At 45.1% G+C, this 121,896-nt stretch overlaps 2 protein-coding genes across 8 annotated transcripts; one reads left to right on the top strand and one right to left on the bottom strand.

Annotated features, from left to right (window-relative positions):
- Positions 1–8,611: 8,611 nt before the first annotated feature.
- GSDME (gasdermin E) lies at positions 8,612–50,581 on the top strand. The gene is made up of 10 exons (XM_081146894.1): positions 8,612–8,683; positions 12,785–13,014; positions 17,065–17,257; positions 32,942–33,113; positions 34,695–34,815; positions 38,852–39,013; positions 40,883–41,010; positions 42,752–42,941; positions 45,747–45,820; positions 48,982–50,581. The coding sequence occupies exons 2-10, from the start codon at positions 12,804–12,806 to the stop codon at positions 49,213–49,215; spliced, it is 1,485 nt and encodes a 494-aa protein (XP_081003020.1). The 5' UTR covers positions 8,612–8,683; positions 12,785–12,803; the 3' UTR covers positions 49,216–50,581.
- A 1,537-nt stretch (positions 50,582–52,118) lies between these two features.
- Positions 52,119–114,428, bottom strand: PALS2 (protein associated with LIN7 2, MAGUK p55 family member). 7 transcript variants are annotated; one of them, XM_081146891.1, is made up of 14 exons: positions 114,125–114,306; positions 87,464–87,582; positions 83,774–83,926; positions 80,668–80,817; positions 79,385–79,612; positions 76,209–76,250; positions 74,444–74,575; positions 72,457–72,556; positions 72,067–72,135; positions 70,407–70,568; positions 65,761–65,963; positions 64,401–64,529; positions 58,737–58,925; positions 52,119–52,155 (listed from the first exon to the last, which is right to left on the bottom strand). In XM_081146891.1, exons 2-13 carry the CDS (start codon positions 87,578–87,580, stop codon positions 58,749–58,751), a joined length of 1,662 nt encoding a protein of 553 aa, XP_081003017.1. In that variant the 5' UTR covers positions 87,581–87,582; positions 114,125–114,306; the 3' UTR covers positions 52,119–52,155; positions 58,737–58,748. The 7 variants fall into 7 exon arrangements, with proteins under 7 accessions (XP_081003017.1, XP_081003016.1, XP_081003014.1 ...); XM_081146890.1 differs by lacking the exon at positions 52,119–52,155 and adding an exon at positions 57,975–58,267 and having other exon boundaries at positions 114,125–114,390; XM_081146888.1 differs by lacking the exon at positions 52,119–52,155 and having other exon boundaries at positions 57,975–58,925; positions 87,464–87,585; positions 114,125–114,210.
- Positions 114,429–121,896: the final 7,468 nt, after the last annotated feature.

Raw genomic sequence — 121,896 nt, 5'->3', positions numbered from 1 at the left:
GCGCACCATGTGAACCTGCCCCTTTTTTATCCACAGAGTTCAGCCTTCAATTTTCAGATGAAACACATGAGGACCAGAGAGGTAGCGACCATGCTGGCCACAAGGCCAGCTGGGGGAAACCTGGGAACATGGGTGGCTTGGTCTCCTGCTCTTTCCTCTACCCAGTTTAATCGCTTTTGCTAATGATGACACTTGATTATTTATTGATGGGTGAGAACCGACACATTGAAGAGTCTATAATGATCTGTAGCAACAGCCAGATGGCCCTTTATAAAACATTAATAAAGCAAAAGCAGATGCCATTAATAAAATATTACACAAACATGCCCATGAGCCATCAACAGCATTTTTTTCTGGACCTGCTAATAATGGAATATTTATCAGACAAGATGTCTGTTAAAGAAGAAATCAGCCTCTAAACTGTGGCCTGAGAAAATGGTTTTGGTTCTTCTAGATATTTTGGATAATAAAAGATTTGATCCCAATGACAAAGCTTTAGTAGACAAGAAAGAAGGTCTGACAACTTCCTCCTTGCTTGAGAATCCAGCCCCAAACCAGGCTACCCCGTTTCCCTACTTTCCTAGAAAAAGAATTTCTGGATGGCTTAAAAAATAATATATTTTAATATCAGTGCAACAGAAATCATTAGACTGGACTTCAGGAGTAGTTGTAGGTGTCAATATTCCAGAGAACTTTTAAGAACAGAATAACAACCTGTTTTGAATGAGTAAATATTCATTTACCTGAAAGCAAAAAGTTGAAATTTCCGAATTGCATTTAAATGTTTGACTTCCTCCCAAATTGTACCTGTCAGGGAGGAGCCAAAAGTTAAGACTTGGGGCTCAGGTCTGAGTTTAAGTCCTGGTATCAGCCAGATTTGTAGGGTGCCTCTAAGATTTAGTGTTTTTCTTCTGTAAAATAGAGATAATCAGACTCTTTGGATTTGTACAAAGATTCAACAAAATAATATATATAAAGGACCATACTAGACACAAATTAAGGCCTCAAAAAATGTAGCTATACTATGAACCTGCTGCCCACTGCTCTAACTAAGCTGAAAGTAGCAGAGTTGTGAAATAATTAGTGGTTTCCTCTCCTTGTAATCTTTCCATAGATCTTTCAATTTCCTGATCAGCCGCGCTGCCAGAAAGGATCCGTGTCAACATTTATGCCTTCGTGTTTGTTGCAGTGTGACTTCCCTTGGGAATACTTGGTTTTCGAGCCTATTTCTAATTCTGGAATATGAGGCTAATCGTTGCTGGAGGGAATGCCTGGCATTACCCTGTGGGGGCAGGGGTTTTGGTGGGGAGGGAGAAATGAGAAATGGAACCTTGGGGAGCTTTCAGACATCTTTGTCTGACTTACCTGGATCCTTCTTTACGAGGCCCTAATCAGACTAGTTTTTCCAGGATGCATTTTCTGGCAACTTTCCTTCCCAAGTAAGAATTACTGGGTTCTGTGAGGGAGGAACAAATTTTAATTTACCCTCAAGATTCTTCTGGCTGGTGTAATAATCAAATAGACATGAGAGAGATGAACAAGAGAAACTAACCAAATTTAATACATACATATGTAAATACATAGTGGGCACTCGATGATGTTTGGGAATTGAAAAGGAATTCCCAAAATGAAAAGGAATTCTGAGGAACTGGAAACCAATAATGGCAGCTACCATTTCCTGGAATCTACTGGGTGCTGGATTAATAACAAAAATATAACCTGTTAATTTAATTATAAGCAAATCTTGGTTAAAAGCATTTTAAAATTAACAGGGTTTTAATTTTCAGATATGATATATGGACCAGAAATTTTGCCTGTTAACTCTGAAGTCCGGTAAATTGAGGACCACAAAATTGAGGGTTTGCTATATATAGATATCTACATATATCTATATATGAGGAGATTAATTATAGGAATCAGCTCTCGTGATTATGGAGGTCGAGTCCCACAACCTACCATCTCCAAGCTTGAAAACCAGGAAAGCCAGGGGCATAATTCAGCTGGACTCTGAAGGTCAGAGAACCAGGAGCCCCAGAATCCGAGGACAGGAGAAGCCGGCTGCCCCCCCAGGCTGGACGAGCGCCCTCTCCCTCCCCACCCTTCCCGTTCTGTTCAGGCCCCGGAGGGACTGGCTGCCGCTCAGGCCTCCGTGAGGGTGTCTCCCTTGCTCGGCCTACAGATTCAAATGCTAATCTAGTTCCAGAAACGCCCTAGCAGATGCACCCAGATATAATGTCTCACCAGCTCTCTGGTCATCCATTAGTCTAGCGAAGTTGATCCATAAAACTAACCATCACAGCGTTGATGATCTGAATGTGAGAACATTAGCCCAGGAAGACGGCTTTCCTTTGAGAGAGCAAGTCTACGGAATTGTGACATCCCTGAGCATCCGTGGCCTGCTGGCTGTCTAGAGTCCTCAGAGAAGCCCAGCCTTCCCACTGACAGGTACAGTTCTTCTCGTGGGAAAAATGAAACTTGAAGGTTCCAAAGAAAATTATTAGGAAAAAAATGCCCCTGCCAGGTGGCTCAGTTGGTTGCAGCGTCTTCCTAAACACCAAAAGGTTCCCGGTCCCGACTGATGTTTCTCACACAGCTTCTCTCTCCCCGCCCCTCCTCTCTTTCTAAAAATCAGTTAAAAACAGATCTTCGGGTGGGGATTAAAAATAAAATTCCACCTCTACTAATATTTTGAATCAAAGTTAACTCTCTCAGGTGTCAAAGGTGCCCAGAGGTGGCAGGGGCTCCACTTCCTGAGCTGTTGGCTCTGCCAAGGTGCTTTTAACAAAGTTGCTGCCCCTGGTGCTTTTAGCAGTCAATCAAGATCAAGTGGGATGCCAAGATCATGTTTCCTTGCCAAATTGCTTTTTTCCACTGCAATTAGCCTCTTTAGGAACCTTACCAAACAACAAATGTATATACAATTCCCACTCCCCCCAGACAATTAAAACTCAGCTAAGAAGTTTTATCTGTAATAATTGCTGTTCTTGAAAAGACCACCCTCACTCTATCTCCTGTTTCTCCATGTTTTCTTAGATAGCCTCTAAAGCAGGTGTAGGACTAAGAAAGGTTTAATTTTTTTATACTATGTGTTCTCTAATCCAGAAATAAATTATTTAAACTGAAAACAGGGTAGCTGTCTGAGTTTCCCTAACTGGGAGTCTTAGCAAAGCCTGAGCTTGGCCAACACCTTCGTGCCCTCTAAAAGCACTGTGAAGTTGAGCCAGCTACCACTGTGGGAAATCCATTTCCTCTTTTTTTCCCCCTGGGCTCAGTTTCTACATTTGCTAGCTGTCCTTGTGGTTACGGGGACCATGTGACTGGTTTCGGGCCCAGGAAGGTACACTGAAGCGTCTGGCCTGTGAAAGCCTCCCATGAGGGAGTCTCCAGCTTCTCTTGTTCTCTGACTCTGGAGACACCATGCCCAGGCCACCTTGACAGCCTTGCGTGGAAGTGGCAGAGCCTCCACCGCCGGGTTCCTCCACCCCCACCTCCCACACTCTGGATCCACCTTCGACTGTTCCCTGGCTTCCCTTGGCCCAGACACTTTTCCCCTCCCACCGTGCTAGATGCTCCAGCCAAGCCTTCCCGTGGCACAGACCGTTCAGCTTCTCGCCCTTTGCCCTTACCACTTACCTGTCCCCCTCCTCAGACAGACTCCCGAGCTCTGTGAGGCCTGGGCCACATTTCCCTTGCTCACCTTTACATCCTCAGTATCTCGTATGCTTGTCACATAGTAGGTCTCATAAATGCTCGTTAGGTGAACGAAATGTTGGATGCATGAACTTTGCCCTTCCCTGTGCTGGGCGTAGCAAAATTAGGTGAACAATCTTTACGAATAATGACAACGACATGAGAAAAGCGCCCGCAGCTCGGAACTGTGTCACTCTTGAATGTTTCCACCCGCTGGCACCTGGTGGGTAACTGCTGGTCTTCACGGCAAATATCCTTCGTACTGAAGGTATGCTTCTACACAAACAAGGGACAAACAATACTGGCATTTTTACTAACTTTGTTTATTAAAAGAATTTCATAGAAACAAGTGTGGTAGATGGAGGAGTTCTGGAAATTCTTTGCTGTTCTTCCACCGAGAGGCATAATCCCCCTCTCTCCGAATAGGGCCCTGCTTCAATAGAATGCTCTAGAAGGTACAACAGGGGCTAAGTCATAGGACACAGCTCTGCCTTCTTTCTTGGAACACTCCCTTCTGGAGCCCCGAGTCTCTACATATGAAGCCTGACCTCCCTGAGATTACCGTGATTAGGGAGACTCCTGCAGGGGGCCTGCTTGGTAGCCCCGGCTGAGTGTCGCCTTCCAGCCATTCCTGCCAGGGCGTTAGACGCGTGGGTGAAGCCGTCTTGGGGTTACCAGACCAGGCTGGTCACTGGCTAAATGCCACTGAGTGATCCCAGCCAGCACCACATGGAAGGAACAGAAGAATCATTCAGCTGAGCCCCGCCAGAAGGCCTGGCCTGCAAAATCAAGAGATGTAGTAAATAAAACGGTTATTGTTTCAAGCCACTAAGTGTTAGGGTATGCAGTGAATGATAATTGGAACAAGAAATTCCTTCGTTTCTTATTTGTCCGGTAATATTTGCATCGAGACTTTTAATTTTGACAATTTTGGTTGGTCATTTGTTGGCCAACAAGTAAATTTCAGTTCTCCTTCTGACTGAAAGAAACACGTTGATTCTGGGCTATAGCTAATTCACCATAAAGCCTTTTATTTTAAAGCAGTAATTGGTAAGATGCATTGGCAATACAGTATCCAGTTAAAAACAAAACCAAATACTTTTGGGATATTGGGAAATTAAATTGGTTTAAAATATATATTAATGTATGCCAGATTTTATTTTAATTTGTTAGTAGTTATGGTCCTCTGAGAAGAGTCAATATGGTAAAAAATAAAATTATACACAGGTGAAACATTTTAGGCTCAACTTAAACGTGACATTATGTGGAAAGTGATTATTAAAGGAAAGGAGACTAACTTTTAGGAAGGGCCTACTATGTGTTGAGTGCTTTTCATACATCTTCTCTTTTAATCTTGTGACAGCACTCTAAGTAATTTTTCAAGGGAAAGTTAAAAATTTGCCTCAGGTCCTCAGCTGGTAAGTGGTAGTCTGGATTTGACCCAAACCTGATCGGGCAAAGCCTGTACGTGTTCTTTCTCCTCTGCAGAGGTGGTTCACCTGAAGGAGCGCAGGTGGTGTCTCAGTGCGGTTTAAATTTGCATCTCTCAGATGATTAGTGACACTGAGCATCTTTCCATGTGTCTTTTGGCCATCTTATGTCCTCTTTGAAGACATGTCTATTAAGGTCTTCTGTCCATTTTTAATTGGATTGTTTCTTTCAAATGAGTTCTAGACTTTCACTTCGTAAATTATATAAATGTCTAACCGCTACACTGCACACCTGAAACTAATATAATATTGAGTGTCAACTGTAATTGAAAAAAATTTTTAAAAAAAGAGTGTAGGTCTCTCCAAAAGTGGCTCCCAAAGAATTAGGACGTGGTTGTGGCAGCCATACAGAGCTGGTGCACTAAAATGCTCATTTATGAAATATACTCTATTAATGAAGTTGATCGATTTTTGCTGGCCTTTACTAGTTGCTTACTCAGTAAGGATCTGCGGGAGAGTAAGGAAAACAGATGTGTTCTAGAAGTTCTGTAACTTGAAACATAGTTTATGTAATGAATCTTTTTAAAAACAAAGATTTGTCATCCCTAGGGCCACCCCAGCTCATCTCCTGTGAAATTGTTTCCACACAGCCCCATTTTCTTAAAGGGATATATCTACAATGGAGCGAGATTATTGGGGTTCGATGTTTTGTTTTTATTCACTTTTTTCCCTCTCTCATTGGGCTAGAAGTTCCCATCTTGTGTTTGTCCCTCTAAGTCTTCAAATGCTTTTATTTCATAAAAATAAGCACAATTGTTGAAAAATAAAACAGGAAAGTTGGAGACTCTCAGTTCAGAATCCTCCTGAACCCCTCACCACCAGACAGGGAGAGCAGCTCTGGAGAGGGGGATGGGGGATGGGAGAGGGGAGAGGGGAGAGGGGAGGGGAGGGGAGGGGACCTGCTTACACACAATTTATCCCTTCCTTCCCCCCCCACAGGTGTGTTCAAGCCCTGCTTGGTGATGTGACTCTCAGGGTGCTTCCTATTTTCTGTTCTGAAGAGTCTGTACCATTGGTGATTTAAAAGCTCAGATGGTGTCAAATGATCCCTGTTTAAATCTTGGCTTTGGCTCTTCCTGGCTGGGTGGGCTTCCCAGATTGTGCCTCAGTTTACTCATTTGTAACTTGGATCTCCAATCGGTTGCTGTGAGGATGAAATGAGCCAACCAATGCATGGAATGTACTCAGACCCATGCTTGGCAACAGTAAATTGAAAGTGCTATATAATTATCAGCTGCTGATCTTACCACCGTCTTCCTCAGGCATTTAATTGAAAGGCAATGGACGGGACGAAAAGAGTGAAAGGATTTGAAGCCCCTGAGTAACTGTTACACCAAAAAGCTCTTGCACTCTCAGTTACAAGCTATAACCTATCGGCTTGTAGGGTGGAGACCTCATGAACATGCTGTTCTTAAGGTTAATGGCCTATGTCAGGAGGCAATCATCTCTGATAACAAGCCAGAGTCATCACTAAATGATTTTATGAAGATAGAGAACCAATAGCCTAGATAAAATGCCTCTAAACAGGGCCAGAAAAGTGATTCTTTTTTTTTTTTTCCAGTACCTAATCACTTTCGCAAGGCAAGAGACCTCAAGAGGACCACCACTCTCAATCATTTCTATTCACTCATTCACCCACAACCCTTCATTGTGCACCTAGCCTGTGCCAGGCGCTGCACAGAAGAGTGAGACCCTACAAAGTAACTGGAGAAACAAAGAGGAAGATGCTTTAATTAATTCAACAATTATTTACTGACGGCCAGGCATCAAGTACTATGTTAGGTGCTGGGTGTAGTGAACAAAGCAGACAAAAGCCCCTGCTCTCATGGAACTGACATGCTAAGGAAGGGAAAGATAAAATACTATGTGGAATAAGTAGGATATGCTCATATAGTCTATCAGATGGTGATCAGTGCAAAGAAGAAAAATAAAGGAGAGAGCTGGGAGTATTCCTGCGGGTTGGTGGACTGTCTGCACTTTTGACTACAGATGGTCTCCGGCTTATGATGGTTCGACTCACCATTTTCCACTCCACGATGGTGTGAAGGCAATATGCAATCGGTAGGTTGATTTATACCTGGGAACATGCTAGGATGGTCTCCCGTGATGCTGGGCAGTGGCACCCAGCCACAGCTGCCAGCGAGCCGCGCCATCCCCAGCGTGAACAATCAGTACTACGCAGTGTGTTAGATGATTTGCCCAACTGCAGGCTAATGTCAGTGTTCTGGGTGTGTTTAAGGCAGGCTGGGCTAAGCTATGACGCTCGGTAGGTTAGGTGTATTAGATGCATTTTCAACTTAGTATATTTTCAACTTATGATGGGTTTAGCTAGATGTAACCCCATCTTAAATTGAGGAGCATGTGTAGCCAGGGACGGGTTTACTGCGATGAATACGAGGAGGTGGGGTAACTATAATCTAGGGATGTGCCCAGAGCTTAGGGGGCCCAAGGGAAAGCCCTGCCCCTTCCCTGGCCCGGGTGAAGGCAGCAAGGAAACTTCACACTCCCGAGTGGCAGTTCTCAGAGGGCAGAACTTTTATTTTCTCTCGTTCATTGCCCTCCGCCTGGCAGAGGGCCTGCGGAGAAGGCAGCCAGAAATACTGCCTGGAAGCATGTAATGCTCAGCTCAGTCCCTCGGCGAGCAATTCTGGGGCACCCACTATGCTCAAACTCACTCATGCGGCACCCACTGAGCACCTAGTATGTGCGCGATGCCGGATTCGAGGACTGAGAACAGTCACACGAAGTACCAATGAGCGTCAGGACTCAGCGGACAGTCACCCCACAAATCCGGACGCTCCCAGGCACGGCGTCGGGGGCCGTCCCGCAGGCTAGGGCGGCCGGGGCGTCCCAGGGGGGCCGTGAAGCCACAGCCCGTCCACGCCCCCCTGCTGGGGCGGGTTCCGGCGCTGGGGCGGCAGGCGAGGGCCCGGGACCAGCGCCGGGGCGCCAGCGACAGGCCCCGAGGGCGTCCCACGGGGACGGGGAGCCAGCCCCACGGAGACGGGGAGCCAGCCCCACGGAGACGGGGAGCCCGCCCCACGGAGACGGGGAGCCCGCCCCACGGGGACGGGGAGCCAGCCCCACGGAGACGGGGAGCCCGCCCCACGGAGACGGGGAGCCCGCCCCACGGGGAAGGGGAGCCCGCCCCACGGGGACGGGGAGCCAGCCCCACGGGGACGGGGAGCCAGCCCCACGGGGACGGGGAGCCAGCCCGCTCCGGGCCTCTGGGCGGGGAGCCCGCCGTCCCCGCCCCGCCTCGGCTGCACCCGCGCTCCCGGCCTCCCCGCGCCCCGCAGCCTCCCCCGGGCGCGCCCGCCGCCCCGAGCCCGCCAGCCTGGGCTCCGAGGGGCGGGGAAGGGCGAAGGTCCCGCCGGCCCGCCCTCCGCCCCGAGCCCCCGCCCCCGGCCGGTCCCGCCCCCCTGGGGCATCTTCCACCCCCGCCCGCGAGGGCGTGGAGCGCGGGGCGCGCGGCTGCGGGGACTGAGCTGCGGGCCCGGGAGGTAAGAGCGGGCGGCCTCGGCTGCGTCCCCCGCGGTGCCCCGTGCGGCGTCCCGCTGCGGGAGCGAGTCCGCGCGGCCCCTTCCCTTCTGGGGCACCCCGCCTGTCCGTCCTGGGGGAGGCGGGCCGTCGGCTGCCCGCGTCTGGACCGCAGGTCGTGTCGCCCCGTCCCCCTCTCCTCAGCCCCCCCATTCGTTTCCCTTCCCCTCCCCGCTTCCCGCTTCCCTCCCTGGGTGCTGCAGCGGCTGCGGGTACCTGGGTCTCCCCGCGTCACCACCCCCTCCCATCCCTCCGTCTTTGTTCGGATTTCTGCTCCGCGAGTGCGGGAAAAGCCACCGCGGTCGCGGGCGTCAGTGTCTCTGCGGCGGGACGAGCCCCACCCCCGGGCCCGGATGGGGAGGGGGCCAGGTCTCCCCGGGGTTCTCGGCGGGGGGGGGGCGGGGTGTGACATCACAGCTGCCCCCTGGCTTCCGGGGCCCTCACGTGCGGACCCCAGGTCCTCCTGGGAGCCCGCTTCCCAGCCGCACGTGAGGGGCGAGGGCTCTGGGGCGCCCCGGGAGGCGTCTGCGGGGGAGCGTGTGTCCGCACATCACGCACCCGCGGGCGGACTGGCTGATGAGCCGCAGGTGTCCCGACCCCGCCGCCCTCGGGAGGCAGGTGCGTTAAGTAACAGGGGTGTAGCCACCTGGCGGGCGTTGTGCGGCTGCAGGGAAGGTGCAACACGGAGAGCTCTCCGGGATACATTGTTACAGACAAACGGCAAGTGCAGAACAGTGTAGACGCCTTTTTACTCATATTTGTATCAAGAAACATAAGGTGCTCTAGCCGGTTGCTCAGTGGTTAGAGCGTCCTGGGTTCGATTCCGGCCAAGGGCGCGTTCTCTCCGTTACAGGCTCCATCCCTGCCCGCGTCCGGGCATGTGCGGGAGGCAACCAATTGATGTGTGTCTCTCTCTCTCTCATATCGATCCATGTTTCTCTCTCTCCCTTCCACTCTGAACAGCAGTATCCCCAGGTGAAGATTAAAAACAACGAAAACCAGGTCCTGTCCTGTTGTCCGCCACCCATCTGCTTCCTCCTGAATTCCCTCTCTTGGTAACTGGCATGTCCATCTCACCAGCCACCCCACCCCTGAGCTACCTGGAGGCCACCTTAGGGAGTGTCCTCTCTTTCTTCGCCACCCTCACATCCAACCGGATTCTGGGGAAACCGCCAAACCAGCCTCCTGTCTGTCCCTCTGCCACTGACATAGTTCAGCATGTGTTTTCCATCTCTAATCCTGTTCCCTTCCAGCGGTTTCCTATTTTGCTTCCAAAAGGTGTTAAGTGACCACTCCGATCACATTGCTCCCTATGCCCGCCCCCCCATGGCTCCTGCTGGGGGGTCAGTGGGGGAAGCATGGGTCTTCAGAATCTTGTTTGTCCACACAGATCCAGGGAAAAGCCCCGAGACTGAAAAATCTACCTCTGTCAGCAGCAGAGGGCAGGGAAAGACCCAAGAAAGGCTGGCCATTGAGGGAGTTAATTCAGGGACACTTACGAGGTGCGAGATGGAGTGGGTATCTTCCGTGCCACGTGACAGATGCCAAAGGACTATATAGGACAGGGCAGTAGGGGTGGTATGGGGTCGGTCCCAGGTGTGGGAAAATGCCTTACATGCTTGCCCGAGTCAGGACGAGGCCTGTTCCAGGAACCCGCACCCATGGGATACGGGAGAGGTGCTGGTCGTGTCAGCGGGAAAGCAGGCCTTAGGACCGGCAGCCCCTGGGGGTTACGGGAAGCATCCTCTGCTCTGGCCCGGGGCTAGCCCATGGGCACCGCAGTGGTCATGGCATGGAACAGCCTCTCCTCCCCAGAATTAGACCCAGGGCCCCTCACCCCGTCCCCTGCCCTTCCCCACTCTAGAACCCCGCGCTCTGGCGCAGGAGCCAATCCCAGAGCCTGAAAAGCAGCTCCAGGTCTCAAGGGAGCGGTGATGGGCATCTCAGCACACGAGGCCTCCTGCGCCTCGGGAGCCTGCAGGTCACAGGTCTGTCCTTGCATTAGTTTCCCGCCCCCCGCCTCCTGCGAGCACCGGGCTGTTAGAACTGACGCTCCTTAGCGACAGCGTCCTCGCGGAGCTCCGCGCTCTTTGCCTGTTTGCTGCTACTTAGCCGGCAAAATGCAGCTTGGATGCCGCCTGCTTGAGGACAACTTCGGTGACCCTGTGCTTCTCTCTGGTTGGATTTAGATGCCTTTTTCTTGGTCCATTCCTTGTCGCAATCTGTGCTGATATCTAGGTAAAACTTAGCTGCTTATTTCTCCATCTGGCCACCAAACTAGGAGCTCATTAAGCAGAGAAACTGCTTTTTGTCTCTGTATCCTAAGTGCTTAAATATGGTGCCTGGGCAGAGGAGGTACTTAAGAGTAATTAATGAATGATTCATTCATTAATGAGGGAACAAGTGAGTGACCCATTGCACGTAAGACCCTTACGCTTCGTACAGTGAGAGGGGAATTAGGTAGAGACAGGACCCTGAGCGTACTGTGTTTTTCTTCTTTGCAGCTCACAGTTTACCAGGAACTTTTTGCATGTTTTAGAATCCCTTCCTCAAATGTCCATTCTTATTGTTAATATACAAGAACAGGGTTAGGTGGCTGCACCTAAGAAGAATTTTTTTTTAAGAGAAGTAGTGATAGGTAAGAGAAATGTTTTCCAATTCCCTGGAGGAGATTCATGCGAAAGAAAGTGGGTTAAATTGGTTAACATCGAAGATTACTCCCAGCTCTCACATCCTGTGATTTAATTATCTGTGTGAGTGCCAGACACCAGGGTAAAAATACAAATAAAACACAGTTCTTGTCCATTAGACACTTTAACCTTTGACCATGGATGGTTTCTTAAAAATCTTCGGTTTGTGCTTTTTTGAGTAAGAATGCTTATGTGTGTGTGTAGACATACGTATGTATTCATATATATATATATACACACACACAAATATATATGGCTATGTGCAGTTTATGTATTATGAGTTAATAACCTTTGTTCATGTTTATACTGTAGTATTCTTAAAATTTTTTAAACTTTATCCATACAGTTTTTATAAAATATTCTAGTTCTTTGTTATAAACACTACAATACATTTTTCAGTTTTCCATTTGTCTTCCTAAAGGCCTTTCTCATTTTACAGTTGTACAAATATTTGTCTTTATTTTTTTCTAGTATTTTTATGGTTTCATTTTTTCTCAAAACAACAACCCGTCTAATCCATTGAGAATTTGCTTTTGTGTATGGCATGAGATCGGAATCTGACTTTATTTTTTCCAGATGATTAGCCAGTGGTTCTAGCACCATTTATTGAATGGTCTATAGTTCATTCATTGAATACAGTCCTTTATATCTTCCAATGTGTCTCTTCTTTCTTCCTCCATCTGAAGAGTGACTGGGCCTTCATTTATGGGTTAAAAAGTGACAGTTAGCTATTTTCCATTTATGAATAGGGGAAACCACAGAGTGTAGAGAAAAAGCGTACTTGACTGTTTGGAGAAGTGGTCATAAGTAAGATACAAAGTGCTGTTCCTTAGGTATTTCCAGGTCTCTCCCTTCCAAATACTTGGTGTAGGAGTGTATTTCCTGATCGTCATGATTGGCTGAAGCCATGTGACTCGTGCTAATAAGTTGTGAGTTGACCTGATGTGTGTCAGTTTGGGGGCCAGAGCACTTAATAGTTTGTGTGAGACTTTCCAGATGACGACTGACAGTGCCCGAGATGGTGGCTGCCCCTTCGGTCTGCATCCCTGAATGACTGATGGCAAAGCTCTCCTGTCCTCCTACATTGGACACGTGGTGTGAGAAATAAACCTTTATTGTTATAAGCCGCCAAGATTTAGAGGCTGTTTGTTTCTGAAGCATAGCCTCGCCTGTCCTGACTTAGACACATATTCCCTCTCAGTATTTCAGTTTGGTTTCTTTGTCATCTACTGAACTCAAGCTAGAGGATTTTCTAGAGAGAAGGTATTTTTGCATGTATGCTGATTGATAATAGGGAGAAATCAGGTAATTTTAGGAAATAAAAAGTCACAAAATAACAACTTATTTAATTTGGGTGTCACATTATTTTCCCAGGTAATCTGGAGTTCTCAAAATGTTTGCCAAGGCAACAAGGAATTTTCTTCGAGAAGTCGATGATGGAGGCAACCTGATTGCAGTATCGAACCTGAATGACTCAGATAAGTTGCAACTTCTCAGTCTGGTGACCAAAAAAACCAGATTCTGGTGCTGGCAGAGACCCAAATACCAGTCTTTATCCGTCACCCTTGGAGATGTGCTTACGGAAGACCAATTTCTGAGTCCAGGTAGGTTTCTTTTTCTATTTCACAACTAATCCCAGAACAAAAGAGGATGATTCTTCTAGACACATGTTGTCTTGAGGGGATTATAAGGCGATACCTCATGATTTCTTCTGTTTCTTTGCCCACGGCCTTAAAAACGTCTTTTTTTCTTCAAATGGCAAAATTCTGCAGACCTGACATGAAAGGTTATAGCTTAATTTTTAAAAAACAAATTGCAGTGTTGGGTTTGAAAGTGAGACATGCCCATTGTTGATGCTGTGATCACTCAACATAAGTGGGGTGAATATACCCCCCCCCCCAAAATCTGGTTTGGTGTTGAGGTTGATGATGCCACCATCGGGAGGGTGTGAACTTTTATTGCTCATATAATGAAGCTTTCTGGGGAGAGCATGGCAGGCTCCCAAGCTGGTCCAAAAATAGCCAGAGAGCAGGGGAAAGGAAGGAGTCAGCTTCCATTGTGATGAGGTGGGGGGAGGGTCCTTCTGCATGTGGCCTCCTTCTGCATGTGGCCTGGGGCTTGCAAGGTTTGAACTTCCTGCCAGTGACAATAGAGGGAGAACCTGGATTTTCTTACCAGCTTGCCCAGGTGTGTAACAGAGAGGGAAGAGAGTGGTGGGCTTGAACACTGTCAACAGTAAACATCAGAAATGGAGTCAGACTCCTTATGACGGTCGAATATTTATAAAATATTAAAACACATGAAAATAAACCAACAAAAATTCTACCAATTCTGCCATCAAGTGTTAATTCCCATCAGTTCTGGGATTATAGTCTTTTTCCCCCTCTGCATCTAATTTTTTAAAAACCAAATTGGAAATTATATTACATATAATTTTTATATACTCTTTGTTTTTTAACCTGATATCAGTTTTCCTTCACAGGCTTAAATACTTTCAAATCCTGTTTTCAACAAACACATAATATTCCCTTTTGTGTTCCTACCTTACTTTGCTTAACTGTTTTAACTGAGTGCCTAATAAATCAGGCAGCAATGAACACTTTGATCTGAATTTTTGTTGTGTTTATTTCCTTTAAGCAATTGCTTTAGCATAGATTCTTAAAGACAGAATTAATGGACCGGAGGTTGGGGATTTTTGAAGGCTTGGTACTGGCCACTGCGCTACTTTTTGGAACGTGGTGATACGTGAAAGTAGCAGCAGCAGCCTTGTTGTTGTGAATCATCACCTGAGGAGGCTATTTTTTCCATTGAATTTAAGAGAGAGAGTGGAAGGGAGGGAGGGAAGGGGGGGGAGAGAGAGAGACAGACATAGATGTGAGGGAGACATTGATCGGTTGCCTCCCGCAAGCGCCCCGACTGGACCGGGAACCAAACCCAAGGTGCACGGGCCAGCACTCTAACCACTGAGCCACACCAGCCTGGGCTTGTCATCAGCTCCCTAACTTCGTGAGCGCATCTCTATTGAAGGGGAGAAGAATGAGAGGAGACCATTTGCGTTGACAGGTGATCTCCAGGCTTCCCTCCAGGCCAGCTTCCCGCCAGTGCTTTCCCCACCCAGGCTCGTGATCAGAGCCGTCACGCAGCGGGCAAATGCGTGGATACTCATTTAATGTCATCTCCCCCCGCCCGGGGTTTCTGGTAGCACTTCTGTTGAGGGTCAAGAGAGAACAAAAATTCACAGAATAGTCCATGAGCCCGAGTCCTCGGAATCTCACTGCTCTGTGCTCTTGAGGTGCCTCTTTGGTGGGGTCCTGAAAATTCATGGAGACGTGTTAAACGGTTGACATCGCTGCAGGTGAAGAAGCCCCAGACACGCTCATCACCTGCACCCAGGGCTCACCCCTGGTTCTGGGGCCTGTTGGTATCAGGGCTGTGATGAGAGGTCCTCTGCCTTGTCGACAAGCTGATCCAGGATGCTCCCCCCACTTTGTAATTTCTTGGCACTCGCAGCGACACTGGAGCGCTTGCATTGCCCAAGGATGCAAAGGATGGAGGGGGGGACTTGTTTGTGGTCTCAGTGGTGGCCTGTTGGCTTCCTCACGCCTTCCCGTCCACCAGCGGCAGTTGATGACTCGAGGCAGAAGTGTGCCCAAATGCTGCCTTTTTTGGAAGTGTGTCTAGAGTGGCTGTTTGGAATATATAGACAGCCTTGGTTGTCCTCACCTGCTGTGGGGTCCACTCTTGGGGACAGTTTCCAGGAGTGATAATAACCTGACTGAGACCAGAACCATGACCTGAAGATAGAATTTCTGTCTGTGTAGCACTCTGTACATTCGAGGACTGTCCTGTTTATTAGAAATGACATTGTTTTGGCCTAAACCCAGTGGACAGACTGAGCACCTGCTATGTGCCAGGCTCTGTTTTACATGCTTTACATACATAGACTTGAAACAGAATCCATGTGGCAAGCCTGAGGTGCAAGGAGATGGATATGACCCAAGGGCTCTTGCTAGGAATATTAGTGATAAAATCTTGAGCTCTTAACACTGCTCTGTGCTGCTTCCTAAAGCACTCCCCAAAGTGTATTCCACAAGGTTGAACAGAAAAAGGTTTTGAATTAGGGGTATTTTCACGGGCTTCCTATTTTTGGTGGTTGTGGCGGAGATGATTCTCTACTTTGTAAATGTCAGAGACGATGAATGGTGATGATTATCACTACCCCTGGCTGAGGAATGGATTTTCTCGACTGGAGTGAGAGAAACACGGGTGCTGGAGCAGTGAGTGGATGGAAGGAAGGAAGCCTTTCAGACTCCATGTGGATCTGAATTTTTTACGAAGTCCCACCAGGAGCCTTGGGTCAAGGAAATGGAAAACACCAAGTGTTCAGTTCCTAAGAGACTCTCAGCGTATGTCATGGAGTGATGATGACTGAGACTGTTTTTATGGTGGTATTTGGTGGGATGAAAAATCTAAGCAGTAGAAATCTGGAGACTGGCAGTTCAGGAATGAGATCATCAGATATTTATCTATAGTGTTCAGATAAGAAGGGCAGATCTCGAAGGCAATCAGGAGCAGTCACCTACATATGACCAGGTGAGGAACATGGCAGTTCCCAAGAGGCTTGATTGAAGCTAGGACACCAGATGGGTGGTCTCACCTTCCTTAGTGTCTGGGGAGCCGGGAGGAAGAATGGAGAGCCTGGGGCTTGTGTGTTCCAAGACGGTGATTGAGGGAGGGAGAAAGGGCATGCCCACTGGTTATCAGAAAGAGATAAGGACTTGCAGGCCTAGGCATTGAGTAACTGGGTAGAGGTCAGATACAAACAGATAAGCCTGGGAAGGGAATTATTTGCAGGGAGATGGCAATGAAGGTCAGGAGAATGTTCTCCAAGATTGGTGGGTGGGAAGGGAAATCCCCAAAGATAAGGACAGGTGGCCAACCTGCCAGGTCCTGAGTAAGCAGGGCACTCAAGTGTGTGTCCTGGGCTGGGCCGGCTCTTTTTTTCTGTTTTTGTGTCATCTAGTCCCTTCACCCTGGAAAAGCACACATTTAAAATGTTCTATTTCTTCACCAGGATAGTGGTTAAATGAATGCTTACTTTTAACCCTTTGCGGTCGTTTGTCTACTCTTAGCCACCAAAGCTTTTTTACCGTTCCGGTCGTATGTCTGCTCTCAGCCACCACAGCAAGGAACCGTACGAATCTTAACTCTATTCATTCATGTATCAGTTCATAATTTCTCTTGTTTATCCTTCATAATCTTGCATGTTATGTATCACTGCTCTTTCAATGGAAATTAATTCCGACCAGTACGACACCCATGTCCAAATTTAATACGGCCGCAAAGGGTTAAAATATTCATTAAATTCTACAGATACTATGTGTGTACTTGCTTATACATGTGTGAATTGTGTGAACTGAAAGATGAAAAAACAAGCCCCCAGCAGAGCCCCTGGTCATGCATTCACGCCAGCTCTCAGCACCCAGGTGTGCCGGTGCCCTTTTCTTGTCCCCTTTTCTTGAGGCCACCTTTCCCTTTTGGATGCAAGCCTTATGTTTCCCACGGATCTCCATAGGATTGGAAAGCTAGGTGACCTCAGGCACAGAGGTGGCCGTATCATCATCAGATCCCCTTGCATGTCTCGTTCACTCCAGTGGTCGTGGAGTCGGACTTTGTGAAATATGAGGGCAAGTTTCAAAACCATGTGAGTGGGACCGTCGAGACGGCACTGGGGAAAGTCAAGCTGAACGTTGGAGGCAAAGGCCTGGTGGAGAGTCAGTCTTCATTTGGAAACCTGAGGAAGCAGGAGGTGGACTTGCAGCAGCTCCTTGGACATGCCGTTGACAGGTAAGAATTGTGTTTGGCACTTTGCATTTTGACATCTCTCACACTTAAAGTTGGATCTTTGTTAAAACTATACGTGGTATTTGTCTTTTTCTGTCTGACTTATTTCACTTAGTGTGAAATACCCTTCTAGATCCACCCATCTTATTGCAAATGGCAAGATTTCGTTCTTTTTAACGGCTCAGTAGTATTCCATTGTATATACGTACCACACCCGCAAGTGGACACTTAGGTTTCTTTCAGTGAACACAGGGTGCGTATGTCTTTTCTAATTAGCGTTTTGCATTTCTTCAGATAAATACTCAGAAGGGGAATTGCTGGGTCATGTGGTAGCTCCATTTTTAATTTTTTGAGGAACCTCCATACTGTGTTCCGTAGTGGCTACATGAATTTACAATCCCACAAACAGTGTATGAGGCTCCCTTTTCTCCATATCTTCACCTCAATTGTTTGTTGATTCATTGATGATAGCCTTTCTGACAGGTGTGAAGTGATATCTCATTATGAATAATTTGCATTTCCCTGATGATTAGTGATGTTGAGCATCTTTTCATATGTTCATTGGCCATCTGTATGTCCTCTGGAGAAATGTCTATTCAGGTCCTCTGCCCACTTTTAAATTGGATTGTTTGCTTTGGGGTGTTAAGTTGTATGAGCTACTTATATATTTTGGATATTAACTTCTTATCAGACGTATCGTTGGTGAAATTCTTCCATTCAGTAGGTTGTCTTCTTTTTTTTTTTTAATATATCTTTATTGATTTCAGAGAGAGGAAAGGAGAGGGAGAGAGAGAGAAAGAAACAACAATAATGAGTCATTGATCAAGCCCGCAACTGGGCATGTGCCCTGACTGGGAATCAAACCCCGATCGCCTGGATCCTAGGTCGATCGATACTCAGCGGCTGAGCCACGCCCGGCCAGGCTTGTCTTTTTGTTTTTTGATGGTTTCCTTTGCTGTGCAAAACCTTTTTAGTTTGATGTAATCACATTTGTTTGTTTGTTTATTTTTCCTTCTGTTTCCCTTGCCCGATGAGACATATCCAAAAAAATATCACTAAGAGAAATGTCAGGGAGTTTACTGCCTATGTTTTCTTCTAGGATTTTTATGGTTTTGGGTCTTACATTTAAGTGTTTAATCCATTTTGAGTTTATTCTTGTACATGGTGTAAGAAAGTGATCCAGTTTCATTCTTTTGTGTGTATCTGTCCAGTTTTCTCAACACCATTTATTGAATACTGTCTTTAACCCCATTGTATATTCTTGCCTCCTCTGTCAGAGATCAATTAACCATATAGGTGTGGGTTTATTTCTGGCCTCTTTATTCTGTCTGTTTATATGCCAATACCATGCTATTTTGATTACTATGGCCTTGTAGTATAGTTTGATATCAGGTAGTGTGATACCTCCAGCTTTGTTCTTTTTTCTCAAGATTGCTGTGGCTAATCAGGATCTTTTGTGGTTCTATATAAATTTTTGGATTATTTGTTCTAGTTCTGTGGAAAAAAGCCATCGGGACTTCAAACTTATATGCATATATCTATAACCCATGGACAGACAATCGTGCGATGAAGGCCTGGGGAGGGGGTAGGAGCAGGGTGGAGGGGGTCAATGGGAAAAAAACGGGGGACATCTGCAATACTTTCAACATTAAAGATTTTTTTAAAAAGGAAAATAAAACATTGATATTTCTATAGGGATTGCATTGAATCTGTAGATTCCTTTGGGTAGTATGAACATATTAACAAAGATTAGTCTTGCTATCCATAAACATGGTATATCTTTCCACTTATTTTTATCTCCTTCAATTTCTTTCTTTAATGTTTTATAATTTTTCAAGTACAGTTGTGTTTGTTTTTTTTTTTGCCAGCTTGGTTAAATTTGTTTCTAGGTGTTTCTTTTTCATGTCATTGTAAATGGGATTGTTTTCTGTCTCTCTCTCTCTCCCTCTTTCCCCACCTCCCTCCTCTCTCCATCAAAAGCAATGGAAAAAATATCCTTGGGTGAAGATTAAAAAGAAAAAGAAAATGCTTTCAGCTTTTCACCATTGAGTATGATGTTAGCGGTGGGTTTGTAACATATGGCCTTTATTATGTTGAGATATGCTCCCACTGTTCCCACTTTGCTGAGTTTTTAAATCATAAATGGAGGCTAGATTTTGTCAAATACCTTTTCTGCATCTATTGATATATACTCATGATTTGTATCCTTTTGTTTATGCGGTGTATCATGTTAATTTATTTGCAGATATTGAACAAGCGTTGCATCCTGGGAATAAATCTTAATTGCTCATAGTGTATGATCATTTTAATGTATTGCTGAATTCAGTTTACTGATATTCTGTTGAGGATTTTTGCATCTATGCTTATCAGGGATATTGGCCTGTAATTATTGTTGTTTTTTTGGGTTGTTTTTTTTTTTAGAAACTTTGTCTGGTTTTGATAATGCTGGCCTCATAAAATGAGCCTGGGAGCCTTCCCTCCTCTTTAACTTTTGGAATAGTTTGAGAAGGAAAGGTATTAATTCTTCTTTCAGTGTTTGGTAAAATTCACCAATGCAGCCATCTGGTCTAGGGCTTTTGTTTGTTGGGAGTTTTTTGATTACTGATTCAAGTTTGTGAGTAATCATTGGTCTTTTCAGATTTTCAGTTTCTTCCTGCTTCAGCCTTGGAAGATTGTATGTTTCTAGGAATTTATCCATTTCTTCCAGGTTGTCCAATTTGTTGGCATAGAATTTTTCATAGTATTTCCTTATAACCCTTTGTATTTCTGTGATGTTGGTTGTCGCTTCTCTTTCATTTCTGATTTTATTTATTTAGGCCCTCTATTTTTCTTGATGAGTCTGGCTAAAGGTTTATCCATTTTGTTTATATTTTCAAAATACCAGCTTTTGGTTTCACTGATCTTCTGTATTGTTTGTTTTTGGACTCTATTTTGTTTACTTTCACTCTGATCTTTATTAGTTCCTTCCTTCTGCCCATTTGGGGCTTTGTTTGTTGTTCCTGTTCCAGTTCCTTTAGGTATAGGGTTAGGTTGTGTATTTGAGATTTTTCTTGTTTCTTGACATAGCCTGTATTGCTCTAAATTTCCCTCTTGGGACTGCTTTGTCTGTGTCCCATAGACTTCATGTTGTGTTTTCATTTTCATCTGTCTCTGGCATCTTGTGATGTCTCCCTGACCTCGTGGTTAGCTTATTTATTGTTAGGTAGCGTGTTATTTAGCCTCCATGTGTTTGTGCATTTTTAATTTTTCTTCTTGTAATTGGAGAAGCTCATTCTTTAGTCTGGAATTTTTGAACCGATCCTACCCTGAAAGGAGAGACTTGAGAAGCACTTTCAAAAGATGTTACTTCAGGCAAATACACACATTTTTAAAATCATAGGATTTATAAAATGCCAACAGCAAGAAGGCTCTGTCCTGTTTTTGAATATTAATATCAGAAGCAAGAAAGTCACAAAGCCCTCTGGCTCTTCTGATTAAGAAAAGAAGGTGGCAAGTGAGAGGCTTCAGGGGATGAGCTGGTTTTCAACTTTGAGATCTTGGGGGAAAACCCCACATTTATTCATTGTTTGACTTTCAGTAAATACGTTTTACCTCAGTATAACTCAAAATATAGCAGAGAAGGGGGATAGGGCGTGACAAATAGGGGCTATGATTTGAAAAAGTGGCCAGAGAAGGCATCCTGGAGAAGTTGCCATTGGAACAAAGACTTTGAGTTGGGGTGGAGTGAGCATAGGGGTATCCTGGGCAGCAGTGTTGCAGGCAGAGGCCAGTGTGGCTGGACTGGAGTAAGCCAGGCAAGAGGAAGTGAGGTCAGGGGGTAAAAGGAGTGGGTGGCAGGTGCGGTAGGACCTTGCTGGCCACTGGAAAGACTAACCCTTACTTGGAGTGAGATGGAAAGCCACTGGAAGACCTTGAGGAGGGAAGCGACGTTGTCTGACTTACATTTTAGAAGGCTTGTTCTGGCTGCTGGGCTGAGACTGGATGGGCAGAAGCAGGGAGTACAATTGGGAGGTTACTGCAATAATCCTGGCAAGAGATGATATTTCAGTTTGTACGGTAACGTAAGTGCATTTCCATGTATAATTGTATCACTCTTTTTCTTTTAAAACAGAAAATGCAAACCCAAATAACTAAGAGAAAACTCACCCGTGTTTAAGTATGGGTGGCTTATCTCTTTCCAACACTCTTAGGGTTATATGAAATATAAAATACATTCACTCATTAAATGAAATCATGTTTAAAAAAATACCATTAAACTCAGGTATCAAGCATTTGGTGGACAGATTTTGTATAGACACTGAGGATGCTTGGGCTCCTGCAGTCTTCAAATCCCATCCCCTCTCTGATAGCCTATGATGCTGCTTTTTTTTTTTTTTATCTTCACCCAAAGATATTTTTCCATTGCTTTTTCAGAGAGAGTGGAAGGGGGAGAGGGTGAAAGAAACATTGACAGGTTGCCTCCCTCACTCGCCCCTACTGGGCCTGGGATCCAGCCTGCAACTGAGGTATGTGCCCCTTGGCCGGAATCGAACCCAGGACCCTTCAGTCCGAGGGCCAACGCTCTAACCACTGAGCCAAACCGGCCAGGGCCTGTGATGCTTAATGGAGTTGAAAGGCCATGGCTGGTATTTGACTGTTGCCCCCTGGCACTTGCTAGGGCTCCAGGACTCCACTGAGTCAGGACTCCAGCAGGAATTTCCTTTCGGGCAGAGAATTGAAGCTCTCTCTGGTGACATCAGGAGGGAGGGACAGCTACCTCTTTCTCTGACAGTCATGATCTTAATTTTCCTTTCTCTACCACTTTTCTTCTTTGCTAGAGAGGCATTTTACTTGTCTAAGACAATACTTGGGACATATTAGAAAAATGTTTGTTTCTCTGAAGATAAAATTTAACTTGGCATCCTGCATTTTATTGGCTAAGTGTGGCAGTAAGGGGAAGAGGGACAGGAGGGCTGCTGGCCTCCAGGGGACTCTTGCCCCCCCCCCATCTTCAGACAGCCCCTCTAGGGCTTCACCCCGTTTTGCAGCCTTGCTGTTTCTCTTTCGAGAACTACAGTTTGGCAGTGCTCTCTGATCACATTTCCCGATGTAGGTTTTTCGAGCACGCTTTCGGATCCAGGTGTGGAAGGCAGTGAGACGGGAGGAAACACTCTGATGAGAAAGAAGCCAGGGCCGGCAGTTATAAGTGGGACACGGGGAGGGAGAGGGGGGAACGGGCATCCCCTGAGCACCTACTGTGTGCCGGGCACTTTGTAGGCGTCATCTCATTTACTCGGCGCTGTGTCCCTTTTACATTTGAGGGTCTAAGGCTCAGTGAGGAGAAGTAGCTTGTGCTCAGCCCCAGAGCTCAATTTGCATTTTCTGGCTCCAAGGCTCCTGTTCTTTCCTCTAAATCGTGAAGTGGCTGTGAAGCCAAGAAACCGGCTGAGAGAAACAGAACTATAGCAGAGAATGTAGAGGCAGGGCATGGGTCTGGGTCCCCAGGCCGGCGCCTGGGCCGCGTGCAGGGGACTGTGCACCGCCCTGCGCAAGCCCATGTGAGTAGCTGGGTCTGCCAGTCTGGAGCCGGGGAGACGTCCCCTCGGGGAGTCTTCAGAAACCCTGTTCATCGTAGAGGTGATGGGGACGGGATGGCTGGGGGAGGGGAGGGGACACCAGGAACATGGTGAAGAACAAATCTGAAGCCTAGAAATGGAAGGAGCGTCCCGGCTCTGATGCTAAGAGGTGAAAGCGAGCTACAGGGGAGGGCGGGCAGGGGGGCTCTCGACCAGGGGACGGGGCTCTCTGCTGGCGTGATAAACCCCGACCTGCACCGCCTGCCTGTCTTTGGACTCCCACAGTGTCCGCCGGTTGGTAAGACGCTGCTGCGTGGGAGTGGTGGTTAGCAATGCTGAAGTACTGCACGTCCCAGGGCTTATTTGCAGTCAGGTATTTTTATCTCGGGTCATTTAGATAAGCGGTCATCTGCACACAAGTTGTTTTAGCCCTCCGCACCCAGAGTATTCTCTCTACTGTCCACGAGGTGTGTGCGCATCTCGAAAACAAACCTCGCCCGCCCTAGAAAAAACCAGTGTGTGTGCAGAACGCTTCTCAGCACTGCCGGGCGCGGGGCCTGGCTCCGCAGGAGGCCACCCTCCCGGTGCGCGGGGAGCCCCTCTGAGCGGGGGCTCTGTTACCTGAAAGCCATCCCCATGGAAGCCGTGCTAAGACACAGCACGCAATTCTCTTCTTTTTTTGAATGAAGAGGAACATATTTATTGAGACGATTTTGTAATGATTCGCTTTCGTTTTCTGTTCCTCGGATCGTGTATCATCCTGTAATTCTGTGGTTTTTCCGCCCTGTCTTCCGCTGTCAGCTGCCGCGTGTCACTGCCTTAAGAATAAGCGCCACCCCCACCCCATCTCTGCCACTGATTTCTTGCCTCGACTCTCCTAGGGTCTGGGGAGGGTTATTCCTGGTAAAACATCTCTGCAGGCTTACTGTGTCACTTCTGCACCCGGCCCAGGCCTTCCGCTGTAGGTGAAACAGTTTGCGACAGATCATCTTCGAGGGTTTTCTCCTGGAGGATTGTCAGATGTGAGGGGTCATGTCAGCTCCTCCCTTTGTGCCCGGGGCCCTGGTACGGTGGTTTCCATGGCCGGTGCCACTCTGTGCTTTGCTGGCTGTTGAGGGCTTGCGGTGGGTGTCAGCCACAGGCACATCCCACTCTCCTTCTTGGTCGTATTGTAAAGCACATTTTGGTAAAACGGGTTCCACTTTTCTATGAATACATGATAATTAGAAGTTTGGTTCCTTATGAAGTGACATCGTGCAAGCCATGACGGATGGCAATGATAAGCCTTCATAATTATTTAAAGTATTTAAAAATTACACTCAAAGTCTTATATCTAAATAGTTCCGAATTCCCACACACACAGTGTTAAAGGCTGCTGGTTGTTACGGCCCACATTTGACCTCTGACGTTATCAGAGGCTCTCGTCAGTCCTGCTGCAACAAGCCACCAACAACTTAGGAGGATTTCAGGGCCTGTGTCTTTCTGGAAAAATCCATTCAGTGAGGTAGGAACTGGTCTTTTCCACTTGATAAATGGCCCATGGCCAGCAGACGGTTTGAAAATGATTCCATTTGTCTTTGTGTTCAACTCAGCGCTGGCCTCGTTATTTTTAATAAATAGAGTTTGTGTCTAACATTTTAAAGACCTCTGGCCACATGTACGGGGAGGACAGGAGTTTCCTGAATCTGGTTCTTTTGTTCTCTACCCCCCTCTCTCCCTCCCCCTCCCCCTCTCCCCCTCCCCCTCTCTTCTCCCCTCCTCTCCCCTCTCCCCCCCTCCTCTCCCCCCCTCCCCTCCTCTCCCCCCCTCCCCTCCTCTCCCCCCTCCCCCTCTCTTCTCCCCTCCTCTCCCCTCCCCTCCTCTCCCCCCTCCCCTCTCTCCCCTCCCCCTCTCCTCTCCCCTCTCTCCCCTCCCCCCTCTCTCCCCTCCCCCTCTCTCCCCTCCCCTTCTCTCCCCTCCCCCTCTCTCCCCCTCCCCCTCTCTCCCCTCCCCCTCTCTCCCCTCCCCCTCTGTCCCCTCCCCCTCTCTCCCCTCCCCCTCTGTCCCCTCCCCCTCTCTCCCCTCCCCCTCTCTCCCCTCCCCCTCTGTCCCCTCCCCCTCTCTCCCGCTCCCCCTCTCTCCCCTCCCCCTCTCTCCCCCTCCCCTCTCTCCCCTCCCCCTCTCTCCCCTCCCCTCTCTCCCCTCCCCCTCTCCTCTCCCCTCTCTTCCCTCCCCCTCTCTCCCCTCCCCCTCTCTCCCCTCTCCCCTCTCTCCCCTCCCCCTCTCTCCCCCTCCCCCTCTCCCCCCACCCCCTCTCCCCCACCCCGCTCTGTTTCTCCTTCAGGGGCAGCCTTGACCTGAAACCAGGTGGAGGCGTCCCAGGTCTGGGGTGGGAGCAGCCGGAACCTCCTCATGCTCTCCTCTTGGGGTGGGTGGGTGGGTGGGGGTATTTTTAGGCTGATTTCAGAGTGGGAAACTTCAGGTCATTTTATAAAATGGAAACAATTGGCTGTGGAACCACAGAAGTATCAGGCATAATAGAACAAGGACTGATATACCACCTGCCTCCACTCCCAGCTTAAAAACGGTCTTTTCCTTGAAACCGGGACATAGGAGCCACGGTTTCCTGCCGTCGCTGCCCAGGACTTCGTTACTGAAGTGGCATTAGCGTTCCCAAGGTGTCTGCAGGAGAGTGAAAGGAGGGCCTGTAAACAAAGCCCGCAGGGGAGCGCCTGCACGTGGCAAGTTCTCATGAACTGCAGCTGTCAGCGTGACCCTGATGATTGTCGCTCTCACTGCTAGTCCCAAACAGAGCCTGGTTACCACAGCGGGGCCGCCAGGGCTCCAGAAGGAAAGGTGTCTTAGCATCGGCTGGCGCAAGGTGCAGAGCTTCCCGCGAGGGAGGAAACCAAGTCCGCGGAGCCTCTGCCGGGCCATCTCCGATGCCCACCCCCGGGAGCCCGGCTCGCCTTCCAGGGGGGCAGGCAGCTGGTGGGCTCCGTCCTGAAGCCCACCGGGGAGGGACGGACTGAGCACCTCCAGGGACAGCACTGAGGCTCCGGGTCCTCCAGGGGGCAGCACCCTGGCCTCTGCGAGCTGAGTGCGACCCGACGGCAGCCGGGCCAGGGCCACGGGAACGTCAGGGAAACAGGCAGCTTCTGTCCCGGGGCTTTGTTTGTGGCGGCTGCTCCTTCAGTCGAGCAAGGGCGTAGGAAGCCCCGGGACCGTGTCAGGCAGAGGTTAATGGCCGTGTCTTTCGTCATTGCTCTTGCATAGGTGCCTTTCCTGAGACCTCGCAGGCCATCCCCGTCTCGGGCCGTCGCAGCCAGTGGGTTTATTGTCATTTTTTCTGAATGACTCCGCCTCCTGCTTTGTCTCGGTTCCTGGGACTGGGAGCCGCTGGCCGCGTGTTTGACTTTCGCTGACTTTGGCCGCGTCTGTCCGCAGCGCACCACAGGCAGGGACGACCCCCGTGTGAGGCAAGGGCATCCTGGGGACTCTTTCCAGTCTTTGATCCTGGGGGTGCTTCTTGTCTTTCTATAGAAACTGTCCTGGCCTGTGAGTTTTACTTCAGATCTGTTTGGAACGAGGTGGGATTTAAGTCCTAAGGAGAGACATTGGGGTGCCGTTATCTTCAGGGTGACAGACGTTCTCCTATTTCATCACGTCCAAGGCATCGTGTGTTGTAAGATGCTCCGCATTTTATGCGCCACTAAGAACACTGCCAATCAAACCGCGTCACCGTCAATTTTAAAACTTCCTCATCTCAGAGATGTTACGATGTGAACAACAAAAAAAAAAAATGTATGTTTTAGAATTGACGGGACACGGTGTACAAAGCTGGACGGGCTGGGATGCGTCGGGTGAGCAGACATTAATTCCACCTGGGCTTTTCACGGCGACGGACACAGGGCCTGTCCCATCCCTGGCGCCCCGCCTTCTCTCCGACCCGCTTCTGTGCCCGCTCCCTCGGAGGCGCTGGCCTGGGAGGCATCTCAGTCGGGAATCTGAGTGTCGGACGGGGCTCCGGCCTCCCGGTGTCCCCTGTGCTCAGCTTCGCACCCACTGGGTCTTCCTGGGTCTTCCCAGCCTCCCTCCCGCCAGCTCCGGGTGCTGGCCTCCACCGGCTCTCACCCGATGTCCGGGGGCCTCCACCGGCTCTCCCCCCCCCAGTGAATTCTCCACACGCAGCCAATCAGGTCATGTCACCGCCGGGCTTATGCCCACTGCGCCCTCCACTGTCGCAGGACACCACCGTCCTGCTCGACAACACCCCGCTTTTGCTCCTCAGCTTTATTTCTCACCACTCTCCCCTCGCACCCTCTAGGCCCGTCCTCTGAACTTATTTCGGTTCCTGGGACGACCGTCCCGGGCTCTTTCTCACCTCCAAGCCTTGCCTGAAGGTTCCTCCTGTCCACTCAGACACAGGACACACAGGACTCCCCCGCTCTGCCTCCCCCTGGCCAGTTCCTCAGAGGAGCCCCCACTGCCTTCGGAAACCGCATCACCCCAAGATTTCCGTCTTGGGACACCAGCCACACTGTGACGAGTGTTGTCACTGCCTGACCGCGTGCCTGCACCCTCCTGGAACGCCCTCTTGTTCGCGGCTGGGCCTGCACAGTGCCTGCCGCATGGCTCACGGTCATCTTGCATCTCAGGAGCCTGAAATGCAGAAGTTAATCCGTCGCCTGGACTCAGGGTTCCCGCCCAGGGCCACAGAACACAGGGTTTCCAGTCTGTCTCCGGTGCAGAGCTCGGAGAGGCCGCTGTCCCAGGGCCCCTGCGTGACTCGCCCTGCGCATCCGCTCCTTGGTTGGTCTTTCAGACCTGCTGCATCTCGCCAGCTGGAGGCAGTTAACTGCTCCGCCGGGAAGGGCAAAAGTCCGTAACTGCTCAGGCTTTTTTCCTCTCTGGCTGCCTCGTGGTGTAGGGGTGGATGGGGCATTCTACAGACCATTAGTGAACAGAGGTGGGCAGTCATGTGGTTGGCATTGTGCCCTGACTTTGATTTTTTCAGGCCATGTGGAATCCTGAAGTCACAGCCCAGAGAGAGAAAGAGAGGCTTTTCTCACTCTATTCAAATGGAGGCCCCAGGGGCCTAGTTCAGGTTTCTAGAGATTTCCTGCCCCTAGCTCTGGCTCCAGCTGAGCATCTCGCGCGTGTGGGAAGTTTCTTTCAGGGCTGAAATGGAGACTCTGGGTCTGTGGGGAGGAGCCAGCCCCCGGGTGGCTGCTCCAGTTCCGAGAGGATCTGCTGCCAGTCTCCGGGGAGCTCTCGCAGGAAGACTGAGCAGAAGGTCTCCTTGTTTGTTAACAAGCTCGTATTGAGTACCTTCTGTATGCAGGGCCCAGGGGAGGCCCAGGAGGGAGAGGGAAGCTAGAAAGATACAGGGCTTCGGGGATGGACGCGCTCCGCTGCATTCCCAGCCTGGTCCTTATTAGCTGTGTGCCTTTGGGTCCCTGGTTATGAGTCCTCTCTGTTTTGTGTCTCTCTGTGAAATAGAGATGACAGTAACTTTATGAACCAGTTAGGGTGTCTTTAGTTGCAAAGAGCATCTGTAATCGTCTTACAGATGTAGGAAAACATCTGCGGGTGGGCGAGTGACCCTTAACCTATGTTAATGACGGGTGGTTAATTCAGCCGCTCAGTGGAGCCCCCCTGTGGCAGCTTTCATCGCATTGCTGGTCTTAGCAGCCTAGTTCTTTTGGTCCCCAAATGGGCACATTGAAGACAAGGCAGAAAAGGGGTCTGTCTCTTCCTTGTGCCTCTTTTTAAAAGAGAAAAGACTCCTCCTGGGAACCCCCAACAGACTTTTCCTCATCAGATCACCACGGATGCCCCATCTTACCCCAGCCACTGCTATGAACAAGTTGAGTCACCAGGGTTGTCCCCGGAGACTCGCCCGTGTGTCTGGGTGCACCCCCTCCATCCCTTACCCTAGGTCCAAAACCTAAACTAAGTCTCGGGGTAGGAGACCAGTGGCCCATGGCACCCAGAGGTGTCAGAGCCTCCAGGTCGCTCGTGCTCCATGCGGCGCCTGTAGGAACAGCAGGCACGTTTGAGGGCTACTTTCCTCTCTTTCCCTCTCAAGGAGCCTACAGACATTAAAGGGGGGAAGGACTGTCCTCCTGGAGGGGTAAGCAGGCAGATGGAGGCAGGCATCTACATTTCAGAATTTTAGGAGGCAGCTGCCCCAAATTATACTCTAGTCACTGCTTGTGGGTGTTTCGCCGCATCTGTAGATTGAACCGGTTGGCTTTCCAAAGAGAAGCAGACTTTGCAGCTTAAGGAAATGTCAGGAGCTTGCAGGCAGCGTGCACAGGCTAATCTGAGCAGCCTCTCTAATTTGTCCACTCCGCAGCTGGTCCTTTCACTACCGTGTCAGCCAGTAAATCAAAACCCTTCGGAGAAATGCCCAAGTTCCTAAAGCTTTAATCAGTTTCTGTGGGTTAGTAATTCTTAATTCTCTCACAGTAGCAGGCCAGCCACCACCTCTGTTCTGGGAAGACGTTGCTCCCAGCTCCTGCAATCTGGCACCGTCTCTTTCGAGTGCATCTGTGCCCCGTGTCTCTCGCTATTGGTTTTTAGAGCAGTGTCGTTGAAAGAGCACGGGTCCCAGAGTCAGAAGATGTGTGTCCTGATTTTTGCCACTAATGTGCATGTGATTCAGGCCAGTGTGTCATCTCTGAGGGGCACAGTGTCTGTTTCTCAGCGCAGACGTTGGATTAGATGTGGGCGATCAGGACCACGTCCCTCCAGACCTGGGCAAACACTGCGAATCAATCACGGCTTTCCTGCCCCTCTCTGCCTCTCTCCGAGACTCAGTCTTAGGATCCTTAGCGATGGTGGATGGATCGATCAGAGGGGGTACTCATGATGAAGCTGGTTTTCCATTTCAGGACTCGTACTCCCTGGGGCCCCTGTAGTTTTATCATTTCTCTGCAGCAGGCTGGACTAGTCCTCCAGGACAGGTTATTACCAACGGCTGGTACACAGCAGGGCCATGCCACAGGGACTGCCTCACTGAGACATCCCCAGCAGCCAGCCATGGCCTGGCACGTAGTAGGACTGAGTTATTTGGGGGGTTGAATGATGAATTTTGGGTGGGGTCTGCATGAAAAGCACGTCTCCAGGAGGGACCTGGGGCTGCATTTCTGTGCTGGAAGAGAGAGCGGCTTCCCTTTCTTTGGGGTATTGTTAGTTTTCAGAGTCTTCGCTGAGTTCCTTCTCTGTGAGTTTGCATTTCAGCTTTCAAAGCCTGAGAAGGAGAGAGAACGGAAATGAAAGCCTCAGTGGGAATGGAGGCAGCTTTGTTGGGGCTGGGCCTGGGGAGCTTTCACGTGCTTTAGGAGAGGAAACTCTCCTCCTGCTGGCGCCCTGGCCCACAGCCTGCTCCCCGCAGCCTCCGGGCTCTGAGCCCAGCTTCCCTGCCACCGTCCCTCCTGCTGCTTCCCTGCAGCCCCTCCTGGCCCCGGGCCCAGGATGCGCCTCATGAAGCACCCTGACAGTTGTGGCCGTGTCTTTGACCAGCCCGGAGAGAGATCTTGATTTGATTTTCCTGCCAATAGTGGAAGGAGAGAAACATTTGCAGATGGGTCTGGTGTGGGGCACTTTATGCAAAACCTCGCTAAAATCAGCCTCTTAGCTGATTCTCATTTTACAGATGTGCAAACTGAGGCTCAGAAACAGGAGGTGGTAACCCGGCGAGTAGGAGGGAAGGCCAGGAGCCACCTCCAGGCTGGTGGCAGGTGTCTAACCCGGCCCTGCCTTTAGGGTTTCTGTGATAACTCTCACCCACCAGCTGGGTGGGCAGCATAGTCTTAGTTAAGGGTACTCTGTCTTCCAGGAGCTAAGAGTCCAAAGAACTTTTAAAATTAACCTTTTTTTTTTTTTTTTTTTTTTTAATAACTGATCTGTTCACATGGTTTTAATGTCAAAAGGTGAGTAGAGAAAGGTTGAAAGCCTCCTGCCCCTGATCCCTCAGCCATCTCGCTCCCCTCCCAAGAGGCACCCACTGTTAGTAGTTTCTTGTGTCTCTTTCTAAAGACATGGCGTGTGTGTGGTTCCGTGATTCTTAGGAGGGCCCAGGAGAGACGGAGCGAGTCAGGGCCACCCAGGGAAGAGTTCTGTAAAAGCACAAGGAGGGGGTGAGGGGCCCAGGCAGGTAAGGGTGTTCTGAAGACCGTTGGCAGAGGACTTGGGTAGGAAGCCTCCTTCCAGCCCCCAGCTGGGCAGGTGAGACCCTCACCTGTGGGGACGGATGGAGCAGTCAGTCCAAAGAGCTCCCTAGGGATGGTCCAAGTCCTCGGGTGGCCACAGGGCGCCCTCCTCGCCCGGGGAGGGTGCCAGCAGGGGTGGGGGCTGTGCGGCTGGGCGGGGGTTTGTGAAATACCAGCCTGGGCGACTTCTCAGCTGTGTGACTTCGGTACCCGTCTTCACCCTCTCTGGGCCTCCTTGCTCATCTAGGAAACTCCAAATCTAGGGTTTTAAACTTTTTCATTACCCTCTTAAGTCTGAAGCAGCCATGGACCTCTTTAAATGCAAACATCTTTTATATGATAAATGTAAATGAATCACAGTGAAATATGGTGGGTTTTCCCACTCGGGGGACCCAGGGGAGTCCCGTTGCAAATGATTCCTGCTCTGGGGAGGCCAGAGCCAGGGCGTGGCTCCCACAGGTGGTCTGGGCCCTGGCACTGCTCGGGGTCGGGCGGCGTGGACTGGGGTAGGATTCGGGGAAGAATCCCCTCCGGAGATTGCTTTGCTGAGCCAGGACAGTCCACCTCCCTGACAGGGCCCCTCTGTCTCTATGGGGTCTCCTCTCCTAACTGAAGGTGAGTAGGTCTGTGCAGAATTCAGTTTCCAAAAGGTGGCAGCAGTGTCCCAGGAAAGGGAATCCCAGCCACCTGGTGAGAAGTGCTGGCAGGGTCCCGGCCCGCCTGCCTTCCCAGCCCAGGAGCGCGGTTCTCAGGGGGCCTCTCCCAGTGCTCCCTGCAGTCCCGGGGGTCCTTCCTGAGGCCTGGAGGGTCTGCCTGCCTGAAGCAGGGAGGGGGGCGGGGGACCCTCCACAGCGTGTGGTTAAGGACGGTGCTGAGCTTTCAAGGTAACTAACCGTGGAATGTTTTATTTTTTAATCCTCACTTGAGGATATTTTTTCCATTGCTTTTCCGAGAGAGTGGTGGAAAGGGGAGAGAGAGACATCGACGTGAGAGACACATCAACTGGTGGCCTCCTGCCCACACCCTGACCAGGGCCGGAGATGGAGCCTGCGACTGAGGGCACATGCCCTCGGCCGGAATCGAACCCAGGACCCTTCAGTCTGCCGGCAGCCTCTCTAACCCCTGGGCCAAACTGGCCGGGCCGTTTAAACAGCCCAGAATGAGCCCGCGAGTGTCCTGGTGCCGGGGCCCACTCTGACTGGGGCTCTTCCTGCCCACTTCACGCGCTCAGAACGTGGAGTGAAGTCTCCGGAGAGGCGATTTCATCGTTTGCCCCGAGCGTGACATCCTGGCCTGCAGGTGGAAGTTCAGCTTGTTCTTGAAATTCCCCGAGTCGCTCGCTGCGTGGGAGCCCGGGGCCTGCTGGCTGGCCTTGGGCAGGCCGTGCCTAACCGGCCTCAGTTTCCCCACCTGTAAAATGGTGTCAACCCCTTTGTAAGAGACTATACACCCCCCTGGGACACAGGCTAAGAGGCTCCTTTGTCATCCGAGTGCAGTTTCATCGCTGCTGCACTGCCGGGAGGAGCTGGCCGCATGCCCCCAGCCATTGTCTGTCCTGGGCCCCCACTGCCACGTCTGTGGTCCCTCAGCCTCTGATTAAATGACCAGGTGGAGAGGCCCCAGGTGTAAGGCGGACCGGCTGTGGACCTGCAGGGGCTGGATTTCTTTTCCTCCTCGGCAGCCCGCTCTGCTTCCGAGAGGCCCCCTCCCTCCGGCGTCCAGCCTGTCCCCGGGGGCCTGGCAGCGCCCGGGTGGCCCCGGGGAGCCCAGTTTGTGCCTCACCGGGTGAACCACCCCTCCTCTCCTCGCCAGGAAATGAAAGACGCTGGCTGTCACCTGTTCACTCCGGCTGCCAGCTGTGGGAGGAGGAAATTCACACTGTGCCCGCGTCCCCCCAAGGCCGAGGCCACTCACAGCCATTTTTTCTTTTGCAGGAAGATCAACCTGAAAAGCCCTGTGCTGCAGCAGGTGTTGGAGCAGCGGAACGAGGCCCTGTGCGTCCTGACGCAGAAGATAGTGACGACGCAGAAGTGTGTGATATCCGAGCACGTCCAGATCGAGGAGAAGCTGGGCGGCATGGTGGGGATCCAGACCAAGACGGTGCAGGTGCGCGGGCCCGGCCTCGGCAGCCTCTCTGGTTCCAGCCGTGAGGACCTTGCCCGGGGTCCTCCCTGGGTGGTGTCTTCATTCATCAGGACCCTGTGTAGCAACCTAACAGAAATCCCACTACGCTTGGCTTAAGCGAGAAAGAATTTATTGACGCCTGTAATGGAAACGATCAGGGGTGAGCTGGCTTCAGTCCCTGCTGGATCCAGGACACGGAGGACGTTGTGAGCGGCTTCCCTGGGAGTGGGTTCCCTTGGGCAGCGTCTCTCCTGGTGCAGTAGCTCCAGGCTTTCACCCGCCTGCTGCGACCCCAGGGAGAGCGCTTCCGGGCTGGATCTCACCCCACCGCCCTCGGTCGCCCACTCCTGAAGTGGACCCAAGGCCAGGGCAGTGGGACTCACAGATGGGCCATGCCAGCCTGGGTCAGGCACATTCCCCAAAGAAAATGGGTCAAACGGGCACAGGCCAGGCCAAATGCACAGATCACCCCTAGAGTCCCTTGGAGTCAGGAGTCTCAAAATGATAGCTCTGGGATTAGCTGCCTCAAATCGTTTGCAGATTGAGTTAGGGAAGGGAAGGATCTGTACATCCGTCTGTCTGTATACGCACAAACAGATGCTCCTGGGTCACACTAGAGACAGTCTTACCAAGCTGACCCGGAGCCGGCACTGAAGTGCAGGGGAACAGAAGGCTGTCTACCCCAAGCTGTTTCCCCTCCAGCTTGTCATGGTGCCTGATATTCGATTCTTGGAGACTGACTTGTTGGGGTAGCTTTTGGCCCTTGCTGAGGACCCAGGAAAGTTGTGTTTGGAAGGCGGTGGAGCTACAGATCTGGAGCCGGGCTCGCGGGGGCGCACAGGCTGGGTGGCTCGATGGCAGCGGCGAGGGATGTGCCCGGTGGCAGGTGGCTCCCGCTGGCCCTGCCAATGTTTCTGCCCACGGTGACCCCACCAGAGGCCCAAAGCCCGCCTGGGAGTCAGGAGGCCGGCTGCCATCCCGCCCTGACCAGGGTCAAGTTGCTCAGAAGCGTCTCCGATCTCCAGGGTCCGAGCGTCAGATGGACTCTGGTCTCCGTCCGCCGGGCCGCGGCGGGAAGGCGGCCTGTTTGTAACCGTGTCTGAGGGAGAGCGCGCTGTGCCTGGCTCTGGGCGCTTCCTGCCCGGCTTGTCCCCGCCTCTGCGCGGCCTCCCCGGGTTTCTCAGCACAGGGTGCCCCCCGCAGGGCCTGGAGTGGCGCCCTGGGAGCTCTCAGCTCAGCTCCCCTCAGGCTTTGGTGCTGGTCAAGGTTTTCGTTGGGATTTCACGGCCGTTCCCGTAATCCTCCGTGGGAAAGGGCGCGTCATGGTCTCATTACCGCCTGTACTCATCCCGGAGACGAACTTCGCTGTGTCCCGAATCCTGGAGTCTCGCTTTCGTGCCCCCGGGTTGGCCACTGGCATCTCAAGGAGAACGGGGGAAATGCTCGCCTCTGCGGCCGGCTCCCCCTTCCCGCTCCCTCGTGGGCATCTGCGGGCGGCCCCGGGGGAGGCAGAGGCGCCCAGGGGAGCCTGAGCGCCCAGGTCAGAGCCCGCTCTGCCCACAGGTGTCGGCCACGGAGGACGGGACCGTGGTCAGGGACAGCAGCGTGGTGCTGGAGATCCCGGCTTCCACCGCCATCGCCTACGGTGTCATCGAGCTGTACGTGAAACGGGACGGCCAGTTTGGTGAGTGCCGCCTCCTGCCAGGGAGGAGCCCCCACTGAGGGACACGCCATCTCAGCTGGGCCACACGCCTGGTAGAGGACCCCCTACCGCCTTGGGGATGGTGACACGAGAGAGCCTGAGCGTCTGGGGCTGTCCCGTGACAAGGGCACACGTGGGCTGCACCGGGGGCCTGCGGGGTGGTTTCACCAGCAGGACACGGGGCTGAGAAGTGTCCTCTGCGGCCAGACAGACGGGGGAGCAGCCCCATTGCCAGGCTGTCCGGTGAGGTCTCGGGCCAGCTGTCGGACCTTGCTGGGACCTGCCCGACTCTGGGAGGGGAAAGACCCCCACGGGGCTGCGAGAGGACTGAAAAGATGAGGCACGTGGAGTGCCTGGCACAGTGGCCATTTATTAAGCACCCCACCTCAGCTATTAGTGTCACCATCATCGTCATTTCACCTCCCTCCCCCAATACGGAGCCAAAAACGCTGCTCTCGACCTTGCTCTGCTGGTCACCAGTGTGCCTGGAGCTGGCCGGTCCCGGTCATTGCACCGCTTGAAAACCGGGCTTTGGTTTAGCGCGTCCGCTGCTCTCGGGCGCGCACGGCCCTCCCCCACGCTGAGATGCTGAGCCCAAGAAAACGGCTTGCTTCTTGGGGACGTGAATGAACACATGGCACATCAATTACTGTTGACTTTTTTAGGTATGGTAATAATATATTTATAAAAAAGGGTCTTTAGAGCTTTATATGGACGTCTTCACGGTGAGACGGTAACGTCTGCAGTTTGCTTCAGAAATAACCTGGGTGGAGGGGAAGGTGGGGGTGGGTGGAGGTGAGGAGCAGCGGTGTGGAGGGAGGCTCGTATCCCCGTTCGCGTGCAGTTTCATGTCTTCGCAGGGGAAAGGCTTGAGAAGTGTGCTGTAGTCGGCCCTGCGTGCGACCGTTGCTGTCGCCTGCGCCTCCCCGGGGTGGTTTCTGGCGGGTGGTGAGGACGGGTTCCGGATAAGTCAGTCTTGTGGGAGCCAGCCTTCTGGGCTCACTGGGACCACACGTGTTAAACCCCGTGAGGGGACAACTCCAGGCACTCGGAGCACCGACTGTCCTGTGGGCCAGTGGCCAAGCTCCTGGGCGTGTGAGCACCCGCAGGAGGGACAGCGGAGGCACAGAAGCAGCCCCAGAGCCTCCCTCTCCGGTTTCACACACGGAGCAGCCTGCGGTCCAGGCAGGTGGCCGAAAGGGAAGGTGTCAGTTTGAAGAAGTTGGTCTAGAGCGGTAAGACCAGGACACATGCAATACCAGGACACCAAGAATTGTGGCCTACGTCGTTTAGACCCTGGTTCCAAATTTGTCATCCTGGGCATGTTTATTATATTCTCTTTGAAAACCGCTGGTCTACTGAACAAACGGCATTAAGATAGTAAGTTCTGTTATCAGTATGTGATAAGCCCTGATAAGCATGTACCCGAATGTGCTTCCAGCAGGGATGTTTACTACTTGGCTATGCTGTCCTGGTGGACTGACGGTCCAGGTGTCACTGTGGCAAGCTCGGCCAGCACCTGAGGGTGCTCGTGAGTGCCGTGAGGACCTTTAGGCGGCTGGGGCCAGGCCAGGGTGCCACCCCAGGCAGCGGGGCTGAGAGCCCTCCGGTTTCTCCGAGGAGGTGGGCGCCCTGCCCCGCGCAGCTCTGAGGGCCACCTGCCAATCCCTCGGGACTCTTTCCTCAGGCGGCTTGGAAAGCCAGCTGGGCCTGGTGTGGCTCTCCTGTTTGCATTTCAATCTAAGCCTTTGATCTTGGCTTGCTTCCTCTTTGAAAATAAACTCCTCTTTTGTGCTGCTGAGAAGTGCCCTGGGGAATTCTCGAGGTTCCTTTGGCTCCCTTCCCACACCCCGGCCCAGGCAGCCCGCAGTGGCCACGCTGAGCGGCTTGCTGCTCAGGCCCCGGCTCTGTGAGACTCAGCGTCTGCTTGGAAGGCAGTTCTGCTTTTATTTCCCATCTGTTTTCTCTGTGGCTCTTGCCACAGAATGTTCTGATCTAGCTTCATAAACATGGACCCGCAGGGCCGGAAGGGCCCTTCAGAGCCTGATCCCCTCCCACCTTCTGGGTGGGAGTACATTTGACAAGCGTCCTGCTTGTCCTTTGAAACTTTGCAAGGAGCCACCTCCCTCTCTGTTCCTTGGGGGAGGCGTCTGTCCAGCCGCCCTTGGAGAGGGGTTCTCTCAGCCACGCCCCCTCCCTTCTCCAGCAGCTCCCCCACCTCGCTTCCCACCTGACTCTTCTCTGACTCTTTCCTGTCTGCTCCATTCTAGCAGTGTAACTAATGTGATTAAAAATTAAAACTGGTCATTTCACCTGCTCAGACACCGTTCCGAGGCTCCGTGTCCCAAGATAAAGTCTTCCATGTGGGTGGCCCAGCCCCAGCGCGCCCAGCCTTCCTTCTCACCTCCAGCACCTCCCCAGGCAGGCAGGTGCCCACCTTCACCCACCGTCTGGGAACGCTCCTGTCTCACCTCCTAGCCTGACTGCGGCCCCTCCGTCTGGAGCATGCTCACTGCCTGTGCCCGGCTAACTCCTACGGAGCCTTTAGGAGGCTACGGAGGCACTGCTTTGTCCAAGAAACCTTTGCTGGCTCTCTCTGCACCCGCCTCTCTGGCTTCAGTGACCCGTCCACACCTCCAACATCCCCGCCTTCCCCACCCCCCTCAAGCACACTGATGGTCAAGGCCCTTCAGTATCTCTGGCCCCCAGCACAGTGCCCGACTCTGAAGAGTGAACGGACTGGCAGTGCCTTCAGGGGGCTGTGTGTGTGCCCAGGCAAGAGTGGTGCTGGTGCCACGGGCCCTACAGGGCGCTCGGCAGGATTTGAGACTGTGAGTGAGTGGTCACGGTCCCTGTCCTCAGGGAGCGAAGTCATCACCTGGGGGCCGGTGTACGCTCATCCACCTGAGTGCCTGGTGCGAAGGGCGGACCGAGGGGGGCGCCCTGGGTGCTCCATGAGCGTGGCTCCATGGATGAGTAAATGAGGGAGTTTCATTTGTCTTAGACAGCCATTCTTCTGTGAATGTCGTCAGTGCCCACAAGCAAGTGGAAGTGTGTGCAGACACCATGCCTTGCACAGGCTCAGACACATTTTATCCCACAGCCTGCACGTGAGCAGAGATTATTAAGTAGAAGCACAGAAGGAGCCGTAGTTTGTGAGCTCACTTGCTGTTTTTGCTTAGCAAGGACATAAGAATGGCCACATTTTTACCTGCAATTCAGATACCTTAGTTGGGTTCTTAAATATGGAAGTATATAAGGAAACATCTATTATTATTTAAGTTTACTATGGAAAATTTCACGTTCAAAAGTAGCAATAATATAATAACCCCCCGTGCACTTCCTGCTTCAAGACTGAGTGCAATTCATGTTTCATTGGCAGTGTTACCACGTTCCTCCACCCCCAGTGGTTTCCACGCAGACCCTAGGCATTCTATTGCTCCGTCTATAAATATTTCAGTATTTCTAAAAAATTAGGCTTTGAAAAGACTAGTTTTGCCTTCACATACATTCCTGTAGAATATACTTTGTGTGTTGATTTTTTTCACTCAACATGTTTGAGATTCATTCATATAACTAGAAATAAGTTCATTTTTTTGCTATGTATTCTATTAATACAGAAAAGTTGACTTTTGAGAACCATATAACCACTTGCGCACTGAAATATGTTGTCAATAACTCTAATATTACCAGTTGTCAAATCTATCAAAATTCAAGTTTTCTCAAATTCATTCATATACGGTGAGTTCTGCTTGTTTAGTTGGTTTGTTCAAACCAGGCGAAGGAAAGACTTCCGATGTTGAACGATTGCTCCAGCCTGTTCAGAGGACACACGGAGAGCCCTGTGTTAAGAACCGTTTCTCCTGTATTTCTAGGAAGCGGATGAGTTTTGATCGCACAGTGGAGCACGTGCAGGAAGCGGGTTTACGGGGAGGAGGGTGGAGGTTTCCCCGCCCAGGCCGGGTTAGGAAGAGCCGGGTTGGTCTGTGCTGACCGCTCCTCCTGTCCTGTATTGCAGAATTCTGCCTCCTACAAGGGAAGCACGGTGGCTTTGAGCACGAGAGAAGCGACTCTATCTTCCTGGACCCCTGGCTCTTCCGAGAGTTTGCGTTTGGGGACATGCCAGATGCTGGGCAGGGGCCGTCTGCCCCGGATGGACCGCTGAGTGTTTTAAATCAAGGTACTGCCATCAGGGCGGGCGTGTGGTGAGCCAGTGGCTGATTGTGCATCGTACCCCGAGAGGTGATGTGGCCCCAAGAGGTGATGTGACACGAGTGACTTCACAGAAAGCTTTTGAGAACAGAGAGGGTGGTGCCTCTGAGTCAGGCCTGGTGCATCAGGACTCACCTTGCTGGGACCTCAAGTCTTGGGTGCCATGTTTTGAGAAAGGGGCTGGAGACTGAGGAGTATGCGAGTCGGGGGCCTGGCATTTTCTTTCATTCTAACTGCAGAGGCCTCGCGGGCCACTAATAACAGCTAGTCAGCAGCAGAGAGCGAGCCCGTTCTGCACCTGTTTCATCACGCTCCGGGCTGCGTTGCCAAGACAAGCAGGGCTTGGCCAGAGCCGCAGAACGGCTCGCAGAGGCTCTCTATCCACGTGGCCCGAAGCCCTATGGTGCCCTGGCTTCAGGGAGGGGGGTGGAGGAGGGGACAACCTGTGACTTGCCCGCAGCAGTCCCTTCTGCTCCCCACAGCAGTTAGTGTTTTAAAAAGCTGGAGGGTTTTTTGGGGCGCAGGAGTACAGTGTATAATAGAAGAGGAGATGGGCAAGGAAAGGGAGAAACACAGCTACATAAGAGCTTAGCACAGAAAGCTAGGAGCAGCTCAGAGAACGCTCGGCGTGGAGGGTCAGCATCGAGGCTCACCAGCCGGGCTTCAGTGAGCCCCAAACCGCAAGATGCTTTGGGAGAGATGGAAGTGCAGGCCCAATCTTAAAATAAGGCTCTCCCGTTTTAGGCAGGCCCCTCCGCCTCCTCTTCGAGATTATTGGGTGAGGTTTGCTGCTGTCACTGAAGAACTGGTGACGTCCTGGGTTAGAAGCACAGCAGCAGGGGCCCTGCAGCCATGAACTGTGCTGACGAGACAGGCTGGGCTGCAGCTTCCCTGTAACTTCCTTTCCCACCCGTCTGCCCCGTAGGTTGGCCACTCTAGTGAGCTGGGGGTTGAGAGCAGGGAGGCAGGAACAGGGTGGGGGCTGGCTTGGCCTCTGTGCCCTGGACCAACCAGGGCAGCTCTTCCATCCAGGCTGGGGCGGCAGAGGCCACGTTGTTTCGAGGGCAGTGTGTGAAAGTCATTACTGCTGTGCCGGGCTCCTCGCCATGGGGCTCTCTACAGCCCTGTGCTGGGATCTGCCCTCAGCAGAGGTGGTGCGTTTACTAATCAGGAGGCACCCTCCATACAGAAGCTTTCACATCCCCACTGGGCTTGATTCACTAGCAGCTTTGGACCGTCTTTAAAAAAGCCGATTCTCAGGGAGAGGCTCCAGACTCCGGAGGGTGTGGGCTGCAGCCGGGGCCTGCACACCCTTCTCCAGGACCAGGCGGTGGAGAGAAAAATGGGCAAAGGCAGTGCCTGCGTTTGCCGTGAGAGCAGGGTGCCGGCCCCTCTGACATACGTGCGTTAAACATTCAAGGGTGCAAAACCCACAGCTTGTTAGAAGGATGAAAAATAACCTATTTTGGAATTTGTGTGGCTCTGAAGCATTTTGAAAGTACTGACTGATGTTGAGTAATTCAGCCTCGATCACTTACTTCTGTAAGACGGGTCTGAGTGACTTTTCCAGAAAATGACAGACTACACCTCATGTTTAGTGAGTCTGAAGCAAAACACAGTGGCCTTCTTTCTGTCCCCCGCCCTTCTTGTAGTAGTTTGGTTACTGAAACCACGCAGGGTGGTATTTAGCTCAGTGTCCTTTATTTCCGAGTCCTGTGACTGCAGCTGGAAGTGTCCATGAAAGAGCCGGGGACAGATGGCTGTAAAAAGCGCGCATTGTGTCCGTCTTGAGGCACACACGGCGGTGACGTGTCCCTGTGCTCTGCTGCGTCCACAGCGACTCTGCCCCTGGAGAGGAACTTCCAGCCCTTCGTGCACCTGCCGGAGCAGCAGCGGACGGCGCTGAGCGGTGTCCTCCAGGCGGTGCTGTCCGATGAGGAGCTGCTCGCGGTCCTGGAACAAGTGGTAAGACCCGAGACTTCCCGAGGCGCAGGGTCTCCCCTCTCTGTTCCGGAGATGTGGACGGGCTGGACCTCTTGGGACAAGGCTTTGAGCAGGGGACAAAATTGCGTTTAAAATTTCCCCACCTCCCTTGAACCCTGAAGCTTCTTTTTCTCTTACTCCTGGGTCCTTAGTTTTCTAACTGCAGAAAGGCAGCTGATGCCAGAAATCTAAGGGTGTATCAGTTCCCTAGGGCTGCTGTAACAAATGACCACAAACTTCTTGGCTTAAAACAACACAAATTGATTCTCTGGAGGCCAGAAGTCTGAAGTTAAGGTGTCACCAGGGCCATGCTTCCCCCAAAGGCTGGAGGGGAGAACCCTCCCTTGGCTCTTGCAGCTCCTGGTGTCCCCTGGCTTGTGGCGGCATCACTCCAGTGTCTGCTGTCTTCCCAGGGCCTTCTCCTCTGCATCATTTCCATTTCTGTTCCCTAATGGGCACCCACCAGTGGATTTAGGGTCCACCCCAACCTACGAGGATCTCATCCCAAGATCCTTACCGTAACTACATTTGCAAACACTGTTAAGGTCCAAATAAGGTCACATTCTGAAGTTCCAGGTAGACATCTATTTGGGGAGGGGAGGCCCTGTTCAGCCCACTACAGGGGGGCTATGTGGTAGAGTCCTGTTTTATTTAGAACAGACTGAAAGGCAGGCCTTTGTATTTTTCTGTTCTGTAGCAAAAGGATTTTCTGGGGAGGCTGAGATACACCAGCTGCCAACCTCCATCCACCCAGACTTTCTGCTCTGCTTCCCTGGAGGAGGCTGGGGAGCTATAAACCTGATTTTTGCTGTAGTTGTGTTGTTTTTGGTCTTTCTGCTTTTCTTTTATGCAGAGTTTGAACTCTGATTTTCTGATTTAATGCTTTATGGCTTCCAGGAGAGCATTCGTATTCCTTTTTCCTCTCGAAATTGGATTGTGTCAAAAGAGCTTAGCGACCAGCGATGGAACCAGCAGTTGTTGAAATAGTCCAGCAGCCAGGACATCTGTGTGCTCTGGAAGACACAGAGCTTGCAGGAGAGCATGCTAGCCCCAGGGAGAACACAGATGTTTAAAAAATCCACTGACTTTTACTTCCTAAAATGTCTCCTTCAAGAGGGAAATGTCAGGCCAGCACCCCATGGAAAGAGCATCAGCTGCCTGGGCGGTGGGGGGCCCACGGGCTCTCATACAAGTGCATGTGGATGTGGAGGCTGCAATGGAGCAGAACTGGCTCGGGGGGTGCTGAGGTGGCCAGGGCAGCCCTGGCCAGCAGGACCACCCACCTCCCAGCAGGCCCCATGCCGGTGGGCAAGGCTGCCCTGGGTCCTGTTGAGAACATGGCTGGGGGCTGTGGTGCCAAGTTTAAAGCTCAAGAACCAAGATGGGATGATGCCTTTCTGTTCCCCTCCTCAGCTCTGCGTGTAGTCACTTGTTCCTGTTCCCTGGTCCAAACTGATAGACCCTGCCCTATTGGGAAGATTCTACCCAATGGTTCCTGCATGCTTCCTCCCCTCTTGGTGAAAGAATAGTACCTGGGCAGGGCTCCGTTGAGTCCCCTTGTGAGGAAATCTAACCTGGCGGATCAGTCATTCCAAAGCAGAGAGAAGAGTGCAGGGCTTGCTTTACGTGGGAGATGGAGAAGGGCAGGGGGTGCATGCTGAGGGTCAGAGGACCCAGCTTGGCTTCTCTCCATCACATTGTCCCTTTTCTCCTCTCCCTGCAGTGTGACGATGTGATCAGTGGCCTGTCGCCCTCCCTGGAGATCCTGGGGGAGCTGAAGCCCCCCCAGAGGCAGGACCTCACGGCCTTCCTGCAGCTGGTGGGGTGCAGTGTGCAGGGCGCGTGTCCGGGCCCGGAAGTCAGCAACCAGAAGCTCTTTTCTGCAGCCTACTTCTTGGTCAGTGCACTAGCAGGTACGGAAGAGACAGACTGTTGTTGCTTTGCAGTGGCTTTGCTTAGTCTTCTGGAGACGGGTATAGATGGTTGTCTCCTTTTCAGCACTATGGGGAGCGTAAGAAGTCGAGGGTGGTGGAAATGGACAGGGTTGCTGCGAGGTCCACAGCCCCTCCCCCACTCTCAGAGAGCACTTCTCCTTCCCCCCCTGGGAGGGCGCTCTGCGGGCTCACCTCCCACGACACAGGAAAGCATCTCCCCGAACACCGCCTGGCATTCACTCGAGCCCCGGCCGTGCTGAGGGCAGTGCTTTCCTTTGGCAGCTGTTCTCCCCTCCAGCGTTTTGGTCCTTCCGATCCCCTTGTTCCTCTTTGCAAACTTTCCTCCCCTAGAGTTGCGGCAATTAGGGCAGGGAGGCTGTGGACAGCATCCCAGAGCATGAGGGTGCTGGGCTCAGCAGCTCCACACCTTCTAGAGCCGTCCCAAGGCCCTCCCAGGGCTGTGGCCATCCAGACGTTACTGAGCAGTGGGCCCTGCCTGACTTCCCCACCTGTCCCACCCCGAGCTCACCAAGCCAGAGGGTCTGTGCTGTCAGAGGGTGGGCCTCCTAGAGAGGAAACTGGACTTGTAGATCCTTCTCAGAAAGGCAAGACCTGGTAATGCAGCCCCCTCGCCTGGTCCCCACGACTTCCCCTCGAGGGGATACCAGTCAGGGCATTGAGTTCTGGTGCATTCAGGGTTCCTCCCTGCACCACAGAGGATCACAGACCCAGGAACCTCCAGCTTTTAAAGAATTAAAAAGGAGCACGCCTCTCCCAGGTCTATATGCCGACGAGTCATACATTACGTGCCCATGATGTTTTTTTTAAAATTTTATTGAATTTATTGGGGTGACACTGGTTAATAAAATTGTTTCAGGTGTACAGTTCTACAACACATCATCTGTATATTGTATTGTGTTCACCACCCCAAGCCAAGTCTCCTTCCGACACCACTTCCTCTCCCCTTCACCCCCTTGTGTCTCCCCCGCCCCCCTTCTCCCTGGTAACCACCATACTGTTGTCTGTGTCCCTGAGGGTTTTTTTTGCTTAATCCCTTCACCTTTTTCACCCAGCTCCACCCTCCCGACAGCTGCCAGTCTGTGCCATGTATCCCATGCCTCTGGTTCTATACTGTTCATCAGTTTGCTTTGTTCATTAGATTCCACACATGAGTGAAATCATATGGTCCTTGTCTTTCTCTGACTGACTTATTTCACTTAGCATAATGCTCTGCAGGTCCATCCATGATGCTGAGAAAGGTAAGATTCCTTTCTTTTCTTATGGCCGAGTAGTAGTCCATTGTGTAAATTACCGCAGCTTTTTTATCCACTTATCTACTGATGGGCACTGGGGCTGCCTCCAGATGTAAATAGTGCTGCAATGAACACAGGGGTGCATATATTCTTTTGAATTAGTGTTTTGGGTTTCTTCAGGTAAATACCCACAAGTGGAATTGCTGGGTCATAAGGCAGTTCCGTTTGTAATTTTTTGAGGACCCTCTATCCTGCTGTTACAGCGGCTGCACCAGTCCGCATTCCTACCAGCTGTGCACAAGGGTTCTCTTTTCTCCACACCCTCCTAACACTTGTTGATTTATTGATGACAGCCATTCTGTCAGGTGCAAGGCGATATAATTTTATAATTTGCATTTCTCCGATGATTAGTGACACTGAGCATCTTTTCATGTCTGTTAGCCATCTGTGCATCCTCTTGGAAGAAATGTCTATCCAGTTCCTTCCCTGACTGATTTATTTTATAGCTGGGAGTTTGTACTTTTTAACCACCTTCATTCATTTTGCACCCCACAACATCCCCCCTCACCTCTGGCAATTGCCAATCTGTTCTCTTTATCTATGAGCTCATTTTAAAAGAAAACTTCCACATGTAAGTGAAATCATATGGTATTTGTCTCTTATTTCACTTAGTGTAATACTTCAAGGTCGTCAAAAGTGGCAAGGTTTTCTTCTTTTTCTATGGCCTAATAATATTCCAGTGTTTATTGGAATAGTATATCTACCACTGGTGGACACTTAGGTTTTTTCCATATCTTAGCTATTGTAAATAATGCTGCCATGAACACGGGGGTGCATATATCTTTTTGAGTTGGTGTTTTAAATTTCTTTGTATATATACCCAAAAGTGGAATTGCTGGACCATATGGAAATTATACTTTTAATTTTTTTGAGGAACCTCCCTACTGTTTTCCAAAGAGGCTGCACCAATTTACATTCCCACCAACAGTACACAAAGGTTTCCTGTCCACATCCTCGTGAGCATTTATCTAGTCTATTTGATAACAGGTGTGAGGTGATACCTCATTGTGTTTTTTTATTTGAATTTCTGGTCACTATAGTTTACTCAGCTCTCTGACATATGCAAAAAAAAAAAAAAAAAATCTATGGTTGTTCCATTGAGAAAACATGCTTAGACAAGTATATCCAAGGTCATTCTCCAAGTAGGTAGTGGGGCTTAAATACGCCTATTTTGTCACCAAATTCCAGGTTCTTCCTGTTTTTTTCCTTGCTCTTCCCTGAGTCTGTATAGTTCTTGATTGGCAAATTGAATATAAAGGCACATCCCTTGGTGAGCACATACCTGGTTAGTTACCACATCTATTTTCTTAAAGATCTTTGCTGCTTGTTTGGCAGTATTCATTCAACAATTTCTGAGCATAAACTCTGCTTAGAGAGCACGAAAGTATAAACCAGGTATAGCCCAGGGCTGGCTCTGTTCCCATGGATGCTTGGTTCCTTTCTGACAGTGACTGAATTTTGTCTTCTGCAGAAATGCCAGATAATGCAGCAGCTCTGCTGGGCACCTGCTGTGAGCTCCACATTATCTCTACGATGTGTCACCTGGTAAGGAACCTTGTGGAGGGATCCAGGGAGGGGCAGGAATGGGGCAATGAGGAGATGGACACCCAACAGCTGATAAGACACTTCTAAGGCTTTCTCATCCACAAAAGCCCTTCCAAATAGGTTAAACAGGTATTATCAACTCCACTTTTTTATACCCACCTACCTCACAGGAAGACTGAGGACCAGAGAGAAAGGATTTGTTCAAAGAACTTGCTGGCAGGGCTAGGACTTGAACCTTGTCATTAGAATCCAGGCCTTATGCTTTTCTATTGTCTGGAAAGAACTGTGGCCGAAGCCTGGTGCAGCATTGCAGGGAAGGAGCTAGACCCGTTGTATTTAGCTCTGTACCACATTCACCTGGCCGGCAGTGCTCAAGGGCACTGCCCTGTCTCAGAGACAATTTATTCACTTAGGATTTAGCACTAGTGTTGTGCCCTGAGGAAATGTCATGGCAGGAGCAAGAGCTAGGTAATGATGAGCTTGGCCCTGAGACTCAAGATTAAGCTTTTCCTTTTTAAATGACAAATTGGGTCACTAATAGAAGGAACCCTCAATGGGCTGCCCAGAAACCACTGTAATGGGGCAGCTCCTCTAAGGTAGCTTCAGCTTCTGCCAGTGTTCCTCAGCCTGGGGCAGTGTAGCAGAGCATGCCTGCCTGGATTACTTTAAGGTCTGGTGACTAAGGGCCAAGCCAGCATGCCCTGTAGGCCCAAAGCTCAGAGTTCTGCTCCCAGATCTGAGAAGCAGATATTGGAGTGGGCTGCCTGGCTAGGGCCCTGAAACGCTACACATCCACCCAGGGAAATCTGAGCACTGTGATTAGTGCCTTTGGTGCTTCTCTGCAAGGAAAGGCAGCTGAAGCCTGAGGCCAGGCATCATTCCAAGGAGCAGTTTAAATGTCACTCACAACCGAAAGCAGATTCTACCCGCCCAGGGGAATGTTGCATTCCTGTACTTTGACCACAAAAACTGAACTACTCGAAAATGTGCCGGCATGTGTGTCTTGTGGCTAGCTGAGGGGTAAAACCTGGCGGTGCAGTGTGGTTATGGAAACAGTATGTTTCATTATCTAATTGTCTGCAATGATGACCATGGCAGTAGCTCTGCTTTTGTAGCCCAGCTCTGTTTTGCAACAACTGAGTGCTTAGCATTCCCCAGGTTAGTCCTTACTAAGTATTTACAGAGTCATCAACTGCATTCAGGAAGTATATAGAAAGAGAAAATACTGCCAAGACCATATTAAGTGCCTCTCCCAACAAACTCTCACCAAGTTGTCATTGTCCTTGCAGAGCAGCTCTAGGGTCTGATCTTCGTGTGGCTCCCCATCTGCTCTGCTGGGGTCTGAAAAGCAGCCCCTTGGACGTGCCGGGGTCCAGAGTGGCTGCTATTCTATTTGGCACAGAACTTCCCACCTACAGAGTCCTTTGTTTGCCTTCAGGGGCTGCTTAACACAAAGAAATAATTTTTCTTTCAAGACCTTCCTAGGCATCTTCACATGATCTCCCAAGACAACTCCTAAGACAGCGAGGTTCCTGTCCCTTAAAGGGACCTGGGTGTCATGTGTTTCTTACAGGCATTTACTTAGAACAGGGAATAAAAATCTACCTGCTTTTCTGTCCTTGTCTGGTGGCCAGAGTAACCTTGACAGGCTTTCTCAAGGCCTTTTGGGAAAACAGTGTCAGACACACCAACACATCTGCTGAAGTGGTAAGAGAACTGGTAAGAAGGTGAGTTAGAATCATTGTAGAGAGTTAATTTCACTGCACCACCCTCCGGGTGACCGTAACCTCTTTTATACCTAGAAGTGCCTCTGGGCGCTTGGGGTTGGCAGATGTTCAGAGAAGGAAGCTGGATGCCGCTCAGCACTTCACCAGGCCCTGAGCCTGCTGCCCTGCTGGCAGCCTCCGGCCTGTGCCCTAGAGCTCATTCTTAAATCGTGGGACATGGTGCTTGTGCTTAAAAAGCAGGCCTGATCCACTCCCTTAAACCATAATCCATAGTTTACCGTCTGGGCCAAGTGGTAACATTAAGCCTGTGGTTGCAATGTCTGAGTTGTATTTGGCGCATCTACAAGGTGTGGATCTGTAAAGCTGATTTTGATAACAGACACCCAAGTACTTTTTTATCCAAATGCGTGCTGCCCTTCAGCCAGTGTGGCTACTTCAGGTAAGGTTACCACCACTCAGAATACTTCTGGCATTCTTTAGATTCAGTTAAAATTCATGCATACTTTTTAGGCTTCATTTTTTATAAATTTTAACTTTTACTCCCTACGTTCCTAATCTGATCTGGTTCTGAATACCTGTTTAAAAATCAAATCTACCGGCACATTTGTAATTACTGAAGATTAAAAAAATAGTGTCACAGGCACCAACCAAGACCCCCGGAAGCAGAGTTTCATGTTTTCAGGGCTTGCAACTAGAGCAGCAACCTCTTTAAGGAACTAACATTCATTCAAACACTGAGGGCCTAGTGCTAGGCAGGGTGCATGGTGACCACCACAGGCCAGGTCCCTGCTCCCCTGAGTGGCTTAGGTTTTAGTAAACAGATAAGCAGCAACTGTCAAGAAGATAATGTCAGATAGAGTGAGCAGATGAAGACAGTGTAATAATGTAATTAATAGTGGCTGGGCTATGGGAGTGGGAGCAGATGAGGCCCCTTCTCATGTGGCATTTCAACCGACAACTGAGACGAGAAGGAAAGGTCTCGGGGGGCTCGGGGGAAGAGTATCCAGGTAGGAGGAAGAAAGGGCAAAGGTTCTTGAGGTAAGAAGCATGAAATAAACCACAGCTCCTACCCCTTTGAGGAGTTCCTGCAAGTGCAAATATTCGAAAATCTTCATTAAAAAAATCAAGCTTTACTTACATACTGTGTGCGCGACAAAGTTAAATTCTGACCTTTCTGATCTACTGGCGTTAAGATCTGGTAGCAGGCAGAGTTCAGAGACTAGGGATTTAGACAGAGGACTCCAGGCAAACGGGAAACATCAGGGCCGAGGTCCTGGCCTGGGTCAAACACATGCTGTTACATCTAAGGTTTTCCTGCTCCGTTTGGGAAATTAAAAAGAAAAATAATTTTTTTCATAATTAGCTAGAAGGGCGTTACTATCCAACAATGTGGATTTTCTGTAATATGTTTAAGTGTTTAACCTGCCATTTCAGCTCCGTGCACTGTCTGTTGATGGAGAATCTGATCTGGAAGACACAGCCCTGGCTCCCCTGAGAGATACGGAGAGGTTTGCGATTGTGCAGCGCCTGCTTGCCACGGCCGGCGTTAACCTGGAACGACGACAGTCGTCCGTCAGAGCTGTCACCTGCAGAGTCCCTAACGTTTTCCCACTCGTTCTTTATGTAAGTCTGCATGGACTCCGTGCTTTAGGCAGAGCGCAGCAATAAAGTCACAGGTGAATCCTGCACAAGTTATCAGCCCAGGCTGGGCACTTTTTTTTAATCCTTACCTGAGGATATTTTTTCCATTGCTTTTCAGAGATAGTGGAAAGGAGAGAGAGAGAGAGAAGGAAACAGAAACATCGATGTGATAGACACACATTGATGGGTTGCCTCCCGCATGCACCTGGACCAGGGCCAGGGATTGAGCCTGCAACCAAGGTATGTGCCCCTTGGCTGGAATCGAACCCATAATCCTTCAGTCCACAGGCCGATGCTCTAATCACTGAGCCAAACCGGCACTTTTGTGCATCGTTAAGGTACTGCTTTGGGGCTTAGGTCAGAGGCAAGTTGAAAGTTATCAAGGAAATGAATTTACAAGAGAGTTTAACAAGCGGTGACTTTCTGTACCATGAGTCGCCTCGAGGTTAGCCGCCAGGTACTCTGTAAACGGGTTCTTTTTCGAAGAGGTGACCCAGTGTATAAGTTCAACTCCACACTTGAGTTCTAAGCCAGCACACATTCAGACCTTTTTTCCTGCAGAAAAATGGGTCCATTGCCTAGATTTCCCACTTTCTTCGTTATACACAAACAGATGGGTCTGGCACTTTGATCCAAAATCCATTTCAATTCTGAATGCTAGGAAGGCAATTTCTCTTCATTGAAGGCTACGTTTTGGACGTGCTGTGCACTCTGCAGTGACTGAAAAATGAACTGTGAATGCCACTGGGGTACATATAGTCTGCTAAATAAATTATACTAATTCCATGTCGAGAGCAATGTGCCAATTTCCCATGCCTGCTGGATGTTTAATTTGTAAAATACATATTATATCAAAGGAAACTTTGAAAGGTATGTTTGCTTTTTCTTGTTTTCACATCCTTCTGCTATGAACAGCCTGGACTGTCTCCCTGGTGCCTCTGGATCCATCGCTAATATCCACTGGGGACCACTCTGTTTTCCCTTAGCAAATCGTAGCTAAGCCCTCCTGCGAGAACTGTCCAGCTCAGGGGCAGGGAGCAGAGGACAAGGGGCAGCTGTTGGAGAGAGACATGTTCCTCAGCACCTGCTTTTTGTTGTCATCTCACCATCATCTATCTACTTCTCCCCTTCCTGCTCTTAAGATTTTCATTAATGCTAATGAAGCGATAACCCTTCCATCACCTATTAAAAATGAGACTAAGCCTTATGCAAGTACTAAGGATACAGAATTGTCCACTGTGGTGGCAACGGCCTAAAAAATAAGCACCTTATGCGCAAATTGGAAAGGAACACGCCATAGTGGAAATAGTGGTAAAGTGGTGGCACAATCCATGCCTTTTGTCTGGTTTTCTGAAATAAAATAAACATACAGAACAAACTGGAGACAGAATGTGTAATATGAGTCCAGTTGTATGAAAAACCAATACACATGTATTGCAACACGTGGGAACCTCACAAGTTCACTAGAAACCCAACAGGGCTCCTTTGGGACAGAGGATTGCGAGGTTGGGGCAAAAGGTGGGGAAGGGGGTGGTTCACCCCTCTATTCCTGTTAGAATTTTGTATGTATTATTCTCTAAATAAATAATAAAACCAAAACCAAAACACACACGAAAGACATGACTTCAGAGAGAAAGAGATGCCATCCCAGCAAGTGTCAAAAGCTTGGGTTACATCAAACAGGCAACTAAGGCATTTTAGCTGTTTGCACACTTGTCCTAACACTGGCCAGTTACCCCGCTGGATTGTGCTTTAAGACTTAGCTATTGAGAGGGATGTAGCCTTAGGCTGCGACAGGTGTTCCTGGCCCCCCGGTTTCTGCTGGGCTGCTTGGCAGACGTCTGCCGGGACCGGGTGGGCAAGGTGGTGCTGGGCATGCTTGAGGGAGGGTGACACTGGACCTCCAACTGGCATCCTCACCCTTAAATAGGGTTAGTCATTTAAAATATACCTTTATGGCCCTAGCCCGTTTGGTTCAGTGGTTAGAGCATCAGCCCGAGGACTGAAGAGTTCGTTTCAATTCCGGTCAAGGGCACGTACCTTGGTTGCAGGCTGGATCCCCAGGGCTGGGTGCGGGAGACAACCAATCGACATGCATCTCTCACATCTCTCCCCCTCTCTCTCTCTCACTCCCTCCCTTCCACTCTCTCTGGAAAGCAATGGAAAAAATACCCTTGGATTAAAAATACATACCCAAAGCACTTCAAATATTAAACAATGAAACTGATGTGAGCTATACAAACATTATGGAAAATGAATAAAAACAAATAGGAGAATGACTTTCCAACTCAATACCAGTTCAGGGCCCCAGGTGGCCGAAGCCTTTCCAGCAGCTCAGGGTGTAAGGCAGGAACCCACCCTGGACAGGATGCCCCTCCATCGCAGGGCGGCTCACACCCACGCACAGGCTGGGGCAATGTAGACACACCAATGAACCCGACATGCTCACCTCTGGGACATGGAAGGCACCCGGAGTACCAGGGGAAACCCACGCAGACACAGGGAGAATGTACAGACTTCACGCAGACAGTGGCCCGGGCCAGCAATGGATGTTTTCCTCGCCAGCGACGTTATTTGAGAACTGCTCTGAGTAACACCAGATTCTTTTGGATACATCAGAAATACACTGGACTAGCAATTTCTTAAGCATGACGTATGGGAACCCCAGAAACCAACTTGGGAAAGAGGCGCCAAGTACCTTTTGTGGAAACAGGCTTCCTGCGCTCACCCACGGATGCACCTCTGTCGCTTGGCCAGTGCGGTGGGTCTACCGCAGGCCTAGGGGCTGAGCCGTGCGCCACAGCAGACTGGACCTTCCCACAGGGTTTCTCTTCCTTGGGCAGCTGGGAAGTGGTCCCAGTATCATCTCAGGCCATCTAAGCACAGAGGCCTTTTCTTGATCCTACACTTTAATCTTCTCTGTCTCTGAACTTCTTTCCTTGAGTACGTTGTCTCTGAAAGCTTGGGCTGGCATAGAGAAAACAATAGTTAGGGCTTCCTGGTTAAAGCGGGAGGCAGGTGAAAAATGTATTTACTTTGGTGGGAAAAACCACATGACATTAGAGGCTTTTTTTTTTTTTTTATAAAAACAATGAACATTTAAAAGAAGTTTCCAAAGCTAATCTCATAGCCTGTGTTTTATTGCCTATAAGCCTCTGTTCTACTTGCACATGAAACACTACATTTCTCCAGTATTAAATATTTATTTCTTTTTACATACAAAAATATTTTACCAGGCATATGGAATCTCACAGATTTTACATTTCGGTAATTTTCATTTTGGGCAGCGTAGGGAAATACATGAAAAGAAAAATTTTATAGGGACAGCTTCTGAAAAATCAATACTTAATTGTACTGCAGGAAAATTTTATTTATACAAGGACAGTAATGCTTTTATACAGGAATTCGCAATACAATTTCTTGGAGAGCAGTAGCAATTCATTTTTGTTTTTAAACTTTTTCATCAGAAACTTCAGCAGCTTGCTTGTTCAGCTTTGATTTTAGGTTGCCAACAAGATCTTTTCCATTAAGAGAAAAAAAAAAAAGGTTCTACAACCACTTCACAGACTAGAGGTTAAAAAGAGCATGCATCTGTGTTCAAAATAAAGGCATACCAAAATGAAATGGGGGGAAAAAATCCCCCAAAGCAAGGTTTTCACAACAAACACTCCTCATGGGCTCTAATGGAGCTCCACATAACATGTAGGAAATGACGCTTGTTGCCAAACTCGCATGCTCACTCATCTACAGCAAAACTCGAGATACTAACTTCCTTAACAATCCACGCTACCGAAGAGGCAGGAGGAGCCTGTTCTTTTTTGAAGACAGCACTCAGCCAAAAGAAGTACCCGTCTTACATTTCGAGTACAGATGGAGATGAGCTATTCCTCCAGTCTGGTTCTGTCTGAGAAGACGAAGGCATTTCTCACTTGGACCACGTTTCCCAGAACACGCTCTGTGTTCTAAGCAATGTAACTCAACACTACCGCCCGTCTCTCCTATTCGAGGTTTAAGACGAAAACTACACGTTTTAACTGGTAATGACTTCCGGCCTAATGTCGGCAACTGAACAGCGGAGAAGTTCCTAATGCTACGAGTTCTTCCTATTCCTCCAAGCTCCCAGGTCACCTTGACTGATGTGAGGAAAGGCAAATTTCGGGTATGGTCTTTTGGATTTATGCTTCTACCCTGGCTTGCTGTTTCTGAAGTACAATAAGGACCTCAGTTCCCAACTTTTAAAGTGAGAACCTTTGGGCTTCTGCTCTATGGCAGCCTGCTCAGTGGGACTCAAGACAGGTTTACAAGCACTGAGTCATTTCATCTCCCAGTTATAAGCAGTATTTACGTTAACTGTGGATGTGTTCATTCAGTTTGTGCCGGAGATTAGAAAACAGTAAAAGCTAGTAGTAAAAAAATAAAAATAAAAAAAGAGAATCGTCGCTTCTGACAGACTTTGGTGTGTAAAAGCAAGTCAGTTATCACAGAGCTGCATCACCAGCTGGCCAATAGCCATGAAGCAATCAGAAAGGGGGTCACTAAAATGCCTTCCTGTCAGGTTAGAGGTCCCACTAATGACCTATGAGAAACAGACACCTTCCTTTTAAACATAATACTATCAGTTAAACCTTATGGGCTGGGGTGATAAGTTTCAGGCCCAAGAACAGGGTAGGGCAGCTTCAAGGGGCAAAGATCAGCGTGTCTTCTGATGTAAGAGGACTGATTCCTTACTTAAATTTGATTTGTGCCCAGCTGGCATGGCTCAGTGGTTGAGCGTAGACCTATGAACCAGGAGGTCATGTCAATTCCCAGTCAGGGCACCTGCCGGGGATGGAGGCTTGATCCCCAGTGGGGGACGTGCAGAAGGCAGCCGGTCAGTGACTCTCATCATCGATGTTTCTCTCTCTCTCTCTCTCTCTCTCCCCCTCCCCTTTCCTCTCTCTGAAATAAATAAGACATATTTTTTTTTAAATTGATTTGTGAGTGGTCTGGTTGGCAGCAAGGACTTACCAAGGGTCTGGGCATGGAAAGGGATCTAAACTAAAATGGACCTCTTACCCTGGGCCACTAAGAGAGCAGAACAGACCCTCTTCCCGTCTGGAACTATGTCCTCACAGCTGTGTGAGGACTGGAGACCAGACTCCTGAATGGTGCGCACCACCTACCGTTACCTCCGGAAGAGGTACTCTTTAAAGGAACTAAAAAATAAGTAACCTCAATGTAATTCAAAGACATATAATAAACAGAGAACGTAGCCTAATAAAGAATTTCTACTTTAGCACTTACCACATCAGAACTACAAATTACTTCTTGTAATTTAAGCTGAAGACAAATATTAAGTTAGCCTTATTTAACAAGTGGAACATTAAAAGTAAAGGGATCTGTAAATTTTACCAGAGGTCACATGGCCGGGAGTCAGACCGAGGATCTCGGTCAGTAGAAGAATGCCATCTCCATTTTCATGAGGGGAGAGGCTATTTGGAAGAAGGCAGTGCAGTGTACTGCACAAGTGGAAACTGCTCTCAAATTCTTACCTTGGAAATTCGATACCATCATTTCCTTCCCTTTGGGGTGGATTAAAGGCTCATTTTTGATTCTGTGCACTAAATCATTCCAGGAACACAAAGTCACATGGCAAATTATGGAAAATATTTTTTAAATTAATAAAACTTGAAGCTAACAAGAAATACATTTAAAAAATAATCTCACCTTAGAAAACTATAGAGTTGCTATCTTCCTCAGGTATACAATGTATATTTACATAAAAACTGATACGGTGCTAAATTATTGGTCAATGTGAATAATATTCACTTGTACTATATATAATAGTCGTATCATTTAAAATACTGAATTTGTCCCAAGAACTCAAAATACATCACAGATGTTATTACATGAACTGTGATCTCACAGCACATCCTTTGGAACAAGAGGAAGGCAGGTACCATGACCTCAAAGCCCGAACTGTGTCATAAATTCGTTAGAAGGTTTAAATAAGTATTTCCCAAGAGGTTTCCATCTAGGGCTCTCCTTTTTCCTTAAGGAAATTAAGTTGTAATGTTAATTTTATGGGCTCAATACTTCATTTATTTTTCAAAAAGATCAGTACCTGACTCACGGTAAGACCAAAGCCCTTTCAAACAATGTGAAAAAAGTTCCAGAATGTATAAGAATTTGGAAGTAACTAAAAATTTAAGAACACTAGCTATAATTACATGGGTGAATATATTTAGTTTTATTATTCATGTATTTTGGGAGAATTTTACATATTATACACATAACTGTATATATTATATATATATATGGTGACTCAAACATTTAAAAAATGACCTGCTATCTATATACATAAAATTTCAGAATTGCTTTTTCCATATTTAGTATAAAGGTTAGTTACTATAAAATTATTGGCTGTCTAGCCTGTGATTTCTGGGAAATGGAGTGTTTTTTTCAAAAGTTGTAAAGCACAATGTTAAGCAGATCATTACCTTGACCAATTTTCAAACTTTTATGTTCAATGTTTGCCAATTCAAAATAATAACCCCATGGCTATCTATCTTGAAAATCAACCCCCATCATGATCATGACACTTATTATACATAAAAATAAGTACCAATTTAATAAATTTTTAAAGTAAAGATCATCTTTTACCGTTATTGGGATATTATGGTCAAAGCAGCTAGTATCTATCTGGCCATAATCTGTAATGCCATGATTGTATTTTATTGCTAGTCTGCATTTTCTAAATTTGTATTAATAACCAATTTGTTCTTTTAAGGAAAACTCATCCTTATAAGCAATTATAAATAAATTTTACTAGATTCTAGAATCTAGGTTCCGGCCACTTTTGCTGTAGTCATACTAGGTTTATGATAATGGTTTTCAGTAAGCTGCATTCAGCAACTGTATAGAGTTAGCCAGAGTAAATCCAGCCCTGATGTACTGGATATCTGACACTACCCAAGCATCAAACAGAAATCGCGGTTGCACGATCAGGTCATGGCTGAAAGAAAGGTGAAATTCTACTTATAGCACATCACATACATTCCAGTAGTTAGAGTTAAATTACTTAACCAGAGTCATCAACTCTGGATATCTGTGCATTTGAAACTGAAAAAAATATATTTAGTTGTATATAAATAGTCGTGCCCCCACCTGCCCACAAGGAATCCTCCCTCAGGTGCATTAATGTCCTGACAGGCACATTGTGTTTCCCAAAAACATAAGCATAACTATCAGCAATTGTTCAAGATCACTTGAAACCACCTTTTCCTTGGGAAAGCTAATCATCTCAGGCCACTCTCACTGCTGCGCTGCTGGGACTCCTTGCCCTGCAGAGCTCTGCTGGTTCCTGCAGACTCAGATGGGACTTGAGTTTCAAGTTCAATGACTCTTTATTGAGATATGAACTTTTCTAAATGTATTCCCTTCAACTCTGGCTTCTGGGCTGAAATGAACTAAACTGCATCGTTTTATTTCATATCAGGAGGGAGCTAGTGTGTATTAACTGAGTAGTGATGAGTACCATTTATAATAGAAATAACTCCTTTACGTGTAAGACTATTTTCTAAATAATATGCATTTTATATAATATGATAAAGCCAAAAATACATATGATGTAAAAGTCGTCTCTATTTTGCCAACATGACTGAAATAATTTGTGGATAAACTGTGCTGCTACAAGGATCCCAAAGCTATTCACAGATGAAGGCACACAGGAGAATGTGGAAATGAAATTTTTCTTAAAATGTACAGTGTGTGGGAACACTAAGTCATAGGACCTCACCTCGACACTGCTTGGATTCACGCTGCTCTGAGAAGCCAACAATGTGATGTAAATACATGTGGTTTAAAAGTTATCAAAGTTATTAAAAGAATGTGATCCGTTTTTCCACCAATTTCCTATCCTAGGACAAAGAAGATGAGTTTGTGTTCTGGATATGAAATTCTGAAATTAAAAATACCTATGGATTTCCAATTTAACAATACAGCAACTTGAGAGTTTCACTTCACTGTGAAAAGATTTAAAACAAAGGGTGCGCACCACTCATCACCACACATGTCCTCCCCCTTCCAGCCCTCCCATGGCCACCCTGTGGCCACCCCATGTGACAGCCCTGGTGATGGGAAACAAATTCAGCAGCCAGGCGCCTGGTGCCTACCACCAGACAAAGACAACCACCAATACTTAAGCACCCAACCCTTTAAGTGTGAGTACTTTTATGTGAGAAGTTAGCAGCAATATAAAGTACGGCTGACTTAGTGGGATGACGAGCTGCATCTCTGAATACGTTTCAGGAAGAATTTACGCCATCCGAGAATCCTAAAGGAAGGTATTAACTGAGGTCAATTTGGAAATCGGTATATATTAATGCATCTACAGGAGGACTGTTTTTTTCCCAACCATTAAACAAAGAAGTGCATTTCCTTACAGAAATGTAAAAAAAATTAAAATATTATTTAATAATATATTATATAATACATACAATGTACATATTATATAATGTATGTGTTATATATAGATACAACAGCTGACCATTATTTCCAAGTTTTAAAAATCATTCAGTGCATTGGGTTCTCAACACAAATACCTTAATGATCACATCATACTTCAAAAAGCACATTGATTGCTCACAGCCCCTCCGAAACGGCACACTGAGAGGCATTTTTAAGCATCACAGAAATATGCAGAGGCATGATACATTTGCTGACCACATCCTAGTAAAAACCTGTTTGAAGAAGTACGGTCATTTTTGTCAGTTAAATTTTTACCTGTGAAAATAAATCAACGGTGTCACTTTGCTGTAAGGTTTATTGAAGGCACTCTCTGAGCCTGCCCGGCCTCGCTTGCTGTGTACATGGTAACTTAACATCAGCCTGTCTTTGCAACAAATGAGAGTGCAAGGTATTGCTCTTCATTTATATCAATGGAGGGGGAAATATACCGCTATATTGGTTTATCTATATAAATCAGTATGGATAGCCACACATCTCTGAAATAACAAAACTATGTAGCTTTGAGCAGACTTCTGATGTCAGACTTGGATGGTCGTAGACTTGCTGTAGCACTGATACTGAAGTTCTGCTTCTGTAAGAAATTATATTAGGAAAGAAGGCCAATAACTACCATTTTCTCCCAATCAGAGACCCATCACTAGTTAAATACTGAACTAAATGACAACTTTACAAAACTATTTCAAGTATTCATTATCACAGTGGAAATGTGAGACCAATGTTCAAATGAATGAGTTGAAAATTCCTGTGATGAAAAAGGCAAGGGTACTAAATCAAAACATATTACAAAATGCTTCAACGCATTTCTTTATGTGATATGAATAGATTGTCCATAAAAAGTTAGAAAAATTAAGATAAATTATATTTTAGTACACCTTCCCGCCCACATTGTCTATAAAAATTCAGAATAGTGTACTGGTATTTCAATCTACACAGTAAAAATGCCTGGACTTGGCAGATGCCTTCTACCTGCACACACGTTTTCTCAGTAGAAGGCATATTTGCTGTAGTCACTTTCTAAAAGTTGTACTTTAATTGTGAACCTTATTGAATCATCAGTAGACCCAGCTGATGGGGACCCACTGCGGCTCCATTCTCAGTTTCTCTATGGCAGTTTGCAGTTTCTCAAAGGCTTTGTCCAGATTGTCGTTTACAATGATCAAATCGAAATAGTGGTTGTAAGCTCTCTGAATTCGGGCACTTTCATCCACTGTTTTCTTCAAGTCAGAGTCCTGTTGAAGAGTTTTAAAAGGAAATGTTTTTATTATAATGTATACTTACTTGCTCAAATACCAACTCAAAGTGAACATAAGAAATAAGTAGGTTGGACAATTATTAAATTGTGATTCTGATATTAATTCTCAAAATCTCATCTATATAGAGTGTTAAAAAAGACATTACCACCTGCTCCTGTACTCGCCTTTCCAGCTGCGTTCATGTTTGTATCCTGTATCTTCTGTGTCACTGATATTAGGATAAGATTCCTAATTAAAAAGCTGCTGACAATAATTTTAGGGTGAAATCTAAGGTAATAGATTTTTATCTTGTGGGCTCTAAATCATGGAACCCAATTTCTAGTGGCTGTCAAGCTCAAAGCCAAATTTGCTGCCTATATCTAAGAAAGAGAACCTTACAAGTGTATTTTGAAGGCTAACTTTACCTTATTTATTTTTGCTAGCATTATTTATGTTTCATAAGATATTTCTAGTTATTTTGGAATGATGTGGGGGAATAAATAAGTAATGGGTTCTGCATGAACAAGTAAAGCTTTTCATTAAGCTACAAGTGTTTTGCAATTTCACAATAATTCTACATGTTCTTCAAATATTTATAGAGTTTCTATGAAAGTGTCTACTGTGACTTATTATTTATGGATATAACAATGAATAAGACAGAGGGGTTCCTACCCTATAGTGGAGGAGACAGATAAAGGGCAAATAAATACAAAAACTTGCAAGTTGCAGTAAGTACCATAAATGAAAACAACCAAGAACAAAGCATTTTAAGAGATCTACTTCAGAGAGTGATTACAAAGATACTGAGTAAATGACTTTTAAAATGAGAACCAAAGTGGGAGAAAGTGCACTCCAGGTGGAGGAAACAGCAATGTAGGACCCAGGAGGGAAACAACCTGATGTGTTGAAGACACTGAGAGAAGACCAGATGGTTTGGGGGAGGGGTGTTAATAAGTTGAGATGAACATGGAATAGTTCATGAAGGACCTAGATGCAATGGAGACATCTCTGGATTACGATGGTGGCAAAGGATATGGAAATGACCCAGATAGGAAATATATGTATTTTGGTGGTAAAATCATTAGGATTGGCTGATGGGCTGGATGTGAAAAGTGAGGAAAATGAATGAATCAAGGATGCTCTTGGGTTTCTAGCCTGAGTAAATGGGTGGGTTTAGAAGATGCAGAGCTGGGAAGCGGGGATGGAGAGAACATGATTTTTTTTTTGGGGGGGGGGGGGGGAAGCAAATGTCCTGCTTTGTACATGTTAAGTGTAAGACGTCTCTGAGTCATCCAAGCAGGATGTAAAGCAAGCAGGTGAATTGGTTATGCAAGTCAGAGCTCTGAGGTCAGAGTTACCTGTATATAAATTAGGAGTCATCAGCATAACAAAGGTATGTAAGTTAATAGCAAGGAAAGGAAAGAGAAGTGGGTTCCCAAGTAGGCCACTAGTACTTTTTAGTTAATACTTTCACTGAGATTTCTAAGTAAGCTTGAAAAATCTAAAATACCTTTTATTATAGATCTGTTATCAGCCAACAGTTCAATTTGAAAACTATTCTTACCTATTATAGTCATTAGCAACCTGGCTTGTTAAAAAAAAAAATCCGTTTTATGGACAATAATAATCTTGTAACAATAATGGAGTATACCATACAGATGGAGAAAAAGCTGAATCTCTCTCTATGGGCTAAAGAGTGATCCTCAGAATATGTGAGTGAAAATACAGGCAAACTAATCAGCTACCCTTTATGTAAGAAATGGGGGAGGGAGGGTACACATACACACTTGCTTATACTAAAAAATATTGAAAATGGCTACCCATGTGGGTGGGAGGGAACAGAATGGAGGAAAACGAGATTTTTTTGTTTTTAAGATTTACTTCAGAACTATGAAAATGTATAAATTTATGTAACAAAATTAAATTCAAATGAAATGAAGAGCAATACCTAAAAATAAAATGCAAAATGAAACAAACCTCTGTTTCAAGTTGATGGCTTAACCACAAAGGAACTATTTCAGCAACTTTAAAATAATACTCAGTGGGATATATCCTGAGAACAATTTAGAAAAATGTCTGAAACTCAGTGACTTGAAAATAATACCGATTGGGATATAGCCTAAGAACAATTTAGAAAAAAGTCTAAAACTTGAAACTTTTCAATAATCATATTGTTAATATTAATACTGATATTGTTACCCAGAAGTCATATAAAGTGTGTGTGTGTATACACACACAGTAATTATGTTAATGTCATCAGGAAACCAACATTTTCAGCATAAGAGGAAAAAAGACACATAAAGTCAAAGAAGTAAAAATAATAAAAACTTTGTATTTCAACTATCACATTAAACCAATCCTGCATGTTTTCTAAAAGGGGAAAATGTATTTCCCACTTCTGGCCACATAAAAGGCCAAGAAACAGTGATCAAGCTGCACGCACTCCGTTAGCACCTATGTTCTTGCTAAATGCCATTTCCCTCTAAAAGGAACTAGGGCTTTCAAATGGCTGTTCAGGTGTGGGCCAAGAAATGTGTAAAGATAACCTGGAATAGCTTTTCGCACCAGGAAGCAGAGAATTCTCAAAGATTATTGGGGTTGTGTTAAAAAGACTCAAAAGTCAAGTTGGATAGGCTTCTATTAGCTAAAGACAAGACCATTTAAACATCAAAAAGGGTAATAATGGGGCCAAGTACACAGAAAGGAAGTATTCGAATTACCTTGAAACACAGCGATTAAACTGTGTGTACTTAGTGGTGTAAACCACGAGGATAAGGAACTAGGAAGAAAGCCCAACTCACAGCACTCAAACCCGGTAACTGCTGGTCTACTTATCAGCAGACCACTGGGTGTACACTGTGGGGCACAGCAAATGAGCAACTATGTAATGTTCTCACATTCCCAGTGTTTCTGAGACCTGGGACACTCAGCATAGGAGAATGGAGTTAAAACATGTAACAGAGGTTAAATAAAAACCCTGTAATCCTGAATTTGATTGGGAAATATCACTATGAATTCACAATGTAGTTTCCTTCAAACATACACAAAGAAAAGCTCATTTCCTAACTCTGTCTATCCAAAAGGCGCAGCTAGAAACAACGATCAGTCTTGTGACGACGTAAACCTGGGTGTTATGGTCTTCAAATACCATTTACCCCTAAAACAAACCAGAGCTTCTTGGAGGAATAGTGATTGCTGGCTTGGAATGAATGGGAAATGTTCAAGGTGAGCCTGGAACATTTGTCATACCAGAGAGCAAAGAAGCTATGTGAGACTATTGGCCTCACAAAATAAGGTCTCAAGGGCCTACTTGAATAGTGACACAATGGGGGACAGAACTCAGACTACGGAACACTCTACAGGATAAATGACAAATTTCTGAACAGCTAAACTAGAAAGTTAAAAGAGGGGAGGAGGGAGGCAGTGAGAATCTAAGATTAAAAGAGACTAAAGGGACGTCTGCTGCCAGCTAAGATGCACTAACAGGAATCAGACTAACTCTCCCCCTTGGCAACTAAAAGAGACAAAATGTGTGGAATAACAGTGTTTAAGACATCGTACATCAGGCAGTGGAAGACAGAGATCCCAGAGATCCCAGAGAGACAGGAAACAAAGGAAGTGAGCCCTACGGTCACCCCAATCACAGACTTGAAGGAGTTTCTGGGCTGCACCACAGCGAGGCATTGCCCAGAAGGAGCCTATCGGACTAAGTCGGGACAGAGCTGCGAGTCCAGGGAGACCGAGAGTTCGCAGGACAGACTACCAGAATGAAACAGAATCACAGAGCAGAGAGATCTTCGAAGACCTGCAAAAGGTTCCCTTCCAGCAAGTGGCCGAGCACCAACTGTGTGTGTCTACCATTACCCGAGGCCACCAAAGAACCACCAGAATGAATGAGACGTACTCATCCTGAGCCAGGAACAGGACCTAGTCCCACCAGGCAGAACAGAAAACCTCAGGACGCACAGGCCATGAGGGAGAGTACTCAATGGGCTTGCCTCAGTAGTGGAAAATAAATGCCCCTAGAGTGAGAACTGCTCTGGCCTTCCCTAACAAACTTCAAAAGCAAGACCTGAAAGGAACAAACTTAGTTCCAGAAACTGCATCAGAACAAAGCTCAAAATGCCTGGCATCCAATAAAAAAGTAACAGGATTACACAGAAGCAGGAAAACAGGACCCATCCTGAGGAGCAGAGTCAGTCAATCAAAACTGACACAAATGTTGGAGTTGGTAGACAACACCATGAAAATGCTTATTGTAACTATATTGCAGCTATTCAGAACGTTAAGCATAGATAGGGAGCAACCTGAAAGAAAGCAAAGTGGACTAAAACTACCTCATTCAAGGCTTAGTGGCCACAGTGTAGGAAGAGTGGAAGCAGCAGGAGGGAGGGGCTGTGAAGGGGCCGAGGAAGCATCTGGAGGTGATGAACATGTCCCCTGCCCTGACGGCGATGGCTTCACAGGTCTATACATATGCCCCCGTTTTAAGTTGTACACTTTCAATTTGTACAGTTTATTGTAGGTCAATTACACCTCAGTTACGCTGTGGGTGGGGGAGATTTAGAAGATGTTAGGTAAATGCAATGTGTCGACCTTATTCGGATCCTGATTTGAACAAAGCAGCTGTAAAAAAAAAATTTATAAATCTTGGGGAGCCCTGCCAGGCATGGCGCAGCGGTTGAGCGTCGACCTGGGATCCAGGCGATTGGGGTTCGATTCCTGGTCAGGGCACATGCCCGGTTGTGGGCTTGATCAATGACTCTCTCATCATTGATGTTTCTGTCTCTCTCTCTCCCTCTCCTCTCTCTGAGATCAATAAAGATATATTTGAAAAAAATAAAATAAAATCTTGGGGAAATTCAAATAGAGACGGTATAGTGATGATATTAAGAAGCTGCTCTTAAATTTTTTACATGTTAATGGTGTTAGTGTTATGTTTGAAAAGCCTTTATCTTTTAGAGATAAATACTAAATATTTATAGCTGATATATCAAAAATTTGCTTCAAAGTAATTCAAAGTAAGCAAGGAAGTGAGGAGAGTAACTGCAGCCTGGTGACGGGCACATGGAAGTTCATTTTCCCCTCTGTTGTGTATATTTTAAAATTTCCATAATATGAAAAAAGAAGAGAGAGGACAAGAGAAAACATGTAACAGAAACAAAAATGGCTTTGGGGCCCTGTTTCCTCCTTAGTAAAATGAGGGGGTTGGATTAATATGCATATGTTAATACCAGCCCACTTCATTTGCATAGAGGGAGTAAACATTTGTTTTAAAGTGAACAATCATTTTTAAGTAAAAGCAACACTGTTCCAAATCCTAACTATATCTAGTGAATAAATTTTTATTCTATAACACATTACATATTTATTCCATAAATGATTATATAGAATTAAACATGCTCAAAAAATGGGGGAAAAAGATAAATTGTAGGAGGAAGTAACATTGTTAACTTAGAAAGAACTGCTCACCGTCAAAAGCTTGGTGGCGATGCCAGCGTCCACCACAGCTTTGTGCATGGCGCGCAGCGTCTCTAGCTCTGGAGCAGCGATGAATACAACGTAGGGCATGAACTCAGACGTCCTCAGGACCTTCAGGGCCTGTGCAGAAGCACAATTACACACCAACTTATAAGGATTAGAATCTGTACTGTTACCCTTTAATTTTTACTAAGTAATTAAAGTCTATCTGCCCGCTTCCTAAGGGTTAAGAATATAATTCAACACTTGCCCCACTTCTATCCTTTTGATTCCATACAGTACTTTCCTCACACAGTGATCCATTAATTGTGTTCTGACCTGTCTCATACTCTGAGTCATCAAGAATGATGTGAATGTTTTCCATGTTAATTGTAGAATTCTGTTAATATTGAAAAAGCTAGAAATAATTTCAGTGTCTATTAACTGGAGTGGGGTTATATAAATTAATATACATCTATATTATGAAATACTATGTAGTAATTACAAAGAATAGCACTATAGTAACTGACAGGAAAAGGTCTTCGAGAAATACTGTTTAATGAAACAAAGCTAAAGAATTCTTATAGAATTTTTCCATTTATGTAAAAAGAATCAACAAAAATAGAAAATCCATTGCAGTATAGATATGTATATGTGTATATATTATATATATGTTATATACATATATTTTTTTTTTACTTAAGGCACACTGGAAAGACAGAAAGATACACACCAAACTCAGTAATATTTATGTCTGAGTAGGGGAGTGAGGTTGGGCTGAATGCAGAGGGGTGCGAAGGGGTTGGTGAGAGAGACATGGAATGGAATGAGAATGAAATGAGTGTGTGAGTGTGTGTGTGTGTGTTGGGTGGGAAGGGGTGTGACTTCAAATTTTTAATCTTTTTATTTTTAATTTAAAAAATTCTTTCAGTTATAGTTGACATTCAATATTATTTAGTATTAATTTCAGGTGTACAGCATAGTGGTTAGACAATCATATACTTTACAAAGTGTTCCCCCTGATATTTCCAGTACCCAAGTGGCACCAAACAGTTACTGCAATATTATTGACTATATTTCCTATGCTGTACTTTACATCCCCATGTCTAGTTTGCAGCCTAGTTTAAATTTAACATTTCCTAATGTATGCATTTACATATTACTTGAGCAAGTAAATAAATATTAAATGTCTATCATGTTTCTAGTGCTTGGCTAATTGGTCAGAGGTTTATTTAACCAGTGGGTTCATAATAAGGTTCCCTATCACCAACAGGTAATGGAGGGAAAGAGCTACATTCACAATCTCAAATCAAAACAAAAACTCCACAGGAAATGAAATTTTAAAAATGGCTTTGGAATCCATGCAGCTTACTTGTGGGTTGACATCCAAAATGCAAGTTCGCCCAGTTTGGACAACTTCAAGAATAGAGTCAATCTTGGTTCCATAGAGATTTCCTTCATATTCCCCATGTTCCAAATACTTTCCAGCTTTAATATCTGCTTCCATCTCAGACCGTGACACGAACTTATACGCCTGGCCATCTTTTTCATCTTCCCTTGGTTTCCGCGAGGTAACTAAATAAAACAATGTTGAGAATTTACACAAAGAGAAGGCGGGGTATTAGAAAATAGACTAAAATGAACAGGGCAGCTTAAGATTTTTCCGTTTAGTATCTATGGACAAATCTGGCCTACTTCCCATTTTTGTAAATAAAGTTTTATTGGGCCACAGCTACGCTCATTCTTTTTACCACCTGTGGTTTCACTTGTATCCTGGTGGAGTATGGAAACAAAGACTAGAGATTTGCAGAGCCTAGAACATTTACCATGTGGCCCTTGAGCAAAACAGTCTGCTGATCCGATTTATAAGAATGTTTTAAAAGGCAGTCCCCAACATACAATTTGTATCCAAAAAATGTGCTTGATAAAGTAAGTTTGAAACTCAAAGTATAATTACCTGGAAGCAGAGTCCTGCATTTACATTTTTCATTATAGTGGATCCTAGTAAGTGTGAGGTATGGTGCAAGTGGGTATCTTTTCAACTGACCAGCACTTCCCTTCTCCTTAAGGAATATTAATTATATCATGTCTTTGCACTTTAACATTTCCTAATTGAGTGCCTAGCAACTGAGCAAAGTTCTCCTATTCTTAGTTGGTATTATCAATTTTCTGAAGTTTTACCCATGAATGATGTTACATTTTGAGCTTTAGTGGTGGAACTAGCCACCTCAAAGTTATTAAGGTCTATGACTTTCTCTATTCTGATCCAACATATGTATTCTTGCTGAGAGAATGTGAGAACAAATAGACCAAGTCAAAATTTAGGGGATTCTTTGTCTGGTATTTTAGAGCTCTAAATACTTGCAGAGACATACAACTCCTCTGCAACGTGGGCCATGCTAGGCATGGACTATTATCACCTTTCAAACTGTTGCAAAGGTGCAGAGTCAGATGCTCTCTACCAATGTGTTGATACTAGCTTGGGGGGGGGGGGAGAGACAGAGTGTGTGTGTGACTTTCAAATTTAGCTGTAATCTGAGCCTGGCTGGGTCAGATATAAAAAAGTTTTCAACTTCTAATCAAGCACTTACATATGCAGAATATCTGAAGAAACCATTAAACACATACACTTAAAATAAGAAAGTAATCCAGATCAAAAGCTGATGGTATTTTGACTACTTGTAATAAACATAACATACCAAGAAAACTTTTATAAGAACAAAATGAACTTCAACTCAATAAATCAACAAACAATTGTTGCTGAGGGTGTGGAGAAAGGGGGACCCTAGTTGGCGCACAGCTGGTGGGCATGCAGACTGGTGCAGCCACTGTGGAAAGCAGTATGGCGGTTCCTCAAAAAATAACAAACGGAACTGCCTTATGACCCAGCAATTCCACTTCTGGGAATGTATCTGAAGAAGCCCAAAACACTAATTCAAAAGAATATATGCACCCCTGTGTTCACTGCAGCGTTATACAACAGCCAAGGCTTGGAGTCAGACCCAGTGCCCATCAGTAGATGAGTGGATAACAAAGCTGTGGGACATTTGCACCATGGAATACTGTGTGACGGACCTGGAGAGCATTATGCTAAGTGAAATAAGCCAGTCAGAGAGAGACAAGGACCGTATTTATCTCACTCATATGTGGAGTCTAATGAACAAAATAAACAAAACAGAAAAGGGGACAGGTATAGAGAAAAGATTGAAAGCTATCGGGGGGGGGGGGGGGGGGGCGGGGTTTAAGGGTCTGAGTGAAAAAGGTGACGAGATTAAGCAAAAAACAAACGACAACAAAACCCTCATAGACACAGACAAGAGTGTGGTGATTACCAGAGGGAAAGGGGGTGGGGGCAGATAGAAGAGGGTAGAGGGGGCAAAAATAGTGACAGAAGGAGACTTGATCTGGGGTGGTGAACACACAATACAATACGTAGATGATGTGTTATAGAACTGTACACTTGAAACTTATATACTTTTATTAACCAATGTCACTGCAATAATTATATTTTAAAAAAATGGAACCTTCATACATTGCTGGGAGTGTAAATGGGGCCACTGTGGAGAACAATGTGGCAGCTTCTCAAAAGGTTAAACATAGAGTCACTGGACCTACCAATTCTGTTCCTGAGAAATAAGAAAATATACATGTTCATGTAAGTACCTGTACACAGATGCTAACAGCAACATTATTCATTATAGCAAAAAACAGAGCACCCAAATGTCCATCAGGTGGTGAACAGATACACACGATGTGGTGGAGCCACAAAGTGGAATATCATCAGCAACAAAAAGAAACGAAGTACTGACACCAGCTGTAACTTGGATGAACCTTGAGAACTTTATGTTAAATAAAGAAGCCCACTGCAAAACTCCACATGCTGCATAATTACATTTCTGTGAAATGTCCAGATAAGCAAATTTATTGTGACAGGAAGCCCACTAATCATCAGCATGAGTTTAAAAATACACACACAAAGGCCCATCATTATTAAATTTCAAAATACTGAAAAACAACAAAATACAACAAAAGAGTCTGAATATCTGTCAAAGAAAAATCAGGTCATGTACGAAATAACAAGAATAGGAGGGACACTAAACTTCTTAACAGAACTGGATTAGAGAGTAACATCTTTTGAGTTTTACAATCTAGAATTTCTACTCTCTGCTAAATAATCATTCAAATACAGGGCAGAAAATACACACCTTCAAATACAAAGATGTGGAAATTACATCCCATACACCACATCTTGTGAAGTCACAACAGGATGTGCCGGGCAAAAGAAGTCAATAAACCAAGAAAGAAGGCAGCTGGGATCCAGGAACAGCAGCTTCAACCCAGGATGGCAACAAAGGGGAAGAAACATCCCTGTGGCAACAGTGGGGCAGGCGGAATAGGGAGCGTATCGTGCTCGCTGAAGCTAAGAGACCGAGGTTCCGGGACAGAGCCCTCCAAGGAGAAAACACAACTTAACAGACAAGTAAGTCTTTGGTTTAAAACAAAACTGTACACATACCATCAAGGCAGAGAGAAGAAAAGACGTCTAGTGATTGCTGGGTGGGGGAAGAGGGAGCGGCTGTCCAGGGAAGTAAAACTGAATTAACGGAAACTAGAGCTATCTTTCTATTGGGAGGACAGTCAGGAAGTCAGCAGGGGAGGCCCACGCTGCACAAGGCAAGAAAGAGCAGAGTGCAGACAATGAAATACGAAGACTACCAGAGGAACAGCAGAGGGAAAGAAGAGCCACTGTGTCTGGTAAGGAGGTCCAAGGCGGGGGTAGAGGAAAAGAGGGGTTATTTTTTCCATCGTATGTCTTTAACTACTACTCAATTAAAATACTGGATGTGCATTAATTTGACAAAAATAAAATACTTTCAAATACTTAAAATACCTTGAGCACAGTGAGGTTTTAATAACTACTTGACCGGGATCTGTGTGAGTTTAGTGATTTACGGTGCCTACAACGGAACCCAAAGCCTTACCCTGAAGAGATTACAAATAGCACATGGGGGCCAATGATAAGGTTACTCCCAGCAACCAACCCCTAAGAACTTTGGCAATAAGATTACTCCCTGAGACTCGAACCTCAAAACAAACTGGATGGAAGCAGAGAAACTCTAAAATTCTTCAAAGAGAGCTGGAGTGACGTTAGGCTGAGATTTGACTCAGAACGACTTACAGGCATTAATATACCTAAAGAAACACTGTGTTAATCACAACAGGGGCTTGCTCAGCAATAGCTGCACAGAAAGGGAAGTTACAGAGGCAACACTGGCCTGTCTCCTGCCTTGCTCAGGGGAAAGAGCATGCAAGTTCCCATAAGGAAAGGCTCATGGATCTTCAAAATAAAGACAGATGTGAGTCCCTCTGATAAGTCAGTGCTATCATCTGACTCCCTGATCCAATTCCATTCTCATCAAGCATACTTCTGACATCATTGCTGAACTTCCCGTGTAAATACACAAATAGGAAAGCACGCGAAAGTCATAAAATGAGTGTTTGGTTCACTTAATGGTTATACTTCCTGTCAGTATCAGTTTATTTTACAGATCAATCTCTGTGGCCTTATTTAATGCTGCCTGCTCTGGAAGAGGAATCACTCTCGCTGTGCTCTCAAAAATTAGGCTTATGGCCTTGCAGGCTCACATAAACTAACAGAGGAACTGCCACACTGGGAAGTGACGGAGGATCCAGGTCTCTCCCTTTCCTTTATACCAAAATAGGGTGAAAAAGACAACTTTTCAGATCGACATCAGATGTACAAGAAAATACAAAGTTAATGCTGATTCTGCCACAACCCCCAATACTTGTATTTAACGAACATTTCTGGACTAAAGAGTTTGGAGAAGCGACTGCCACCAGGCTGACAGCAACAGTGCTCTTTCAAGTACCTGTCAATAGCGCCTATTTGTTGTTTCCACTGACAAAATAAAAAATTATCTGGGACTAAAGATGATAATAAACTGCCCCCACTACATTTTCTTGCCAATTAAACAGAGAAGAGCACACACAACTTACACGGCACCGTGGTTCCAAACCGGGTGGGATTCAACACGATGAACCTGTTTTTCAGGCTTCTTCGCCCCACACCTTGAGCGCCTATTAATACTAACGTCCTTCTCTGGAAGGGGGGCATTTTGGCTACCTCCTCATAGATCTGGATTTCATGACGGTCGAACTCTACACGTGAAAGGAAACGGACAATATCACACTCGGCTGTCTTTCGCACAGATGAGAAACCTCTGCTACTCTGTTCAGTAGTGACCGAGCTGCCATGGTAGTTACATGTTAGGTGAACTGTACTCAGTACAGATTTGTTTTTCTCAATTTGGTAAAGTACAAGAAATTATTTTATATTTTGATTTAAACATCTGCCGCCATCCATTTGTTCTTAAAAATGTGTCTAGCCCAGTTAGAAAAATGCCTGTGTTTTATCCGTACCAGATACTCCATCCATAAAACCTTTTTCTTATTGATTCATGAGTAGAAATAATTCCTTTAAGATAAATAATCCAGTGACGAATAGGCTGTATAATTTATCCAGCTAAAAAGTGAGTATCAAACACAGAGGACAGCAGTATATCTGGCGTGGCTGCTTAAATAAGTCCTTGTAGAATGAGCACACCCTTCCAGGGACATAAAGAATAAATGCTATCTTGGAGACTCGGCAAATACCCATTTGATTATAAAATGCACATAGACAACATGCTGACATTTAAATATTAAGATTCTGAAAACATGTATAAAATAAAATATAGGATCCAAATTATTTTCAGTGGAAATGCATTCCAAAATCCTAGTCCATGGTAAAATTACAAATTTTCTGTTCTGCAAGAACGCTTTAAGAACACATATTTAACGAGTAATAAGGCTGAGTCTGAAATATTATTTTGCCGTTACTGTGGCTGTAACTTCCATCTGTTATAGTAACGCTTCCTCCTTCAGTGATTTTAACAGCACCTTTCTCCACAGTAGATGTAACCAAGATGAAGGGAGGGCCCATTTTCTCATTATTACAGTTACAATATATTACATTATTTCCTGTATAGTATGATATTTAGTTTATCACCCACCAGTAGAGGCAGCTCTAAAGTCAAGAAAGTACTTTACAATGGACAATCCACTGAGTAAGCCCCCAGAGCTGCACTCTACAACGTTAAAGAGTAACTATGGTAGTGGTAATATTTATCTTTCCTGAAGTCTAAAAGACTTAAGAAAGAATCCTACTGGATCAGACTAAGATTTATTTGGTCAGTACTATTTTCCCAAAAATATCACGGACAATGTTATGGTTGAATCATAACACTATTAATACCTTCATAAAGGCATTTTGCTCATTAGAAATGACACATAAATGACCGCCAAAGTTCATTTGTTCTCTGAACAAATAGTTTCAATTGTAGCATTGTTCTTTTATTAATACAAGCATCCTAAGCAATTCACTGTATTGTAAACTATACTCATAAAGCACACTGGTCATAGTATAAGCATACATAACATCAGGATTTAAGTAATGTCTTTATATTAAATTGTACCATGTGTTCACATGCCAACCCCTTGAATTGGGTACTGATCTGAATTACATTCACTGAAAAGTGTACACCTAGACTTTACGTGACACTGATTAACAATATAAAGCTATTTCACTTAGATTTCTCAAAGAGTATTGCAAACACACCTGCATTTCTGGTTGTGAGATACATCATCTTTTTCTTTTTCTTGCTACTTATGGTTCCACAAAAAGGGCCTGAAGGGTGAAAAGATAAATATAACTTAAACAGTACGTCAAAATATAATAAACTTGCCCCGTGGCGTTCGACAGGGGTGGGAGAATCGTCTCCCCAGTGTTGCATCCTACAAGGCAGAAGGGGACAGCTGAGCCACTGAATTCTGGTACCATACCAGCAGGTGGCAGAAAGGGACCACAAAGTTTACTTTTGAGAGAGATACAATGAAGCAGATGGGAGGGGTTAATTCTAGATAGACAGTAAATAAATTCACTTGCTAGTTCAGATAAACAAGGCAAAGAAAGGATCCACAAAGGACATCATTGGGTGGAGCTCATCACCTGCAGTGTCCCAGTCTCTTCTAACAAATGCCTTTCTCTTCTCCTCCAGGAACTGGCTTGGAATGAGACCCGCGCTTCCTCCCGCTTTTACATGGCTAGCCTAGAATCAAATTAACGAGTTGGACATCTCAGTGACCAAACGTTGAGGCGATATTCTCAAAAGTAGAACAAGCAGTAGTACGTAAAAAAATACCACATTTGCTCTTAAAAACTGACCTTAAGACTTAAATCCAGGGCACTGTCGGGTTATTTAAACACTTTAGCCTGAGGAATCAAGTGGCACCTAATCAACCCACCCACCACCTGGTAGGAAAATTTGGGGAATGAAATACAACAGCAGACAGGCTCTTTAAATTACTAAAACTTTTTCTTTATGATACTTAGTCCAAGAATGGGAAGGCATAAATGCTAGTCTGCGTGTTTACAGGACTTTGCATCTGGCACCCTTTAGTAAGCTATTACTTTCAGCCTTAATCCTACGTGTTGGTATTTCCTAAGGCCAAATCAAGGACAAAGACAGCACTGGGAAAACAGAGGAGCGTCACATTCCTGCATTCAGCAATCTGAATATTCTGAGAAATAGTTTAAGAGAGCTAAAATGTCACTATCAGGAACTAGTTAAAATAAAAACCAAAGAAGAGCTAGTTCAATATAGTGGCCGGAAAACTGGCTACTAGTGGTTTATTCCACAAAGTTATAGTAGTGACTTTATTCTAACAAACCAGCATTTAAAAATCTGGTATGTTTTTAGCAGCTAAAATCCTGAAAAAAACACACACAAAGAATTAAAGAAACAGGCCACAAAATGCAGGAAGAAGTTGAGATAATGGTGAAAGGATCAGATGTGAAAACTAAGAGATGGCATTCAAAGAGTGGAAAAGAGAAAACATTGGAAAAGTTTAAAAAGGAAACAGCCGCAGAAGGCGGATTTTCCAGGTGAGCCGTCTAAAAACTTCAATGGAAACCTCTTGAAATCATGAATTCCATTTCATTTACTCGTTTCTCAGCTTCCTAACCAGTTGCACAGTGCACTTGTACATGTTAATGTCTTAATTTAAATGCAAGGACACCTCAATATGATTGTCCGCATTCTTGTAATTCATTCCCCTTAGAAGTCAATGTAACTCATTAGAGCTAACGTGAGTTACTGTATCCGTTTAACTTAGAGTTCAGGGGTAGGCCCTGGGCCCTTCTCTCTCATGGCTTGTTCTTGAATGAGACTCTCTGACAGTTTAAGGGAGTTAAGACTTTCCCATCTGTTAAGTTTCTCCCCTTCTGAACACTGGCTGTTTAACCAAGGTGAACAATGACTAAAGCAGGCTTCTTTTGGCTGCCAGGGATTCTTCTGAAAGCTGCACTAAGGGAAAGGAAAAAGGACATTGTCACGCAGATCTGGAAAACGAAGGGGGCAAAACACAGCGCTAACACACATCCTTTCCATGCACGCAGATTTCAACCCACGATCAAAACACCACCGATGATAAAGCATGCCTCCATTTCTCAACACATGAGAAGAGGTGGGCAAATAGGTTTAAGAGCTGAGAGCTTAAAAAGTTAATGCTTTATTTGCTGCGAATGTATTCAGAGGGAGGGGAGACGAGAGAAAGACTACTACAACCACAATAAAAGACTCCTTAGTTACAACAAACAAAAACACTGAACAGGGGTGACCCCAGCTGAGCTGTTCTTGCCTAATTCTGTGCCTTCCTGCAATCACCCATGGGGAAAGACAGACTGGTCTAAGCCCTAACCCAGAGATGGCACCACAGGTTAGTCCTGCGTTTATTCACAGCTCTTCACAAATTCCCTCTCAATTTGGTCTTCTGTTCACAAAATTAGCAGCTGTGAAGCAGGAGCTAGCTGTTTGTGCAGGAAAACCCACTGGAACAAATGTTAATAATACCTTCTTCCCGAATACGCAGATATTGGCCAGGTCTAAGGTTGAAAATAAAACAGCAGGTGAGGAAATTCAGAGCAGCACACTAACCTGCCACCAGTTTGGATCTTCTCTGTTGACAATCTGAAGAATTTCTCCTTTCGAAAACTTCAGTCCTGCTTCTTTGCAGGGTATCAGGTTATCATTGTATGGGTTATAATCAAAATGACACTTCACAAACACCTAAAACACACAGAACAATTAAAAGTATGAGAGAGGCACCATTTGTCACTGGATTTCTGAAATGTTCTTCAAACCTCTGTGATTTTCTTGTAATTGACAACTAAGAAACTTGTCTCAAATAAAATTTAAATTACATATTAGAACATTAGTAATTTGGTATCAGAAAATATGAACTAAACACTGTCACCATATTAAAATTTTGTTTCTATTTTAACGTATAATCTTAAATCAACAAAGAGTTTGACAATCACTTAATTCCACCATTCTTTTCACATGATTTTCCAACCAACACTGCATAATTTTTGTGCAAGCAAATGCTACTTCCTGATTAACATCCTGAAACAATACGTGCAGTTGGTTTAAGGCATACATTTCAGATAGTAAGACTGACTCTTTGAAATCAAAATTAAATAATAAAAATTCATGTTGAAGTCAGACCTGAAATATATTTAATAACCTTTAAAAAAAAGCAAAAAACCCCCTTTCATCCTTGGTAATAATTTTTTTAAAACAAATATATCTTTATTGATTTCAGAGAGATGAAGGGAAAGGGGGAGAGAGAGAGAAACATCAATGATGACTCATTGATCATCTGCCTCCTGCACGTCCCCTGCTGGGGATCATCTGCAATCCAAGCATGTGCCCTGACCAGGAATTAAACCTCGATCTCCTGGATCCTAGATTGATGCTCAACAGCTGAGCCACGCCAGGTTGGGCAATTTTTTATTTATTTTTTAATCACATAGACTTAAACACCGACCAAAACTAGTGTAGAAAATACTTTTCTGGAATCATCTTGCTCTGATTTAAATGATCAGTATTAATTTTTAAGACAAATACTGGAAAGCCTGAAACTATTTTAAATTCATTTAACTATACAAATTTCTTTTAAATGTTTTATCAATATAAGTACGTCAGTTACCAGTAAGTTATGATCTCCAGTATCTAGAATATTCTGCATATTCACTTTAATTTGAATTCTAATTAAGCTAAGCATTTTCAGTATTTGATGGCAAGTTCAGACAAATTACTTTTTTAAAACAAACCTTTTTCATGCATATTCATAGAAATTCAAATTTTATCTAAAGAACTGACTTAGTATTAATCAGCAGGAAACTTTAACAAGCAGGAAAGCACATAATTAGTCAAAATAATGTTACTTTTCTATTTATCATATTTATGTAAATATGCCATACAATATTCAAATAACAAAGTAGATAGATATTATTAGTGTAGTAAAATGTAATATGATGGATGCATATTAAATAATTTAAAAATAACTAAATTTGGGAACATTTGATAAGATTTTAGTTATTTACAATTAGATGATATTCAAAGAAAGCATTCAGAGCATTTGCAATAACTTTGGAAAGGCTAAATATTAATGCTTAAAAAAATCAGCAAGCCAAGAGTTTTTTCTGATATACACGTTTAGAAAACTCTAAAAAGCAAGCATACAAATAATATTAAGCTTGCCTAAAATGTGACAACTGGCTAACTTGACAATGGCATGCAGCTCAATGATTTGGCAGTGGAGAAAACCCAAAATGATTAAGTTTAATCAAGGTAAATTTAGTTGGCTGACAAGACAGAAAAACAGAGTACCAGAGACTGTCCTGGAATGACATCATACCTGACGGACGTGTGCTGGATGCCTCTCCATATTGATGCAACTCTAAAAATATATTTTTCATTGCATAAATATAGCCATGAATATAGCTTTAAAGTGGTAACAAATCAACATAATATAAACAAACTACTGGCCCATTTTATTACTTCACTCATTTAGTAAAGCAACTACTTCCCTAAAGAATTGTTCATAGGGTATATATAATATTTGAAAATTATAAATGATTGAAGCAAAAAGTTAGAAGGGTTTGAGATGAGGCAGAAAAAAAGATGGGTTTGCAACGTTGTAAAAATACTGGGATGCACCTTACTTCTCAAAAAAGCTGCCCTAAATGAGCAGTAAGAGCACCTGTCATCTAATCATGACTAAGTTTATTATTCTTATCTGTGGGGCAGAGTGTGTTCTGTAACCATAAAGCTCAGACTTTCCAAGTTAATCCAAATTTCAAATATTCATTCCCCTACTCCCATCAAATTGTTCTGAAAACATCATTATTTGTGGAACAAAAACCAAACCTTGCAAATGTAAAGAATTTCTAAAAGAAATAATTTTTTATTTTTTCATTTAGCAAATTAATTTTGCAACATTACTCTGTGCTCAAAAACTCAGATTAAACTAGTTTTACTTTGAACTTTGAAGATTTGTCTGAAAAAATTAATGAACCCAATCTTTGATCTAAATATTTTGTAATGATCTTTAAATCATTTGTCTAGTATAATATTTTATTAAGTGCATTTTAAAGTGTTTCACTAATAGCCTATGAATGTTAACTGTTCATTCATTATTGGAAAGTTACTAAACACAACCTAAAATCTTTCAATCTCATATTCTTACCATTAAAAGAAATATCTGAATGAATGAACAATCTGAAGTAGCAGCAAGGGAGAAAAGGAAGTACGAATGGCTTTTAAACACAGGGGGAGATGTCCAACCTCACTCAGAATAGGAAAACAAACTAAAACTATATTATGAGAACACTATCTTCCCATCAGAGTAGCAGAAATCCAAATACTTGATATACCATAGCAAGGACTATGGGCCAACAGCCATTTTTCTAACAGGTTGGTGAAATACTGGTTCAGTCCCTTGGGAAGATAATTTGGCAATAACTATCAAAATTGCAAATGCAAAAACTCTCTGACTTAGCAATCCACCTCTGGGAATGTATTCAACAGCAATGTTATTCAGACACATACAAAGTGACTTATGTACAAGACTATTAACTACTGAATTACTCCTCATTGGAAAAGATCAGACACAGCCTAATTATTTAACAATAGGGAACTGATTAAACAAGTGATGGTAAATCTATGTAATACAACACTATGCAGATGTTAAGAAAAAAAAGGGGGGTTGTATTTCAACAGGTAGACTACGCACCAAAAAGGAAAGATCCCTAAGACTGCACAGTTAATTGGGAACTCCCCCCGGCACACACACAGACACACAAACACCAAGGTTCAGAGTGTGTATACTATGTAATCTTTTCATAAAAAAAGACGTGGAAGGGGAAAAAGAATATATAATTGTTACTTGCATATGAATAAAGAAACTCTGGAAAGATAAACTAACAGCATGGTATCTTATGGGGGAGTGAGGATTAGGTTGGTAGAGAATTAGGAGGGAGGTTTCAACTGAACACAAATTTATATTTCTTGAATTTTGAACCCATTCAAAAATTACATTTTTATGGTAATAAAAGTAAAGATAAAATGGCTCCTGCTTCTAAGATGAAGTAACAAGGACCCTCCAACCTGAAACAACTAAAACACTGGACAAGTATGTGAAACATCCGTCAAGACATTAGACACTGAAGATGGTGATTCCGAACAATGGAAACAAGATGCACTGCACACTTGCTCCAGCTAACTGTACAGAAAAGTCCCCACTTCGCACCTCGGGAAGGAGAACTTGTGTGCAGCCTGGTGGTCTCCAAGCTGAGATGAGCAAGAAGATGGAGGTGGCCTAGGACAGGGCTAACTAGCCTTGCATTTCACATCACTCAGGTTACTTCACCAATTGTAGAATTTACAGAGGATTTTAGGCCCAAGTCCTAGCTATTAATATCACAAAAATGTAGTTTTCCCCGTAAAAGTCCATTATGGGCATGGCGAGCTGGTAAGAATTCTGGAGTTCGGACCACAGAGGGGGGAAAAATCTTCCTAAGTATCAAAACTAACACATAATTTAAAGAAGTCAACCTTTGGTTCTACTTTTCCAAATGGAAATGTGCCAGTTGGTGATTCCTTTCCTTGAAGACAAGGTGTCCACCTTCATTTCAACCAAAGTCCCTTGCAAGCCTATGTATATTCAGAAGTCCAGCTTACGTACTAAAATCACGACTAAATATTCCATCCTGTCCTCCACATAACAATATAAAACGGGTATTCCACACGCTGTTGCACAGAATTGAACAGAAATACTAAAACTAGCCTTTAAAGTTTTCATATGAACAATACCCCCACCATAGTCATCAGCTATTTCTTTGTAATGGCTTCATTTCTTTTTCTTCCTTTCTGATTCTATCACACCAGCGACTCAGCCTTTTTCATCTCATGGCACATAAACTACTTACTAAAATTCTGCGGCACACCAAAAAATACAATTTTGGCCAATCTGGCAAAAAAAAAAGGGTATAATTTTGCTTCATTCACACTGGAAGGCTATTGTGCTGGCTGTTGTCCTTTCTTCATTTGACACTCTAAGGGAAAAGAGATCAGTGGCCCTCACTAAATAGTCAGGTGTTGCGTGTTTTAAAAATTCTGTAGCACATGGGCTGAGAATCGCTGCTCTAGCCCATCCCCTACACAATAAGCTATAGGTGGTTGGGGCTGCATTACCTTCACTCACAGGGCCTGGAACATAACAGGTACCAAAAAATGTTTGCTAGTTGAATGACTAAAAGGCTGTATGGTTTTTCCAACACCTTGCTGTACGTTACCGAAATGGCAGGGTCGGTGGTGCTCACAGATTTCTCTCCTAATTCTTTTATAGTAGTAAGATGACGTTAATTGCTTAAAAATTCACCCGTGACAAAATAAGGCAATTCAGAACAATTAAATCAGACAGTTTTCCCCCTTCTCTTCTTTAGCAAAAGAGTAGCAACTGGTGGTTACATCCAACAGAGTGATTTAAGAAATGAAAGTACTCTTAATATTACCAAGAATTTTATTACTAACCTGTTGAGGAGTAATTGTATCTCTATAGCTTGGTAAAATTTTTAGGGTGACACTTCCACTAATATTTTTCAGTAATTCTTGTAATTCCTTTGGATTGTTTCCAACCTCGTGGCCATTGACTTCTTTAATGATATCTCCCACATGAAGCAACCCTTGTCGGTCTATCATGCCTCCGTGAAGGATTCGGGCGATGACCAGGTCGTTGTTTTCAACCCTAAATGTTACACCCTAAAGGAATTAAGGAATGGAACTGTCGTCAGATTTTTTTTTTTTAAATCTCAAATACTCATGAATGTGTATATATAAGAAAATAATTCTAAAAGTAGGTGAGTGAATCCTTCCTGTTTTTCCCGTGTTCCCTCCTGTGTCAATATTCTAATCTTAAACCATGTGCAACTGTGACAACATATACCACCCTTAAAAAGGACGCCGATCTTAAGGTTAACCTGAAAAAATGAAACATATACCAGGCTGCGTTCACAGGATAAAAGAACCGCAAAGGAACAAGAAACAATAGTTGTGCCTTGTTCCTGGCTTTCCCCCGCCCATTTCACTGTTCTTATAGTCAGGACGCAGAAATAATAATTTTAGCAGGGAATTGTAAACTTCACTACTTAAAGGGCCCTACCTACCATGTCTTCACTTTAAAAAAGTGTGCGTGTGTGTGTGTGTGTGTGTGTGTGTGTGTGTATATTTATTGATTGATTGATTGATTTCAGAGAGAGGAAAGGAGAGGGGGAGAGAGAGAGAGACAGAATTATCAATGATGAGAGTCACTGATCAGCTGCCTCCTGCACGCCCGACTGGGGATCGAGCCCGCAACCCGGGCATGTGCCCTGACTGGGAAGCGAACCGCTATCTCCTGGATCCTAGGTCGATGCTCAACCACTGAGCCACACCGGCCAGGCCATGTTTTCACTTTTTAATAACAACTTTCTTCCATGTTTTGATACTATCATTAGCAAGCAACCTGAGATAACTTCTTCAAAGGGCAAAGAAAAAATATAAAGTACTTACTTTCTGAAAGTTTTGCCACCCATTGGCAAACTTCTTCTGGCCTCTACTTCAGTTTAACTTTTATCTTGACTTAATTTTGTATGCTAAATCAAGTTGAGAGAGCATCCAAGGTGTATTTTATACAGAGGCCAAAAAAGGCATAAAAACAAACACAAATAAAGTTCTCATAATGATACAAGTTACGAGAGAGAAAAAAACGAGAGTAGTGTCTGGGCCTCAAGTACGTCCGGGCTCAGATTTAAGAAGGCGCTGGTTTTTCTACTCACCAATGGTTCCCCAGCTCTTTTGTGAATGCCAAGAATACGAATGGCATCCACGGGCAGCAACTGATTATTGACAGAATTATTCATTTCCGGGCTGGACGGAGGCGAATCGTAACACTTTGATGCCACAATATCATGGGCCTCCAAGAGCGACTGTAAGGATTCAAAATGTAAAACTAAGTTTAAAAAGTTTTTTGAGTGGATAAAACGCAAGTTCAAAAATAATAAATCAAAACACAAGGAAGGGAACAAACGTCAACAGGTTCAGGACGTAGATTCTTAGCGTAAGGGTTTAAATGATAATTTCTGGTTATTTCATAAGAATACATGTAAGAGACTGAAGAAAGAATTCAAAAAGAAAGAAGCACAAATCCATATGTGAGGATTACTCCTATAAATGCTGGAAGTCACTCAAACCTCTGGCTTGGTCTTTGTTTTCACCCCGTTTTCTCTTCTTAGGGAATATTCCTGTGACCCAAGCCACTACCTATCCACTGGTAATTCCGAATTTTACGTCTTTGGTTCAGAACTTTCATGAGCTTCAGGTTCATACACTAAAAATCTGCCTACAACATAACAAAATTATGATAATTTGAAAATCAGAAAGAATTAAGGATTGTATATGACTGAAATACTGAATTAATGAAAAATCCATAACTCCACAGTGCTATTTAAAAAAACAAAAGACTGAAAAACACACACATTTGTTTCTATGAAAATTGCTATTTTAAACGATTTTTTACTTTGAGAATTGGTAGAGGGAGGGACCAAGCATGTCCCTGACCCCTTGGTGGGAAACACATTACAGAGTAACTGAACCGCCCACCTGACAAGGAAAAGCTCTCCTCACATAAGGCCACCAGCTAATAAATGCAGAATGAGAGAAAATGCAGAATTTCGAAAAATGTCAGTTTGCAACCTCTAGTGCAAATACTGATTCAGGCAAGGATTATTAATGGAGGTAAATAGCTGAAAGGAAACAGCATTAGTATAATGCTAGAATAGTAAGACACTAGATTACTTCTAGTGGAAAGGCTTTCAAAGAATTAGACTGTCACTGCCCTTAATCAAGGGACCAATCTCAGCATCAATAGTGGTGTGCTGACCATGTATTATACATTTTTGATATAATTTAATTCATGTTGTATCACATCACTTAAGATGAATTTTAGTTCCAAATAATTAACTTGAATCACCAACCTTTTTGACAGAACGTCTGTTTACAGGAAATAGAAGGGATAGATAACTAAACAACACGGTAGGGAAGCAACCAGATACACCCAGGAAGTGGGACATTCTGCAGGTCTCTTCAAAAGGTCAACATCATAATCAAGGGAGGGACGGACGGTCTAACTAGACACTACACATGGAACTAGGCTGGAAACCTGTACGTACAAATCAGCTATAAAGAATATTTTGGCATCAAATAAAGACATCTGAATATAGTATGTGCACTACATGAGCCGGAGACCCACTGACATGGGAAAGCGGAAATCGATGACTGAACTAAAACTGTAAATTACAAAACACCTTGTGAAAAATGATCTCAATTAGTAAAGAAAAAAAAAAGTACATTTATGGACAGGAAAAAAAATGGAGGAATATGCACTAAAATAGTACAGTAATAATTTGGGTAGTAAGAATGCAATGTCTTAATTTTTGTATTTTTAATTGCCGCTATTTTCTAATGTTATGTATTTATTAAACTTTATATAAATTTATACTTATTAAATTTTATGTATTTATTTAAATATATATATATAACATGCCTGAAAGCACCACCCAGATGCTTCTGAGGCGTCACAAACTTAACATGGCCAGTTACCTTACATTAACTTGTCCAGTTTCTCCTAGAGTGTTCCTAATCTCAGTGGATTCTACCAACAGTCAGAAATCCTATCCTTAATCAACTTTCCACATCTCTCTTCTACAACTGTCACACGTAACTAGTCACCAAGTCCTGTTGATTTTGCTGCTTAAGACTTGAAAATCCTCATTTTATACTGCTATCACAACTTCTTGCCTCAGTACTTAACAATCTAGCTCCATAATCTGACCTCTCCCTGTTAAATATCTCCTCTCATCCTGCCCAAGGTTTCCCATTGTCCTAAGCATAAAGTCTGAACACCTTAGTATGACTTATAAGGCCTCAATCAACTGTCCCATGCAAAGGGTATGGGTGATATGTGTCCACTTTTTTGTACCTAAGATATTGACTTAGACATAGGAACCATCTCACTCTAAATCTTCATATTTTACATTAACATTGTTGGAGTCAGAGAAAGTCTTTGAGTAAAACGCAAGGGGGCTGCCCCCTAAGATCTGCAGTGGAAAGCAAGTGACACTTTATCCCTCTATCCCGCAACCATTTATTAAATAGTCCATCCTTTCTCCACTAAATGTATTATCTCTGTCATAAACCAGGTTGTCATATGAGTGTGGATATATTTCTGGGGTTGCTATTCTTGTCGATTAATCTATTTTTCTAATGCTGACTCAATACCACATGGTCTTCATTGCAGATTTATAAGAAATCTCCCCCACTCCCTTTCTCTTCTGAAACTGGTTTTTCTTTGTTAAAATGATTAACTCTTTATTGATACAGACCAATGCTTAAATCGCACTTGTTTTTTGTGCCTATCAAACCTATGCTATGTAGTGGTTTCTATCCTCACACTGCTCTCTGTTGTTCTGAGGTCATCAAGTGCACCCCAATCCTAGACTCAACACTGAAAATGCGCATGAATGGCCACAAGGAGGTCTGACAAAAAGCGGTAGTGAGGAAGGAAATTCCACTATCACAGAGACAAACGTCTCTAGCACATGGTCTGATGATAAATCAGGTTTTGTGGTTTTTTTAATTACATAAAGAAAAAAACATTCTGATGTATTTCTGTGACAGATATACATTTATGCAATGTGTATTAGTTACGTGTGTGTTTATGTATCCTCAGAATATTGGAACATTAAAATACCTATGCTGGAATTTACATATTACAAAGTATGGCCCTAAATAGTATTTAAAAACCTTCTCTTAAACTGGAACTTAACTACTAGCAAAGTATTTGGGAACACAGGGACTTGGAGAGAAGAGCGCTGGGAAGTTCACCTGGAAGTGGGGTTCTTTGAGAATCCCAACCAGCTCTGCCACGTTTTTGTCCACACTGACGAGGGGGCTGATATCTTCGAGAATTTCGTTCACTAATTCCAAGTTATTGTCGCTGACAGCTTCTAGTTTTGAATCTTCTAGCCTCTCATGAGCCTGAAAAGACAATAACATAGCAAAGTAAGAATATATATTGTTTTGCTCCAGGCTGTGGTTTTCTTCCTGATTTGTTTCTTTTTCATAAAGTTTTAAAAGATAGGACTTGAAGGCTTGATTCACTGAAACCAAATTTAATATTTTAATTAGAGGCAAAATACAAATCTTTCTCAGTAAATGTTTTCGTGCAGTATAATAAACCTTGGCCTCTATTCCTATCCTAAGTCATGAAAAATTCATTTTCATAATTAAACCATGAAAAAACTAGATAGGCCAAATTATAATAAAAAACCATATATTTCTTACCCAATAGAAATTCCTAGAGATGTTCTAGTCTAGACTCAAACTCTAGATGATACTGTTCATGCTGTATTAAATTATATGATTAAGCATAATAAAAATAAAGAACAGGAACACAATCATTATATAGATTACTATTCAAAAAGTGATAAAAATCATTTTGGGAAACCCAGAGTCTGAATTAATAAACAAATCAGTTCAGAGAGACAGTTCTTGAGCTGGACCTCAAAGGACTGTATCATTTCATGTCTATATATCTTAAGCTGGTTTTTTAAAATCTCATAATCTTTCCACATAAAATGGACCATGAATCACACTGTCATAGACACCCAGTAGTCCTAATTACCTTTTCCCAGGTGAAGTAAAGCAGAGTTTTAAAATCAAACTGAGAATGAACACCAAGCAGTCTTCACCTTTTAGTGTTCTTTGTTTTTCTGATAAATGGTTGCTGTCTGATCTTGAAGACAAGCAAAGCATAACTATTAAGATTTAGTTTATAAATGAAACCGTGTAAGATGTCAAGTCTTACACATAACAATTTAAGATTCATTTCTGTAAGTGCTGAAGAAAAACCCAAATTTCAAGTGGCAACTATGAATTAAATAAAGACACCATGCTAACATTGCCTTGAAGTTAAATAAAGTTTAATTGATAGTATTACCTATGATACTTAAAAGTTATTTCTATCATATAGAGAGACTCCTTCAGAGTGCAAATATACATTTTAATTTTGAAAATGCAATTTTTTTTTTCCACTTAAATGTATTTTTCCCCAGGTGATTCACAAAGTAAAACAAACTTTTAAGTGGAAGGGGGCTATATATTAAGCAACATTTTTAAGAAACACCTCAGAAGAAGAAATTTTAAGTCACATGAAGTAAACTGACAAAGAAAAAATTATAACTGCTTGTAAACAAAGAAAAATGTCAAAAGACTAAATGTAATTTAAAAAGAAGGGAAAGTTTCTATTAGATTTAGGTAAGAAAAACATTAAGAAGACTAGAAATGCCACAAAGAATGAGCATAGTAAATGTATAATTTTTGAAAGCCTGGCAAGGATGGGGTAATGAGGACACTCTGCATATCACGGAATGAATGTCAGCTTTGGAAAAAGGCTAAAGTAACATGCATGATTAGTAACTTCTACAAAACATGCTTTAATAAATATCTAATTTAGCATCACTAATGTTTCAATACTGTAACACTCATCATAGTATAAGAAAGCTTCAGACAAAAAGAAAAAAATTAACATTTATTGAGAGTGTGTGTGTGTCTTTAACTATATTCTGAGTATCGTGTGAGTGTGAGAGTGTGTGTGTAACTATACTCCTAGTGAGAGTGTGAGTGTGTGTGACTATAATCTGAGTATCATGTGAGTGGATGTGTGTTTGTGTGTAACTATATTCTGAGTACAGTGTGTGTGTAACTATATTCCGAGTACAGTGTGTATGAGTGTGTGTGTAACTATATTCCAAGTATAGTGTGTGTGTGAATGTGTAACTATATTGAGTATAATGTGAGTGTGTGAGAGTGTGAGTGTGGGTGCTCAGCAAAGATAGGTATGTCATTACCATCCTCCCCTTACAGACACAGCTGCTGATGCAAAATGAGATGAAGTGACTGGTTCAAGCTCACAGTGCTGGGAAGAGGCAGTGTCTGGTGGTCCAGTATCAGGGCTTGAGCTCTTACCTACCACAGCGTCTTTGACTTTATCGCCATCCAGACACCACCCTAACATCCTGTTGTAGTTCAATTATTCAATCTAGTATATGATATGTTATTTTCACTTATTTAGACGCTCTCACCAACTGCTAGTGGAGTTGCTGCTTCTTAGCATAGCGCTTTCAAGTCCAGGGGTGTGAACTCTGCTCCCCCACATCTATTCCTATAATTATTTTATACTCCTGTGGTTCAAAATACCACCCATCCGTTCAACCTTCCCTCCCCTGCTCTGAGTAAGAGTTATAAAGGCCACCTCTTTCTCCAGGAAACATATAATGAATGGCTTACTTTGCCAATATTGTATGCTACACGATCGGCATATAGTAATATATGTTTTAGACATTGGTAGACTGTGGTTTAAGACTTTGAGACAAAAAGAAACAGAAGTGGTCACTAACTTGAAAACTCTAATAGAGCTCCCTTCCTTTCTATGTTCATCTACCTTATTGCTACCCAAATTGGGTGGGGCAGGTGGGAATGCGGAAAGACTAATGGCAAGAGATAAAAGAGGAAGGAAGCAGAATTATGTGACAAAAACAAACATACCTGAAGATATTTCCACATCAACTGCAAAGACAGGTTCTACCGTAGGAAAGAACTTCACAATACAATACAGAAATTCTCAGAGGAAGACAACGTCTTTTTTAGTAAAACTACAGCTGTAATTACATTAACATGGAAAACCAATTCCTGAAATAGAGTTGCGTTCAATCGAGATCAATTTTACTTTTTCCAAGAAAGCAAATGCAGGTTCATATTTTTAAGCTCTAAGATTTTGTGAAAGAAGTTTAAAGTCAGAATTTATTTAGTAGCTTTCAAGAGACAAGTACCGACTGGAATTTAACTAATCAGACCAAGGACAAAGGAAACACTGACCAGAGAGACAGAAGAATCACACGCATTTGAATGAGTCTTGCTTCCTTTAAGAAAAAGCATTACTAGAAACCTAGCATAAGTCCATACAAATATATTTCATTTGCCACAAGTGCGTGGGAGAACATGCCCTGACTGGCTTTGCAGAACACTTGGAGCTCACACAGATACGGCCTGGCCTTTCCGTATGGCCAGTTCTGAGAATCTTACCACTACATCTTAGAAAAGTAAACTGCAGAGAAGAGAATGTTCTTTCAGAACTTCAGGGTATTTCACCCAAGCATTGTCCAACCATGCTTGCCAACAAAAAAAAACCACCTTTTTAACAAGAGTTGTGGGCTATACCTAAAGAGACAAATACTATTCTCTATTAATAATACACTATTATTAGGTGTAATAATCTTGCCTTTCTCTGTTAAAAGCAAGAACCTAAATATCATAAATTTTGTTTCTATCTTCTTAGAATATGGCTAAGTATGAAGCAGTCACTCATTAAATATTTCTTAGTAAAGCTAAGTAAATGGGAAATAAGTCTGACAGTGGTCAAGAGTCATCCTAAGTTCTAAAACAGTAATATCTAAAAAGTCCTCTGCAAGACAATTTTAAAAATAATTTAGTAATCTTGTGAATAAAGCAATATACCTTAGCAAGTGATTTTACAATAGGATTCTCCATAATCCCCTTGAGGAAAATTAGGTCTATCTCTTCTGCTCCTGTAGATGAGGGCAGCTCGGTAAGGTTATCCAATACTTGCTGCATTGCTGCTGAGAAAAAACAACGTATAAAAAACAAAAAAACCTTTGGTGAGCACACAATGCAATATAAAGAACTGCACTACAGAATTAACCAATGAATTTTAAATAAATTAATCAATAAAATTTAAAAAGCCTTAAATTCCAAGCCATTATGAAATATGATTATGACATAATTCAAATAAAAAGGCATTAACAATTAACACCCTTTTGAAAAATTGCATTTAAAAAAACTGAATTGTTAAAAAGCGTAAGTTTCAAATTGACTTCCCATAGCAGGACAGGTTTTTATATGCAGTTTGGGCTTTATCAGGCTACCTTATACACACAATCTTACTCTTAATTTTATATCTTCAAATTAAAAAACATTACTTAGGAAGAAATATGAAATTTTAATGGATCTATAAAAAAGTACAGAAACTGAATTATTAATCAAGAAACTGCCCCTACACCCAGAATCTGATGGCTTCATTGGTGAATTCTATCAAACATTAAAGAATTAAAACCAAGACTTCACAAACTCTTCCAAAGAAAGGCGAGGAGGAAACACTTCCCCACTATTCTCTGAGGTCCTGATACCAAATCCAGACACAGACATCACAAGAAAATTATAGCCAATATCCTTTATAAATGAAATTGCAAAGATCTTTAATAAAGACCAGTGAACTGGGTCCAGCAACACTGAAAAGGACTGCACACGACGACCAGTACAATTTATCCCAGGAATGAATGCAAGGGTGGTTATCTGCACCCTTCCTCGTCAACTCCAGTTTTCATGTCTCTTGGGTAAATGCCTAGCGGTGGGATTGCTGGGTGACATGATGAATATAGTTTAACTTTAGAGACTACTGGGCTGTTCAACACTTTCGCAACGTTACCTGGATCTGCCCCACCTGGGCCACACACTAGCCAGTCTGGGACTCGGGCCACGGTGTTCTACTGGTATTTCAGAACGCAGCGTCTACGGATGCTCTTTGGGGTCAGAGCCACGCGTGCACAGCTCACAGGTGAGCCCCGGGGTGCACAAACAACTGTAAGGGGTCTCTTTCCAGACGCCCCCTCCCCCCCATAACCTAAGTACTTCTGGTTCTCTGAGATTTACCAATCCTCCGGCCAGGAATCTCAGGCTTTGTTTCACCTACTCTGCCACACGTGCACTTCCTACAGCTGAGCTTGTGACCTCCTCCTTCAGGAGGCCAGGGAACACAGAGAGAAAAGACAACATGGGCCACGGCGGCTCCAAACCAAGAGGAAGGTTTCCTGCCCTGGAGTTTTGATCGGGCTCCTCTTTGGCTGCTGTAGCTGCTTCAACGCTGCTGCCAGGGGATTTCCTGGGGGCTGGAGTGCGAGGAGAGAACTCGGAGAATGAAAAAGGGGTTTCTGCACTCTTGCTGGGCATCTTGCTCTTTAAGCCAGAACTAGAGGGTTTCTGGAGTTTTCTCTGTTCATTCTCAAGCCCGCTCTTGGGCTTTAGGGCTGGGTCAGGGAATGCAAAAAACGTAACCTCGCCACCGATTCAGCAGTACTCAAATTTCTGGTTGTCTCCAACCAGCCTACTCTCAGAGTCTACAAATAGCTACTCCTGTATTCGGTCCAGTTTTTGGCTAAGAACCGGAGAGACGGTGCACTGTGCTTACTCCATTTCATGGAGCCCTTTGTAAGCTGTGGTTCCCACTGAACTTGGGGAGGTTTGGTGCCATTTATTTTATTTTCTGTCCCTTCCCTTCCTTTCTGCCCGGGACTCTCATTACACGTATGCTGAAATGCTTAACACTGTCCAACAGGTCTCTGAGCCTCTGTTTACTTTTCTTAACTTTTTTCTATCTCCTTTGGGTTGAATATTTCACTGACCTTCCCCATCTTCACGGCCACCTTAAGTCTGCTGTCCAGACTATCCCATGAGTTTTTCATTTCAATTATTGTACTTTTCAAGTCTAACATTTCTATGTGGTTTTTCTTTCCTAATTTCTCTATTGGAAATCTCTCTTCGTTGAGTGTTGTGAACTTACTGTCCTTTAATTCTTTGAACATATTTAAAACGGCCAATTTGAAGTCTTTGTTAAATCCAACACCAAGCCCACTGAGTCAGTTCCCACTGACTATTTTTTCTCGATTACGGGGGTCACACTTTGACTATTTTTTCTCGATTACGGGGGTCACACTTTTCTGTTTTTCCTTCCTTCCTTCCTTCCTTCCTTCCTTCCTTCCTTCCTTCCTTCCTTCCTTCCTTCCTTCCTCCCTCCCTCCCTCCCTCCCTCCCTCCCTCCCTCCCTCCTTCCCTCCTTCCCTCCTTCCCTCCTTCCCTTCCTTCAGTCCAGCAGTTTTTGGTTGAAAACTGAACCTTTACTATATTATGATAAATCAAGATTCATTTTATTTTTCAGAGTTGTTGAGTCTTTTTTAGTAACTCATCTAAATTTAAACTACAGAATCTGCTTCTCTCCATGGTTTGCAGTTGGGACATCTCTGCTCAGCTTTTTTAATTCTTATTTTTACATTTTAGGCTGGCTTCCTAGGGTTTGTGCCTATGTCTGTACAGCTTAATTCCCAGCCAATGCCTATGGCAAAGGTTATGCTCAAACACCTCAAGTCTGTAAGACTTTCCACCCGCTGCCAGTTGATCTGTGTACAGACTGGGGATGCATTCAAAGTAGCAGCCAGTTCTCCAGTCCCCCTTGGTCTGAAAGTTTTTGCTAGGCTCCCTCAGGGTCTCGCCTGCAGTATGTAGTTTCCCAGCCCTTCCATGGCTTCATTTCCGTAGTTTCCCTATTAAATGTCTACTGGTCCACTGCTCATCCCAAACCAGGTCCACAACCTTGAGCTACCAAGGCAGCAGGGTTTTCCCATTGGTTTCTAACCAAATCCACCACTGGTCACCAGCAAAGCTGCAGGCTTCTATGTCCCTCTCACCCCCTTTCTTGAATCAAGTCACGCCCCACCCTCACTTAGGCAGCAAAGCTGCTGGTTTTCTCAGCCAGTCCCAACCTAGTGCGGGTGGGGTACAGCTGCGCAGGAATCTGGACAGATCACCGGCAGGAAGGCCACGGACTCGCAATGCGCTCACCCCAAGCCCTGACAGTCCTGCAAGATCAATTTTTTAACTGCCTTTGGTCAGTTTCCAATACTCCTAAATGGTGGTTTTCAACAACTGTCCAGTTTTATATTTGCTTTTTACAGAGAGGAAATGCCAGACTCTACGTGCTGCCATTACCAGAATTCGAGTAATGTTTTTAATGAGAGATTTTGAAAGTTTTAACTGTACTAAACCTTCACTGTAACAATTTATCATCAAGTGAAAGGGAGCATCACGGTAACTGGTAATACTGCCTCTAATGAGACAGTATTTTGGACGTCCATTGTGACATTACAGGAAAACATGGGGGGAAAATAGGAACCACTTCAATGCTCCTCAGCAGGGGAATGACTAAATGCCCAGCCTGTGAGTAATCCGCAACAATTAAAAGAGTAACCTGGTTTTACAGGTTCTAACATGGCAAACGTTCCAAAACACATTTTTCTGTGAAAAAAAAGCATCACAGAGATAGTACTGTGTGATATTTAAAGAATGAAGCACACAAAACAGTCCTTCGCATTTCCCACAGGTGCAAATATATAAATATACAGAATAAGCTTGGAAAGATAGAAAACAAAGTGTGACAGTTATTATCCTTGGGGAAGGAGCAGGGATTGAAAGAAGGGCTGGTTAAAAAGGCTCTTGGAAATTGTTACAAAATTAATATATGTATGTATACCTGTGCAACAAAACGGTAACTTAGCTGTGACCTGTGTATCTGGAGAGTCAGTGAGGGCTCCTAGCGGTTTCTATACAGACTCATAAGAACTGAGGATAACCACTTTCCCTAATAAAATTAAGTATCATTATATACAAGGTTTTATTAGGCAAAAATGCTTAGTCTTATTTCTTAAGTCATGGATTTGTCTCTCCAAAGATGATCTCCTTATGCAGAACACTTCATCCCTGAAACACCTGTTCCTTAGGTATTCACTTGTACTTTTTTATCATGGATTTCTCTCCCAGTAAGCCACTTCAGTCTGTCAAATTAAATAATAGCTTTTAATTACTTTAACAGGGGCACTCTTCTTCAATGCCTATAGTTAAGAATTACAACGAATGAAATGCATTAACAATTACTCTTAATTCTTTAAATTTCACCCAACAAATCAGATGCTTTTTCCATTTTTACCCTAATCACAACCTTTACAGATTTCAAAAGCTAAACAGAGCCTTCAAGGTGCTGTAGGAATAAATGAAAACTACTCATCTTCCCCTTTTAGCCACACACACACACACAATGAACTCTGTTGTTGCTATGGGTAGTTCCAGGGTATTTGGTTTGAGATTACCAAGAATCAAGTTCTACACAGATTCTTGGAAATACTAACTAGGCCAGAGGACTTTTCTTACCCTCCTATAATAAACACTCTGTTACTCTCTCACAACTGTAAAATGATAAAACAATGTTTTCTATTGATACTAAATGATGGAGGAAGAATTTCTTACTACTGTTGTTTTAAGGAGCCCCTTTTATAAGGGTCCTTTTAGACTTTTCTGCCAATATAAACACACCTAACACACGCTAATAGAACCAAAAGCCACCAAGTGGTATCAGCGGACGTCTTAACCATCCCTTATTCTTTACAACTCCTTCATCACTGCATCATGCCTGCTACCACTGCAGGTACACAGATTACCTTATTTTAATTTCATTTCCAGGTCAGCTGTCCATTGTCTCCCACCTAAATTAGTCACTTTAACTTAGTGAATCCTAAGTGCTGCTCCAAGTCACTACCTGAGTTCAAATAGTAACCACCTTTTGTGTACATTATTACTTTTTCCTACATTTCCTATCTCATTTCAGCCTCAAAAATTGCCATAAGCCAGGTGGGACAGATATTATCTCCACTTTATAGATAAGAAAATGAGGCCCCAAATGTTTAAGAGATATGTCAGAGGTGGGCCAATAGGCGAAAAAATAAATTGAGAATTCAGTTCAACTGATCCCAAACTATGCTCGGCTTTTCCAGCTGGAATTGTAGATTATAAGCTGCATTCCCCACAGATGATCCCTCTACAAAACCACCTCAGTGTTTTCCCTGAAAAGAAAAGAAGGAGAATGTCTGAGAGACAGGAAGGATAACAAATCGGGACATTTTGCAAGGGACTGGCCAAGAACACAGGGATCTGATGAGTTCTGTTCTGCCACTGAGGGCTTGCACGTCAACAGGTGGCAGACATGAAGAAAAGCGTGAAACAGCCTCGTCCGGTCAGTGGAGCGAGGACTGGGCATGAGAAAAAGCGGTTTCTAGTTCCAGTCTTGCCACTACACAGCACGACTTCATTAACTTCAGCCCCGAAGGAGCAGACACAAATTTCTGCGGATCAACACCAGCCACTCTCCTAATTTCTACTGCCGTGCCAAGTACATGGACACAGTAATGGAATCGGAGATGTCTTTGAGAAACTTGGAAGCAGTTGCAAACGTCAGTAAGATGGAAGAAAATGAACAGCAGTAATAACATGCGCAGGATCCGCGGATGACTGGAATAATTCCTCCAAGAGCAATCGGTGACTGACATAAAAGCAAGGTCAATGGTCAGAAATGGCCGTTAGAAACTACGTGCAGTCAGACACATCCAGAGAGGCTGGTGATACAACAGATCAACGCTGGGTGAACATACTTTTCACAGCCCTACTTCATGATCTCTGTCTCCCTGAACCATAAAAGGTAAGTAGTAAGTAGCCATTGAATCAAATGTGTTTACTGAAATCTGAAGGGAAAGAAAAGGAAGTATTAAATATAAAACTTAGCCTTTTCAAATTACTAATCTTTCTTCTTTCACATTCTTTGCTTACAGTAATCTTTTAGGGTTAATGTACAATGTATGTCACTGTACCCCAATTCCAAAAAACAAAACAAAAAAACTAGTATAATGGTTAATAAGAGAAGCCAAGATCCAAAGGAAATACATACACTCATAATTTCTTTTCCCATTTTCCTGTTTCTAAACAAAAATATTTAGTAAAACAAGGGGGAAGAAAGGCTTTCCAGCGCTCACTAGGTGTTTCACGTATGCGCCCCTTTTCTCTTGATTAAATTATAACCTCAAAGAACAAGCGCTTTCTCTTCTATTACAGCTCCCAGTAGAGTGCCTCGTACACAACAGGTACTCAACAAATGCTTAGTAAATGCTCAAGTAACGCTCTGAATTATTTTTCCCTTTTATTACCTAGCTTTCGGATAAGACAAAGTTTTGTATAATCAATAACTGACACGTAGCAAAGTAAAAATACAAAGTCACTGCAGGATTAGCCTGAGTTCATAACAGCACCAGTAAGCCAGAGGGGCCCATTCGCTTCTTGTGTTAACATTCTAGAAATCTCAAGAAAACCTGGAAGCAAGGCTAGCTGTGGGTGACTGTGGCGGCTCTTAGAGCAAACCGCCTTCTGGTGGAAGGGGAAGCTGAAGGGTGCCCTTCATGGCAGACCCTGTTTCCCAAGGTGTAATTTAAAATTAAAACTAAGCATGGTTTTCCAGGGGAAACGCTCCCCTCTGACAAACTCCAAAATTTCGGGTTGCTTGGATTTGACAAAATCAAGTGTCGAGCTTGACAAAAAAAGTAAAATGAATACTTTTATTGAAGGGGACAAATGTCAATTTTCCTAGGTAAAGAGGAATTGAACCCATCTAACTCTGCTCTCGCCTAAAACCCTTCCTCGGTGTAATAAAGATGCACGTCTGTATTTTATTTTGAAAGGGGTACGTTTACAAAGATGAATGGAAGAATGGGAGAAAAGTTGACTTTGAAAGCTCTGAAACATGTGGACAAAAGAGTCACGGATCTAGCAGACGTTAGGTGGCCACACTCTACAGTAGCTGCTAGGAACGCAGAAAATTTCATCCACACAACAAAATCTTCCACAGGCTCAGGGGGTTAACAGCACGAGGAACCTGAGGTGAGGTGAGCTGCAATAAGGAGGCCAGCTATCAGGCCCTGTATTCTATTAGCCGATCCAGGAGTAAACTGCACTTACCTTTCTCTATTCCTGCTATTTTTATTTTCCTGGAATTACTATTCATCTCCTTAGGTTTTCATTATACGACTGATGGATAACTCAACCGCATCTCCCCCACAGGGTGGTAATTGCTGGCCCCTCGCCCTCCACCACACAGGACTGGAAAACAGGTTTCTGGAGAGAGTAAGATAAAAAGTGTATGCGGACACAGGACAATGGAGTCCTACCGAAGGTGGGACCGCTGGGCGCTGAGACGACCCCTTCGCCAGCTCCTCCCTGCTGCCTATCAGGAGCCTTTAGCCTGGTCTTCACCTTTGGGGCGGATGCCAAGGGTGTTTTCTAGAGAAGACGACCAGCCTAAGAGGAAAGGCAGGGACATCAAGGCCAGGCATCACCCCCGAACAACCCAGTCCCAGGACGGCCAGCGAAGCTCAACATGCGCACAGAACTACTGCACGCTGAACAGTGCACTAACAGCCCTGGAATATCTGATGCCAAGAAAAGCCTGGAGCACGCGAGACAGAGGCGAGAAGATAAAACCCACCTGGAACTATCCAGGGTGAGGAAAAGTCAGCACACGTGCCAGGGAAGTGAGAGGGCACCGGATTCACGAACCGAGAACAAGGCAGCTATAGAAGAGGGGTGGGGGGGGAGGGGAGGGGCTGACAAAAGAGCTCTCAGGAGTAGAAAAGCAAAAGCAGAAGGAAAAAATTCAATGGAAATCATGGAAGATAAATTTGGGGAAATACCAAAAAAATACAAAAGCACAGAGGAAGAAAAATGAAATGAAAGGAAATTAGAGGACCCGAGAGAGGGCATCTCAATGAGGAGTTAGAGACTGAAGAACAGACGAAACGAAGAAAGGGAAGCGCCGATGAAATGCCACTGCACAGGACCAAACACTACGAGTTGCTGGACTCAACGGGGCATGGGGCGCCCAGCTCCGCAGATGAGAACAGACTCGGGCCCAGACGCACCCCTGTGAGGTTTCAGGACAGCAGCACACACGTTAAGGATCAGGAAGCAAAGCGCCTTTCGACCTTTCCATGACGCCACCCGAAGGTGGAAGACAATGACATGACGAATTTAAAAACACTTCCACCCTAAGATTCTTTACCCTGCCAGACCATCAATCAAGTGTCAGGAGAGTTAAAAATAATCTTCAGACCTGCTTACGACATTTCACAAAATTAATCTACCACAAACACTTTTTCCCAGAAATATTTTTAAAAGGGAAGTGCTGCCCTCTGAGAGTGACGCAAAGGGAAAAAATAGAAAAGGTAAGATATGAGAGAGCCAGGAACTCAAAGACCCAACCCAGGAGAAAGGCAAAGGTGCTTCTCTGTCAGATGGCAGGTGTGTATCAGGCATGGGAAGGGACCAGTCCATACTGGACAAGTCAGAGGCTCCAGGAGCGACACCTTTAAGAAAGTGAAGTTGATAAACCTAAGTAAACATACTGAAAGGTGATTTAAAAAACTAACCAAGATCTGGGGGTTGGATTATTGATAAGTAGTATCTATGGAAAACTAAGCAAATAAATATTAACTCCAAGAAAATAAAAAATTCAGGAATAGCTAAAGGTAACTACAGTTTACTGATGAACCAATTAACAAATATTGATCTAACCACAATAACTAATATAATTATATTGGGGGAATTGAGGGATCCGAAGTGTATATCGTACATACGGAGAGAGAGTGAGTGAGTGAGAGCACACCTGGGGAGGGAGGGCTCAGCGGAAAAAGAGCTAAATCTTCATTTTCCATGATGATTAAAACTGAAAAATCGAGAATCAGCAACATAAGTATGCCATTTACTGAGAAGCAGCTAAATGCAAGAGAACCAGCTAAAAAGTTCAGCCTCTGGGGAGCAAGAAATAGAGATAAAGAGAACTGGGAACACTGTTGGTCTTTCATCTATACGTGCATTAATGATTTTAATAAAAAGTTAAGCCTACAAAAGAAATACATCTCTCATGTGTAAAGAGTAGCCAGTGTGAATGCAGAAAAACCAGAGAATTGTAACCATTCTTCTAAAGTTAAAAACAAGCAGGACTTTTTTTTTTTTTAAAGGCAAAAGCCCGAGGACGACCAAGTTGTCCTTGGATGACATGCTTTATGATATTCTTCTTTGTATATTTCATGGCATGATATGTATTTTGGTAAAACAGTCCACTAAAATATAATGTGTAAAATCAATATTTAAAAGTCTATAAAGAATATTTTCAGTTGTTGTAAGATATGTATATTCTCTACTCATAGGTATAAAGATCGAACTTAAACAAAAGGAAACTTTTTAGTCGATCTTACTTATCAGAAAACTGCTTCTAGTGTCAACCCAAATCAAACCTCCTAAACTCACACACTACCAGTTCCACTCCAACGAGGAACCAACCATTGACCTGTAATCAAATACAGTACAGATCACAGCACTTATGTTATACTAACATGAGACAAACCTCTCCATCTAAAAAATATTTTATATACTAGAATCAGCTATCAATGTCATATTTTATTCTAATTTCACTGAACACTCGGGCTGTTCTTCAATTCTACTTACACCAGCCTTTGAGGCAATGAGCAAAACATCACACACAAGGCAATGCATCAAAAATAAGCACAGCCGGGTCGGGCATGGCTCAGCAGTTGAGCATCGGCCTGGGATCCAGGAGATCCGGGTTCGATTCCCAGTCAGGGCACACGCCCAGGATGTGGGCTCCATCTCCATTGGGGGGCGTGCAGGAAGCAGCCCATCAGTGACACTCTCGTCATTGATGTTTCAACTCTCTCTCTCCCTCTCCCTTTCTCTCTCTGAGATCAATAAAGATATATTTAAAAATAAATAGGCACAAAAATTTATTTGATGTGGGGACACATTCTCAAAGGTATAATGAATGCCACCCAATCACGCTCTCAGACAGGAAGGCTCAGGTAAAAAGATAGGGGAACACAGGCTCCCCACATAAGGGGTCTTTGCATGAAATGTCAAAATATAGTCCAAATGTTAGAAAACTTCTATTCCATGTGCCCAGATGAAAACCTTACACAGAATAGCCTTACTCATTATTTAACACGTTTTAGAAATCTAGAAAGTCCAAAGAGGTACTATGTATCCCATCCAAGAGGAGAGATTATTCTAGGCTTTAACCTCACATTTATTTGGAAGACTTCCCGGTTGTAAGAAACTTCAGGAGTATGCAATATGTTCAAAGCGGTGAGAAAGCACGCCAAATAGATGAAATGACAATTGAACATTGGTACTATTTTAATCTTTTTCTCACTGCATATTTCCCTACGGCGAGCGTGAACACCAGAGCAACTGGGTATCCTTGCCAGCCCCTCACTTCTAGCAATTAATTGTTGAGCTGAATACTTTGAGAATGTGGGTAACAAAATTAACAATATGGTAATCTGTGTAGTCTTTCATAAATTTTTAAAAGGTTACATAAAGACACTGTTTCAAATATTGCAGAATATTGTACAAGTCATTTTCTATAATGATCGCTTCCTGCTTTAACAGAACTCCCTTTAGATGCTGTGTTAGGCCTGATGATATGGCATCAACGGTGTAGTTTACATTTAGACTTAGTGAAAAGAGGCACCCAGTGCCTGGCTACTGCCTGCATGCATTTCGATATAGGTCGCCCAGGACAAAACCACAGGGAATCCAGTTTGTCCTCCCTCCCCCCTCCCTCCCCGCTGCTTTCCACAGCTTTCGCCTTCATTTCACGGCCCTTCTTCCTATTCTTATGCCCAGACTTTTCGATGTGTTCAACTACCCTGGCTCTCCAAAAATCTAGGTCCCCAATGTTGCTGCATAATTATATTACTTGCCATTTCTTGGGTTTCTCTTACATTCCCTATTTAAAACATATACCACACTAAGTTGTCACATGAATTTGTGACAGAAGGGAAAGGAAAAAAGAGGCTATCGTTTATTAAAGATTCCCAGCCACCCCCTTACTTCTCAAATCTCAGAAGAAAATACGCCCCCCCCCCCACGGGGCTGCTGCCTGGGGAATGAATCAAGTCCCCCCCACCCGCCCACCGTGGGACCATGACCCATATAGGTAATCCTTCTCCTATATAACTTCAATATATATTTTTAAATTTATCTTTATTGTTGAAAGTATCACAGATGCCCCCCCTTTCCCCATTGACCCCCCCTACCCCCTCAGTATTTTTCTTTATATCATGCTCCTGTATTTATAAATGTGCTACCATCTTCCTCACCCTTCAGGAACAATTTTTCCAAAGCCCTACTTTGAACCCCACTTCCCTTTTAAGTCACAGCCTTTTCTCCACCACACTGGGTATCGTTTCTTCAGTTCTCCCCCACCCCATCTCAGCCACGACTGTCTTTCTACCAGTGCACCCCTGAACTTCTAGAGTGAGTCTGGGGCTGGCCTAACCGCACATCCTGCTTGAGGACAGACCGTCGCCGCGGACAGTGTCCCCCAGGGTTTTCATTCTTTTCTCAAGTGATCTCACTCGCTTCTAGGGCTCAACTAGTTTCCCCCTGAATATTATTTCCGGATCCTAGTCACAGGCCTCACCTTTCTCCTTTCGAGGGCTACCTTCTTAGCATACGCCCCCTGGGGGTCTCAGCGATGTGGCCTTTCCTTGAACACTTTGCAGACTGCTCGCCCTAACTGAGCCTTGTCCCCCTAGAGTCTAGCTCTCAGCATTGTGACATCACCACCCATCCATTCTCCGGGGCTTAGACTCTCGGAATCACCAGGTTTTCCCTTCCCCCTGCCCTCCAGACATCGAATTCTTCTCCAAATCTTTTCACGCTTTCAGGCTTCATAAAAGTCTCAAATTCATCCTCAACACAATTTCCACTCCTCCTCCCTCTGGCTTAGGGTTTTTATCTTCTTTTGCCTTAAAAGCCTCTTAATTGGTCGACGAACCTCCAATCTTTCTCCACCCTAGTCTCTGCTCCATCTACACCCACAAGTGTTCTGATTAAAGTGCAGGACTCAGCCAGAGAAAAGTTAAACCTACGGAGATTATTTTTTAAACAGCTCAAGTTAAGTAGTGCTGTTCCTAATTCGCCCTCACAATGTAGTAGCCCTGCTTTGAATAAATTTGTATGAACCTAACCACTAATTAGCAAAGCAGGTCAAAGCCTCATTACTTTATTACAAGAAAACATGTAGTAGTGGAACTGAACCAGCAGAATCATCTGAAAGTGTTTTTACACAACTGATAAGCACTAATAAACACAAAACATGGCTGTAGGATCATGGTCCAGATTTTATTAGATATTCAAATATGAATCTTTTTTAGTATCTCAAAACTAGATTTCAGAATAAATTTCAATGACAGTTTATTGTTTTCAAGAGAACACTCCATATATGCACTTACAAAAATACCTATAATTCATAACTCACCATCCAGCGATAAACTGGTTCTTAAAAATCAGCCATGACGGAGGTGACTGAAGAGCAGTAATCTTAAGTAGCTGACTCAAAATCTCGCTCTCTCGCCCTCCACTGCTGTCATTTACTCTGAGCCAGCATCTCCTGCCCATTTACTGTAGCACTCACTGGTTCCCCTACTTTCACTCCAGTTCTCAGCAGTATTCTCCAGGGTGGCTAGAGCCATCATTGTCAAACACAGAACAGATTCTGTTACTCTTCTGTGAGACCTGTCCCAAGGCGTCCGTCCCACCACAGCCACGGCCCACAGGAGCCTTCAGGCCTGGCCCCTGCTCAGCCCTCTGAGAGCACCTTCTGCAGCTCTCTCCCCTCTGCCTGCTCGTCTCCAGTCCTACTGGCCTCCTTCTGTTCTTCAAACATGCCCGGTTCATTTCCCATCTCCTCCACTTTCTGCTCTCCCTGCTTGAAATGATCGTCCCAGATATCCACATACACAACCCGACTCTCTTCATTTCTGTCTCAGTACAAACATCATCTCCCCAGAAAGCAAATCCAAACAGCCAATCTAAACTAGCCACACCCTTCCCAAACCCTCAACACTCTCCCTGTTAGTTTCATTTTCATCAGCGTACGTATCTGAAACGATCTTTGCTTGCTGTCTCTCCTCACTAGCAACTCGCTCTCTCCTCTAACGCAGTACAGGGCCTTGACACCCAGCAGGCACTCAGGCACTTATCCATCAATTAATAAATACATGCCAAGGTCTCTCAAATCTCTATCTCCTGAGCTTCAGGCTCATATTTTCTTGGCTAATCTCTGTAAAGATGTCCCATGGGCACCATAAACTCAACAATGTCCACAACTTATTACTTCCTAAATCTGGTCTCCTTCCAGTATCCCGTCTCAATTAATGGCACCCAGGCATAGCTGTGCAATCTTTCTCCCATCTACTCTGCCACCAAAACCTTCAATCTTATACCTCGCACATAGTTTAAATACGTTCCTTTTTCTCCATCGCGTCACTGCCTTGGCTCATACCCTCCCCCACTCCACCCAAACACAAATGTGACCATGTTTCTCCCCTGGCTGGAATTCCCTGGTTCCCTATGTCCGACGAAATCCAAATTCCTTAATGTGTCGTAAGGGTCTCACATCTCCCCCCTTAACGGTTCAGACATCCTCTCTTCTCTTTCCGGCCGCGCTGGGCCATCTGCTGTTCCCTAAACTCCCTGCTTCCTACTGCGGGAACTGCACCTCCACCGTCTCAGGAGGAGCCTTCCCTGCGCAGGCTGAGGGCACAGGGCACTACTGCACAGAACAGCTGCTCCTCACGATTCGTGGAGTCTGTACCTGTGAATTCGCCTACTTGCTAACATTTACTTTTCAACCCAGCATCAACCCTCGCAGTGCTTTGTGGTCATTTGCGGACAGGTATGGAGCAGCTTTAAGGAGGTGCCCTGAGCTGTGTCCCCAGTTTAGGTGCAACGAGGCAACGTTCTGCCTCTTGCCTCAGCTCTCACACTAAAAACAAGTATCTTTTTTATGGTCAACTTAGTGCCATGTTTTTCACATTTTTTGCATTTTTGTTGGTGATTTTTGCTGTCTAACATGTCCCCCAAGAGAAAAGCCCTTGTGATCTTGCTCCCCAGCATGTGTCATCAGTCTGCCTCAAATAAATGTGTAAAAATTCAAAATATATATATATTTTAAAATGTCCCCCAAGCATAATGTGTAAGGTGCTGCCTAGTGATCATGAGCACATGAAGGCTGGTCACATGCCTTATGGAGAAAGCACAAGTGGTGTGAAGAGCTTCCTTCAGGCATGAGTTATACAGTGCTGTTGACCATTTAATATTAACGAATCTACAATATATATTAAGGCGTCTTTGAACAGAAACACACATAAACAAGCTTATGTATTAACCAGCTCATGAAATAGAGGCTCCCAGAAACCACCCTGTATTTCCTCTAGAAACAAAAGCTTAGTGTTCGCTAATCCAGTGTTTAGAGAGAATTTATAGAACATAGCTACCATGAATCACGAGTAATGAGAACTGACTGTGTTTTCCTTTACATGTCTGTTTCCATCAGAAAATGGGTGGGCTCTCTGAGGGCAGAAATGGCATCGTATTTCTCTCTGGACACCAATTCTCACTGTTAGAGCGTCATCCCTATGAGCCAAGGTTGCTGGTTCGATTCCCGCTCTGGGCACATACAAGAGTCAGCCATGAATGCGTAAACAAGTGGAACAATAAATTGGTGTTTCTCTCTCTCTTCCTCCTTCCTCTCTCTAAAATAAATAAAATAAAAATTTATATAAGTAAGTAATGGGGGGGAGAGAGAGAGCTGTCCCGCTCATTAGTCTACCCAAATCCTTCCCTTCGGGTAAACTGGTTTGTTCAGACCACCAAGGACAGAGGCCGTGCACTTGACTACTGTGGGATTCCGAGACTCAGAAGAGTAGCCTCTTCAAACACTTAGATATTTCTCAGCTAAAATGTCTCCAGAATTAAAGCGGGCTTGCTGATGCTGGCTGTGTGCTCATGCAGTGAGGACCTGACACCTTTTTGGGGAGGCAGCAGCCACAGCACCGATGCTCTCCATGGCTGGCAGAAGCCCAGGGAGGGAGTCAAGACTTAAAACAAGAACCATATACATCTGAAGTGGGGTGGGTGGGGTAGGGTGGTTCTGTGGTGCAGTGCAGTTCAAGAATGTATCACTCGGTAACTAATGAAAACCTACTGTTAACACTGATCTATCTACAGAGAACAGGCTGATGGTTGCCAGAGGGGAGAGGGGAGAAGGATTAGGGAGCTGTATACCTAAAACTAATAAAAATACATGTAAGTAAAGGGAAAAAACCCACAAACCAATTGATCAACGAGGTAGATCAATTTTAGATTGATGGAAGGAAAATAAATGGAAAATTTGCATAGATGAAAAGCAAAAGATTAAGATATAACCGATGTGTGCAGAAGCAGGCAGGAAATATTTACTATAAAGAAAATTTACTCGTACCCCATGGCTCTGCCTCTGCAAGATGAAGCTTCTGCACACACACATCCACACTCACAGGAACGCAATCTGGACCCACAGCCCTGACTACTACAGAACAGTCTCCTCTATACTTTGCTTCCCGCCACTGTCCCCTGATGGTAACAGAACAGCCAGTACACACAGGCTCACTGCACTTAGGTTTTACTATGTGGCCAGTGTGCTTAGATCAACATCAAACTGAGTTAGGTTAAGGAAAAATGAACTGGCTCTTTGAAAATATTCTCCCTTTTCCATTAGTGATAAACTCATTCAGCTTTTATCTTTATATTCCAATGAGTTACCTCATTTTTAACATAACAATAAAATTAAACCCAGATCCTTGCATTCTCTGTTCTGTTCTAGAATTTTGATGTTTTTCACTTACTATGAAACCATTATAAACCTTTCTGTATGTAGCTGTTAAATGCAGGGTGATCTTCATCGACAAGCAGGAATATAATTATCCTAAAAAAATAACTACTAGATGCTCTTTCCTTTAAGTTAAGTATTTTATTTAAGTAAACTTCTCGCACAAAGAAAAATTAGAACAGGTTCCAATACTATCAGAAAAAAGTCTTGCGTAAAACTGGAACAAACAACTATCAGAAAAACCTGGACTCAAGAACGAGCTCAACCCAGGGAAGCACCGTGAGCACAGGAAAAGCCCACTTGCAAAAGAAAGTACCTAAATCATGTCAAGAGGCCTTTAGGATTTGGAAATAGGGTGATTCCTCAAGAGCTGAATTAGTAAAAGGAAGCACAAGATATACAAACTTAGCAAAAAAAAAAAAAAAAGCCACCCTAAGAGAAGATAGCTAAAAGTATTTGGAAAGATCTGTCTAATCAAACTGTCTAAGATATATCCTAGGATAAGACAATAAAAAAATAAACAGACAAAACAAAAACAGTGACAATCAAGTTCATTGTGAGCTGTTGGAGGATAGTGTGTTAGCAGGACAGTACCTGACCAAGCCTAGAAAAAGGGGAGTAATAAGTTGACCCAGGTCTCTAAATTGCCCAGGCCGGACTTGCCTACTCTGCATCCCAGGGTTTCTCAGTCTTGGCACTACTGAATCTTGGACCTGATAATTCCTTGTTACGGAGGACAGGCCTATGAATAGTTTTAGTAGCAATCCTGACCTCTGTCTCCTCGATGCTAATAAGCACCCTCATCTTCACCCCAACTGTGAGGACCAAAAATTGTCTTCGGATATTACCAAATGTCCCGTGGGAGGCAAAACCACCCCCTTAAAGAACCAGTAGTATATTCTAAATAAGGCAAGTAGATGCACCAAGCTAACGTAGTTTGATGTTTCTAGCATCGACATCATTCCGCTTTTCTTGCTCACCTAGTAAATGTCTCATAACAATTTAGCTTTCTAGAGAAAAATGTGGTCATGGCTGCAGGAGGTATTTGCTATACAGTTCTTTGGTGAAATAAAAACAAACAAACAAACACAAAAAGCTTTATATTTGTTCTGATAATAAAAATGAAATCACATACTTTGCATATTTCCCTACAACTTCTAATATTGTTTTAAGTATATGTCATACATTTGGGTGTTTATAAAAATTGTTTTGATGCTCCTTAATATCTTATCACCTTCCTTTCCACTATCAGCATCTTGATTTTCTAAGTTTCCCTTTTTCCTAATTTTTACAGTTCCTCTCCTCCACCACAACGCCCACATAGATCATCTATCATCATTACTGTAAATTGAAAGTTAATAGTGTATCATGCAGGATAAATGAAACTTGACTTACTAATTAATACCCAGGTAAGTGGTTTCAAAAGAGCTTTTTATTTTTTAATAATAATATAGTTGGGAACAACCTGCTTAGATCTAGGGAAAATAACAATTTAATTTTAAAAATAATAATCTAAATGAACCTTTACAACAAGATGAGGACTTATTTTGGAAGCGGTCCCCAAGCTCTGAAAATCCATGGGCTGTCCTTTACCGAGGAATCCCTTGAAAACTTCAGAATACCTCTGCATGTCATCTGGTTGGGCATGGAGAATTCGATTTCCCTACATTCACCTTCCGCTCCCCGTTCCCTCTAGCACCGACCGCAGCCTTCCAAGTCCTTGCTGCCTCACCTTTAAATCGTCACCACAAGTCTTTGCCCACTTAGTCTCTCCTTCACTGTAATCCACTCAACATGAGAAACCACGTTAAAATATTTTTTTAATCCTAATAGTGCATTAATAATATTAATACTATTTTTTAATTAATTGTGTATTAGAAAAACACATGGTTTTCTGTCAGTTGGGAACATTTAAATTTCTCTCAAAAATCTAAGCTTTCCATCTCTTCAACCTAATTCCTCTGTTCTCTAATATGAACTGTTTCAACCCTCACTGATCTACTTCCTATATGCACAACCATGTATCTCATTCCCACTTAAATGAATTCACTCATGTTACTCCAAACGATATATATATTTTTTTGCTTTAAACTTGTCTATTCAATGCCTAATCAATTTATAGCCTACTTCTTGCTTTTTTTAGAGTCAAAGTTTTAGAGCTAAAAGGGATCTCAAAATGTATTCAATCGAATGAGTAGCAAGTCCCTCCCTACGGACAGGATTTCTTTTCCTAAACTCTTTAAAAACTTATAGTCTGCTGCAAGTGATAAACTACGACTTATATGCTGATCTGTGTTGCTTCCCAATGTGCCCAATATTGAGTATTAAGCATAGCCTATGATCATGGGACAATACTTGGCTGAGGGGATAGAAAGACAGTTTTTTTACTCAAATAAACTATACAAAGTAGCCCTTTTTAATATGCGAATTTCTGATAGACACAGATTTACTTTCGGTGAAAATTTCTACTTGAGTGTAACAAATTCTAAGTTGCTCTTTATGAAGATATCTTGGGAAAGAGGGAAGTGTAGGTTTGGAAGATAAAAGAGGAGGGAAACAAAGAGATGGCAAAGTAGGAGAAGATATCTACAGGGCACTCTTAGAAGCAGAGACAAAGCCATTGCCATCCTTCACTCTAGAGCCGGCTCCTGGGAAAGAGAGGGAGGCCACGAGAATGCGAAGGCCAGAGCCGGCCAGGTCGGCGTTCCCTCATGTGACGTCCTGATGAGTGAGTGCTGCTGAAATTATCATGAGTGGAAAAGAGCTATAAATACCCACTTGGCTATAGCAAGCTGAGTGAGTTAAATAAAGGTTACTGAAAGCACACTTTTTAACTCAGACACCCATGCTACCTCTAGAACCATTGATCGGCTGCCTCCCTGACAAGCTCCAACCTGGGATCAAACCTACAATCCAGGTATGTACCCTGACCGGTAATCAAACCCGCCACCAACTGAGCCACAATGGTCAGGGCAGTCAGGATGGTCCTTTTCTTCATTCAAAACAAAATGCTACATTATCAAACACTACTTACTTTTGTAGTCTTTTAGGGGGGAGCAGGAGAAAAAATTGGGACTGTGTGAATTTTATAAAATGGGAGAAATTTCTGAGGTCACATAGTCATCTTTGCACCCAATATTTAATTTGCTTTTGTAAAGACACTGAAGCGTCATGTAAAAATAAGACATTAACTTTACTCAACAGCACATAATTAACTGGACTACTTTAAAAGCAAAGTTCTTTTAAAAAAATATTTACTAAGTAAGACATAGCTTTTACACTGGAAAGAAAAAAATAAAAGTTATGACTCAAGCAAAGGCAAATGAAACCATGCTTACCCAACAAGTAGTATCCACTGTACATATAACACTGTATCAGTCAGTAAGAGAAGGAAAGGATACTGACGTTTACTGAAAACTTAAAATGTACCAAACTCTCGGCTAGACACTTTACTCATGTCATCCGTTTAAAATCTTAACCAACCCCATAAAGTCGCTATTACAATCCGTTTTAGTGATGAGGTATATTGAGTTTGGTAGTAGCAACGATGACTAAGCTCCAAGCCCTTGGTGTCCAGAGGAAAAAGTACAGACTTTCAAGAGTACAACCAGACATATATGCACAAGGCTCAGAAGTGAAAACACACAAACCAGTCGCTCATATGATGTGTATGTGCCAGTTATGTAAGTGTTGTGTTAGAATCTGTTCTGTACTGAAAAGCTAAGCTACGGATGAGGCCAGCCAGTGACAGCTTCTGGGGGAGGCAAGCTTCAACCCTTATTAGTAGAGAAGAAACCAGGGGGCAAAGAAGAGTAGGAAAGTGGGCAAAGCACGGAAATCGATCAGACGTTTGTACAGGTACCAGCCTGGATGAAGTAGAGACCGTGGTGAGGCAAGCCAAGTTCTAGAGTCAGGGTTATCTAAACGGTATAGGACCCTAAAAGCTACGCTGAGTGACTTGGTTATTAAATAGACACTTAAAGGGCTCACTATTTTACAAATACTGGCTCTTGGGGGACTTTAAAAATATAAACATGCTCTGGCCCCACAACAAACCTACTAGACTAGAACCCTTTGGCCCAAGAAAACTCTGAAGGATTTTGATGCCCCGTAAGTAGAGAATCCCTGTACAGCGTCAGTTCATGGTAAAAAATGACCTACAAAACAAAAATACCACAAAGTATATGCTGTGTCCTCAAAGTTTTATGCACTCAAATCAATCGTCTTAGCATTTTCCTAGGTTAAAATTCCTCCCAAGATGTAGCCCCTCTGGGTCCCTCAACAGGCTTTTCCTAAGCTAATCCCCACGCTTTACTTTTCCTTTCCTGAGCATATGGCCCTTGATTCACTCAGTGTCCTTTCCCTCACACTTGCTGACATTTTTTTTTTCTAGAAAAGGTCAATCCATCTTCAGCTGCCCTCTCCACCTTTTCACAACATTTATCCAACCCAACTAAGATCTAACAATTTTATAAAACAAAGGAACCATGTAAAAATAAAGTTCCATTAATATACTACATAATAACTCATAAAACTGCTCTACTGACCATTTATTGTAATAAAATCCTAAATACATCTACAAGTGAAATTCTAAATCACGTCTTACAGGAGATTTCCAAAAGCATGAATTTACAAAGTGGTTCTATAAAGGGCTAGTAAGCTCAGCTCCTTCCCTTCAATCTTTACTTAAGGGCTTACTAAGTAGCTAACAAAGCGGAGGAACTGATAGATACAAAGTATATGGAAACCTCCTTGATTTAGACACAAACTGCACCAGTGCCAGGGTAGAAGGCAGGGTGATCTGGAAAGGGGAACTAAATACGATCCTAAAAGGACAGCGACAAGGATGATGATGACGATGATGATGACGATGATGATGATGGATGGACACACAGTGACTTGTTGCCTTTACCCTAGCCTGGGTTTGTTTCATGACTAAAGCCAAAAAGAAAGCAACACAAGTTAGTGTTAAAAAAATAATAATAAGTTGTACTCTAGCTCTTTCCTCTCCCACAAACACCGACATCAGTTCATGCATATTCCCAGGTGTTTCTATTTACCTTAGCATTCTTCAGAAATTTTAGTCACATCAAACTCTGTTGACTTCTTTTTCCATTAGAAATGTGAGAAAGCACCTGTTAGCCATCTCCGCTTCAAATGCACTAGCGAACTTTTCCGATGTGTCCATTTAATAGGTGAAAATGGTACCCCATAGTTTTAATTTATGATATTTATATTACATGTGAGGTTGAATAGCTTTTTATGTATGCTTAGGAACCATTTGGATTTTCTTTTCTGTTAAATGACCTTTTCCCACTTTATGATCTATCTTTTTCTTATCAATTTATAAGAACTCTTAGCCTTCTGTCCGTATTACAAATTGCAAATATTTTTCTCAGTTCCTGCATTATTACTGTGCTATTTTTATTGACCGTTTCTTTCCTTTATATATGTTTTATTGTCCTCAACCAAATTGTACGTTCCTTCCATGAAAGAAAGAACATTTCTTTTGAATATCACCAGGAGTGCGCTTTTCAGATCTTCCAACCTCATACACCAGCAAAATTCAAGAGAAGGGAAACCTGCTTTTGCGGGGGTGGTCAAGTGTGAACATTAATTATCACTGGGGCACCTATGTGGGTTGTCTCTCCAATCCCATTTCACGTGGTTACAGCAAGGACAAACCAGTTCTGATAATACAACATGGTTTCTGAACAGGGGAGGCAGGGAGGGTACTGGGGGAATCTGTTTCTGTTGTCTGGGTGGGTACGGGGAAAACTCAGTAGCTGTCGGTGACATATTTCCCATTAAGAGGACTAGCAAGGGGTCCTCTCCAGCAGGAGCAGAACTGAAGCCAATGCACAGCCAGGAATCGAGAGAAGAGATAAAGTGTGTCGGGCTGTCGAGGGAGTCCCCGGTCACAGCCTCTGGACTCCCGTTAGCCACTCCCTGCATCTTTACAATACATTTCTCCTCCTGCTTATACCAGTTAGGTGGATTTCTATTACAACAGCCAAAAGTAACCTACTTACTACCACTACCATCTACTCATGTCATTTCATAAAGGGACATTTTAACACCAAAACCTCAGGAAGAAGAGAACCTCAGATTTTTGTTTTTGTTTGTTTAAAGGGGGATATTTATTGAATGGTAGCTTCGTGCCAGGAATAGGTCTAAGTTCTTGAAATGCAGTGTTAAACAGAAGACATAAAATCACTCTTTTCTCATGGAGCTTACATGCTAGAGAAAACATACGGATAATAAAATAATATAAATTTCAGTTGTGATAAATGGTTTGCAGGGGAAAAAAATTTTTTTTAAGGCAATGGGGTAGCGGGGAATGAGGATGGTGTCCTTCTGAAGGGTGGTTAGATAACAGTGCTCGTCTGAAAAGGTAATGTTTGAATGGAAACCTGAAATGACAAAAAGCAGCCAGTCGTGTAATGTTTTAGGAAGAGAATTCCAGGCAGAGGGAACAGTACTAAGTCAGAAACAAGCCATGGGATTTCTGAGGGACACAAACAAAGGGCAGTGTAGATGAAATATAGTGAAGGGGAGGGTGAAAGGATGGGCAGAGTGACAGCCCTAAGAGGAAAAAGTGAAAGGCAGTGAAGTAAGTAGGGGTCAGGTCTTGTGTAGAAACTAGTGGGCAGTAGAAAGGATTTTAAAGTAATTTGAGCTTTATGAAAAACTCACTATATTACCTTTAATTCTCATTTTGCCTCTCATCAGTGATAACTTGAACATGCAGGTCTTTTTTTAAAAAATTTTTAAAAAAAAAATTGATTTCAGAGAGAGGAAGGGAGAGGTAGAGAAGCAGCAATGATGAGTCATTGACTGGCTGCCTCCTGCATGTCCCCTGCTGGGGATGGGGATCCAGCCAGCAACCCAGGGCATGTGCCCTGACCGGGAATCCATCTCCTGGATCCTAGGTCGATGCTCAACGGCTGAGCCATGCAGGCCGGGCAACGGGCACGCAGGTCTTTAGAGATTACCATCCCCAAGTATTTGACACAATCCTCAGGTTAGCCAGGAATGAACATTTCCTAAGCAGAAAATAGCTCTTCTCGTGTGCTACAAACTTTTTAAAAAAGAATTTTAGGAAGGAAATCAAAGCCATCTGAAAGAAAACACGAATAACTTAGGATAACAAGGTGACAGAAGCGACTCTAAATTCTATCCTGTTTATTACACTGTGAGTGAACCTACTACGGTCAAGCCTATACAAAGGTCTCAAGGAAAAACATACAAGCCTAAGTTCTAAGCTCTGGTAGAGTAGCATCCTTTGTTAACTGAGGTCACTATTACTGAACTGGACATCGACATGGGTAAACACTGTCATGAGAAAAAGTGAAAACCAGACTTCTGACTTTAGAATAGCCAAAGCTGGATGGCCAACAAAGTTGTGGGTTTTAATCTTATCTCTATAACTGTAATAAAGGAACAGCCTCCCCTACGTGGTGAAATTAAGAACAAGAGATGCTTCAACATCTCTCTTCTGAAAGCTTTTTAAAACAGGAGACAAATCGGTTTAAAGAGGTTAGGATACAGCACACCCCACAAAAGAGTGATGCCCTCTCCAGACCTTCCCAGACAGCCAATATCTGTGTACACTGAGCCGGTAATTAAACCTACACTGCTTCTAAGATTAATGTCAGGAAAGCCAGGTCTTTGAAAGCTCTAATGTATTCATGAATCTCCTCTTCCACTATGTTAGATATTTAGTTAGCCCACTTAATGGTAGACCAAAAAGTAGACTTAATAACACAATCTATAAAGGGAGGTCCTTTGTGAGTATGATACGAGCTAAAGAAATAAAAGTCATTACACACCTTGATCAAGATCTGATTCTAAGTACAACCTCCTCAACGCAGGTCCAGCAGTTTGGCAAAGCGCCCAGGGATGATTAGCAGCCGGTCTGTGTGAGGGAGGGCTATGGTCTGTCTAAATTGTAAGGTCTCCCCCCAGTGGTCACACACAAATAAACAGGGAGAGTAGGGGAATCACTGCGGCTTCTGTGAGACTGACCAAAAAATACTCTAAGCAGGACCTGGTTCCTTCCATGAAGAAATAAAACCTTTAATTCAGTACTGGGCACCATATCAGTAAGGAGATCTGTTATACACATCTGCTCTTATGATATTCATAAATGTGAAGACTATTTTTGGAAGAAAAGAAGCTACAGGTAAAACAAAGCTAGCATAAATTTTTCTCAGGCTATAACTTAACAATATTCTCAAACAGCTCAGCATTTGTTTTATCTAACGGGCAGGTGTCCATCCTTCCTGAGAGAAATACCAGCACAGCTCTTGCCAGTTAACCACATCCACCTGAAGCAGAGTTCTGGTACAAATTTAGTCCCTTACCAAATAAATCATCTTGGGAAAGAAAATTATCATCAGTAGTATATACCTAATGTCTAATTTGCAAAATGCTACTTTTCAAAAACCATCTGTAACTAGGTAATGTGTAATAAAGTAAGTTACGTCAAAAGTACAAATGAGTCCCCTTGCCTGTTTTAATATTTATTTTCTTGGTGTTTTTACGATTAGATAGCCTTTGAATAGCACTGCCCCTGTATTACTTGCAACTCTCAGCAATAATTTGCTGATATGACTTTTAGCAAAGCCTGGGTGTCTAAAATGCTAAAGGGGTTTAATTAAAACATAGGTTGTCTTCTGCTCACCATCCATTATTAAGTGGTAAAGTATATAAATAAACAACTTCAATTTTTAAAAGGATTTAAAATAAGGTAACATATATAGACAGGGCCTCACAATTATGGTTTTCTTGGTTATCCCAAGCTAAAAAGAGGGAAGGGGAGGGACAGCAGCAGGCTGTGTAGTCTTCTGGAACCATTTTAGCCTGAAACGAGACTCAAAAAAAAAGCAAACTGCTCCTTCAAATGTTTAAGAAAAATATGATTCATTTTTAAAAATCCAACAGTTGGCCTAGAGAACAGCAAAAAAAAAAAAAAAAAAAAAAAGATTCTGTCTTACATGGAGCTACCAGACTTGCTTAAGCACCTTAATTTTTCCACTGTCTATTTAAGCTAGAATGTAGGGGGAGAAAAATCACTTTGAAATTCTAAATGGAAAAGGAATAAAGGTGGTATCAATTAGAAAAAGACTTTTTTTTTTCATATATTTAATGTGCAATCTCTCTATAGGACAAAACGGTGCAATTAAAAGTATTACCATTTGTATATTATGTAACCCCAGTCTAAAATAAACACGGACCTTAAAAAGTAACACGTCGTGCAAACATATACTTCAACATGTATTTAAATGTATGATACATTTCAGATACAAATGACCTCAAAATGACAGAACCCGTAAAAGTTCTCTGTTTACGGTAATAAGGCCTCAGAAGACAGGACTATAATCAGGCCTGATGCCTTATCATAGCCCAGTAGGCGCCCCAAACAAGCGCTAGTTCTGCGAGGTCTGGGGCTGCTATGCCTGCGCACCGCAAGGGTCTCCGCATTGCCAGCTGTGCGTTAGTTACCTCGCCTAACATATTCCATAGACATAAGTTTCCAAACGACCGTTCTGAAAGACTTCAATGGGGAGAAATGGCTGCTAAGTCACAGTCCAACTGAAGAGCCTTTGAACGCACCTCCAGTGTTCCAAGCCACGCCACAGAAAGCCCAGTTCAGGAAGCAGAAAGTACAATTCCAACAATCCCCAAAGGCGCAGGAAGGAGCAAGGCACGGCCAGCTTGACCTTAAGAGGCTGCTTGCTGGTAAGGCGGAGAATCTCCTGAGCTCCCCCAGCAGCCTTCCAGTCCCCAGCCTCCCTCCCGCGAGCGATGCTCCAGCCGAGGCAAGTTTAAAGGCTGGAACCCCCGGAGCTGGTGAGACTGCGACGAAACTCCCAATAAAGTGTTAAAAAGTCCTTGTGCAAAAACCACCCACCAGCCAGTCCACATCCTGCCATCACACCGACCGTAGGCTACCTCGAACGACTCCCTCCTGTCCCTTCACCCAGCCACCCCCCCTCCCCCCCCAAAAAAAAGCCAGCCCGGCACCTTTCTGGTTCCAGATAAATGTCCCCAGGATCGGAAAGCACCGCCTCGGCCGCGAACGCCTCCGGAGCGGCGAGCGCGCGGCCCACCACCACTCTGGCCAAAACCCTGGAGCCTCGTGCCCGGGAGGGAGCAGCTGTAGTTGCAGAAGAGCCGCCTCTCCCCAGAACTCGGAGCCCAGCAGCAAGCCCGGCGCCGGCGGAGTCGCCCCCTCTCGGAGCCGACCCCACGGTGTCAGTCACGGCCACTGCCGCCCCGGCGCGGCTCCCCATTCATGCTTCAGAGCCGCAGAGGGCGCCGGCGCCGGCCCCGGCCCCCGGCCCCCGGCCCGGCCGCGCCAGGGAGCGCGTGGGGACAGCGGCGCGGCCGCCGGCGGCACGGGCCAGACACGTTGTCGCGCTCCGGCCCGTCGCCCGCAGCCAGGAGCCAGGGCCCCGGCGAAGGCGCCCGTTCCGCGCGGGCCGGGCCGGGCGCGCACAGCAGCGCGCCCCGCCGCCGCCGCCCCCGGGCCCCGCCGGCGCCCGCCTGCCCCCGGCCCCCGGTCCCCGGCCCCCGCCGGCGAGAGCCCAGGTGCGGAGGGGGCGGGGCGGCCGAGGGCCCCGCGTGGCGCGCAGCGACCAGCAACAGGGCGCCCCCTGCCCGACGCCGGCGCGCGGCGAGACCGTTACCCCAGCGACGCGGGACCCCCGGCAACTCACCGACTCGCACCTCGGCCGCCTCCGCGCCGCCGCCGCCGCCGCTCCCGCCGCCCGCCGCTGCTGCTCCCCTTCAGCCGCAGGCGCCGCCGAGCAGCCCCATCTACAAACTCGGGGCTCGGAGTTGGGAATTGGAAGCGCGGCTCTCGCTTCCCTTCGCCTCCGCCTCCTCCTCCCCGCGCCCCTCCCGAGCTCCCCACTCCGCCTCGGCTCCGGTCGCCCGCGCCGCCGCCGCCGCCGCCGCCACCATGCGCGCGGCCAGCCTCCCCTCAGGCTCCCTCCTCCTCACGCCGCCGCCGCCGCCACCGCCGCCGCCGCCGCCGCCGGGGCGCGCTCCCTCCCGGCCTCGCGCGTGCGCCGGACGTCAGGGAGCGCGCGCCCGGGCGCGAGGAGGCGCCACCGCCCCCGGGAAGCCGGGCCCCGCCCCTCGGCCGCGGCGCGCCGACCAGGTGGAGCCCCTCCGAGCGCCCGCAGACGCCGCCCGCGCCCCGCGCCTCGCCGGGGTCCTGGCCCCGAGCCGCGCCCCGGGGGCTCAGTCACACCCCCGCCTCCGCCGGGCCTTCCGGGCCTGGCGGCCGCTGTCCCTCAGCGCTCGCGGTGGGCGAGATACTCCCGCGGACAGGAGAGGCTCCTCCCTGCCCTTTCCCAGAGTTTACGTTCCGAGGACCCAGTCATGGGGCACAAAGGCTGCACAGACCTGAGGAGAAGCCTCCGGAAAAATCCCCCCTCCCCCTCCACACACACCCGTGGCAGTTTCTGCCCCGCTGGCGGTGCCCTTCGCGAATTTTCTCCCCAAGGCCCGAGGAAATGGGCGGACAGGGGCTCCCCTCACAGCGCCGAGGCCCCCTGGCGCTCCCGGGCCGGCTTTGCGGGGCACGCCCCGGACGCCCCCGGGTCAGCCCGGGCCTCGGGCGGGGGCACCGCACGGTGCTGCCGCCTCTCCTCCGCCTCGGGGCCGGTGGACGGCGGCGAGGGTCCGGCGTGCGCGCGGGTTTCATTTCCCGGCGGAAGGGAGCCGAGCATCGCAGCGCAGCAGCGGCTCTGGCTAGAAAACAGGGAGGCGCCCCGAGAACCTGACTCCCCGGGCACCCGCCTAACCCCGAAACGTCTCCGCGGACCCGCGGACCTGGGACGGGGGCTTATGGAAAGAGCTGTTCCTCCCTAAAATGGACGAGCCCGTGAGGGTGTTGCTTAAACGTGAGGAAACGTTCCCTGCAGCCTCCGCAGACCGTGAGCGTGGGGAGAGCAGGGAAAGCGCGGCGCGGGAGGAGCGGGCCCTCAGGCGGCCGCGGGCGCGCGCCCTTCCCGGCTTCTCTTGGGCGAGCGGCCCCGTCCCGCACGCCCCAGCGCTGGGCCAACGTCTGCAGGACGAGGGAGCGCGCCGCGCGCGGCTGCGGGACTCGGCGGTGGGGTTTCCAGCTGTGTCGTGTCCCCGCCCCACCCCCGCCCCACCTGTGCGTGGGGTCAGCGTGGGAGGGAGCGAGCGGCCTCCGCGGATCAGGCGTATTAACAAGGCCCAGCCCCAACCAAGCAGCAAAGATTAACTCCCTTTTCCTCAGGATCATTAATTTTGCAAGCCAACATTCAGGGGGAGTTTGCAGAGTGTTTGTTTAGAGCCTTCTGTCCTGGACCAGCAAACCTGAGGGAAGGGAACTTGGAAGCACTTAAGGGGACTTGAATGTCCTAAGGGGTTCGGGGTAACTTTGGGCCCCTGTTGCACCCCACCCCCCCTAAGGTGAGAGGGGAAGAATGATGTTTCTCTTCTCAGAGAGTCAGCAAACCTTTCAGACCCCCTTGGCCGCCTCCTCGCGGTGCAGGCCCATTTGCGTCCCGCAGGCTGCGCGGGGGCTGGATCCCGCGCGCGCGCCCCTACCCAGCTCTGGGAACTCCTCTCTCCCCCTCTGACCCCCAACCTCACCACGCTCCCTCCTACCCAGCTAGTGCCCTGAGCTCCTCTGGGGGAGAGGGGTGAATGTCACGTCTGGATGTGCTGCTCCCTGATGCTTTCATTTTCTCAGGGGTCTTCTGGAAACAATGTGTCCTAACTCCCACCCCACTCCCACCCCCACCCCACTCCACCCCACTCCCACCCCCACCCCACTCCACCCCACCCCACCCCACCCCACCCCACCCCACCCCGTGCCCTGCAAATAGGACCAAGTTAGCTGATGAAGGTTGTGGGACGTGTAGACCTCGACTTGCAGCTGGACCAGCCCTGCCAGCTCCCTTATCCCTGCACGTGCCAGGGACGCAGCATTTGGGAGCAGGCATCTAGGAACAACTGACCTTTCATTCCCAGTCCCGAGCCCGTTCTCTATAGAAATGACAGCAGTTACTAGATGGAGGCTTATCATGGTTGTAAGGCTCAGCCCCATCCTCAAAGCCAGAAAGAAAGAAAAAAATGATTTTGCTCCACAACCATCTCCAGTGGCTTCTCTTCAGGGTGCTCTTGCCAGGGAAGTTTCTCTTTCAGTGGCTACATTCTATCAAATGCTCATGATACAAGTTATGTTACGAAACACTACTTATTATAAATAATAGTGCCACTTGATGACGTTCCGCGCCCTTCCTCTAAGCTTTAAAGATGGGACCTGCCAGGATAAATGTAAAGTGACTTAACAGGAACACTGGGACCCTCCCCATTGCTCGCGGGCCCCCTCCCTGAGAGGTCATCATTTCCAGGACGCCACCCATCCATTTCCCACACCTGTTACAAATTCTTCACTCCAGGAGAGGGGAATGTTATGATTGAAAATGATGGGGAATCCTTCTCTTCAGTGTCCTTAATGGTCTGGCTTCATTTCCTTCAAGGTTACTCTAAAAAGGGGTCATAATTTTACCACAACCCAATATCTCCCGTAATAACTCAATTTAAAAATCTGAATTTTGAGTCTTAATTCTGGAGCATCCATCACTGGCTTTATTTTCTCCTTCCAAATATGAACAAAGGCTTATCTACTTTTAATATGACTGTGTTTCCTCCTCTGACCTGCCTTGCTACTTTGGAAATGGAGCATTTTGCTAATAGTAAAAGCTGCAATTTTTAGCAAAGCAAATCCTACTTCCCTGCTCCTTTCCCGATGAATCCATCACAATAAGAGCAGCGATGGTCCTGGAATATAGCTTTTATGAAAAATTGCAACTGACATGCATCACAAAGTCCAACCAAGCTTTTCTGCAGGGTACTTTATTTAGCTTCACCCCCTTTAATCTCTGTTCACAAAGCTAGGTCAGACTCCAATTCCCAGCCTCCTTGCTCACCTTTCTAATTCAAGTCTTGCTTGTTTGCAATTTTCCCTATACTTAGAACAGTGTTTCTCACTTTGGGCTCATCCAGAGAAATTTTTAAAAAAACAAAAACCAAACACAAAAACCCACTGATGGCTGGGTCCTACCTCTCGATTTCACTGTTCTGGGGTGCGGCCCAAGCACCAGGATTTTTCACAGCTCTTCAGGTAATTCTAATATGCAGCCAGAGTTAAAAAGTACTAAAATGAGTCATCTTCCAAACAACATTTATACCAGGTCTTCTCAGAACATTGAGGTGGCTCCAAATTACCTCGAGTAATCAAATTAAAATACCTAATCCTGTGCTTTAAGGCTCTTTGCCAATGGACTAGAATAGTCCCCTTTCAAAACAGCTTAAATTTATCTCCTTCCTTAAAGCTTCTCCAGATTAGTCCCACCTGGCTGCCTTGAGATTGCTGTTCCCAGTCCTCCGAGCATCCAACTGGCACTGGTTTACAAGGCCTCGGACCACAGTTGACTGTATCGTTGTTTTAATCTAGCTCTCATGAATATCTGTCAGACGCTCTTCTTGTCATCTAAATCTCTCTGAAGTCCCACTAGGTCAACAGATGATCTCAGAATGAACAGAAATGTCTTTTTTAAAAAAATTGATTTCAGAGAGTGGGAGAGGGAGAGAAACATCAACGAGAGAGAGCCATTGATCTGCTGCCTCCTGCACCCCCCACCCCCAAGACTGATCTAGAAACCCCGGGCATGTGCCCTAACTGAGAATTGAACTGTGACCTCCTGGTTCATAGGTCAACGTTCTGCGTCACACCGGCCAGCCAGAAATGTCATTCTTAGTGGGACTTTCTCCTATCTGCATTCCCTGACACAGTGGCCGTTTATTTTTTTATGACCACAATTAAAGCCAACAGTTTCAAGAATTTACGTGTTTGGGGTTTTCCTTTTGTTTCTTACAAAGGAAAAGCTATTTCACTATATCTCCCCGGCTCTCTTTGCCACCATTCATTTACTGTAGGCATTGGAATTTGGCTTCTACACCCACCTCCAAACTGAAACTACTCTTTGCATCACAATTGATACTTTCATTCACATGTTTATTCATTCATTTGCTCATTTATTGTAAGTGCTGGGGATAAAATAAGCAACAATATCGATTTACCCCTACCTGACGGTGGACAGCAATAAGCAATTAAAGTATCACGGGATAAGTGCTGTTATTAGTCTTAACCAGACACCATGGAATGGTGGGGAGAATCTCGGCTTAGGCCTCAAGCAGTCCAGCTCCTCGGCAGCGTTTGAGATTAACCCCCACACCCCTGCCTTTTAAACCTCTCTTTCCCTTTGACTTCCAGGATACTGTACAACCCAGGAACTCCTACTTCTCTGATGATCCCTTCACTGTCCTCTTAAATCGTCGCCTCCCACTTCTGAAATGAAAATGTCCCTCCAAGAATGGAAGAGATTTTCTGAGGGAGAAAGCGTAGAAAGAGAAGAGACCACTGTTTCCCTCAGGAATGCCCTGGACACAGAGCTCTATCTTCAATACTTCATCTATATCCACAGTTCGACTCTCCCCTGGGGCATGTTTTCCTATCTCCACCGGGGTAAGTCATTGGCAGCTCTAATTAACATGCCTAAAACAAATTCGTTCTTCCACGGTTCTACTCCAAGGCCTCCTGCAGGTCTCCCTCGCCCCTCCCGCTCTTCGCCTCTCTCCCTTCTCCTTAACGGATACGGCCTGCACCCAGGTCCTTCGGAGTTTGCTTTCCCAGTGTCGTGGGAGTGGATCCTCGCGTCAGTTTCCTCTGGCCCTACAGGAAGCCTCCTTGCCCAATCCCGTGTCACCTTAACGCCAAATGGCAGTCATTTCACCCCTGCCTCCTCACTGCCGGTGGGTCTCCATTCACAAGGTCATTCACACTGCTGTTCAAGGCTCCCCAGCGTGTGGATATTACCCATCAATCATATTTTGCACCTTTATTCAGGGGTGGGCAAAAGTAGGCTTACAGTTGTGTGAAAAACACAATTTATTCTTGTATTATTTATTTACTAATCGTTGTATCGTTTGTATTACAAGTGTAGACCTACGTTTGCACACCCAAGATTTCTGCCCTCTGTTTTTGCAGGAATGCCTCCCCTCCATCTCTGCTGGTCAAAATCCAAGTTGCTATGCCCCCATCTCACACTCTACCTTTCCATTAAACCTTTCCTGCCCCACCCCAGACAGACACGACCAACCGCTTTCTTGGAATTCCTATAGCCCATTTCCTATTCTGCTTCATAATAGTATCATTTACATTTTTAAGTCTTTCTCTTAACACCCTTTTCACCACCACGGCTTCTTGCTCACAGATACGAGTCCAGGTGCTGGGTACCAGAAGGCCTACAGGACTCGGCACAAACCCGCTCTTGGTACAGGCTTGTTGGTTGGAATAGACAAAGTTGTGAGTTAGTGCACTTCTAAAATTAGAGAAAATTAAGTGGGGGGAAAATGTTGCTAATTAGAATCCAATTTTTGTCCTTGAATATGCAAGTTACAGCTGAGAAGCTCTTACGAGGACAATCATGTTTCAGGCAGAGGCCCTAATTGAGCTTACCCATCAACAGCCAGCCTCTATACCTAATTAACCCTTTGGGATTCTCATTTAAAACTGGCTTCAAAATTACACCTCACCCACTTATATATGAGCTACAAAAAAAAAAAAAAAAAATAGCCCTTCAATGTACTCAGTTACCAAAAGAAGATTTTAAAAGATATGAAAACTGGAATTTAAAAAACAAAACAATATTGTGAATGTATTTGGATTGACAGTTGCTACAATCAGAATATGCTTTCTCAGACCATGTTTGGGATTCAGAATAGTAGGCTTTTTGGCCACAATTGTTCACTCGTTAAGAATGCCAGCAGTTCCTCTGTATAAAGAGACCTGCCTTTAAAATTGTGCATTCTGAACATTTTAGTCAAGCTACAACAGGTTTGGAAAGCCTATGGGGGAGGGGTGAATGTAGTTTTCTCTTTTTTATCTGTTCCCTTTGCCCTTTGAACTGCAGATTTATTTAAAGTGGGGATTTGTCCCTGCTTGATTAAAGATCGAGTGGCACTCTAGATGTGGTCATTTGTGTCATAACTTTGTTTCCTTTGTTTTTGACTTTTTGCTCCCCTGTGTGTATGCTTGGTTGTTGAGTATATATATTTGCAACCATTAAAACTTTTTTTTTGATGGAATGTAAAAAACAAAACAAACAAACACATAAAACTTTGAGGGTGTACGGTGTCAGTATGGTGTCCTGGGCTCCCTGAAGAGGCAGAGAAGCATGAAGACCTGGAGGGAAGAGAAGGCCTTCATGAGGGGTTTTATGGCATGGCAGTAAAAAAGAGGGTCTGAATAGCGATTAAGCACAAAAGCAAAGGGTAAAACTCCGAGTCTGAGGCTTTTCCAGAAGACTAGAGGGCAGCCATGAGGGTAAAACCAAGTCATGAGGACATATACGGGCACCTGTGATTTTTGTTATGTGAATGCATGAAAGATGGTCAGGACCAGGGGACTGGGAATAAAGATGGGAAGGGGTGTGAGTGTGTATAGAGGATGTTTGGGCTGTTTCAACAAAATCTAAGAACTTAATGGCCCATTCTAAAGTGATGCCATCTTCATGCTAGGAAGTGCAGGGCACTTCATTCCTTCTTAAAATATTAGCTGTTTATAAACACAAAAGACCAGGTGTGCTTTTTTTACTTTGTTTTTTTTTAAAAGAAAATCCTGCTTTGGTAATAGTAGTGAACAATAACTATCTTTTGAGCTCACTCCTATGTGGCAGGCAGTGTTTTATGTCCTTTATATCCCACCTGAGTCACTATTATCATCATCACTTTAGACACCAGCGAAGAGCTTCCGATCAGCTCCATTATGTGTAAATCCACTTCTCTCCCACGAAAAAACGACATACTTTTTCAATACAACTTATAGCTTAGCTACAGCAGGGCACTGCAGAAACGATTACTCTAGTTTTTGTTTGTTTGTTTTCTCATTGCCTGTTCACGTCAGCTTCCCTAGAGAACAGGGTGGATGCAGAGACATGCTCCTCACATCTGCTTTCAAGGAAAGACTTGTTGCCCAGTCCAGCCGCAGGGGAGCCGTGGGAAGAAAGCCTCCAGCTGTCAGCCCTAAGGATGGCCCAGGCTGCAGAAAGCCCACGCGCTCAAACTCACGCCCCCAGCCCTTCCCAGGGCGGTCACATTAAATGACTGATGAAGGGAGAGATAGGAAGGCTCGGACGCTTCAGCCCTCGGTGGCGAGTCTGAGAGGCCAGTTAGCTCCAGAGTCCCCATGGGGTCAGCCGAGGCTGCTATTCAGAGGGAGACTGACCTCTCCCTCCCTCTACCCAAGCTTTCTGCCTTCCCCAGGTGTTCATCCAAGCGCATCTACTGAACTGGATGCTAAACTGTCTCAGAATCCCTCTCTCCCTTGGTTTTCTCTGAGGATATATTTATTATTTTTTGAGAGAGAGAGAGATTGAGAGAA

This window comes from Miniopterus schreibersii (assembly GCF_964146895.1).
Source record: "Miniopterus schreibersii genome assembly, chromosome: 9".
Classification (NCBI taxonomy): domain Eukaryota; kingdom Metazoa; phylum Chordata; class Mammalia; order Chiroptera; family Miniopteridae; genus Miniopterus; species Miniopterus schreibersii.
Note: the sequence above shows the minus strand (reverse complement) of the source record. Positions and strands in the feature narration are given on the sequence as shown.

Excerpts from the sequence above, each read along its gene's own strand:
- GSDME (XM_081146894.1), top strand. The coding sequence starts at position 12,804 with ATGTTTGCCAAGGCAACAAGGAATTTTCTTCGAGAAGTCGATGATGGA. Across the intron at positions 13,015-17,064 it reads AGACCAATTTCTGAGTCCAG|TGGTCGTGGAGTCGGACTTT; the intron begins GTAGGTTTCTTT and ends CGTTCACTCCAG. Across the intron at positions 33,114-34,694 it reads TCCAGACCAAGACGGTGCAG|GTGTCGGCCACGGAGGACGG; the intron begins GTGCGCGGGCCC and ends CTCTGCCCACAG.
- PALS2 (XM_081146890.1), bottom strand. The coding sequence starts at position 87,580 with ATGCAGCAAGTATTGGATAACCTTACCGAGCTGCCCTCATCTACAGGA. Across the intron at positions 79,613-80,667 it reads AAAGAGCTGGGGAACCATTG|GGTGTAACATTTAGGGTTGA; the intron begins GTGAGTAGAAAA and ends TAATTCCTTTAG. Across the intron at positions 74,576-76,208 it reads ATCCAGCACACGTCCGTCAG|GTGTTTGTGAAGTGTCATTT; the intron begins GTATGATGTCAT and ends TGTGTGTTTTAG.